We start from the raw sequence: 144,179 nt of genomic DNA, 5'->3' as shown, positions 1-144,179 counted from the left end.
GGGTCCCTATAATACTAGTGATTACCCCATTACTATTGTAGTTATACCCCTTATTTATATTGTTGTGCCCCCATTGCCCCCCATATTGTTATTAATGTGCCCATAGAATCCCTCTATTGTTATTTTTGTGGCTTTATATTATTATTGTTAGGTCGACTGGATTATATTGTGACTCCTTAGACTCCTATATATAGAAAGGAGGTTTTGTCATTTGAATCATCCAAGAATTGTTCATTTATGTAATGTAAAGGAGGTTGCCCCCTCAAAGAGGCTGAATTCTAAGGTGTTGATCTATCTTTTCTATCTTTTCTTGAGCTGGTTTCATAACATTTGGTATCAGAGCTTTGGATTCTAGGGTTTCGCTGCTCCAAACAGGTCATCGTGGCATTTTCGCTATAACTTTTTTTTGTGACGTTTCAAAAGTCGCAAACAAAACCCATTTGAGAAGAAATCGCGCTGAACCTTGGGTCCGAATTTCAGAGCTTTTCGCGCGATATTTGATGAGCCCCAATTTTGGTACAATTTGGGCTCATTTTGGCCTATTATACTTGCTCAAACCATTCATTTTTTATTGCTTATGCATTTCTTAGTTTGTTCATGTTGTTTGTAGGAAGAAGGGTAGGCACTCTATCTACGTGACTAATGCATTATGATTCCAGGTTTTGGCATTAAAAGGGAGCAAAAGACAATGAAAAAAGGAGACAAGGAGACAACGAGGTGGCACTGCTGGTTTTTAGGAGAGGATGTCCACGGTCTTGGGGACATTCCTCGTGATTCCCACCAAGAACTCCGAGCTCCAATCCATCTCCCCTCCGAGCTTAGAAGCAGCCAGCTGTTCTACAGGAACAGCAGTTACAACTGTTCTACAGGAACAGCACTTATGACTGTCCTACATGATCAGCAGTTAAACTCTAGTTGGACAGTCGAGCTCCTAAAATCGAGGACACTTGTTGGATCACTGTTTTGCATAAGTATAGAGGCCGTAGCCTTTGATAGGTTGTTGAAGCTTTCGCATTACTATTGTAATTTTGGAGCACAGCTCGGTGTTAGTTCTTGTTGTAAGCCAGTTTTGGCATAACATCAGATTATGAATAAAGAAGGCAGATTTTGATCTAGCTCTGAGTTTTCTTAAGGAGACTATAGCTCTTAGGTTAGGGCCCAACCTGAGAGCCATAGATCCCCTCTGTTGTAGTGTTGTTTGCATTTCGTTTCAGCACTCTGAGTTTTCATTTTCACATGCAATTTGAATTACAGGTTGTTGAATTAGTCTTTTTCATGAGCATAGATAGGACTAGTTTATGGTTGAATTGCTTTCGGTTGTTTAGTTAGATTAGCAGAGGATAGATATAATGAATTGGAGCTCCAGCAAAAAGGTTGTTAAGGCTCACTGCCATCTCATTTGGGATTGGGGTGCAGTCCATGACTAACCACCAAAAATACGCATTTCTTTATTTCATGATTGCTGCAAACACAGTCACGTTATGTTAGATGCTTCCACATGATTCACACCTGCACCACACTCCTTTACCACAGCTTCATGCACATTCTCCTTCGCGTTTTGGATTGCTGTTCATTGAATTTACAAGCACAGGTAGTTTAGGTTAATGCATTTTCGGTTTGGTAACAGTCACAAGCATTTGTTTCATCTACACTGCTTTCTCTCGTTCCATCACTTCGTCCTCCATCTTGATCACGCATGCAAACACATCTTTGACCCCTGCTCCGCTCTGTCATCTCCCAAAGTATTTCACTCTTCACGTACTTCCATTCTCTAGCCCTTTCGTTGACCTAGCCCTCTATCTTCCAACCTACTCCCTACATTCACTCCCTATCCCCATTCCTCCACTTCTACAGCCATCACCAGCCTTATTCCTACCTTACACATCTCCCCCTACCATTCCATCACTCCTCCATCACTTCAAACACTCACGGTAGGTCATCCTGTAGCAGTTTGTAGACATCCTGTAGAAACCAGAGTATCCTGTAGGATCCCCTGCAGACATCCTGTAGGAGGCCACTCACTCGGTTGCTGAGCATCTGAATGCGAGGAACCTCTGTGGATGGATGCTAAGGATCCCTAGGGACCTCTCCTAGCCTCCCCAACCTGTCCCACGCTTTCCTTCCTTCTCCATCCCATCTGCACAACCAAACCCTAGTTAGCACAAAATCACAATCATTCCATTCACTTAAAGGAAAAATACAAAAACATGTCTTTCATGATGCAAGTAGTTTAGATCCATGCATTTGCACTTATTAGAGGTAACAGCAGCCTTGGTTGAAGTTTCATTCACATTCTTTGCATTATAGAGGTTAGACTAGTTAAATTAGGGTTTCCTAGGTTTACATGCTTTGATTTGCTTTCAGTCCATTTTGTCAAGTAGAGTAGTTTTCCTTTGAGAATAGCTTTCGTCCATCAATTAGCAAGCTTCTTCTGAGAGCCTATAGAAGTTGGCTTGAGCCCTAGCGGACTTGTGCCAGCTGACCAAGTGACAGCTGCGACAAGAGCTAGTACTTGTGCATATAGCACCGTCGCTTCCAAGTTTGTACAAACTACCGGGTTGATAAAATGAGAGACAGGAAGCCCCAGGAGTTGTAGCATTATTGCTACAATACTGGAGCTCACCATCTTTTTGGCGCTGTTGCCGGGGAAGCGTCAGAGTATTAGTAATTGTTGCTTTTCTTCTACTTTCGTACTCTTACTTCTGCTCAGTAGTTTATTTCATTTCCATTCTGCAAAAGTAGCATAGACATTTCCTGCTTTCATAGATTAGCATTTCCTGCTTTCATAGATTAGCATTTCCTGCTTTCCTAGATTAATATTTCCTGCTTTCCTAGAATTAGCTTTCCAATTCCGCAAATTTCGTTCGAGCAATATAGTTAGTGTAGATCACTCTGTTTCAGTTTTGCAGGTACCAAAGAAAAAGCAAAAGCACAAAAAAAAAAAAAAAGTCCTTTCCATTTCATGCCTCGTAGGAACCGAGATAGATCAGGAAAATTCCTACCAAACACCCCCACCACATCACTGAGTCACCCTTCTCTCTTCTTTGGTGACAGTGACCCAGAGGAACCTATAGGTGAACATCCTGAGATATACCAAGACCCTATAGAAGAAGAAGAGTTAGAGACCACTCCATCTGAAGCCATGGCTGATAATAGAAGAGAAGATGAGAGAATAGAAGGAGCTTTCCCCATCTGAGAGACCAATGGAGAGATGAAAATGAAGAACATTAGCCCCTCCGCCTTGCCTCACTTCCATGGACTGACCACTGAGGATCATGATACCTTCTTGTTTGAGTTTGCTATCCTTTGTAGAACCTATGACTATACTGAAGATGAGCAAAAGCTGAAGCTTTTCCCTTCAACCCTTAAGGATGCAGCACTACGCTGGTTCATGGGACTACCTGGGAATAGCATCGCTACTTGGGCTCAAATGCAGCAAGCCTTCAATACCAAGTATAGGGATTACTGTAGGTCTAAGGAAACCAAGGGAGAGATCTTTCGGATGACCATGGGGAATGATGAGTCCTTAGAGGATTATGAGGAGAGGTTCCAACTTAGCTATAAGCGGGCCAGGTGCACACTTGACCCTGAATCCCTCAAGTTGGTTCTACTCCGAGGAGTCCCTGAAGATCTCTTAGACACCCTTCACATGTTAGCTGGGGGGGACATTTACCAACTGCCTTATGAGGACATCAAGACTGTGTTTAGAAATCATTCCAGGGCAGCTAGGAAACGAGGTAGAGGAAATATCCTCTCCACTGGTGTCCCTTTCTCCAAACAAGAGTTTACAAACCAATTAGAAGATCTTAAGAGTGAGGTGAGACAGACCATTGCCATGCAGCTGGACACATTCAGGATCCAGCAGAAGAAAGAGGAAGCTGAGAGAGCCTTGGCTGTCTTCTGCCCTAGGTGCACCAGAAGACACCCTAAGAACGAATGCCCATTGCATTCGGTTGAAGTGTGTTTCGTTTGTGAGGAGGACCACCCAACAAATCAGTGTCCAACCTTACCTGGGTTTAAAGCCATGTACCAAGGGACCGAAGCTCCCACAGAGCCTCTCTATTACCTCAACCAAAGGAGGCCACAAGGATCTAGACCTTATCAGCAGGGGATGCAAGGGGCACCACAAGCTTATTATAACCCCAACCAATCGACTCCCATGCCTTCTTGGGGTCCCCCTGCTCATCCTTCTTGGTCCATGCCTCCTCCATGGTCTTATCCACCTCAGTACCCTACTCAACCTACTTCTCATTCCTATCATTCACATGCCCAGTCACAGCCTCAATGGAGTGCACCTCAGTCGGGGTGGAGGCCCCAATACAACACTCCTCCTGCCATTTTGCCTCCACCACCAGTTCAACCTCAGCCTTTACCTCCTGCTCCTCCAAGGCAACCTCAGATGCCTGCTCAACCGAACCTGAACCCCAACAATAGACAGGCTCAACAGGTATATACTGGGGAGACCTCATGCCCTACCTATGCTGTGGAGATCCAGGAGATCAATCTTAGATCTGGAAAGACTCTTCTAGATCGCCAACCTCCTCCCCCAGAGGATGAGGAAGACCATCAGGAGAGTGAACCAAACCCTATTCCACCCTTTCCTGAGAGACTAACAGCCACCACACAACCCAACCCAGAGGAGGATGAGCTTCTGGGAGAGCTCAAGCAGTTGTGTGTGAAGATACCCCTTCTCCAAGCTATCAAGGATGTGCCCATTTATAACAAGCTGGTTAAGAAGAAGTGTTTCAAACACCCAGGCAGACGGAAGAAAGATGCCTCAACTATCAATGTCATAGGACAACTGTCTGACCTTATGCTAGGACAAGTCATCTGCCCAAAGTACCTAGATCCTGGAAGTCCTGTAGTAGATGTTCACATGAATGGCACCATTATCCCCCACACCTTGATTGATCTGGGGGCGGCCATCAATGTGATGACTAGGGATACCATGCTTAAACTCAATCTTCAGGGTTCCTTGAGGAAGACCTCGACAGTACTGCAATTAGCAGACCGCTCCACCGTGACTCCCGAAGGGATTGTGGAGGATGTCATGGTCTCCATCGATTCTTGGGAATACCCTGCAGACTTCCTGGTTCTGCAACCAAAGGCCAAGCTTACTGGATATCCTCTCATCTTGGGAAGGCCTTGGTTAGCTACTGCAGATGCTTACATAAGTTGTCGGGCAGGAAACATGACCATCAAAAATGGTCCCATGTCCAAGCAGCTAGTCCTATACCCTCCTGCCCAACCTTCTTTAGAGCATGATTTACCGCTCTGGTTCGAGGAAGGAGAAGAAGACGAGGTGTATTCAGCACCTCTGTGTACCCTAGATACCACTAAAAGAAACCCCCCAACCGAGGATGACTTGATTGAGACTCTGATCCAAAACCCACCTACCAGTGCACTACCTTTAGAAAAATTGGTGGAGGATGCCCAAGCTAGCACCTTAGTGGATCTTTGTACAACCAACCCTGTCACTCCCAGAGTTAAGAATGTGGAGTTCGGCCCTGAGAAAGCATTGAAAATCAGCTCCTCCCTATCTCCTTCCCAGGAAAAAGAGCTGTGTAGTCTGTTGGCCAACCACCTAGATGCTTTTGCTTGGAGTTATAAAGAGATGAAAGGAGTCCATCCCTCGGTCTGTACCCATCATATATACATCAAAGAGGATTGTAAACTGGTTAGGCAACCTCAGAGGAGAATGAATCCAGCACTTAAAGACATTGTCAAGGAAGAATTGCAGAAACTGTTGGATGCCGGATTCATCTACCCCATCTCAGATAGTGAATGGGTATCCCCTCTAGTGTTGGTTCCCAAGAAGAATGGGAAGTGGAGAATCTGTGTGGATTACCGTGAGTTGAACAAAGCTACCAAGAAAGACCATTTCCCTCTACCTTTCATAGATCAAGTGTTGGATGGACTTGCAGGAAAGAAGTTCTTCTTTTTCCTGGATGGGTTTAGCGGGTACAATCAAATCGAAATCAGCCCGGAAGACCAAGATAAGACCACTTTCACTTGTCCTTGGGGTACCTTTGCCTACCGAGTCCTTCCCTTTGGACTATGCAATGCTCCTGCTACCTTTCAGAGAGCTGTCTTGAGCATCTTCTCAGAGTTGGTCCATGATGCAGTAGAAATCTATATGAATGACTTTACTCCTTACGGGGCTAACTTCCAGGAAGCAGTGTCCAACTTGGGAAAAGTCCTCACCAAGTGCATCGAGATGAACTTGTCCCTTAGCCCTGAAAAATGTGAATTCCTAATGACTGAAGGGACCGTGCTAGGCCATACCATATCTTGCCAAGGGTTACAGGTGGATCCCAACAAAGTTTCTTTAATCAAGAAGTTTCCACCTCCCCAAAAGGTCAGGGATGTTAGGAGTTTCTTGGGATTAGCGGGATACTACCGGAGATTCATTAAGGACTTCAGCAAGTTAGCCTCACCATTGTTTGGCATATTGGCAAAAGATGTGGAGTTTAGGTGGACTGACGATTGTCAGAAGAGTTTGAATGAGTTAAAGGACAAGTTGGTGTCAGCACCAATCCTAAGAGGTCCAAACTGGGTCCTACCTTTCCACATCCACACTGATGCCTCGAACAAAGCCATAGGTGCAGCCTTAGGACAAGTTGAGCAAAAGCTTCCATATGCCATTTACTTCGTTAGCAAAAACTTGTCCAAAGCAGAGCTGAATTACACTGTAACCGAGAAAGAGTTCTTAGCTGTAGTCCATGCACTAAACAAGTTCCGTCATTATATCACTGGATATCAAACATTTGTACATACTGACCATGCTGCTATTAGATATTTGATGAATAAACCAGATGTGAATGCTCGTATTATTAGATGGTTACTTTTATTGCAGCAGTTTGATTTAACCATTGTTGATAAACCAAGTAGAGAAAATGTTGTTGCTGACTTTTTATCTAGATTGGATTTGTCTGCAGATGAAGATGGGACGATGGATGACCAGATGCCTGATGAGCATCTGTTTGCTATCTCAGTACTCTCTCCATGGTTTGCTGATATAGCAAACTACCTTGTTTCAGCTCAGTTCCCTCCGCACCTCTCTTCAAAAGAGAAGAGCAGAATCATCAGAAAAAGTGCCTCATTTACTTGGATCGGGGGCAACCTGTTCAAGCTTGGCCCCGATCAGATCTTAAGGCGTTGTGTAAGGGAGGAGGAAGTCTTTGATATCCTCCTCACTTGTCATGATGGGCCTTATGGAGGGCATTTTGCAGCAAAGAGAACTGCCTTCAAGATCCTGCAGGCAGGCTACTATTGGCCCACACTTCATCAAGATGTCAGAAGATATGTCAGCCAGTGTGACCAATGCCAAAGAATGGGGAAACCGACCCAAAGGGATGAGATGCCTCTCCAACCTCAAGTGACTCTTGAGCCATTTGAGAAGTGGGGCATGGACTTTGTGGGTCCAATCAATCCCTCTTCGAGGCAGAGATCCTACATCATTGTGTGTACTGACTACTTGACAAAGTGGGCAGAGACTAAAGCAATCAAAGCAGCAACAGAAGAGAAGGTGGTCGAGTTCTTAAGAGAGAACATCTTCTACAAGTTTGGCTACCCAAGAGAGCTGGTGACCGATCAAGGGAGCCAGTTCACATCCTACTTGGTTGAAGACTTACTGGCTCATCACAAGATCAAGCATAGGACTTCCACCCCCTATCATCCTCAAGCAAATGGGCAGGTGGAAGTCACCAATAGAGCATTAGAGGGGATCTTGACCAAAGTGGTGAGCAGCAGCAGAAAAGATTGGGCAGATCGCCTGGTTGAAGCCACATGGGCTTACAACACCACTTGGAAGACCACCACCGGCTTCACACCTTATGAGCTGGTCTATGGGAAGAAAGCTTTGTTGTCCATTGAGTTTGAGTATAACACTTTGAGGATGGCAGCTCAGCTGGACCTAGATCTCAGCCATGCACAGCAAGAAAGGTTATTGCAGCTGAATGGACTGGATGAGCACCGCATGCAGGCCCTCCTTCACTCAGAAGTGGTTCAACTTCAGAGGAAGGTGTGGCATGACCAACATCTCCATGACAAGCAATTTCAGCCGGGAGATTGGGCTTTGTTGTATGATTCCAGATACAAATATTTCAAGGGGAAGTTGAGAACCAGATGGCTGGGACCATATTCAGTGGAAAAGTGTCATGACAATGGATCTGTCCTCATTCGAACCATTGATGAGGAAGCCATTCCCATGCTTGTCAATGGGCATCGATTGAAGATCTACAGGAAGCCTCCCTCAAGACAAGAGTTCATCAAAACAATGGAGAAGGCAGTATTGGTCATAGAGAAGGGTCCTGCCCCTGCTTTGGGCACACCCTGAAGCATCTAAAAAAATAATAAATAATAAATAATAAATAATAAATAATAAAGATCCTTGGGTGAAAACCTCTCTGAGGCGCCCAAGGCAGGTGGTAGGGGTGAAAACCTCATTGAGGCACCCCTGCTATCTTCCAAAAAAAAAAACAAAAAAAAAGAAAAGAAAAAGAGATAAAGATCCTTGAGTGAAAACCTCTCTGAAGCGCTCAGGGCCGATGGCACGGGTGAAAACCTCCTTGAGGCGCCCCTGCTATCTTTCAAAAAAAAAAGAAAAGAAAAACAAAAAGAAAAAAACAAGATCCATAAGTTATTTGCATACAGATTGCAGGTGTTCTATGGAGGAGAGGAAGCCTCTCAACTCAAGGCCAAAAGTCCTTATCATGCAGCCAGGACACCTCACCAGCACCTCCTCCAAGAATGCTTATGTTCTTCAAGGTATGTGCACTTTCATTATAGATTGAGTCTCCTACAGGAAGACACAGACTTTCTACAGGAAGGTGCGATTTGCTACAGGAAGGTGCCAGTTTCTACAGGAAGGTGCAAATTTCTACAGGAAGAGCTGCCTGTCTACAGGAAGCTCTGTATTTCTACAGGAAACTTCCTGTAGAAGCTCAGAATGGCCCAGAATGCGTTTCATGAGTAGATCTGATGACTACGGGTTGGTGTGGACGCATGCAAGCCTCTTTTGGGCCCATGCACGACGCTGTTACCTTGCTCCACCACCCGTGTCGACATGCGGCCAAGTCCCTGCACCCACAAAGAAAATCGATGAGTTCTCGCGGGCAAGCCATTTCCAAAGGTAACAAATGATGAGATCTCATACCATATGCATCAAGAGCGCTGGGATCGTGATCGAGAAGCCAGAACCGCCAGCGTGCAGCATGCACCCAAGGAGAAAGGACTGTGACGAGACCCCTCGCGGGGATCCTGTAACAGTTCAACCTGCTCGAGTGAATACCGTCCACAGCACCGCCATCCGAGATGAAACACGGACGCATGAAAGCAAAACCATCCACTCCAGCGTCAGCAACCTGTAACCATGAGCCTCCGGGTCTGCGTAAGCCACGTGCAGCAGGTATATCCGTCGTCCAAAAACTGAAAATCGTGTGCAGACGCGCGCAGGTAAGTGTCTCAACCTTCTCTCCATCAAATCGCATGAATATTACTTTGATTTGTTTGCATGGCGTAAGAGTGAATGGTTGAGCAGCCGTATGGCCAGTTGACTGGCCACGTCGGCTAGTTATGGTATAGTCGAATGTTCGGGTGGCGGTCACGAAAAAATCAGCAGCACGCACGTGAGAATCCGTGGGAATGAGTTCAGCAGAAAAAGGCGGCGGCAGATCTGTGGGAATGAATGCGGCAGCAAGTGAATACGCCAGTGAGTGGTTGATGACGTCGCTCAACGGTCCGGCGGGGGATGAGCTGTCCCCCGCGCCACGGATCGCGCCGATTCAAAATCTAATCGGCTAGATTTTGACATGCATTCAATCAACCACCACTTCGAACTCGAGTGGCTATTCCGATCGGCTCTGCACCTTGATACGTCGAGCTGTTGGTTACCAGAACACCAGTGAAGCGCACCTCAACCGCAGTCCAATTGCAGTCCTCCCCGAAGTTTGCACACTGCTCCTACAGGAACAATTTCTACAGGAACGCGGTCCTACAGGACGCAGTCTTCTACAGGAACGCGGGTGTTCACGTAAAAAAAGGTGGCCGAGTAACGAGGTAACCCTGGACTTCTCATGCAATTGCTCATTTAAGGTGGTAGGATTGTCAGTTACTGTCTGGGTAAATGAGAAAGTAGACAAATTGCTGTTTGTGTGCCCATACTGCAATTCTACAGGATTGTTGCGTGGTTAGACTGTGTTGTAAAATTTTTGTGGGTTATACGTATTGTTTTTCACTCTGTCACCGAAACTAAACTCTCTTCCACCATCACCACCTCCGGTTAAGAAAATTGTGCATCATGCCGGGTGGATTTATCAGGCGAGAACCCATAGATTCTACCAAATTAAGGAGAAATCCAGCAGTGGTAGAGCTCTTTACTAGAGCACAATGGATGCCTTTTTGTGATAAGCTACAGGGCTACGATGATGAAGTAGCCGAGGAATTCTTGCAGGCATTGAAGCCTAAATCCCAGACACTGGCCACAGTAAGCTTTAGAGGTCTCAGCCTCCAACTCACCCAGAGCATATAAGTCGAATCACAGAACTGCCCATGGGTCTCCCGTGGGATAAAGAAGAATGAAAGCTAAGCCAGCAAGCCAAGAAGGAGTTCTTCCCACCTGAAGAATCATTCACAGAGGACAAAAATGGGGTGAAAAGGACAAGCCTGTTGCCACCATGGAACGAAGTCAATTTGCAAATTATGAAATATATCACCTGTGAGGGTCGTTACAGCATCGTATATGCGTATCACTTCAGGCTGCTCAATGAACTAAGACACCGGATTGACCTTCCTGCAGCACAGAGGCTGAGCATTCCTTACTTTTTACTACAGTCCTTGATGGAGTGCTCTACAAAGCTCAAGGACGGCATTCCGGATCAGGTAGCCCACCATGGGTTAGTCAAGCTTCTTGTGGAGGATGCTCTCCACTCATATAAAGTCCCCCTCGCATGGGAATCATTTAGGAATTTAACAAGAGAAGGGGACATAAAAATGTTGCTTGAAGAAACGGGATCCTCTAGCGGTGAAGAAGAAGAGCCAGTAGCCGAGAGTAAGAAAGGGAAAAGCCAAAAGATCCCGACTCCAACACAGAAGAAAGAACGAAAGGAGAAGGAGGAGGGAAAGGATGACAGAGAAAAAGAGGACACCCCCATCCTGTCAGCAAGGGAAAAGAGGTTGAAAAGCAGGGCAGTCAAAACTGAGGTGGTCCCTGCCAGGCCAAGCACCTCGTTAGCTCCTGCAGTCAAAGCCAAAAGCAAAATCCATGCAGCCAAGCAAGAAAAGGTGGTGAGAGTTGCATCTGCAGGAACGCAAAAACTGGCTTCTACAGGAAGCCCGAAAACACAAACACAGGCTTCTACAGGAAGCCCGAAAACACAAACACAGGCTTCTACAGAAAGCCCGAAAATCGTTGGAGAACAGGCTTCTACAGGAAGCCCAAAAACGGAGACAAAGGCTTCTACAGGAAGCCCGAAAGTGCAACCACAGGCTTCTACAGGAAGCCCGAAGACAGAGACATGGGCTTCTACAAGAAGCCCGAGATTGGAAAGAGGGGCTTCTACAAGAGGCCCGAAGGTCATTGAGAAAGAACCTCCTACAGAGAGTCCGAAGACAAAGAAAGAATCTTCTACAGGAGGCCCGGGAGCGGGCAAAGCAGGGTCTTCCACAGGAAGCCCGAAATCTAAAAAGGAGGGGGCCTCTACAAGGAGCTCCGAGAGAGCAAAACGCAAGAAAGAGAAGGCTGGCATTCTCGAAAAGGAGGCAGCAGCGGCACTGGCTGCCCTCAGCACACCTCCAAAACCGAAAGAGAAAAGGGAGAGGGAGACCCCTCTACCATCTGAAGCCAGGAGAAGCAAGAGGATGACCACGGGCAAGCCACAGCCTCCACCCAGCAGCCAAACCACTTCAGGGGATGTCCCTACTTCACCCAGTGCAAGGACCCCCTCTAAAACATCAGCCACCCCCGAAAAGGGGAGCCCAAAAATAACTTCCTGGACACGAAAGATAGGCCAGTCGCCTTCCGAAGCCCGACTCAAGGAAATAGGAAAGGGGAAGGAAGCATCACCCTCGTCACCACCAGGGGCAGAGAAGGCAGGGCCATCAAAAGTAGAAAAGAAAGAGCCTGTTCCGGTCCCGAGTCCTCGGCCAAGGACAAGGAGCAGGAGCAAGGTTGCTCAAGGATGAGCAAATGGTTCAGCTGGGGGGTGTTGATGAGCCCCAATTTTGGTACAATTTGGGCTCATTTTGGCCTATTATACTTGCTCAAACCATTCATTTTTTATTGCTTATGCATGCATTTCTTAGTTTGTTCATGTTGTTTGTAGGAAGAAGGGTAGGCACTCTATCTACGTGACTAATGCATTATGATTCCAGGTTTTGGCATTAAAAGGGAGCAAAAGACAACGAAAAAAGGAGACAAGGAGACAACGAGGTGGCACTGCTGGTTTTTAGGAGAGGATGTCCACGATCTTGGGGACATTCCTCGTGATTCCCACCAAGAACTCCGAGCTCCAATCCATCTCCCCTCCGAGCTTAGAAGCAGCCAGCTGTTCTACAGGAACAACAGTTACAACTGTTCTACAGGAACAACACTTATGACTGTCCTACAGGATCAGCAGTTAAACTCTAGTTGGACAGCCGAGCTCCTAAAATCAAGGACACTTGTTGGATCATTGTTTTGCATAAGTATAGAGGTCGTAGCCTTTGATAGGTTGTTGAAGCTTTCGCATTACTATTGTAATTTTGGAGCACAGCTCGGTGTTAGTTCTTGTTGTAAGCCAGTTTTGGCCTAACATCAGATTATGAATAAAGAAGGCAGATTTTGATCTAGCTCTGAGTTTTCTTAAGGAGACTATAGCTCTCAGGTTAGGGCCCAACCTGAGAGCCATAGATCCCCTCTGCTATAGTGTTGTTTGCATTTCGTTTCAGCACTCTGAGTTTTCATTTTCACATGCAATTTGAATTACAGGTTGTTGAATTAGTATTTTTCATGAGCATAGATAGGACTAGTTTATGGTTGAATTGCTTTCGGTTGTTTAGTTAGATTAGCAGAGGATAGATATAATCCATTGGAGCTCCAGCAAAAAGGTTGTTAAGGCTCACTGCCATCTCATTTGGGATTGGGGTGCAGTCCATGACTAACCACCAAAAATACGCATTTCTTTATTTCATGATTGCTGCAAAAACAGCCACGTTATGTTAGATGCTTCCACATGATTCACACCTGCACCACACTCCTTTACCACAGCTTCATGCACATTCTCCTTCGCGTTTTGGATTGTTGTTCATTGAATTTACAAGCACAGGTAGTTTAGGTTAATGCATTTTCGGTTTGGTAACAGTCACAAGCATTTGTTTCATCTACACTGCTTTCTCTCATTCCATCACTTCGTCCTCCATCTTGATCACGCATGCAAACACATCTTTGACCCCTGCTCCGCTCTGTCATCTCCCAAAGTCTTTCACTCCTCACGTACTTCCATTCTCTAGCCCTTTCGTTGACCTAGCCCTCTATCTTCCAACCTACTCCCTACATTCACTCCCTATCCCCATTCCTCCACTTCTACAGCCATCACCAGCCTTATTCCTACCTTACACATCTCCCCCTACCATTCCATCACTCCTCCATCACTTCAAACACTCACGGTAGGTCATCCTGTAGCAGTTTGTAGACATCCTGTAGGATCCCTTGCAGACATCCTGTAGGAGGCCACTCACTCGGTTGCTGAGCATCTGAATGCGAGGAACCTCTGTGGATGGATGCTAAGGATCCCTAGGGACCTCTCCTAGCCTCCCCAACCTGTCCCACGTTTTCCTTCCTTCTCCATCCCATCTGCACAACCAAACCCTAGTTAGCACAAAATCACAATCATTCCATTCACTTAAAGGAAAAATACAAAAACATGTCTTTCATGATGCAAGTAGTTTAGATCCATGCATTTGCACTTATTAGAGGTAACAGCAGCCTTGGTTGAAGTTTCATTCACATTCTTTGCATTATAGAGGTTAGACTAGTTAAATTAGGGTTTCCTAGGTTTACATGCTTTGATTTGCTTTCAGTCCATTTTGTCAAGTAGAGTAGTTTTCCTTTGAGAATAGTTTCGTCCATCAGTTAGCAAGCTTCTTCTGAGAGCCTATAGAAGTTGGCTTGAGCCCTAGCGGACTTGTGTCAGCTGACCAAGTGACAGCTGCGACAAGAGCTAGTACTTGTGCATATAGCACCGTCGCTTCCAAGTTTGTACGAACTACCGGGTTGATAAAATGAGAGACAGGAAGCCCCAGGAGTTGTAGCATTATTGCTACAATACTGGAGCTCACCAATATTTTCGGAGATATGATCTGAGGAAGTTGGTCTTTTTGCAGACTCCTGAATTACACTCAAAATAGGTGACCTGGGGAAAATCGTCATAACTTTATTTTTGAGAATCGGATTGAAATTTCGTAAGAAGGTACAGAAAGAGGACGGACTGTAGTTTTCTTTTATATATTTTTCAGAGTCAAAGGTTGAAACAGTGACACGTGGCACTTCGTACAAGTTCGCTCTACTGAACTAGTCTATAATCAGGTCACTGCGGGAGATTGTGCATAACTCTTTCTTGGAGAATCCAATTTGGATCAGACTAGTGGCATTGGAAAGAGGACATAGAAGGCTACTACAGGTCAAAATTTCAGAACTGGATGATTCGAAATTACAGAGATACATCAGATTCAATATCAGGCTTCTACAAAGTGAAAAAAAGGTGTGTAATTTTTTTTTTAAATTTTTGCATAAGCTTGGTTTGAAGGAATTCAAAGGGCATAGTAAAGCATTATTATCGGTAACTGATGCCCCGAGGAAAGAAAATGCAAACACCTAGTAAGGAACCTGAAAGCTCTAGCATGACTCATGAAGAAGAGGAAGAAATGCTACATGATATATCAAAATTACAAGAACAAGTGCAACAAATGTCACACTCACAAAAGCTAACAGATGCTAAGATAAATGGCGTGGAATCTAAGATAAAGGGCATGGAAGCTAAGATGGATGGCATGGAAGCTAAGGTGAATGGCATGGACGGTAAAATTGATGGCATGGATGATAAGATGGAAGAATTGAAGATAAATATGAATAAGTTGCTACAAGAAATGGTCACTAAGGGTGAAAGAGTACTAAAGGAAACTCATGATGAGAACAAAAGAAATGTTAATCATGATTCCATAGACTCTAATGTTGGATCGAAGACTCACCATGTTCCAAAAATCGATATGAGGAAGTTTGATGGCAAGGATCCCGCCACATGGATATTACAGATGGAGCAATTCTTCGATCTCAATAATGTGCAAAACACACAAAAGGTACGTATGGCAACTTTATATTTGGAACCAAATCAGTTTGTATGGTATCAATGGCTTTGTTCTCGTAAACAATTTATCACTTGGGCAATTTTTACGGAAGAATTGATAGCACATTATGAGGATACAAAAAGCAACACTTTTTTTAGCCAATTGATAAGTCTCAAACAAAAGGGTTCAATAATGGAGCACATTGAGGAGTTCCAAAAATTGAACATAAGGGTAAAAGATATTCCAGAGGAGCATAGGATTGATGTGTTCATAGGGTCTTTAAAGGATAATATCCAACATGATGTGCGCCTTTGGGAACCTGATTCATTAGAGAAGGCATTCAGGTTAGCAAGAAAAATGGAAAGCAAAATTATGGCAACTAGGAAGCATACCATTCACAACTATAAAGACGGAAGTGTTGTTGCCCATAGTCTTCCACAACCTACAAGGTTGACACCACAACAATTGGAAGAAAAAAGAGCAAAAGGGCTTTGTTACAATTGTGATAGCAAATACACAAAAGGTCATAAGTGTGCTGAGAAGAAATTATTCTACATAGATTGTGAAGAGGAAGAAGAAAAGGAGCAAGAAAGGTCAAAAGAAGAGGATATATTCCAGGAACAAAGCCTAGATGAAGAACAAATAAATCCGACCATATCTTGTAATGCATTGGCGGGAATTACCACTCCTCAAACCATCAAGATAGAAGGACAAATCAAGAAGAAAAAGGTAATAGTGTTGATTGATTCAGGAAGCACCCACAATTTTATTCATTGTAGGGTAGCAAAAGAATTGAATTGCTTCCTATATCCAGCACCAGAGTGTCAAGTGATGATTGCAAATGGAGGAACAATAAATTGTTCTGGAAAGTGCCATAATATCAAGCTATCCATGGGAGAATATGTATTGACTAGCCCAATGCTTTCCATTCCAATGGGAGGTGCTGATGTTGTACTAGGAGTCCAATGGCTACAATCCTTGGGTACAATAGCTTTTAATTTTCAAGAACTTTTCATGAAATTTTCTGTGGAAGGAAAGGAAGTTGAATTAAGGGGTATTGCAGGGAAACCAGGAAAGATAATCAGCTCTAATGGCATGACAAAGCTTCTAAAAAAGGAGCAAAGAGGTGTAATTGCACAATTATGTTCGCTAGATGTTTCCACATTGGAATCATCTATTTCTCCAGATCTCCAAAAAGTCCTGGACAATCATTCCAAGGTATTTGAGACTCCCAAAGGTCTCCCACCTATGCGTGATCATGATCATGCTATTCATCTGATTCCAGGAAGTGTTCCTCCAAACATCAGGCCGTACAGATATCCCTATGTCCAAAAAAGTGAAATTGAACGTATGGTTGCAGAAATGCTAGAGGCTGGTATAATTCAACCGAGTCAAAGTTCTTTCTCTGCTCCAGTAGTATTGGTGCACAAGAAGGATGGATCATGGCGCATGTGTCTGATTATAGGGAGCTCAACAAGCTCACTATTAAAGATAAGTTCCCCATTCCTGTCATTGATGAATTACTGGATGAATTGCATGGATCAATTTACTTCACCAAGTTGGATCTTCGTTCAGGATATCATCAAATCAGAATGAAGATTGAAGACATTCCGAAAACGGCATTTAGAACTCATGAGGGTCATTATGAATTTTTGGTCATGCCTTTTGGCCTTACCAATGCACCTTCAACATTTCAAGGTTTGATGAATTCAATTTTCAAACCATTCCTTAGAAAATTTGTGTTAGTATTTTTTGATGATATACTAATCTACAGCAAGTCTTGGAAGGATCATGTTGACAGGGTGCTACAACTATTGGAGGAGAAACAATTATATGCAAAAAGATCCAAATGTTTCTTTGGAGTCCAGGAGGTGGAATATTTGGGTCATATTGTATCTCATGAAGGAGTTAAGGTAGACCCTAGCAAAATTAAAGCCATTAAGGAATGGAAAATCCCCACATCCATAAAGCATCTGCGAGGATTTCTTGGGTTGACAGGGTATTATCGCAAGTTTGTTAAGAATTATGGGAGAATAGCAGCACCTCTAACAACATTATTGAAGAAAGATGCATTTTCATGGACTCCGGAAGCAACAAAGGCCTTTGAACATCTTAAAGAGGCAATGTGCCAAGCACCGGTCTTAGCTACACCGGACTTCACAAAAACCTTTATTGTGGAATGTGATGCTTCAGGAAATGGAATTGGTGCTGTTCTAATGCAAGATGAAAGACCCATTGCTTTTGAAAGTCGTCCAATCAAGGGAAAGTTTTTAAGAAAAGCTATTTATGAGAAGGAAATGTTGGCAATACTCCATGCACTTAAGAAATGGCGACCCTACCTAATGGGAAGACACTTCAAGGTAAAAACGGATCATGATAGCCTTAAATACTTTTTAGAACAAAGATTATCCTCTGAAGAGCAACAAAAGTGGGTCACAAAGATGTTGGGTTATGACTTTGAAATCATCTACAAAAAAGGGAAGCAAAATGTGGTGGCAGATGCACTCTCAAGAAAGGATGAGGATGTGGAAGCATTGTTGTGCGCCATTTCTATTATCCAACCAGATTGGATAAACGAAGCAAGGGAGGAATGGAAGAATGACGAAGAAGTGTGGGCACTTATTCGAAAGCTACAACAAGATTCCAGTACGTCTGATACATTTAGCTGGAAAAATGATTCGTTATGGTACAAAGATCGCTTATACCTCTGTAAGAATTCCCAGCTAAAACAAAAGATTCTTATGGAATTGCACACTTCTCCCTTAGGAGGGCACTCAGGATTTTTAAAAACTTACCACAGGGTTAAGAAGGAATTTTTTTGGGATGGCCTTAAATCAGATATTCAAAAGTTTGTGGCAGAATGTTTGGTTTGCCAACAAAATAAAGTTGAAACAATTAAGACACCGGGTCTATTACAACCTTTATCCATTCCAAGCCAACGTTGGGAGGAGGTTTCAATGGATTTTATCACAGGTTTACCCAAGTCTGAGGGAAAGAGTGTCATCATGGTGGTAGTTGACAGACTTACCAAGTATGCACACTTTTGTGCATTATCACATCCATTTAAAGCCAGTACAGTTTCTACTGCATTTATGGAAACAATTCAAAAGCTACATGGAAACCCAAAGATTATTGTAAGTGACAGAGATCCCATTTTCACTGGAAATTTTTGGACAGAATTATTTTCTTGTCTTGGTACTCAGTTAGCTCATAGCTCATCTTATCATCCTCAATCTGATGGGCAAACTGAGATAGTAAACAAATGTTTGGAAGGATATCTTCGTTGCTTTGTATCTGATAAACAGACACAATGGGTCAAATGGTTGCCTCTGGCTGAATGGTGGTATAACACTTCCTTCCATACAGCAACAAAAATGACCCCATTTATGGCACTTTATGGGTATCAACCACCATCCATCACATCATATTTAAGAGAAAATTCTAAGGTTCAGGCAGTGGAACATCACATCGAACATCAACAACAAGTCCTCCAACTCTTAAAGGATAACCTCGTGTTGGCACAGAATAGAATGAAACAACAGGCAGATCAACATCGCAGTGAAAGAAGTTTTGATGTAGGTGATTGGGTATTCCTACGGCTACAACCATATAAGCAAATGTCCCTCAAGCAAGCTAAGAAGGATAATAAATTATCACCAAAGTATTATGGTTCGTACAAGGTGTTGCAAAAGATTGGTACTATGGCATACAAATTGGAGCTTCCTGCAGCTTCTCGATTGCACCCAGTTTTCCATGTTTCATGTTTAAAGAAGGTTATAGGCGACAAGCTCCCAGTTCAAACAATATTGCCAGAACTTGACGAGGAAGGAAAAATTATATTGGAACCGGAAGCAGTCACAGAAACAAGAACTCGACAGCTACGAAATCGATCAATTTCAGAGTACCTTATCAAGTGGAAGAACTTATCCGCTGAAGATTCCACATGGGAGGATGAGAATTTTATGCAGAAATATCCTGATCCAAGTGGATATTGGTGGCCACCTGCCAAGTCCACCTGGACCCCCACCATTGTTCTTCTCAGCATTTTCAGTTTCCTTAATTGTAGCACAACTTACTATTTTTAGCAGTTTTCGGGTCCTGAACTTCCGGAGCCGTTTTGAGGCCCTAAACGACATTTTTTGGGGAATCCGTGGGAAACATGGGTCCATTGAATGGACCGATGTTGCCTGTTCCAACAATGATAGTGCTCAGATAGATCTTTCTAACGAGCTATTGTATGCATCAAACGGAGATCGTATGCCAAAGTTACGACCCCGGGAAGTTGATGTACCAACTTACCCCAAACGGGGCCCCATAGTTTGGCGTTTCATCTTCTAGGGTTAGGTTTTGGAATGTTAAGGGTTTTTCCACCGTTTCTCAACAATAAATAGGCCTTCGAGCCTCATTGTAAGACAGTTCAGAGGCATGTAGCCATCACATCTCTTCTCAGAGATAAGCTACCATCGCCCTAGCTGGTTTATTTCCATTTCTGGTTGTAGGCATATTTCAGTATTTTCCATTAATGAAATGAAGTATTATTTCCGCTGCATCTTTGTGTATATGGTTATCTTTGTAATTTGTTGCGTTCCTGTTTAAATCCGGATCAGTGGTATCAGAGCGGTCTGCTTTTTCTCTGTTTTTCTTTGCATGTCCCCAACAAGGTCGGGATATAAGGAGTTAGGGCTTGAACTGGTTGAACCTTTGCAAGACCAACCTCGCAAATCCCGACGACCTCCCATGGCGGATGAGAAGAAAGACGAGGGGGCAGGAGATCCCATCAAAATCTTGCTCGAAGAAGCCCTCGAGCGACAACAGAACGCGATGATGGACAGCTTTGCCTAGATCCTTCAGCGGCTACCCAGAAGCAACGCATCGGCTTCCAGCAGCTACTCTGGAAACGCCACACCCTTTAAGGTACAAGTTAATTTTGAAATCCCCATATTCAAGGGTCAGATAGACGCAGATGCCGTAGATAAATGGTTAAATCTGCTAGAGGGTTATTTTTCTGTTCATGAATTTTCGAGTCGGGAAAAGATTGTTTTTGCTCTTCTCAAAGCAGCCCCCCACGTCAAGGACTGGTGGGAAACCTACTGCGAGCAGAAGGATGAAAGTATTGGCTCACTATTTTCAGCCGCACCCACCTGGGATTCGTTCCGGGATGCCATCAAGGAGCAGTTTTACCCTGTTGGAAGCTATGAGGATGAATACATAAAGTGGACCACGCTGCGGCAGGGAAGGGACCAAGACGTGCCGGAGTTCACCAATCTTTTCCATACCCTTCGCACAAAGTTGGGTATCAAGGATTCGGAGCAACATTTGATACTCAAATACCGTGGCTGCCTGCACAAGTACATACAGGAAGAAATACAATTCCTAAACATCTCCTCGCTCAGCGCAGCATACCGATATGCCGTCAAGGTCGAGCAGAAGTTTAAACAAAAGAAGCGAGACTTTGGATCTGCGAATCCAAAGCAGGGGAAAGGTGCCCCTAAACCACAGAACAAAGGACAAAGCCAAGGCGGGACAGCCCAAGACAACCAGCCGAAGCTGCAAGCAAAGAACAGCGCCGCGAAGCCGAGAAAGGACACTGGAAAATGGTGTGAGTTCCATAAGAGCTCCACTCACAACACAAGTGAGTGTCGGGCCAAGCAGTCACTGGTGGCTGAGCTAAAGGTTTCAGAATCAGATGCATGTTCCGACTCTGAGTCAGAACCCGATAAGGGGAATGAAAAAGGGAAGCAGATCATTGATGCGGATCCCAGCGCCACTGTTGCTACCGCAAAGATCCAGAAAAATGAACCCGAAGATCCAGAGGAGGAGGAGCGTCTCTTCCACTCCCAGATGTGGGTAAAGGGCTCCCCGATACAGTTCATTGTTGATAGCGGGAGTCAAAAGAACCTCATTTCGGCAGAGGTCGTGAAGCAGTTGGGCTTACCGACCACAGCACATCCACAACCATACACCATTGGGTGGCTTCACCAAGGACGAGATCTTCGCGTGAGCCAGCAGTGTCGCCTTCCATACAACATCAAGCCCTTCACGGATGAGGTATTGTGTGACATTGCTCCCCTTGAAGTTTGTGATGTATTACTAGGACAACCATACTTGTGGAAGCGACATGCTGTGTATGAATCAAGGCCCCGTGCTGTTATTATTACATTGGGAAATAAGTTGTACAGGATACCAGAGGTAGCACCACCTACCGCCATCTCTTTGATTACTGCAAAACAATGCAGTAAGATCATTTCCAAAACCAGGAAATTTGTTTTCCTGATGATACGCCCTCAAGGAAAGAAGAAGACAGTGGCCGCGGCCTCCAGACGGGGTCCCTCTGCACGACAACTACAGATGGACAAGGTTGTGGAGGAGTACGAGGACATCTTCACCTCCCCGGCAGGGGTTCCTCTGCACTGTCAAGTCAAGCACTCCATCGATCTGACCCCAGGTGCGCCGCTACCCAATGGACCAATTTATCGGCGCTCCATTCTGGAGAACGATGAAATCAAGAGGCAGATTCAGGAGCTCCTGCAGAAAGGTCACATCCGTTCGAGTTCATCGCCCTGTGGGAGCCCGATCGTGTTGGTACAACAGAAGGATGGGACGTGGAGACTCTGTATTGACTATCGGGCGCTGAACAAGATCACTGTCTGTAATAGGTACCCGATCCTGCAGATTGATGACCTCCTAGACCAACTAAAGGGGGCAAAATATTTCAGCAAGATCGATCTGAAGTCAGGATATCACCAGGTACCAATCGAACCCTCTGATGTGTGGAAGACTGCCTTCAAATCCAAGGAGGGCCTCTTCGAATGGTTGGTTATGCCTTTCGGATTGACGAATGCTCCTGCAACCTTCATGAGGCTAATGGATGACATCTTGCGGCCATTCACCAACTCCTTTGTAGTAGTATACTTGGATGACATTCTGATCTTCAGCCAGAGTTGGGAAGAGCACCTCCACCACATCCGACAGGTTCTCCAAACACTGCGGCAACACAAGCTATGTGCCAATTTGGAGAAATGCACTTTTGGCATGACCCAGGTTCAGTATCTGGGATACATCATTGATGAACAAGGGGTGCATGTCGATCCAGCCAAGATCCAAGTCATTCGAGATTGGCCCTCTCCAACCACTCTAACAGAGCTCCGCAGCTTTCTAGGTCTTGCCAACTTCTACCGCAGGTTTGTGTTGGGGTTTTCTCATATTTCTTGGCCCTTGAGTCAAGTCACCAAGGGAGGGGCGAAAGCAAAATTCTTTTGGTCTGAATCTCAACAGAAGGCATTCATGGAGTTGAAGGATCGCCTCTGCACGGCACCAGTGCTCGCGTTACCAGATTTACAACAACCATTTGAGGTCGAGACAGATGCCTCTGACTATGCTATTGGGGCAGTCCTTACTCAACATGGACATCCAGTGGCATATCACAGTGAAACACTTTCAGACACAGTCCAGAAGTACCCCACTTATGATAAAGAGATGTATTCCATTGTACAGGCCTGCCGACAATGGAAGCATTACATTTTGGGGAAGGAAACGGTCATCCACACAGACCACCGACCCCTGCAGTTCATACAGACCCAAGGGAAATTGCAGAATGATCGCCATCAGAAGTGGTCTACATACCTGCAACAGTTCCACTTGAATATCAAGTATAAGAAGGGCAGCACCAATAATGTTGCAGATTGCCTCAGTCGAACCACCGATCATGGCATTAACCACCGTGCTCAACTCTTATGGGCACGAGACTTCTGATTGGCCACTTCTCTACAAAAGCGACCCAGAATTCGGCCACACATACCAGACACTCTTGGAGGGTCGACATGTTCCAGATTTTCACCTTCAGGATGCCCTATTATGCCACCTCGGTCACCTTTGTGTTCCTTCAAGCGAGCGTGCCAAGATGATTTGGGAAGCACACTACAGTCGGGCTGCTGGGCATTTCGGGGTCGAGAAAACAGTGGCAGTACTGCAAAATTATTTCTATTGGCCGAATCTTCGACAGGATGTTGGAAAGTACATCAGATCATGTACTGCCTGTGCCATTGCCAAACCGACCATTAAGAAGCACTGCCTCTATACCCCGTTGCCTACCCCAAGTCGACCTTGGGAATCCATCTCCATGGATTACATGTCAGGCCTTCCTTCCACTAAGCATGGAAATGACTGTGTTTTTGTGGTCGTCGACAGGTTCTCGAAGATGGCCATTATGGTGGCCTGCAAGAAGAATATCACAGCAGAAGCCACTGCTAAACTCTTCTTTGAACGAGTGTGGATGCACTTTGGGATCCCACAGTCTATCATCTCAGATCGGGACAGTCGGTTTCTCAGCACATTTTGGTCCAGTCTCTGGTCAATGCTGGACACCAAACTCACGAAGTCCACAGCCTTCCATCCTCAAACTGATGGCCAGACAGAGGTTGTCAATAGGATGATTGTTCACATTCTGCGCATGTATAACTCAAAGCATCCACGCACATGGGACGAGAGCCTCCCCTATGTTCAACACAGCTACAACCGAGCTCTTCACAGCTCCACTGGCCATAGCCCTTTTCAGGTGGGTTTGGGATTCCAGCCACTATGCCCCATTGATGTGGCCATTCCATTTCCAGCTACTCACATAAATTCAGCTCATGTCCAGTCCGAAACAGATAAGGCCACCAGCTTCATTGAGCGCATCCAACATATTCGCCAGCAGGTCCATGACATTCTTGAGAAATCAAATGCCAAGTACAAGCAGCGACATGATCAACATCGAGTGCCACACAAGTTTCAGGTGGGCGACAAAGTCTGGTTGCATTTGCAAAAGGAACGCCTTACTGGAGCCTATCGGAAATTGAGACCACTCCGATATGGTCCTTACACCATTACTAAGGCTATGGGAGACAATGCATTTGAGCTCAGCATTCCCCCATTCCTTGGCCTGCACCCAGTGTTCAATGTGGACCGCCTTCGGCCATACTTTCCACCATTGCTAGACACATCCGACATTGCAGAACAGTTCAAACCCACAGAATTAAATCCAGATTGCATGGAACAAGCTGCAACTGATCGGATCATGGACACACAGATCAAGAACACTTGCCAACAGAATATCCAACTGTATCGAGTTGTCAAAGCAGGTCAACTCCTTCAGCAGGGCAAGTGGCTCACCAGGGAACAAGTTCAGCAAAAGTTTCCTCATCTCATGGAGGAGCTCAACGAAATGGGGACCATTGCTTCCTAAGGGGGGAGGAATGATCCAGGTGGATATTGGTGGCCACCTGCCAAGTCCACCTGGACCCCCACCACTGTTCTTCTCAACATTTTCAGTTTCCTTAATTGTAGCACAACTTACTATTTTTAGAAGTTTTTCGGGTCCTGAACTTCCGGCGCCGTTTTGAGGCCCTAAACGACGTTTTTTGGGGAATCCGGGAGAAACATGGGTCCATGGAATGGACCGATGTTTCCCGTTCCAACAATGATAGTGCTCGGATAGATCTTTGTAACGAGCTATTGTATGCGTCAAACGAAGATCGTATGCCAAAGTTACGACCCCAGGAAGTTGATGTACCAACTTACCCCAAACGGGGCCCCATAGTTTGGCGTTTCATCTTCTAGGGTTAGGTTTTGGAATGTTAAGGGTTTTTCCACTGTTTCTCAACAATAAATAGGCCTTCGAGCCTCATTGTAAGACAGTTCAGAGGCATGTAGCCATCACATCTCTTCTCAGAGATAAGCTACCATCGCCTTAGCTGGTTTATTTCCATTTCTGGTTGTAAGCATATTTCAGTATTTTCCATTAATGAAATGAAGTATTATTTCCGCTGCATCTTTGTGTATATGGTTATCTTTGTAATTTGTTGCGTTCCTGTTTAAATCCGGATCATATCCAGAACTACTCAAGCGTTGAGGACAACACTTTTTTGAAGGAGAGGGGCATGTTGGGTCCCTATAATACTAGTGATTACCCCATTACTATTGTAGTTATACCCCTTATTTATATTGTTGTGCCCCCATTGCCCCCCATATTGTTATTAATGTGCCCATAGAATCCCTCTATTGTTATTTTTGTGGCTTTATATTATTATTGTTAGGTCGGCTGGATTATATTGTGACTCCTTAGACTCCTATATATAGAAAGGAGGTTTTGTCATTTGAATCATTCAAGAATTGTTCATTTATGTAATGTAAAGGAGGTTGCCCCCTCGAAGAGGCTGAATTCTAAGGCGTTGATCTATCTTTTCTATCTTTTCTTTAGCTGGTTTCATAACAGAGTCAAAAAACCGAAAGCATAGAAATTTGGCCAAGTATGCGACTTTGCGAAGGTGAACTTATATTGTGCAAAGTTGGGCATGTGGACTCGACGGGGCAGGGGTGTGGGCAAGCCGACATGAAGTGTGGGCGAGTTAACCAAATTGGCAGGTCGGCCTAGGTAGGCTGACCCATGAACAAATCCATGGGGAAGCATATGAATAGGCAAATGCCATGGAGGGAGAAGACATCAAGCAATCAAGTTTGAAGTTCACACATAAGAGCGAGCTCAAGAGGTGAAGAGTGAGTAAGGGTGGATGCATAAAATGAAAGGCAAGGTGCAGGAGGCAATTTTACTGTAGTACCAAGCCGAGGAGCAGAGGGAGCAGAAGTTTGGGTGGCGAGTTGCTGGTTGGGCACTCTGCGCGAAGGGTGAATCGGACGGGGCAGGCAACCCGTGGAGGGTGCGCTGCACGCCGACGAGCTGGGCTGAACAGAGGCAGGTATGTGGTGCGGTTTTGACAGGTCTGTGGGTGGTCTGCGGTAAGAGCTTCGGGCAACCGAGCTGCAGCCAAGGAGGCACACGAAGGTGCAGGCGAGCGTCGAAACGGTGGATAGAGCTGCAGGTGAGCACCAGTGGTGCGACACATCGTGGGCACATGCTGAACGAGCGTGAGTTTTGCTGAACGACGATAGGCGGTAGAACCAGCGGGTGATGAGCAGGTTCGAAGGGCGGTCCAAGGGTGGGCGCCTTTGCTCGGTGAGTTGGGTGACCCCACCCGGCAAGGGTGGGCGCTCTCGAATGATTGTTCGGGCAACGCTGCATTGTACAAGCCGAGTTGTATATTTTGTCTGATATTGTGAGAGGGAAGTTGGGGTTCCCTTCCGAAGACTGTTATTGTATATTTTATGAAAGATTGTTATTATCATTGTGGGCAAACTCATATTCAGGGAGTTTCCCCTCCCGTTAAATATTGTATCCGTTGTGCATATGTGTAAATGATAATGATGATGAAAGAAGTTTAAATTGAATTTTTCCGTTGTGTTATGAATGTTAATATTTAGAAAGAGAAAAATAAACTGAGTATGGAATGTTAGGCGTAGTCCACACTTCAAAGTATTGTTTAAAAGAAATTTAGTGGTGGTGCCGCACGTGCCTATGAGAAGTTGAAAGACTACCACCAATATAGGGGCATGACGTGTGGGATTAGAACTATTGAATACTTGACGAGAAGTGATACACCTGCACTTTGTGACAGGTGGTATCAAAGGTCCATATTCTGCGGGCTTTGGTGATTCAAATTTACAAGTGGACTTCGTATTAGTTGGTATCAAAGTCAATTCAGTTGAAGTTTTGGGTTTTGAATGTTGATGATTGTTGAAAGTGCAGCAGGTAGCGAAGACTTGTCGAAAGGATGAAGATGGTCGAAAGGGTATGATCTGAAAATGGAATGTACTTGTTTAAGGGTGCAAGGTATCCATTCTCAATAATTTCAACTGTGAGCTAGACACTCCAAATGACCTTTAAAAATGTATAAACTTCTTATTTCTTATACAGAGATAGACTGTAGGGGCATTCACTGGACATGTCACCTCTAAAAAGAGGATGAGTTCCAGAGGCTACCTGGCCCTCTACAGGCTCTGCCTAAAGAAATAACAAAGTAAACACTTAGAAGTCTCTGACATACACATACTTGAAGGTTAAGGTCTTGCGGAATAAGACAAGTAACTTTCTGTAGCTGAATAAGTGATTATGTGTGTATGAAAGTTATATTTATTTGTTGTTTAATAATTTATATCAGTTTTGTTTAGCATATCATCTTCAGCAAATAAAGACATCAAAATGATAAAGCAGTTCACCCCCTCCTGGGCTACATCTGCTGGACCAAACCTCTCCAACTAGGCTTGTCCTCTTGTATTAAAATTGCTACAAAGGCTAATACAAGAATATGGGTGTCTCAAAGGACAGATCTGACTGTAAATACAGAATCAGAAGATAGGAATTAGCCAAACATGCTCTTTCCCAAACACTAAACAGTGAATTTTGTACCTTATACAGTACTTTCCCCAATTGGCCCTGGTGGCACTTTACACTTGCATGGAGAATTTCGAGGTGAATATGACCTCAATTGGTTCTGAAACTTTTGCCATTAGACTCAGAAGGTCGAAAATAGCAGACATAGGCTTTTGAATCACCAAAAACGGATGAACATAGCCCCCAAACAGCTCCAACACTGAAATGGCCCTGGTGGCCCTGAAAGCTTCCATGAAGCTAAACAGTGAGAAGAATGCCTCAGAAGGAAAAACGAGCTGTAGAAATGGATTCAGAAGGTTGGAAAACTTCAGGAATGACCTTCGTTCCACATTCACTGGCTGCACAATTCCCAATGCAGCTCCCAAACTGATTTGGCCCTAGTGGCTCCTGGAACTTCCACGAAGCAAAAACACCTGCAAATGACCTCAGATGGCTGTGAAACCTGTGCCAATGGCTTAAGAAGGTCGAAGAGACCCAAAATCATTTTTTTTTTGTCCAAAACGGACTTTCCTAGCCAAAGTTATGGCCATTTACTCCTGACTACCAGTTTGGCCTAACAAAACCCCAGTTACATTTAGTGACGGCCAGTTAAGCCCGCCAGATATGGCGGGACCGCCAAATTTGGCGCTCCGCCAATTCCGCCGCTAACTAAACTGCTGTTACAATTAATGTTGCATGTGACCAGCTGGCGGATTTGCTTCGGATTCCGTGCCCGGCGGTTAGTGTGCTGGCTCCTGGTTCCCGGGCCGAGGTCACATGGAGGGCGGGGCTGGCCCCCTTCGTTTTCCCGCTCAACATTTTTTTGAATTCAAATACAATTTCGCTGCCACACATTTCAAGTTGGGCTCCCATGGTGTAACGGTTAAGGCGTTGGGCTAGTGCATAGGAGGTTGCACGTTCAAATCTTGCCAATGCCAACCTTTTTGCATTGCCCCCAACAAACGTTTGCTGACGTCATCTGGGGCCACGTGGCGCCCTCCGGGCCTGCCATGTGGTGCCCTCTGATTGGCTGCTGAAAGGGGAATATTCTCTGGAATATTCCTTTTTAAATTTTTTTAAAAAAAATTAAATTTCTAATGTTATTGAGCCAATTATTCTTTTTGCCATATCTTCCTCATACGGCGACCGTTTTTCGAACCGTTTGCGGCGCCGAAATCGGGAGGACGAGCACTTTCCGGTCGTTCAGGTTCCAATCAGTTCTGAGCACTTTTATTTTTGACCATTTTACGACACTTGGTCCTGAGCCCCTGATCAGGGTACTTGAAAAACTTGAAGACATGACTGGTTATTGGAAAGGTGAAACGCAGAAATGTTATAAAGCTCTTGTACAAGAGTGGGAACTCTTGCTACATACGAGAAGTAGGATAATAGACTTACAAGAGGACTTGAATAATATGCATGGGAACACTGATGAACTCAAGGAGCTTGATGAGGAGATTCGTCAGGGTGATCTTAGACTCCAAGAACTCATGGATGAACGAGTTCGACTAAGGGAGAAGAGCACCATGGCATAGACTAAAGTCAAGGAAATTGAGGATGATATTAAGAAGGACTTTCTTGGTAGAAAGACCGTCATGATAGAGCAAGAAGAGCTTGATTACATTGATAGACTTAGGGACTATCACCAGAACATGTAGCCAGATGTTCGAAAGATTAGTTCACTACAAATGGAAGGAGTCAATGTGCGCTTGATTGGTACATTTAAGCAGGATGCGATGGAGGACAAACTTGAAGGAACTCAAGTAGAACTAGGATCGAATTGCTTAGATGAGCCAAGCAAAGAGTTGTAGTACCTTAAGAAGGAATTAAAGTCGAAGCATATGTCGATAAACTCTTCAGAGGCCGAATTGTTGAAGAAGGTTGCTAAAGTAAGACGCAAGATCAAGCAGAAGGAGAATGGAGATGCCTTGAAGCTGATTTTTGTGCAAGTGACCATACATGGAAAAAGGTTTGCAGCTTTGGTGGACACGGGAGCTACTCATAGTTTCCTTAGTAGGAAAGCAGCAAAGTCTTTTGGGAAGAAAGCTGAAATGGGAAGAGAGTGGAGTGCTTTCAAAGCAGTGAACTCTACCATGAAAGTTGTGACCGGTGTATTGGAGAACACTCAGGTGAGAGTGGGCTCTTGGTTTGGAAAGTTGGACTTGAGGATTGTTGACTTGGATGATCATTTTATGGTGCTAGGGCAAGAGTTTTTGAAGGATGCACAAGCCATACCAAAGGTGGACTGAGACATTCTCTTGATTACAGCTAGAGGAAGAACCACGCCGGTTCTGATGAATAGGAGGACTTGCTTGGGATATAGACCAAAAATGGCTTCTATGACTTTGTATCCAAAATATCCGAATGTGAAGCATGAACATGTGGAGAAAAGAGGACTTGGATGTATGACTCAAACAATGAAGGAAGGGAAGTTAGTAGACTTCGTTGCAAGAGCTAGAAGGAAAGATGGAAGTGGAAAATCAATTTCACACATCTTGAGGCACTTGACAGGAGCATCTTCTATAGAGGATCTTCACCATGGAGTTGCAGATGAAGGAAGTTCGAATACTTCTTCGATGGCAGTGGTTGGGGAAGATTACACAGGTAGAGATCTGACTGGCATAGTGGATTTTTGCAGGTATGCCATGGGCATATATGACTTTCAGTTGACGAAAGACAAGCTTGATAAGCTTGGTTGTACACATGAGGAGGTTGAGGCTGTGCACAAGTACTTGAGGACGCAACATCAATCAGATACATGGGTGGATGAGAGTTAGGGAGGGAACTTCCTAGCCCTCCTTTCTTGATAGACAACCTTGGAGATGGGTTGGTGCAATGGCCTTGACATTTAGGAAGGCTGCACCACCTTTTCAAGGGGCCTTGGAGATGAGGCTTCTTTATTTGACAGGTTGATGATGCTTGGATGTATGTGACTACATAGCAACACATTGGCATTAACATCATGGGCAACATGTTGCAGATGAGATGGGCATACCATGGACCTGAGCATGGCTTATTTTACACTTGGATGGATTCTTGATCGAGTTGAGATTGTGACAGGATGCTGAGAAACAACCAACGGTGGCATGGGGGAGGTACATTCTCATGGGTTGAGCATTATGGTTGGATTAGCTACCCAACTAGTTCGATGACATGGGGGCATGCAGTGCACCGAGTTTGTGTCAGATAGATGTCTTGGTTTCAACTAAGATGTTGTGTTGGATGGAGTATTATGCAGAGATTCACATGATTAACGATACATGATGGAGACAGTTGTGATATATATGTTGCAGGGATGTTTGCAATATATGGACTGATCGAAGTCATGGATTGAGGAGACTTCCTGTTTATGAGGGCATAGACTGATGGTTTATGTGACATTGGAGCGGAGGTAGGTAGCATGAGCATCTTTGGGTGTTGGAGCTAGTAGCACTTTGCGACGGACGATTGAACAATCTTCGTGATGGTGATTACTAGGATGTGGAGAGAGTTGTCGAGGACGACAACCATTTAGAGTGGGGGAGTATGTCAAGCCCACGAGTTGGCAGTTGGCATATGACGAGATGGGTGGGTGCGCTCCTGGTTGAATGCAACAAGTCGGGTGAGCGATGAGTTGGCGAGCGGGCGCGTTGGTTGCGACGTTTTGTTGCAACAATGGGACGAGTTGGAGGAGCGACGAGCTCGGGCTGTCGGTTAAAGGTGCCCAAGGCACGAGTACGACGAGCCAATGGGGGAGTCGAAAAACTGAAAGCATAGAAATTTGGTTAAGTATTCGACTTTGTGAAGGTGAACTTATATCGTGCGAAGTTAGGCATGTGGACCCGACGGTGTAGGGGAGCCGACATGAAGTGTGCGCGAGTTAGCCAAATTGGTAGGTCGGCCTAGGCAAGCCAACCCATGAACAATCTGTGGGGAAGCATATGAATAGGCAAACACCATGGAGGGAGAAGACATCAAGCAATCAAGTTTGAAGTTCACACATAAGGGTGAGCTCAAGAGGCGAATGGCGAACAAGGGTGGACGGATAAAATGAAAGGCAAGGTGCAGGCAGCAATCTGACTGTAGCACCAAGTCGAGGAGCAGAGGGCGTAGAAGTTCGGATGGCGAGCTGCAGGTTGGGCACTGCCCGACAGGTGAACTGGATGGGGCGGGTGACCCGCGGAGGGCACGCTGCACGCCAATGAGCTGCGCTGAACAAAGGCAGGTTTGCGGTGTGGTTGTGACAGGTCTGTGGTTAGAGCTGCGCTAGGATGCGCTGTAGCCGAGGAGGCACACGAAGGTGTGGGTGAGCGCTAGAACAGTGAATAGAGTTGCGGGTGAGCGCCGGGGGTAAGACACGCAAAACGAGCACGAATTTTGCTTAATGACGATAGGCGGTAGAACCGGCAGGCGACGAGCGGGGGCGGAGGGCGATCCGAGGGTGGGCGCCTCTGCCAAGCGAGTTGGGCGACCTAGCCCGGCAAGGGTGGGCGCTCCCGAATCACTGTTCGGGTAGCGCTGCACTGTGTAGGCTGAGTTGTATATTATGTCAGATATTGTGAGAGGGAAATTGGAGTTCCCCTCCTAAGACTGTTAGTGTATATTTTATGAAAAATTGTTATTATCATTGTGGGTAGACTCATATTCAGGGAGTTTCCCCTCCTGTTAAATATTATCCGTTGTGCATATGTGTAAATGATAATGATGATGAAAGAAATTTAAATTGAATGTTTCCGCTGTGTTTTGAATATTAATACTTAGAAAGAAAAAAATAAATTAAGTATGGAATGTTAGGTGTAGTGCACACTTGAAAGTATTTGTTGAAAAAAGATCAGTGGTGGTGCCGCCCGTGCCTATGAGCGGTTGGATCCTAGATGTGACCGGATCATGGACCGATGCGGTCAAAACAACTTCAAAATAACAATTCAAATGAGATTCATATGTGTCTGTTGCTTGTAATTACGAGTAGACTCTCTAAAGCATTGCGCAGAATACCTGTCCCGTTCCTCTCATTCTTTCGATTGTGAACTGCTATCTATTTATCGGTGGGCAGCGCAACAAAAACAGAATTCTGCTTTCAGCTTCTTCCAAGTGAGCCCTCGCGAAAATAAATAGAGAGTAAAAACTGTTTCCCATTCATACTGTCTCTGGCATATTTGGGTTAATGCTTGTCTCTCAATAATTACTTATAAATTTTTCAGTTAGGCTTCCATGTGTATTGCCTAAAAAATAATTATGCTCTGTTCATAATTTTGGGTTTCCGCTCTTTAGTTATTTGGCTCTTTTATTAGCAAAGATTATTACCGTGACAGATTATATTAGAAATTTGTCTTGGCAGCAATTGGGATTGACCTTAACACAATAATACAATCCCTTAACGAACATGTCCATCTGCACTGTGAATTATTGGTACAGTTACTGAAAATTACCTGTACCTGCCAATGGGTGGGACGTTACTGAAAATTACATGTTCCTAGCAATGGGTGTTGGTTCAATCATGAGTAGAGGATTTGCTATACCCTTCACCAGGCTCTATTTTAGCGCAGACCCCTCATTTCCGGCAGTAAGATTGATGCAAGGATCTGAGGCTTGCCAAAGGAAAATTTGACAGGATTTTTAATACATGTGAAATAAATTACCTTTTGGTGTGGAGGTCAGGTTCTGAAAATAGTTGACAGACCAGCAATGACGGTTTGTCTGACATTGTGTATACATTGTATTTTCTTTTATTTTCTATTGTATTGGTTGGAAAAGTTATCATTGACCGAAGTTGGATTTTGGTCTAGGTTAAATTCGGACATAAGTTTTGGTTATGCCAGAAAAAATGATCAACTAACAGTGGAAAATGTGTACAAAAAACTTGTCTGTTAGTTTTGGGAATATAAAGGTAACCATTAGAAAATTACCTGGTATTATGGCAAAAAGAGCATTTTGTAATTCAGGCCAATGAATGCTCACAATCTTCTTGATTTTTGTTCGAGATTTGATATAGATGGGCCTTACTTGTAGTCATAGGACCTTGTGAAGATACCTGTTTAGTGTATGATTCATTGACCCAGCGACTATTGTCCATGAAGTGCGTGGCAAGGTTGTTTTATATTCCACTCAATACCTCTCTCGTTTACGCTTTGGAACTTGCAATTTCCTTTTAGTCTATTTTTACAAAACATATTCCCAGCAGCATATTTACCCTCTTTACATATTTTACCTTCTTTACAATCAGGCTACCTTTAGCTAAGAGTAGCAACTGAGGATATTTGTTCTGTCAAACTCACCCAGGACTTGCACCTGGCATCATCTGCATAGAAGATTATGTTAACATGGGGAGTGAACCTGTCAGGTTTTTAACCTGGGGCATTATTGCTACAAGTGCTCCAACTTGCCACTAGGCCACAGCCTGACAGACTTAAAAGCCATCTCCATCTTGCCACTAGACCACAGCTTGGCATACTTAAAAATTAAAATCTATGTTGCAGGGGACCCATCCACGCCAAAAAATCTCTCATACTCGATGTTCTAGCATTCCAGGGACTTTTACAGGGGTTGGGAAGGTTGGGAACATCCACAATTTTTCGGGGATGTTATTGGGGATTTGCGGACTTCCAAGCCGTTCCTAATCTGTGCTGGCAGATTTTGGGATTTTTTGGGTACCGTTCCACCGTCTCCAAGGAAAAAATGGTATGTTCCGCCCTCCTCTGATAATAAATCACAAAATTCAAGTAATGAAAATGGGGACAATTCATTGGCTGACCTGGGTATCTATTCGCTGATTGTACAAACTGTCCATGGAATACTTGATGGTTCATTTCCTGCACGATATCTCATTACTGTTAAGATTGGAGGAAATGATACACTTCTTAAAGGAGTGGTATTTGGACCTTGACATTTCAATGCCACTTCCACAAATAAATGATGCTGCAACAAAAATAAAATACAGATATGAATAGGGATTTTTTTTCACAGCCATCTTCACCTCCACCACGTGCTAGAAAATCCGAAGGCAGAAAGATTTCCTTTGACTTGATAAGTATTTGTGATTACTTAGTGATATTTATTAGCTTCTTTTATCTTCTTGTCATCAAACAACTATCAAAATCAAAACATGAAAATCAACACAAGGACATAGGATATAGGCTCTCAGCCAGGGTTAAAACCCCTCTTTTAGGGGAAAACCCAAAACTTCTCTTCTTTCTTTAGAACCAATTCAAATGAGACAACCGAGACCTTTTGACCAAGACAAAGACCTCCTCTACTCCACCAAGTCAGCCTCCCAAGATGATTAGCCAAACACCAAAAGTCCACTTAAGTCAAACTGCTTCAATCCTGCATCAAGCTCAGATTTCAGCCCTCCAGCTTCAGCATTTTGGCCTTACTGCAGACCTGCAACTTCGGCCCTCCTGCAGCTTCAATTTCTTCGCACGTGTGAGGGAAAGAGAGAGAAAAATGATGATTTCTTCCTTTGCTAGGGTTCCTCCTTCTTCGCTTAGGGTTTCTTGTCTTTCTTTTAGCCATTGACATCTCTTTTCTTGCCTTTGCACTCCTTCTCCTACTACAGATCGAACTTGCTTGGATAGATGAGCAAATGAGGTTGAGTAGCTGCTTATTTATAGTGGTTGTAGTTCCTGTTGGAGATCGACTTGATGGAGGAGCCATAAATGACACTTTTTACTCAAAAATAAATTTCTTTCTTGACATACAAAGCCCAAGAAGGGTCTAGGTCAAAATGACAAGGACTAAGGCTCATGACATAAACCCTAGAAATACTCAATGGGTGCTTTGACCTTGGAACAAAATAAATAAAGCATGAAACCCATGCTTATAAATGATTTTTCTTTTTCTTTCTTTTGACAAATATATTATATCATGATGCAAATGCAATTATGAAGACCGATACTAGTTACATTTTTCAACACTCCCTCTTAACTAGGGAGGTATTCATACTTGTTTAACCGGTACAACGTTGACCTCAATTTGAAATGTTCTTAAGAAGAGTACAACAACATACACAATACTTGGGATACTCTTACTGCCAAGGTATCCTCCCAACAGGGACTAAGGTGTCATCTAAGCATTTTCCATTGTAGGTACCATCAGGCTATGACCCTAGTATCCATCAAACAGGATATAGATACCATCTAGGCCTCCATGCCCTGACACCAACCCTTATAGTGATCTAGGTATTAGCACTAAACCAGAGCTCTACACGATACCCTCTCTCTGGGATTTAGACATCAACTGGGATCTCAATACTAACCAGGCCACGATGTCCTCCCAAGTACCATCATATAGGCAGCTTTATGGTACTTCATCTCTCCCTCTCAACCAAATTGAAGATATACACCAATCAGAGCACGCTCCTAAGATAAACTAACTTCTTGTCGGGAAGAGATTTGTCAATACATCAACTACTTGTTCATCTGTTGGTATGTACTGTATCTTCACGACCCCAACCTATATCAAAATTTCAATGTATATATTCTTGTAAGCTAGCACAAAACTTCGGGGTCTTCAACTCATCTGATGCCGCAGGTCATTACAATATTCAAATGCATCTCAATGGGAACTTTCTTCTTCAACAACACCAAACTCAACCTCAACACTGTCCAAAACATTCATCAATCACGAACACAACTTCATCAATGACGAACACAATTTCATTAATCATGATCAACCAACTGTAGTGCTTTAGCCATTCTCGAATCTTCATTCTTTCTTCGTGGTCTTTACTATAGCTATCCTAATATGCCCTCCCTCTTAATTGGGAGATATACTTTCTTTATCCAAGCTTCTTCTTTGCTAGGGGACAAATCTATCAATAATTCAACCACACAAGCTCTTTCTTTCGCATCATCATATCATTGGAGAACTTCAACCTTCAGAACATCATTCCTTCATATGGCAACAAGGCCATCTATTAATGAGCAATGTAGACTTTAATGTCATCGAAGTTCTTATAGTTCCCTCTTTCCATCATGCTCAATATCATCATTAAGTTATCATCAAATATGAGGTAGGTAAGCATCTTCAACATCTTGAAGACTATGTACCTGGAAACCTTCAACAACAAGTACAACCAAACACACAAAAATATATGTACAAGAGCATAATGTTAACTTTATCAAACTAGGGTTAGCATATTGTTATAAAGAGAACATCCAGGGTTATCAAGACTTTAAATAAGAGATCAATCTTCAGATATCAAAACCTAAACCTAGATAGGTTTACAATCAACAAAAGGTTCCATTTTTCATGCCCTAGACTTTCACGACTATTCTTGCTAGGGTTTTTGTCACAAACCCTAGATACCATCATCAAAACTAAACCTTAGATGTCAACACCTAAGTCAAGTCATGATTTCAATCATAGCAAGAGCATTTGGTTTCTAGAATCTTATATCAATCTTTACTAGGGTTTCCTAGATACAAAAAAACTTTAATATCTTGATCAAACTAGGTTTTCATTCGTATATAATCATACCTAGGGTCTCATTCCTAAGATCTTACATACAAGGGTTTTGTCATAATTCCTAATTCAACAAGCCCTAAAAATCTAGGGTTTCATCATATGTGAAATCAGAAAACCCTAAAAAAGCAAGGGTTTTATAGTGAACCCTAAAGGTTAGGGTTTTACCAAAGTGGCCAAAAGATAAAGAGTATGACAAGTGTTGATCTAATCTAGAGATTAATCTCCCTAACAAATAAGAATCTTTATGTTCAAAACCCTAGACATGAGAGAGTTAGTAATATAGGGCAAATTTCAAAATGTTCGTATCTTCTTACTAGCTACAAATCTTTATACATACCTTGAGTTGTTTCTTTTACAAATCTTGAAGGGTTTCCTTATTGAAGGTCTCCCTCTGTAGCAAATATTCTTTCTTCTTCAAATGTTTCCTTCTAAATCTAGCAAGCATTCCTTTTAGAGTATACTTGCAAATTTTCCTTCTAAGGAAGACACAAGAGAGGATTATCAACAAGCACAAATGAAACTTGGACAAATAAAGGAAAGTCAACAAAGAAAAGGAAACAAGGAACAAGATACTTATCTTTTATGAAAAAGTGGGGAAGCTCTCTCTTGGTTTTACATCAACCTAGTCTTGTGAGGGATTCCTTTAATTTATCAAAACAACTCAAGAGCAAGACATATTAAATCTATATAGTATAAACCCTAGAAATCAAAAGATTGATAAGAGAAATTCTACAAGAACTAAAAACAATAGCCTAAACTATAAGTGAAGGATATATGAGACCTAATAGAATAAGTCTTTGACTTCGGGACCCTCATTTTTAGACTTCTTTCGAGGATTATCATCAAAAGCAATATTAGCTTGGTCCCTTTCTTTCTTCTTGTTCTTAGGATTATCGGGACATTGATTCTTATAGTGCCCCATCTTGTGACAATGATAGCATCCAATTTTGGAAAGATCAATCTTCTTCTTTGGCCCCTTAAACTTCTTATATCCTCCTTTCTTCTTGAAATGAGCAGAATAGGCATTTGAGGTATTTTCTTCATTTTCTTGTTTACCCTCCTCCTTTCTTCTTGAAATGAGCAGAATAGGCATTTGAGGTATTTTCTTCATTTTCTTGTTTACCCTCTGTCATGGATAGACAAGCTTCTTCTTGTATACAAGCAGACCACATCTCTTCGAAGGATTGAGAATTCTTCCAACTGCAAATGCATTCCAAGACTTTGGTAGTCCTAGAAGGGCAATAATCACAAGTTCATTTTCAGAGACTATTTCATCAATAGCTTGTAGTTCATCTCTTATACATGCAATTCTTGCAAAGTAGGAAGACATTGTATCATCCTTTGTCATCTTAACTATTCAAAGTTCATTCTTTAGACTTGCCACTTGCCCAATATTTTTTATTGTAAACAATTTTGAGAGAGCATCATACATTTTGATTGAAAAATTTAGTGTGGATATGTAAGGAATCAAGTTGTCTTTGACTCCATCCACAATCAAGTTCATGGCAAGAATATTAGTTTCTTTGTACTTCTCCTTTCCAGCATCATTTGCAGTTTCCTTGATTTTTCCTTGGACAAATTCCAATACTTTATTCTTTGAAGGATGAGGTCCATCCTTGTTTTCTGTGCTCATAGTTAGATGCTCCTTGAAGCTTGTTCTCAAATTTCATTGAGGAGGTCATAGATGTACTTACTTGTAGCTTTCAAATACCTTTCAAGACTTCCTTCCTTCTATTGAATCTTCTTCTTGTAATCTTCCTTGAAAACTTCTCTAGAATCCTTTTTTAAGATGATGAGAGCTTATTGATTTACCAACTGCCTTTTCCCTTTTTCTTCACCTTAGCTCTGATACCATGTTAGAAAATCAGAAAGGCATAAATATTTCCTTTGACTTGATAATTACTTGTGATTACTTAGTGATCTTTATTAGCTTCTTTTATGTCTTCTTTTAAATTCTTGTCATCAGGCAATTATCAAAAACAAAACATAAAGATCAGCACAACAAGGGCACAGGATATAGGCTCTCATCCAGGGCTAAAACCCCTTTTTTCGGGAAAATTCAAAACTTCTCTTCTTCTTTCTTTAGAACCAATTCAAATGAGACAACCAAGACCTTTTGACCAATACAAAGACCTACTCTACTCCACCAAGTCAGCCTCCCAAGATGATTAGCCAAACACCGAAAGTCAACTTAAGTCAAACTGCTTCAATTTTGCATCAAACTCAGATTTTGGCCCTACTGCAGACCTGCAACTTCGTCCCTTCTGCAACTTCAATTTCTTCGCACGTGTGAGGGAAAGAGGGAGAAAAATGATTATTTTTTCCTTCGCTAGGGTTCCTCCTCCTTCGCTTAGGGTTTCTTGTCTTTCTTTTAGCCTTTGACACCTCTTTTTTTGCCTTTGCACTCCTCCTCCTACTATAGATCGAACTTGCATGGATGGATGAGCAAATGAGGTCGAGTAGCTGCTTATTTATAGTGGTTGTAGCTCTTGTTTGAGGCCGACTTGGTGGAGGAGGCATAAATGACACTTTTTACTCAAAAATAAATTTCTTTCTTGACATACAAAGCCCAAGAAGGGTCTAGATCAAAATGACGATGAACAAGACTCGTGACTTAAACCCAAGAAGCACTCAATTGGTGCTTTGACCTAGAAACACAATAAATAAAACATGAAACCCATGCTTATAAATGATTTTTCTTTTACAAATAATTTTTCCTTTTCTTTCTTTTGATAAATATATTACATCATGACTCAAATACAATTATGAAGACCGATACTAGTTACATTTTTCAACACCACGAACTCCAGTTACCTTGTCAGAAGTATATGAGCCATCTTCTGTTATCAAAATCACAGCAAAGCCAACTGTCATGACAGAGGTGGAAATAGCCTCTGAAAACGAACGCGAAGATCTTCATCTTCACCAACAACATGAATTTTGGGTGGAGAAAACACTGTTAGTGAATATATTTGTCTTTCCCAGCAGCATGGATTTTAGATGGATTAAATGCTGTTAGTGAGATGCTGGAATCTGTTACTCACGATTACCTGCATCATTTATATTGCTGGAAGATGGGGGTGAATATGACTGGAATTTATTATTTTATAACACACACACATATTGCCAGCCCCTGGAAAATTTGGGGGTGAGCTCTAGCTATACCGGAAACTCGCTCCTGCCTATTCCCTGTCCCCAAAGGCAGTGCAACATAGTTAAAACCACCTCAAAATAATCATCAATGCTGTAAGATTGGAACTGTTTTATATGATCATGTTTAGTTTATATTAGAAGTTTTAAAACAATTGTTTCATTGCGTTATTAATAAGTACAGAGGAAAATTTGTCTGTGGGTTGTGGAGGCCTTTCCCCATTGCCTGACAAGTTCCTGTGTCCGACTCCACCTTCTAAGATTTGGAATGTTTCAGCTTTCCAAGTGCAATAAAAGGTCACTAACACAGCCTTTGTTGGCCAAAGTTTAATGAAACAATCAAGGAAAACCTAGCATGGATTGAGCTTGTGGAAATCATTGTATAAATGCTTATGTCTTTCAAAAATAGCCTCTGCACCATTTCTGGTCAGGTTATTCCAGAAGTAGCATAGGGAAATTATAACACAGTCTGTCCTGACTCCTGCACCATTTTTTGCTGGCTCATTTCAATTATGAGCAGCCTTTAGGCATACATTGAAAATGTTAGCTTCAGAGCCTGTTTTTTTTTTTTTTTGGCTAATTATCTGAAACGTTTTCTCTAGGATTTTAGGATTTTTAATTGTCTTTGTCATAACTTATAAGAAATATTATTTTTTCCATTATTATTATTATTAATTTGGCTTTAAAAGCATCTAAATACTCAAATCTGTTTAACTTAAATCTTCAGCCTTTTCTAGTTTACTGTTCCATGTTGGATAAGCATTGTGTTTCAATATTCAGTTGTGACAGTTTAAACGAGTTGTCGTTAATTTTTTTTTCAACATTTTAGTTTGAGTTCAGTAGCTGGTAGGCTGCCTTTGTATATGTTGTCTTAGATAAAAGGATAAATAAAATAAGATTTTGATGGATTTACCCCTCTATTATTTAGTTTCTATTTTACTTTTCCTGTTAATATCCTTGTTTGTTTCCAAATTTCATGCAAATTAACATTTGATGGGCTTTAAGTACCCATTAGTCCATTCTTTTCTATAATTAGTATTGGTTAAAGAAAAAAACTCTCTGGTCATATGATAGCATACAATGCTTACTTTTCCAGATTTGGCCATGGGAGAATCTGAGAATAGTGTCATATTTGAAAAACCATCAGCTGCAGAAGCAGTTCTACTCGGTGCTTTGGCTCCTGGTGTAAATGTGCGTTCACTTGTCATTATTGTTTTACATTACATAATTTAATCTATAGCGCTCTTCATTTTCTGCATTATATACTAATACAGTTCCTATGCAAGACATTGCAGAGACCAACATGGCTGGTTCTCAAATGTGTGATGTTGGCCCTAGGTTCATGTCTTGCAATTATGCTGTATGCTGCCTTATATTCTAGTAGCTCGACTATGGTGTTCCATGTTCTAGTACTGGTTATGCTTTCTGGCATGTTGTTCATCCTCTTGAACTGGTAATTTTCTTTAAATGGTCCCTGAAGAAAAATGAAAATAAATATGATTAAGCTGGAAAATAATGGATGGGGTGCATGGTGTTATTTCTTGGAACATAATTCTTCCCAAAGGAGTATGCTTGTTTATTGTAATATGCGCATGCGGCATTTGCCATTTACTACTGGTTCTGTCTAGCAATGTTGCACTAATCGTTATCGGGATAATATTGGCACGAGGAAAAAATCGTAATAATCGGGAAAAAATCGGTAATAATCAGGAAAAAATCGTTTGGTACAAAAATATTATTTTTTTTTCAATTTTTTTTAATATCTAAACCATCTACAACATAAAATAAATACATTGACACATAAATATGATAAAAAAACTAATATATAAGATGTTTAATATAATTTCTAGTGCTAAAATCACACATAACAGTGAATCATGTCCTGAATAGTAAGTCTTGACTCCTAAGTCCCAACTCAACCTCAAAATATCAACAAAAAATATAATAATGTATCTCATATCATGAGTCATAATGTCATATACAATGAAATGAACCAAATAACTAAAGTTTAATACTACTGATTTTCTTTGCCCCTCTAGATGTAGATGTTGATGGAGTTGGCAGGCCGTAGTAGACTATGGAGTCTGTTGTGCTCTAGAAGCTGAAGAACTAGGATCTACAAGAGGTAGACCACGTCCTCTACTTGTGATAGGGGTAGCTTGGGTCACCTCCTCCTCCTCAAAATATATATATATATATATATATATATATATATATATTTTGTTTGTTTCTCCCCACGATTTTTTCCCGAAAAAAATCGGGCAATTTTTTTTTTTTATCTGATTACTACACGCGATTTTATCGTTTAGTTGAAATAATCGCGATAATTTCCCGATTAGTGCAACACTGCTGTCTAGTTATTGTATGGTGTCTTAATTTTCTACCTTGATTATTACCATATTGATGCCCCTTATGCATAGATAAATATGTAAACATTAGATGGAGATGGAGTTCAACTATTTCAGAAAAATCTATTTGGAAAATGTAGTATAAAGTCATTGAATTATCAATGAAAATAAATATCCTAACTAGTACAAAACTGAAAGAGAATTTCACTATAATTTTTGAGACTTCTTTTGCTGTGATATTTCTGCGACTGTGGCATTATCACTGCAATTTGACTCTAGTGTAATAACTTATAGACTATTGTTTGAGTTCATTTCGTCTGCAAAACATTCTTCATGCATTAATATGCTACTCACTGGTTCTGGTTGTTCCTACAAAATGACTGATTAGGACTTCATTCTCTCCAAGTCATCAGAACTTGGTAGTTGATAAAGCTATTTCTTCATTGACTATCTGTGTCCTTAACTTTAATAGATAAAACTTTGTTATCGTGTCTTATGGTCATGTGTCACTTCCCTAGTCATGAACTGTTTAAATGAAAGCTAAGTATGTTAAAGATCTTGGGTAACTGCTGTCTAGGGATCATGACAAAACCTTTACCCTACTATATGAGTTTCTTGATACACCAACATTCCATTAGATTATTGTAATGCTCTGTTTTTAAGCCCTGGTATGTATTGGATCAGATTATGTAATTTGTAAGTGCATGGTTATAATGATAGTAGTTAAGCCTGTTGAAATGTGTAACTAGGTTTGGTCTTCATGATATTTTATGTAATCCTAATTTTATGTATTTGATGTAAAAAGAAAAAGAAATTTATTATTGTTATATAGCATGGGTTTCATGCTCAAGATCATTTTTTATTAGGTCAAAGCACCCATTGTGTGCTTCTAGGAATTGTCAAAAAGTCATGGAGTCAAAGAAGTCATTATCATATGTAATAGACCCTATCGTGTTGGAAAATCAGAAAGGCAGAAAGATTTTCTTTATTTTGATAATTACTTGTGATATTCTTATGTTCTTCTTTTAACTTAGTTCATCAAGCAATTACCAAAACCATAAGACGAAGATCAAGGACACTAGATGTAGGTGGACAACTAGGGTAAATCCCCTATCTAGGGGAAAACCCAGTCAACAACTCTTCCTTTATTAGTTTCACGAGATGATCCAAGACTCCTTGACCTAGACACTGTTGAAGAAAGAGTAACTAGGATCGATATTTACAAATGTAATTTTGATCTTTGTACTTGTCAAGAAAAAGAAATATTATTTTTGTAAATTATAAAAATGAGTTTCTTGCTCATTTCATAGGTCTAGGAAAGTCAAAGGGTCAAAGTCATCTATAAGGAGCTCTTCTTGAGCCTATGTGTAAATGTATTCTAGTCTGAAAGGTCCTCCAAGACAAGCACAATCCTCCTAAAGACATCAGCTAGCAAAACAATGAAGAGAACAGTCATGTCGGCCTGCAAATGGATTAAAAGAAATGTCAAGTCGGCTCAAATAAAGTGTCACAATGATTCACTGCCATGTCGGCTTATTATGGAAGCATAACACCTATAAATTTGCAGTTAGGGTCACCACAGAGACAGGGAATTCGGACAAGCCTCTGTAATTGCGGAAGTGGACAAAACCTCTGAAATTTCGGTAATCAACACAGTGACATCTTCGCATTCCCTTCTGTAATCTCGGACAAGTAATGAGACACAGAAATTGCGGATGGAGACACAGTCGTTCAGGAGAAGGACACCTACAATATTTCAGATGATGCAGTGCCTTTAGATCTTGGGTAAGTACAATGGTTATGTGTTTCTCGGGTAGTCATCATGATCAATGTCTCTGGGTACAGTCTCGAAGCAACATCACAGTGATGACAGTCTTGGCACATTGACAAGAACGAACTTGGTGCAAGGAGTGAACAATCATAGTCTCGATAAAGGATGGAGAAGGATCTTGGTCATCATTGTCACAAGTAGGATCTTGGTTATCCTATAATGACACTCTATCTCAGCATGTATTCTAGACAATGATGACCACGATCTCAATGAAGACATTGCTTCAAGATCATAATCTTGATAATGATATTCGTACAACACTCCTATATGTATATCCATACCTCGTTGTTAAAGAACATGTAGTCTATGTCACACGGTTCGAGTTCGAATTCGAGTTCGACAATGATTAGGTTCGATTCAGGTTCGAATGAGGTTCGGCATTAGGTTCGACTATACATATTTTTCAATATATATATATATATATATATGACAAAATAATAGAAAATTCAAAATCGATCCATAAACAGTATTTGTCAGGATTTTACGAAGTTATTCTTGAGTATCTGCCAACAATCTATTCTGTTTGCAATAACTTAATGGAGCTGAACTTCAACGATGTTGTTATAACTTATAAGTTATGGTCATAACTTATGGTCCGAAGGTGAAACTGAAATTGAAATTGAAATTGAAATTACATTAAATAACAGCAGTAAGGTCATCCAAGTACACCACCGCCATCTTATATTATTCATGCCTTCCATCTATCTTCCCAATAAATATCTCTAGTGAGTAGCAGAGATTAGAGACAGCGGCACTAAATGGTATATAACCAGAGAAGACGGAATGAAACATCATCTCATATATAATTATTATCTATATATATATATATATATATATATATATATATAATTATTTACTTATATTTTTATGGCAATATTTTCTCAACACTATATATATATATATATTTATAACAATATTTTTTCAACACTAAACTCTAAAGCTGTAAACCATTCTTTCATCTTGTCATCGTCATCGTATAATAAAATTAGCAATATTTTGTATTTGAAAATTTAAATCAAAATTTAAGATATATATGTATAAATTATTTTTTATATAATAATTAACGTTATTTTCTAACATCACCGAGGCTCTAAAACACAACACGCTTAATTAAACTATAAAACTTCAACCAGAGTAAAGTCAGCATAGTAGATTCAGTGGGTCATAGCTTCACCATTACAAACAGTAGCATGACGTACGTAATTCCATTGCTCGCTTCCCACAGAACATAGTTTATTGAATCTTTCGTCTCCCATGGAATCCCTTCAGGTTCGAGTTGGTTGTGCATCGAAAACTTAATTATAGGATCCAAAATAGTTACACCAGCACAGTTAAACAGCTAGGCAGCCACAGCAATGAAATTATTAACACATAATTGGAAACGGAATGAGAAACAGGCTGGGAAGCGATGAAGAAAACCGATGTGCGACCCAAAACTGCCAAAAGAAAACCATCGAACCTCAAAAAAACCGCTGAAATTCGCCTTAAAGTACGTTCAGGTTCGATCTTCAAATTCGATTTTTCAGGTTCGATTTTCAAGTTCGATCAGGTTCGATTAGGTTCGAATTCGTTCAGGTTCGCCGATCAGGTTCGGCGAACCTGAACGAATTTCAAATTTTTTTTTCAGGTTCGGCGAATTTCGAACCTGAACCTTCAGGTTCGCCGAACCCTGTGACATAGCATGTAGTAGTGTTACAACGGAGAAGTAACAACAATCAATATCTCAGTGGTGCAGTAGAAGATGACCTTAATAAAGACACAATGATAATCTCGGTTAAGGTGTAGCAATGGTGAAGTCATAATGATATCAGTGATGCAACAGAGATGACCTCAGTATTGCAGTAGTAATGATGATGATCTTAGCAGTAACGAAGAAGAGGATTGATGTCTTGGTCTTGGAGTGGCCTAGTAGGTCAAGGGTCAAGGTCTTGGTATTCGTCAATTGGAATCTCTATAAGAAGAATTGTGTGCGGGTTTTCCTCTCCAAGAGGGAGAGGTTTTGGCCCTAGCAGAAAGCCAACATCTTGTGTTCTTGTCTCTTGTATTTTGGTAATTGTTTGATGAAGTAAGAAATACACACACTAATGATATCAAGATAAGATTGTGCTAATAAGCAAAAGTTCAATACCTCACAAATAGGTATCATGTGAAAAAGAATCTCATTAACTGATTGCCCTAGATTCTTCAACAGACACAAACTTCCTCCAATCACCAAGTCAACCCTTCCTTACTTTTGCAGATGATGACCTTCCTGCAACAACTTCGACCTAGCACTTCGATCTTGAAGCAACAAAATTTCGACCTCCTTAGCAATAGAACTTCAACCCAGCAGCAGAAGAACTTCGATCCTGACGCAGTACTTCGACCTTCCAGCAATAGACCAACAAATTCACACGTGTGAGAGAGATGATCCAAAAATTCGACCCTCCAGCAATTCTCCTCATTCTTTTGCAACTTCACACTTTTTCTGTTGCTTCTTGTTCTATATCAAACTTGTGAGAGTGTGTCTTCCAAATGAATCAAATTGCACTGTATATATACCCTTTTCTGGAGTTCGAATTACCCTCATGTAGGTCGACTTGATCAGGTAAGGGCCGACTTGGTGTGGAGGTGACAAATGACTTATTTTACTCAATAATAATTCTTTTTACATGATTCAAAAGCCCAATAAGGGTCTCATTAAATGGACAATGACTCTAATGACTTAATATAAAACCTAGAAGTCCTTAATGGGGACTTTGACCTAAAACATGATGACCCAAGCATGAAACCCATGCTTTAATAAGTCATAATAATAATAATAATAATTTCTTTTTCTTTATTTTGATAAATACATTTCATTATGACTCAAATACAATTATGAAGACCGAACCTAGTTACATTCTTCAACACTCCCTCTTAACTAGGGAGGTATTCATATATATACAAGTACATGGAAGATCTCAAAACACATGAACCATGAAGAGTTTAGGCACACACAGTGCCACAGACTAGATTCCTGACCAGGGCAATCTATCCGGGTGGGACTAAGATGGACTAAAGCTTTCAGCCTCTCTAGGTACCATTAGGCTTACTTGCTAACCATCAACCTAGGGAACTAGGTGCATAATGCAAGGTTAGAGCTCTATGACCAATGCCACCCTCCCTACTTCGGGAACTAGACATCAACACACAAGCCAACCAGATGTCCTCCCAGGCATACACAATGCCTCAACACATCAAATCTCTCCCGATCAAACAGATCGGTAACATCGAGCATGCTTCCAAAACTTCAAGAGATTTACTTGAACAATCACAACCCCAATCAGTAACAACCTTTCAAATAAATAAACACAAACCTTCGAGGTCTTCAAACATCTTGATGCTGCTTCACAATTTATCATAGTAGGAATTACCGAATTAGAGGCTTCCAAACAAATCTTGACAAAAGTTTCCTCAATCATATAGCTTCCTTTCCTACTTCTCATGCAACAACATATTCTACAACTGGAACTTGCTTTCCTTCTTTCAGCAACACCTCAATATTCATTCTCCAATTTCTTCTTCAAGGTATCCATCATGACTATAATATGCCCTCCCTCTCAACTTGGGATATATCCTTTTTTTTCTTTTTCTTTCTCTAGGCTCCCTCTTAACTTAGGGAGATCAACTTTGTTTTATGATATCGGAGAATCTTTAAAGTCATCTTGATCATCATCATTCATACAACTTCCTTCATCACGCTTATCAGTGAAATCAATTTTACTTACGAATATCTTGAACCTCTTGAAGATAATGTACCTACACAACTTAAACCACAAGTACAACCAAATACATATATAGAAGCATGAAGTTAACTGTATCAGAATCATACAATAATGGAAGCATTAGACTTTAGACATCAAATATCTGAACTTAGTTTGGTTCATAATCAACAAGAGACACATACTTTTAAACTTCAACTTCTTGCCTGGGTTAGGTTATGACCCCTAGATCACATCAGTAACTCAATCAAGATATCAAGTCTCATTATATCTAGGGCCTCAATATTTCTTCCAGAGATATGACATACTCTTCTATAATATATTGCAAACCCTAGAAGCAATTCAAACAAGTACACTTACAATGCATTTAACATCTTTAGAATTCATGTGTTAGACTTCTACTAAGATTTAATGCAAACCCTAGATTCCATCTTTGAGACACTAAGCCTTAGATGTCAATAACCAAAATCAGTCACAACACAATCTAAGGTTGAACTAGATGACCAACTTCTACTAGAGTTTGTTGTAAACCCGATATTTTATCATAATGGAAACTCTATCGCTATATCCTAGAATATCAAACTTCTACTAGGGCTTAGTTGCAAACCCTAGAACTTATCAACAAATAGGTTAACACATATACATATGTAGGATAATCATGCACAAGCATATCCTAACATATATTGGACAAACCCAGGACACAAATATCAATACATTTAAAGTCAGACATATAATGATCTTGATTAGGCTAGGGTTTTGATTAGACATACAAACATACACCTAGGGTTTCATTCCTAGGAGTTTACTCCAGATATATAAGGGTTTTGTTCATAAACCCTAATTTACTAAAACCTCAAGGTCTAGGAATACACAACCCTAAAGGACTAGGGTTTCCAAAACAATTCTAAACTTCAAACATGACATTACCATCAAAACCCAAACATCAAAAGAACTTTATTTTCTAGATTTCATCAGTAACCCTAAGTAGACTAGGGTTTTTCACATTAGCATATCCTTAGGTTAGGGTTTTACAGAGAACCTTTTAGGTTTCCACAAACATGATGATTTTATTGAGGGTAGATTCAATCTAATGATTAATCTCCCAAAAAGAATCTTTATGATTCAAAAGTCCTAGACATAACACTTGTTAGTACTGTAAAGCAGATTTATTTGAGTGAATGAATATACCTTTATCACGAAGAGAACAAGGCTTATGGTCTAAACATACCTTTAAGTTGTTTTCTAGACAAACCTTATAAGACATCAATAGAACTTCTATCATGCTTTGACGTGTGAGATCTTCTCCATAGCCCTTGAGCATATCAACAAGCTTTTCTTAAACAAGGAAAATGTAAAAAGAAATGTTATTAACATCTAATACAATCACATTTAGATAGGAAAAGGAAAACCAAAAAGATAATACAAAGAGTGAGATACTTATCTTTGGAAAAATGGTGAGGGCTCGCTCTTAATCCAATCTTGAGGGATACCTATAACTTTAATAGACAATTCAAAAATGTTTTTCCAAAGCATGTTAAACCTATAAGTACTAAAAATCAAAGTACAAAGAAAATCAATTCAAAACTTTAGAGCAAAAGGATATATACTATATAGGGGATCGAGTCCCTAAGAGTCCTTAGAAAATAAGTCTTAGACTTTGGATTCTTCCATCTTGTTCTTCTTTGGTGGTCCTTCATCAATAACATCTGCATGTTTCCTTTTTCTCTTCTTATTTCTCGGATTCTCAGGACAATCGCTTCTATAGTGACCCATCTTATGACAATTGTAGCATTCAATCTTGGATAGGTCTACCTTCCTTCTAGGCCCTTTAGACTTCTTGAAGGTTCCTTTGTTCTTGTGATGAGCGGAATAGGCATTTGAAATTTTCTCCTCTTCATTCTCTTTGTTGCTTACTAATGAAATTCTGACTTCTTCTTGACTACATGCATTCCATAATTGTTCTAATGTATTAGTTTCCTTCCAATTGTTGAGACCCGATGAAAAGGCACTCCAAGATGTTGGTAATTCTAGAAGTGCAGTGATTACAAGCTCCTTTTCAGGTACTATCTCATCTATTGCTTGGAGTTCATCTTTGATTCTAGCTATTCTTACAAAGAAGGATGCCACAATGTCTTCCTTTGTCATCTTTATAGTTCTTAGTTCATTCTTAAGACTTTCAATTTGACCAAGATTCTTGATTGTGAATAATTTGGATAAGGCCTCATACATCTCTTGAGCGGAATCTATGTTGGATATATATGGGATGAGGTTATCCTTTATTCCATCCACCATTAGGGTCATGGCCAATCTCTCTGTTTCTCTGAATTGTCTTTTTTGCATCACTTGATTCATTTGTAGGCTTCTTTACTTTTCCTTTGACTAGATCCAAGACTTTATTCTTCTCGAGGATGAGACCTATCCTCTTTTTCCATGCCCTGTAATTGGATGCTCCTTCTAATTTGTTTTCTCCCTTCATTGAGTTAGACATTGTTCTTGAAGATAGTAGGCTTGACTTCTTATATGATCCTTTTCCTTGATGACCCTTATTCAAACTTCTTAAAACTTCTCCTTTCAATAGATCTTCAGGCTACCTTTTTCCTTCTTATTCACCTTAGCTCTGATACCATGTTGGAAAATCAGAAAGGTAGAAAGATTTTCTTTATGTTGATAATTACTTGTGATATTCTTATGTTCTTATTAACTTTCTTATGTTCTTCTTTTAACTTAGTTCATCAAGCAATTACCAAAACCATAACACGAAGATCAAAGACACCAGATGTAGGCAGACATCCTGTGCAAAATACCTATCTAGGGGAAAACCCAGTCAACAACTCTTCCTTTATTAGTTTCACGAGATGATCCAAGACTCCTTGACCTAGACACAAACTTCCTCCAATCACCAAGTCAGCCCTTCCTTACTTCTGTAGATGATGACCTTCCAGCAACAACTTTGACCTAGCACTTCGATCTTGTAGCAACAGAATTTCGACCTCCCCAGCAACAAAACTTCGACCTAGTAGCAGAAGAACTTCGATCCCGATGCAGTATTTCGACCTTCCAACAATAGCCTAGCAAATTCACACATGTGAGAGAGATGATCCTTCTGCAACTTCGCACTTTTTCTGCCGTTTCTTATTTTATATCGAACTTGTGAGAGTGTCTTTCAAATGAATAGTATTGCACCGTATATATTCCCTTTTATGGAGTTCGAATTATCCTCATGTAGGGTGAATTGATCAGGTAAGGGCTGACTTGGTGTGGAGGTGACAAATGACTTATTTTACTCTATAATAATTCTGTTTACATGATTCAAAAGCCCAAGAAGGGTCTCATTAAATGGACAATGACTCTAATGACTTAATATAAAACCTAGAAGTCCTCAGTGGGGACTTTGACCTAAAACAGGATGACCCAAGCATGAAACCCATGCTCTGATAAGTCATAATAATAATAATAATAATAATAATAATTTCTTTTTCTTTCTTTTGATAAATACATTTCAATATGGCTCAAATACAATTTTGAAGACCGAATTGAGACCCAAGGGATAGCTCAATTGGTCGAGCCCTCGTTGCTAAGTACCTTGCCTATTGGGAGGTCACGAGGTCAAATCTCCTCGATGCCCTTGGGGTTAGGCCCGATATATTAGGCTGCCTTTGATGGATCTGTGTGGATTACTACTCGTGTGAAAATTTCTAAACATAAATTCCATTACTGCAACAACTGATTTATTTCACCTACTTATTATTCCCAATAAGTTTTTTATGAAATCCCTTTAGTAAATATTAAAATAAATTCTACTACAGATATCACACCATTATATAGAAACAAATATATGCACAAGGATCAATCACATCAACACAATTATTTTTGGACAATTGTCCTTGGAAAAACACAATGCGGGAAAATCGTTGTAGCAAAGGAGGGTTTTATTAATCTTCAGCAACAATTGTTTTTACAGAAAGATTTACATAAACATTGGGAGAAAACACCTGAGACTTTTCTCCGAGACTTGCTGACGCCCTGGAGAGCTTCCTTTCTCTACTGCGTCGTTCTGCGTGGCTCTGCGTAGCTATGGTCCCTCTCTGCGTCATCCATGCGTCTCTCTGATCTGCGTCTCCCTCTGCGTTGTCTCTCTGAGTCCCAACGTCACTTCTTCTGAGCTCCTTGACTGTTGCTAATGCCCCCCACTTCCTCCACCCTGCAACTCTCCCTCTGAAATCGATCTCCCTTTCTCTGAGAATCAATTTTCCTTGGGATACTGAGTCTCTGCTGGTGTATCTCCAAATGACCCTCAAGTCTTCTCTTATACTTTTTTGTTGACGAATCAACGACCGAGATTGTCTCTAATCAACGACTAAGATTTAAACAGACTTGATCCTCGTCCCTTAGAAGCTTCTCATCCTTATCTTTATTAATACCCATTAATATTTTTATTTTCCTAAGTTTAGACTTAGGAACCCATTAAAAATATTAATTATTTTAATAACTCCTCATTTGGATGGAATTTCTCAAAACGATTTATGGGTCTTGGAGATCTCATGTGCCTTAGCCTCTCCACCAATTTTCATGGCTAGAGCACATCTGATGCTACCACAAATCAACACTCCCTCTTAGCGAGGAATGTGCTCTAGTAATGCTTCACCATTGGAAACATCACACTGATCCTCCGCACCGGTACCTGTGTTGATGTCTGGCCTGCTGCCTTACATCATCTGCACTGCTGCCCATGACACTGCCACTGCCACTGCTACATCTGTACTGCAGCTCCCTCTCAATCTGTTGCATCATGCTGCCCATAGCACCGCCACTGCTAACTGCTGCACTGCATCACCTGATACTTATCCATTTCTGCTACTGAAATGGATTCTTTACCATCCCCATCTTCTCCTTGAAATAAATGAACTTTGTTCTTCCTAGGGCCTTGGTGAGGATGTCCGCCACCTGTTCTCCTGTAGGAGTGTAGCTCAACTGTACTACTCCTCGTTGGACACAGTCTCTGACAAAGTGACACCTAATATCAATGTGCTTCGACCGATCATGAAATATTGGATTCTCAGAGAGCTTGATGCAACTCTGATTATCACACATGATCCTGGTCGCATCCATCCTTCTACTGAATAGGTTCACAAGCAATTTTCTAAGCCATATGGCTTCGCACGAAGTTGTGCAAGCGGCCATATATTCTGATTCAGCTGAGCTCAGAGCTATAGATTTCTGTTTTCTATTGCATTAGGAGGTCATCCCCGATCCAATGTTGAAACCGTACCCATTGGTACTTTTCCAATCGACTGAACTTCCAGCCCAATCTACATTAGTGAATCCACTCAGTCTGATGTCATTACCTCTGGTGTACAATAGTCCATGCTCGACTATTCCTTGTATATACCTGAGAACATGTTTGGCTGCTGTCCAATGCGCCCTCTTAGGTTCCACCATGAATTCACTGAGGGTGTTGAAAACGTAACAAATGTATGGCCTGGTATTGACCAGATACATCAGGGATCCTATGAACTGCCTGTAAAAGGTGGGATCAACATCTTTATCTTCTGATGCATCAATTTTCTTCCAGTTGGTGATCATTGGAGTAGCCATAGGCCTATAGTCCTGCATCTTGAATTTCTTCAGGATTTCTGTAGCATATCTCCTTTGTCCAAGGAAGATCTCACCCTTCTGCTGCCAAACTTTCAACCCCAGGAAATAATGCATCTGCCCCAAATCGTTCATGTCAAATTCTGTGGCCAGATTCTTCTTGCGATCCTCGATGAGCCTGGATGATCTCGTCAGGAATAGATCATCCACATATAATACTAGGACTAGAGGCTCATTCTCTACAACCAGATAGTGGAGATTGGGATCTGCATCACTCTTGACGAACCCCATCTTCTGTAAGTAGCCATCAATTCGACCATACCATGCTCTAGGTGCCTGTTTAAGTCCAATTCAAGGCTTTCTTTAATCTGCATACATGAGATTTCTTCTCATGTGTCTCAAAGCCTTCTGGTTATTCAGTGTATACTTCCTCTTCTATCACCTCGTTCAAGAACGCCGTCTTGACATCCATTTGATTAATCTCCCACCCCATCTATGCTGCAAGAGATATCACGGTTCTAATAGATGTATACTTGGCTACTGGGTCAAAGGTCTCTAAGTAGTCTATTCCCTCTGAGCATACCCCTTAGCCACAAACCCGGCTTTGTATTTCTCCACACTGCCGTCTGCAGCATATTTGATCTTGTAGATCATCTCGAACCTACCACTGATCTGTCTTGAGGCCTAAGCACTACTTCCCAGACATCATTCACCATTATAGAGATGTATTTCTCCACCATCGCATCCACCCATACTTGATGCTGAACGACCTCCAGAAAACTGGAGGGTTCCCCAACCAGAGCTGCTAAGGCCTAGTATCTGTTTGGCTGTCTTCGCTCCCTTTTACTGTTCTTGGGTGCATCAATGAAATCTTCTGCATCCCGTAGAATCTGTCGGAGTTCCCGGCTCGTTCTTCCTCTGGTAGTAGGTGCATCTGTTAGCTCTTCCTCTTCCTGTGATTCCTCCTATTCTGAAGGAGAATTTCTGGTACTAGCTTCCGCTGGTTGAAGTGGTTTGACCAACGACTCATCTTTTGACTACTCCTCGGAAGGCATTTCTCGAGATTTTCTGAAGGCCCTATCCTCTGTGAACTTTACATCTAGCCGAACTACTACCTTCCTGCTCCTCAGAAGATAGACTCTATATGCCTTAACATTCTCGCTATATCCCACAGGATATCCTTTCTCTGCAGTTCAATCTAACTTCTTCCTCTTCTCTTCGGGTATATGGCAATATGCTAAGCTCCCAAATATCCTGAAATTACTAACTTCAGGTGTCTTCCCTGTGAAGACCCGCTCTGGAGTAATCTTGCCCAATGCCCTATGAGGAGTTATATTTTGGACATAGACTGCTATGCTGCATGCTTCTGCCCACAGGCATTTTGGCATATCCTGATCATACATCATTGCCCTAGCTGCTTCCACAATAGTCGTGTTCTTCGTTTTTGCTACTCCATTCTGCTCCAGATTGTAGGGAGCTGTCCACTCTCTTATCATGCCCTCCCTAGGGCAAAAATCGGTGAAGTCCTTGTCGACATACTCTCTACCATTGTCTAAGCACAACACTTTTATGTTCTTTCCTAGCAGATTCTCCACTAGAGCCTTGAACTCTTTGAATTGACCGAAAACCTCATCTTTGGTTTTCAGAAAATAGATCCAAGTCTTCTTGGAATGGTCATCGATGAAGGTGACGAAGTATTCGGCACCACTAAGAGCTTTTGTGGACATCGGTCTGCAGATGTCTGAGTGTATCAATCCTAGTACACTCTTGGCCCTATTGTTACTTCTTGGAAACACTACTTTGGCATACTTGCCCAAAGCACACCCTCTGCATACATCATCTCATTCAATACTAAGATCTGGAACTCCTGTTACAATTTTTCTGAGAATTCTTAGAGCCCCATGGTCATGGTGCAAATGTTCCATCCTTCTGTGCCATTGTTCATTCAAATCCTTGTCTCCATTACTGCTTATTAGTGCCATTGGTGATTCTAGCTGCAACCTGTACAACCTATTACTTCTGATTCCGATCTGGACCTTCTTTTTCCAACTCGGGTGTTTGACATATACTTTCTCCTTAATGAAGAAAATGTCATAGCCCTTGCTTTGAAGTTGAAATATGGAAAGTAAGTTCATCCCCAGTCTTGGCACATGCAACACATTGGTAGCTCAGAACCGCTCTCCCGTTTTTGTTTGAAAAACTATAGTACCTTTCCCTACTGGAGTACATTTTGCCCTATTCCCCATGGTGATCTGAAAATTCATCCTTTCTTCATGATAATTTGAAAAACATTCCCGGATTCCTGTCATATGCCATGAAGCTCCACTATCTATTTACCAAACGCCCGAGGCAGAGCTTGCTACACAAGCAACTTCTTCTTCCAATTTGGAAACCAACATAGAATAATCTTAATTTCTATCTCTTGTGCACTCTTCTGAAAATCTGCGCGAGTCTTCTTGAGTGGATGCCTCTGCTTCATGCTCTTGACACATAATTGATTTTCCCTTCCTGTCGCCGAATCTTTCCTCTGATACCATGTGAAAATTTCTAAACAGAAATTCTGTTACTGCAACAACTGATTTATTTCACCTACTTATTATTTCCAATAAGTTGTTTATGAAATCCCTTCGGTAAATATTAAAATAAATTCTACTGCAGATATCACACCATTATATAGAAATAAACTTATGCACAAGAATCAATCACATCAACACAGTTATTTTTGGACAGTTGTCCCAGGGAAAACTCAATGCGGGAAAACCGGTGCAGCAGAGGAGGGTTTTATTAATCTTCAACAACAATGGCTTTTACAGAAAGATTTACATAGACACTGGGAGAAAACACTTGAGGCTTTTCTCCGAGACTTTCTGACATCCTGGAGAGCTTCCTTTCTCTACTGTGTCAGCCTTGTGTCATTCTGTCTGGCTCTGCGTAGCTCTGGTTCCTCTCTACGTCATCCATGCATCTCTTTGATCTGTATCTCCCTCTGCGCTATCTCTCAGAGTCCCTGCGTCACTTCTTCTGAGCTCCTTGACTGTTGCTAATCCCCCCCTCTTCCTCCACTCGGCAACTCTCCCTCTAAAATCGATCTCCCTTTCTCTAAGAATCGATTTTCATTGGGACACTGAGTATCTGCTGGTGTATCTCCAAATGACCCTCAAGTCTTCTCTTATACTTTCCTGTTGACGAATCAACGATCGATTTTAAGTCTCTAACCAATGGCTAAGATTAAAACAGACTTGATCCTCGTCTCTTAGAAGCTTCTCATCCTTATCATTATTAATACCCATTAATATTTTTATTTTCCTAAGTTTAGACTTAGGAACCCATTAAAAATATTAATTATTTTAATAACTCCTCAACCGGATGGAATTTCTCAAAACGATTTCTGGGTCTTCGAGATCTCATGTGCCTTAGTCTCTCCACCAATTTTCATGGCTAGAGCACATCCGTTGCTACCACAAATCAACAACCCGTGGATGTAACAGTCACTTAGTGACCGCGAACCATGGTTGCCTTTTAAAAATAAAATAAAATTATGAAGACCGAACCTACTTACATTCTTCAACATATTGGGCATCGTGTATCTAGTCAAAGAATTTATTTTTGAGTAAAAAAGCGTCAAAAATACCCCTCCATGACCAAGTCGGATGGCAAAGAAGAAGTCAACATCACTAGGGCTATTCATCCTCCATGAAAGCCTATATATAAGAAACCATTCGACTTCATTTGGACATTCATTCACCATTCGATCAAGGAAGTGATGACAAAAAGAAAGAAGGAAAGGCAATTCTGATTTTTACTCTCTCTCTCACACATGGGAAGGATTCTAGGGTTTTTGCAGCTACGAGGACGAAATTTTTGAACTATCAAAGAAGAGATGAAATCTAAAGTAAATAAGTCAATTTGATCATCTACAAGCCTTTGAAGAAGAAGCAGCCTAAGCGAAGGAAGGAGGAAGCCTGAAAGAGCCCTAATTACCCACACATGCGAAGTTGTAGCGGATTGCAGGAGGGCCAAAAGTTATAGGATTGCAATGAGGGTTGAAGTTTGTTGCTGGGATCGAAGTTGAGCATTTGGAAGAGATTTGACTTGGTTTGACTTGGTGAAAAGAAGCATATCCTCAAGAGGGTTGACTTGTTCTTGGAAGGGTCTTGGTCTTGGGTCTAACGGTCTTGGAATTCATCATTTGAAGATTCTATAAGAAGAAAAGAGATTTTTGTGGGTTTTCCTCTAGGAAAGGTTTTGGCCCTGGCTAGCAGCCTACATTTTGTGTCCATTTGTTCTATTGATCTTCATGTTTTGGTAGCTTTTTGATGATAAGAACGCTATAATAATAAGAGAAGAAGAGGCTAATCATAAAGAAAATTAAAAGAATATCACAAGCGGTTACCAAGTTAAAGAGAAATCACTCCACTTTAAGCCCCTATTGATTTCTCAACATGGTATGAGAGTTAAGGTTGAAAAAGGGCATAATGAAGATCACTACCTCTTTGAAGAAGTCATTGAAGTTCTCATTGAAGCAGTTCTCTATAATGACAAAACATCTCAAGCAAAGCATCAAAGCATTTGGGGATCTCTTATTGTCTATCAAGAACTATATGACCAAGACCCTCTCTACAAAAGATTTGAATAAAGGACTATTCTTAGCTCTTACAGGTACTTTTGAAGATGACAACATATGGGTAAGTGACAATGGAGCTTCTAGACATATGACAAGTGAACATGGACTACTAAACACCCAGTCAAAAGGAATATCTTCTCATTCAGTCGAACTTGGAGATAAAAAGAGCTATGCAGTAAGAGGAAGTGGATCAATGATGTTGGAGCTAGAAGATGGAGGAAACATACATCTCAACAACATCCTTAATGTCCCAGGTTTGAAGAAAAAATTACTTTCTATTTCTTGTCTACAAGATAAAGGAGATAGAGTTGCTTTTGTTGGTGGAAGAGTTATGGTATGGGGTAAGGGCTCTGTTACCCACCATCCATGGGTACTATCCATAGGAGAAATTTTTTCTCCTAGATGGTCCTCAATTGATAGCCAACAGCCCCTTGCAGCCACCAGATAGCTCGATGTGCCATTATCTCCACCACTTGAGGCAGCCATGTGGTCTCTCGCCCATCTGTTATGATTGTATGTTTGAAGGTGGGCCTTCCAATCCTGAAGGCATGGCCTTTCATTGTGTAGTTGGGTATTTTTGTTTACTTAGCATGGACACTTCTGGGTATGGATTAGTGGGGGGATTCGGCCGAAAGAGTGGGCTAGGTCTATGCTCTTGTCTCCTCTGCCCAATTTGATGGTTAACCTTGTATTCTAGTCCCGTGGAATCTCCTTTACTGGCTACTAGCTTTAGGGATGGCACTACATGGGAAAACCCGATTTTGGTTGTGTGGTCCTACTTCCCAACACCATATACATCACCTCCCCTCCGCTTATTTAACCCCATTCATCACTTTTCCCATCTGGGTCCACATTTGTCCATTGGGTCCACAAGGAGTTAGCCTCCCCCTCCCCTTGTCCACACCTTGGATCGGGCCTTGAACGATGCCCCAGAGGTTGATGTAGCTAAAATGAAAAGAAAAAGCATATTTTGGCCACTCTCAATATGAAACATACCATAAAATGGAAAAGATGGCCAGGACATACACATTTAGCACGTGGGCAAAAGCCAAACATGAGCTCTACCCCTATCATTATGGCCATCACCCTGGTTCTTAGGGTCCCTCATATTGACCCCTTTCATCATTAAGGAACCCATGATTGTCCCAACCCCTGGTGGGTGATGAATTGCCTCACCTTAAGGGGGTAATCACTGCTATATGTAAAAATTTCTGTTTTCCCACCCCGGTTTTCAGTTTCACCTTATTTCTCTCATGTAGTTAAATGCCCATTCCCATAACCATACATTTAACAGACTGAAAAAAATAAATATGGCTGAAAACACAAATTCTGGAAATTTTTCAGAATGCTGGAAATTGCAGAAATAAAAATCAGCAATTAAAAACAGCCATTAAAACACATTAAAACACTGATATTTTTGGTCAACTTGACTCTGGAAAAACCCCCTACAACTCTTGGGGAAAACCAGTTTGAGAGCTCTTCTTTATTTCTGAAAATTGTCTTTTTACAGTGAGAATTATTCAGCAAAAAATCAGCAAGCAAATTTACAACTTATCTCCTTTCCCGTGCCTCACAGCAATCTGGAAATTACAGCAAACAGGACAGCAATAAATGCTGTATGACCTCCGTTTTGTGTGTAGAAAAATCAGCAAACTGCTCCTCGATGTTTTTGCAAAAATCTGCCTTTCACTATGTGCTGAATCAGCTGTACAAATCTGCTCAACTGCTGCCTTGGAATGTGTGCCAAGCTGCTGTCTCCTTCTCCTTCCTGCTCAGAAATCTCTCTTGCTCTCTTGCTCTCCTTCTCCCAATCTGCTCATGAAAGAATGAATGACCTTTTCCTCCTTTTCCTCCTTTAATATAACTCCAAGTGACTTTTGGGTGATCCAAGTGACTTTTGGGTGATCTCTAAATCCAATCGCTGAAATAGATTTAGATCAATGGTTGAGATTAAATGCTCATTTAAATCTCACTTTCTATTTTTTAATTCACCCCACTTTAATAAAGACCCACTTAGTCATTTATTTCCAAAGTCACTTTTCCTTTCTAATTTTTCATTGACTTTATAAAAGTCACTTTAAAATTAGACTTAATAACTTTATCACTTAAAGTCACTTTTAAATTAGATTTAACTTTATAAAATTATAAAGTCACTTTAGGAGAAAAATTAAATTCTTTTGGACACTTTTCCCTAGGCCAAAGATCAAAGCCTAAGGGAACCACCTGTCCTCCGGTACCAAATTTCAACACTCCCTCTTACCGAGGAAGGTGTTCCTCACCACACCCATCTTGTCTCTGAAGTAGACATGCTTGCCCCGTGGTAAGGCTTTGGTAAGGATATCTGCAACCTGCTCATCAGTGGAAATATACTCAAGCTTCACAGCTCCCTTCTGAACATAGTCTCTGATGAAATGATATCTGATCTCGATATGCTTTGACCTGTCATGAAATACTGGATTCTCCGTGAGTTTAATGCAACTCTGATTATCACAGTAAATCACTGAAGGTCTCAACGGCTGACCAAATAAGCCAAACAACATCTTGCGAAGCCAGATAGCCTCACAACTAGCTAGACTGGCTGCCATATACTCTGCTTCCGCTGAACTCAGTGCTACTGACTGCTGCTTCCGGCTGAACCATGACACCACTGCTGAACCCAACCCAAAACAACCCCCTGAAGTGCTCTTCCTATCAGAAGCACAGCCTGCCCAATCAGAATCAGTGTATCCTGCCAATCTCACTCCATCTCCCTGCCTGTAGTGCAGACCATAATCCACTGTCCCCTGCAAGTACCGCAAAATGTGTTTTGCAGCCACCCAGTGAACCTTCCTAGGCTCACACATAAACTGACTCATCGTGTTGACTGCAAAACAGATATCTGGTCTAGTGTTGACCAAATACATCAAGGAACCAATCAGCTGCCTGTACAATGTGGGATCCACCAACTCGGAATCCGAAGCATGAAGCTTCTTCCAGTTGGTGATCATCGGTGTCGACATGGGTCTACAATCCTCCATGTGGAATCTGCTAAGGATGTCCACAATATACTTCCCCTGCCCCAGGAAGAAATGCCCCTCCTCCCGCCACACCTCCAAACCCAAAAAGTAATGCATCAAGCCGATGTCCTTCATCTCAAACTCCGCCGCAAGATCTCTCTTGCAGTGCTCTATGAGTCTCTCTGCACCTGTAATGATCAAGTCATCCACATACAGCACTAGAATGAGAGGCTCCTCACCAATCACAATAAAGTAAAGGTTCGGATCTGCCTCACTCTTTGTGAAACCCATCCCCTGCAAGTATGCATCTATCCTGGAGTACCAAGCTCTGGGAGCTTGCTTCAGGCCATAAAGGGCCTTCTTCAATCTGCACACATGGGACTCCTTCCCATGCACCTCAAAGCCCTGTGGCTGCTCAATGTACACCTCCTCCTGTATGAAGCCATTGAGAAATGCGGTCTTCACATCCATCTGGTGGATCTTCCAACCCATCTCTGCTGCTATCGATATAATGGAGCGGATCGAAGTATATCGAGCCACGGGAGCGAAGGTCTCCTCATAATCAACTCCCTCTACCTGGGAGAACCCTCTAGCCACAAACCTCGCTTTGAATTTCTCAATGCTGCCATCTGCAGCATGCTTTACCTTGTAAAGCCATCTGGAAGTAACCACGGATTTGCCCTCAGGCCTCGGCACCACCTCCCAAACATCATTCTTCATGATAGAAGAATACTCCTCCTGCATGGCCTCTCTCCAGACCTGCTGGCTAGCTGCCTCCTCATAGCTAGAAGGCTCAGAGTCAAGGATGCTGGTAACCATCGCCATATAGCTACAGAACCTCTCAGGTGGTCTACTCTCTCTGACCGGCCTCTTCGGCTCAGCAACAGATGTGGCATCTCTCAAGGTGTCCTGAAGCCACTTGGGCTTCCTCTTCCCTGAGCATGCTTCTCCCATAGGAGAATGAAACTCCTCCTCCTCATCACCATCAGTAGCCTGAACTCCTGACTGTCTGTCTGCTGTCCTCCTGCCTGCACTTGAACCTGTAGAAGCTGAGGTACCGTGTGAACTGTCCATCAGTGGACTCCCTAGTGAACTGCTCTGCATGCTGCCCGGAGCACCACCCCTCTGGCTCGGCGAGCCACTGCTCACTGATGGACCTGACATCCTCATAGATGTACCTCCGGATCCTCCTGATCCCTGCCCACTGGATCCTTGCGACTGACTCAACTGTTGCTGAGGGTCTGGCTGATCCAGATACTCTAACTCCCGTGACCTCCTAAAGGCCCTGTCCTCCTCGAACTTCACATCCCGTCTGACAACAACTCTCCTCTGTGCAGGAATGTAAATCCGAAAGGCCTTTGAGGTCTCACTGTAGCCCACAAAGATACCCTTCTCTGCGGTGGGCTCTAGTTTGGTCCTCTCCTCCTTGGGTATATAGGAGTATGTAATGCATCCAAAGATATGAAGATGACCAAGATCAGGTTTCTTCCCAGAGAAAGCCTCCTCAGGAGTCATGTGCCCCAAGGCACGATGCGGACTCCTGTTCTGCAAGTAAACAGCTGTGTTGCAGGCCTCTGCCCACAAGAACAATGGCAACCCCTGATCATGTATCATGGCTTTGGCAGCCCCTATGATGGATCTGTTCTTCCTCTCTGCAACTCCGTTCTGCTGGGGGTTGTAAGGAACAGTAAACTCCCTCCTAATGCCTGCCTCCGCACAATAGTCAACAAACTCTCCAAGGGTGTACTCTCCTCCATTGTCCGACCTCAAGGACTTGATCTTTCGACCTGTCTGAGTCTCCACAAGAGCTCTGAACTCCTGAAACTGCTTGAAGACCTCACTCTTGGTCTTCAAAAAATAAATCCAGGTCCTCCTGGAGTGATCATCAATGAATAACACATAGTACTCATATCCACTCAAGGAAACATGAGACATCCGACCGCTCACATCGGAATGAATCAAATCAAGTATCCCCGTCGCTCTGCTGTCACTGCTGGGAAAAGGGGATTTGGCAAACTTGCCCATCACACAACCTCTCCAAGTATCAAAGTGATCAGTACTGAAATCTGGCACACCTGTAGTGATCTCCCGCAATGTCCTCAAGGCTCCATGATACATGTGTCCCATCCTGCGGTGCCAAATCTCACACAGCTCAGAACTGCTAGCTCTGCTGTCGGTACTACTGCTCAATGCCAAAAGGGGCTGGAATGCAAACTTGTACACCTTTGCATGGCGTACACCTATCACTCTAGCTGAATCAGCTGGAGCGTCCCTGGGATACATCAACACCTGTCCTCCCCTGAACAGTACCTCATATCCTCTGTCCTCCAAAGCTGAGACGGATATGAGGTTCTTCCTCATCCCTGGCACATAAAGAACCTCTGACACCTTCAAGGGAGGTTTGGACTCCCTCTGAAATGTCACTGTCCCCACCCCGACTGCTCTAACAACTCTGTCATCACCGAGTACTACCTCAATATTAGTGCCACTCTCTGAAAGCTCTGAGAAGTACTCCCGGACTCCTGTCATGTGACGTGAAGCCCCACTGTCCACATACCAGATACCTGAAGATGCTTCGCTAATCGAGGGAAAAGCATGCTCCCTCTGAACCTGTGTGGCAGGTGATCCTGTACTAGAGGACTCACACGTAGTGAACGCAAACTCTCGGTCAAAACGACCAACAAAGTCCTCAATCTCTGCTGAAGCTGCCACGTCCTGGTTCTTCCCCTTCTTCTTCTTCTTCTCCGGACACACAACTGCATAGTGTCCCATCTTTTGACAATTCCAACACTTCACCTTGGAATAGTCCTTCTGTGAGTTACCCTGTTTACCTTTACCTTTGCCTTTGCCCCCACCACTGCTTGTGGAAGCCTGCTTCTTCCCTTTGCCTTTCTTGCCTCCTGCCACCAGTGCTACGTCCTCATCCTGCTCAACTGGCTTGGCTGCCCCAAGCTGTCCTTTCCTGATCTCTGTCTGAATACAATCATCCCAAAACCTCTCCCATGTGGGAAGGGTCTCACGTGCACAAACCCCATCAGCAAAGTTCAACCATGAACGGGGGAGGCCATTCACTGCAATACGCACCAACTCAGTGGATGGAATGGCCTCTCCAATCGCTGCCAACTCATCTCTCACATTGGTAATCTTTGTGAGATATCCAGCTGCACTATCATTCCCCATCTTAATGTTCTTCAGCGTCTCCTTCAGGACCATCTTCCGGTTCTCATTGGTACTCTGGTAGAGATTGGACAATGCTGTCCACATCTCATGGGCAATGCTCTTTCCTCTCACATGAGGAATGCAATGGTCTTTGATTCCGTCTAGAATCAACCTCTTACCCTTATTGTTCTTCTTTTTATACTCAGCCAACTGAGTAACATCAGTGGGCACAACAACAGGGTTCTCTGCGGTATGCACCATGATATCCCAGACTTCTGCCTCCTCAAAGATACTCTGCATTCTCTCCTTCCAAACGCTGTAATTTATATGCCCATCCAGCCTATCCTCCACCCTCAATCCCAATGACATCCTGCCGTCCTAAAACTGAAAAATAGCACTGCTGTAGTAAAGATAAAACAGCTGTTTATGAAAAAATCAGCTTGCTGGAATTTTCTGAGTGAAAAATCAGCAACTGTAATTTTTCCTTTTGCTGTCCCAAACTGCCCTTCAGTACTCAAGCTCTGATACCATGTAAAAATTTCTGTTTTCCCACCCCGGTTTTCAGTTTCACCTTATTTCTCCCATGTAGTTAAATGCCCATTCCCATAACCATACATTTAACAGACTGAAAAAAATAAATATGGCTGAAAACACAAATTCTGGAAATTTTTTAGAATGCTGGAAATTGCAGAAATAAAAATCAGCAATTAAAAACAGCCATTAAAACACATTAAAACACTGATATTTTTGGTCAACTTGACCCTGGAAAAACCCCCTACAACTCTTGGGGAAAACCAGTTTGAGAGCTCTTCTTTATTTCTGAAAATTGCTTTTTTACAGTGAGAATTATTCAGCAAAAAATCAGCAAGCAAATTTACAACTTATCTCCTTTCCCGTGCCTCACAGCAATCTGGAAATTACAGCAAACAGGACAACAATAAATGCTGTATGACCTCCGTTTTGTGTGCAGAAAAATCAGCAAACTGCTCCTCGATGTTTGTGCAAAAATCTGCCTTTCACTATGTGCTGAATCAGCTGTACAAATCTGCTCAACTGCTGCCTTGGAATGTGTGCCAAGCTGCTGTCTCCTTCTCCTTCCTGCTCAGAAATCTCTCTTGCTCTCTTGCTCTCCTTCTCCCAATCTGCTCATGAAAGAATGAATGACCTTTTCCTCCTTTTCCTCCTTTAATATAACTCCAAGTGACTTTTGGGTGATCTCTAAATCCAATGGCTGAAATAGATTTAGATCAATGGTTGAGATTAAATGCTCATTTAAATCTCACTTTCTATTTTTTAATTCACCCCACTTTAATAAAGACCCACTTAGTCATTTATTTCCAAAGTCACTTTTCCTTTCTAATTTTTCATTGACTTTATAAAAGTCACTTTAAAATTAGACTTAATAACTTTATCACTTAAAGTCACTTTTAAATTAGATTTAACTTTATAAAATTATAAAGTCACTTTAGGAGAAAAATTAAATTTTTTTGGACACTTTTCCCTAGGCCAAAGATCAAAGCCTAAGGGAACCACCTGTTCTCCGGTACCAAATTTCAACACTATATCCCAGACATCATGCTCTCATCCCTTGGAGCCCCGAGCAATTATGAAGGAAAAACCAGTCGAAGGCAAAAGGCATATGAAGAAGGGTGGAAAAACAAAGGCCGAGGTAACTCATGTACCACAATTGCTCCCTCCTACATTCATATACCCAAATGTGGGTTTCCCCTATTGTAGCTACCCTTGTACTGTGGCATGTGGCTTGGAGCCTTCCCCTGATGCCCCACTCCATCCCATCATTATATCATGTGCCACCTACCATTTGATGGATGTACCATGAACATGTCACCCCCTTTAGAGTTTGAAACCACCCAATAGGGCCCTTGGTTAACGTCCTTATTGAGCTTGGAGACACCTGTACATTCTAAAATCCACTATGGAAGGGCATGCCACTATGAAGTGTCCATTTTATTCCATGATTTGTAATCTCTTTTACTCGATTACTCTAATGCAGATAAGGGCCTTCTTCTAGATCTTGGTTGAGCCTCCTTTATACAACGTATGTAGCTTCCCTTTGACTGCGGCTTACTGTGTATAGGAGCCTCCTTTAACTGCAAATATAGGGGTGCATTAGACCCTCTTTTGCTGTGGCTAGGGCATGGCTAGATCCCCTTCAACTGCGGCTAGGTGTTCCTCCCTTCAACTGCGTCTAGGGCACCTTGACTTGCTGCGTAGAACCCTTTCTTCACTGCGTTAAAATCTCCTCCATGATAGCGTTAGGATCTAGGGCATCCTCTAGGGCAGCGTATCCTCTTTAGATCTCTCCTCCCACCAAAACCCAAAGACAAGTGGAGAGGAAGAGATCACCAAGAGGATGTGTGTCCAAATGACTTTCAAGGCACCTCTATTTATACTAAAACGTTGAGCACAAGTGGGGTTTATTTGGTTGCTGGCCGACCTTGACGAATTGACCCATAACACAAATAAATTCATATCTCCATGAATACTTATTGAACTCGGATGATCTTTACATCAATCCTACACCTCTCGATGAGAGGGATCCAAGAAGAATATTAGCTGCCATTAATAAGATGACCCACATCGAGTTTGGCCCTAGTTGCCAATTTTAACAGTGGGACTAAGATGGACTAAAGCTTTCAGCTAGTCTAGGTACCATCAGGCTTACTTGCTAACCATCAACCCAGGGATCTAGGTGTGTATCCAAGGTCAGAGCTCCATGACCAACGCCACCCTCCCTCTTCAAGATCTAGACATCAATACATATGCCGACCAAATGTCCTCCCAGGCATTATACACACTCAATGCCTCAACACATCAAATCTCTCTAACCTCAAGCATGATTTTCCAAAAACCTTGAGAGATTTACTTGAACAGTCACAACCCCAATTAGTAACAACCTTTCAAATACTCATGAATAAACAAAAACCTTTGAGGTCTTCTGACTTCTAGATGCTGTCTCACAATTCATGACAGTAGGACTTTAAGTTTTTCCAAACAAATCTTGACAAAGGTTTCCTTAATTATTCAACTTCCTTTCCTATGCAGCAACCAAATCGTTCTTTCCTTCTTTCAACAGCACCTCAATATGCATTATCCAATTTCTTCTTCAAGGTATCTATCATGCCCTCTATCTCAACTCGGGAGATATACTCTTCACTTTATCTAAGCTCCCTCTTAACTTAGGGAGATCAACTTCTTTTCTATGACATCAGAGAACCTTTCATGGCTTCCATCCTTCTTGATCATCATCATTCATATAACTTCCTTCATCATGCTTATCAAATCAACTTTACTTACAAACATCTTCATCATCTTGAAGATTATGTACTTGCATAACTTAGACAACAAGTACAACCAAATATATACATATAGAAGCATGGAGTTAACTATATCAAAATCATATAATAATGGAAGCATTAGACTTTAGACAACTAATACCTAAACTTAGTTAGGCTCACAAACAAGAGACGCATACTTTTATACTTTGTATAGGTTAGGTTATCACATCAGTAACTCAATCAAGATAACAACCTTTATTATATCTAGGGCTTCAATATTTCTTCTAGAGATATGACATACCCTACTACAATATATTGCAAACCCTAGAAGCAATTCAAACGAATATAGTTCTACAATGTATCCAACAACCTTTGAATTCATATGTTAGACTTCTACTAGGATTTAATGCAAACCCTGGATTCCATGCATGAGACACTAAGCCTTAGATGACAATAATCAAAATCAATCACAACACAATCTAAGGTTTCAACTAAATGACCAACTTTTACTAGGGTTTGTTGTAAACCCTAGATTTTATCATCATAATGGAAACAATATCATCTCATCATATCCTAGAATATCAAACTTCTACTAGGGCTTAGTTACAAACCCTAGAACTTATCAACAAATAGGTTAGCACAAATACATATCTAGGATAATCATGCACAAGCATATCATAACATATATAGGACAAACCCAAGACACAAATATCAATACATTTAAAGTCAGACATATAACAATCTAGATCAGACTAGGGTTTTGATCATATAGACAAACATTTACCTAGGGATTCATTCCTAGGAGCTAACTCTCGATACATAAGGGTTTTACTTACAAACCCTAATTTACCAAAACTTCAAGGTCTAGGAACACATTACCATCCAACCCTAAAGGACTAGGGTTTCCATAACAATACTAAGACACCAAACATGATATTATCATCAAAACCCTAAACATCAAAAGAATAGTATTTTCTAGATTTCATCAGTAACCCTAAGTAGACTAGGGTTTTTCACATTAACATTGACATACCCTTAGGTTAGGGTTTTACAAAGAACCTTTTAGGGTTTCACAAACATAATGATTAATAAAAGTAGATTCAATCTAATGATTAATCTCCCAGACAAGAATCTCTATGATTCAAAGATCCTAGACATAACATTTGTTAGTAATGTAAAGCAGATTTTTTTTAATAAATGAATGTACCTGTGTCATGAAGAGAAACAAAACTTATAGTCTAACCCATACCTTTAAGTTTAGACAAACCTTATAGGACATCAATTCCAATAGAACTTCTATGCTTTGTCTTGTGAGGTCTTCTCCATAGCCCTTGATCATAACAACAAGCTTTTCCTAAACAAGGAAAATATATAAAAGAAATATGATTAGTATCTAGTGTAAACATATCTAGATAAGAAAATGAAAACCAAATATAAAATATAATACATGGAGTAAAATACTTATCTTTGGAAAATGGTGAGCGCTCCCTCTTAATCCAATGTAGAGGAATACCTAAAAATTTAGCAAAAGAATTCAACAATTTTTTTCCAAAGAATGTTAAACCTGTAAGTTCTAGAAATCAAAGTACAAAACAAATAAAAAGTTCAAAGTAGAAGGGCTTAGTAGTATAAGTCCTTTATTTCTGATTCTTCGGTCTTGTGCTTCTTTGGAGATCCTTCTTCAACAACATTTGCATGATTTCTATTTCTCTTTCTATTTCTCGGATTTTTAGGACAATCACTTTTGTAGTGACCCATCTTGTGATAGTTGTAGCATTCGATTTTGGATACGTCAATCTTCCTTCTTGGCCCTTTAGTCTTCTTGAATGATCCTTTGTTCTTGTGATGAGCAGAGTAGGCATTTGAAACTTTTTCTTCTTCATTCTCTTTGTTGCTTAATAGAGAAATCCTGACTTCTTCCTGACTGCAAGCATTCCATAGTTGTTCAAATGTAGGAGTCTCCTTCTAGCTGTTGAGACCTAATGAGAAGGCACTCCATGATGTTGGTAAACCTAGAAGTGCAGTGATTACAAGTTCTTTTTCTGGTACTATCTCATCAATCGCTTGAAGTTCATCTCTTAATCTGGCTATTCTCACAAAGAAAGATGCCACAATGTCTTCCTTTGTCATCTTTATAGACCTTAGTTCATTTTTAAGGCTTGCTATTTGACCAAGATTCTTGATAGTGAATAATTTTGATAAAGCCTCATACATCTCTTGAGCAGAGTCTATGTTAGATATATAGGGGATGAGGTTATCTTTTATTCCATCCACCATTAGAGTCATAGCCAATATTTTTGTTTCCCTGAATTTTGCCTTTTTTGCATCACTTGACTCATTAGTAGGCTTCTTTACCTTTCCCTTGACTAAATCCAAAACTTTATTCTTTTCGAGGATGAGGTCTATCCTCTTCTTCCAAGCCCTGTAGTTAGATGCTCCTTCTAGTTTGTTTTCACCCTTCATTGAGTTAGACATTGTCCTTGAAGATGATAGATTTGGCTTCTTATATGTTCCTTTTGGTGACCCTTATTCAAAGCTTCTTAGAACTCCTTACTCTTCTTTCAATAGATCTTTGAGTTGCCTTTTTCCCTTCTTCACCTTAACTTTGATACCATGTTAGAAAATCAGAAAGGCAGAAAGATTTTCTTTATATAGATAATTACTTGTGATTTTCTTATCTTTATGTTCTTCTTTTATCTTTTAGTTCATTAAGCAATTACCAAAACAATAGCACAAAGATCACAGACACCAGATATAGGTGGATAGCCAGGGCAAAACCCCTATCTAGGGGAAAACCCAGTCAACAACTCTTCCTTAATAACTTCTTGATATAATCCAAGACTCTTGACCTAGACACAGACTTCCCCCACACCAAGTCAACTCTTTCTTCCTTCTTGTAGATGATAATCCTTTAGCAACAACTTCGACTTAGCAGCAACAACTTGCAACAACAATTTCGACCCAACAATTGGTAGCAACAACAACAACAACAACAACTTCGACTTGACAACAGAGACTTCAATCTCCTAGAGCAATCCACACGACAAAGAGATAGATAGCCCAAAATTTTGATCTTGATCTTTTCCTCCTTTCCCAACTTCGCACTTCTTTTAGCCTCCTTTACTAACTTCACACTTTTCCAACTCTTCTTCTGGGATATCGAACTTAAGTGAGAGAGTGTGCACCAAATGAATTCAAATTGCTTCAATATATAGGCTTCTGGTGAGGTCGAATTACCCAGTTTGAGGCCAACTTGGTCTCCTTGAGGCCAATTTGGTGTGGAGGCGACAAATAGCTTATTTGTCTCAATATTAATTCTTTTTACATGATTCAAAAGCCCAAGAAGGGTCTCTTTTAATGGACAATGACTCTAGTGACTCAGAATAAATCCTAGGAGTCCTCAATGGGAACTTTGACCTAAACCATGATGACCCAAGCATGAATCCCATGCTTTAATAAGTCATATTAATAATAATAAAAAAATCTTTTTCATTCTTTTGATAAATACATTTCATTGTGACTCAAATACAATTTATGAAGACCGAACCTAGTTACATTCTTCAACAAATAGAGTAGAATGATATTGCCATAATAAAATGAAGAATAACATCGTAGCTTTGCCCCCAAAGACTTTATTTTATTATTGATGAAAATATTACAAAATCCAGCAGAGCTTCTTAGCCAAGAGATTGATTACAATGTGTTACAATGAGGAGCCTTGAGCTCAATTTATAGAAAAATGAGAGATCTAGATCCCTCTCCAAGTGAAAAATGGCTATGTCCAGAAAGTTGCACAAATTTGACTTGATCTCGGAATAAAACAACTAGTTGAAAGCTTGATACTCGTCTAATTAATTTCGTTCCTTGATTTGGATGAAAACATTCAATTTCAAAGCAGTCAATTTTTTTTTTTTTTTTCAGATTTCATCAACATCTTGTAGCTTCTGGTTATCATATTTTGGTATAAAGCCACGTAAAACATCTAGGTAAGCTTATGATTTTTGCTAGAAATTTTCACTCTAGGGAGTTTTTTTCCTTAGATAATTATTTGTGTTTTTCAACTGCAAATAATTGGTTAAGTTTTTCTCACAAACATACCCCAAAGCTAGAGTGGGGCTTGATGGTGAAGTCTTAAGTGAGTCCTAGTGTATAGAGTCGATGTGTAATGTCATACTAGATCATGTCTAAAGTCTCTTAGAATTTGGTTGTGTCTAGAGGTCAATTTTTTAATTGTCAAATGTTCCCCAGGACAAAGTGCTGGGGAACGAAGTGCCGGGAAACAAAGTGCCAGAAGAAGGAAGGAGTTCTTATTGATAAATAAGAGCAGATGTTTCATTAGGAGTCCCATTCATGGGATTCAAGAAAGAATGATATCCAGGCAAGAAAATATGAAGCAAGAAAGGCTACACCAATCAAGAAGAACCATCGAATGAAGCCAAGATGATCAAAGCGAAATCAAGATGAGCTATGTATGCATCAAATTTTAAGTTATGTCATCTTATATATTATTGGGTCACAGGAATAGTTCTAAAGCATGATCAAGTATAAAAGGATCTCTTTCACCAATGACATGCTCGAAGGCATGTACTACAATGCAATGAAGGTCAATATGAAGAAGTGCTCCCTTAAGGAGTATAAGGTGGTTGACTAATCAACCCAAAAAAAAGCAAATGAAGAAAGAGATCAAGCATGTGAAGAAAACCATGGTCCCAAAGAATCACTATCTGACAAGATCCATTAAAGATATCTCTCGAAAGAAGGCATGACAACTCTGACAAAGGAAGAAAAAGATCAAAGGACCCTTGACACCTATGAAGGCCTTGGTGATATTAAGGTACAAATAACTGATTCAACTCTACAAAGATGTCATGATGAAGAAGCCATCCAACAAAAACACTATTCAACGTTGAAGCAATATTAGGATGAAGTCATGAAGGGCTACTAAATCGAAGTATGGGAACAAGCAAGTACAACTAAGCATCTATGTGATAAATATTTTGAGGCATAGTCAGATGACAAAGGAGTAGCCAAATGACGAAAGATCCTGACATATATCAAGAAGGCCACTTTCCACGAAGGGAGCAATGACATGACAAAGTCAAGAAGGAAAGTGATTGATGGCCGGTGCCCTACCAAGAAGAAGTTCAAACAAAGACTTCATGACATCAAAAGAAAGAAGGAGATCAAGCAGCTGAAGGACCCACGAAGAAGAAGTTGCTGATGAATGGACAAGTCCCTAGCTAAGAGGGAGTTCTAAGAAGTTCCAAACTACAAAGGAGCTTGGGCAAGTTCCTTGACAGAGGAAACTTGGGCATGTTTTCCTCAATTAAGAGGAAGAGATAGACACAACATTCTTGTCTTCACTTGGCAAGAAAGAATGGAAGGATTGGGTAATCATTTGGCATATGATACTCTTTGAGAATGTGTAGGGCATCCAAGGCAAGAGTAGGCAAGAGGACTGATATTCTTTGAGGGTTGGGAACCCAAGACAAGAATAGTTCTAGAAGGTCATACTCAGTGAACACCTGGGTGGGTATGTACCTTGAGAGACAATGACTAAGGTGTCTATAAGTCATTGGTCTCGCCAACATTGTGCTCTAATCTTATTAGAGATAGAGCTGTTAGTCAAGGCCTTGCTATGAACAATGTTGGTTACTATGATGCTATAACAACTGGATTGCCAATCCGGTTTCTCTTATGTGAATTCTTCAAGATTGAAAAATAGCCAAACACCTTGTAATGATCTATGAATACCTCCCTAGTTAAAAGATAGTGTTGAAGAAAGTGTAACTAGGTTTGGTCTTCATAAATTTACTTTTGATATTTGGATTTATACAAGAAAAGAAATATTATTTTTGTTATATTTATCAATGAGTTTCTTGCTCATTGAAATAGGTCTAGCACATGTCGAAGTGCTATAGGTAAGTCAAAGAGTCAAAAGAAAATGTTGAAGACCCTTACGTGCATGCTACACTATGTATACATTTGTATAAGATTCAAAGACATCCCTCCAAGCAAAGTCACAAGTCCTCCATGCAATGACATCACCAAAAGAAGAAGAAAAATGAAATCGGCCTAAAGTCACCAAGTCGGCCTAAAGGAGGGACAAACCTCTATATATAGAGGTTGTCCACTCCTCCAATGACAAGCAATCATACCTTTGAAATCAACGAGCAAAGGAAGACCGAAAAAGGGTGAAGAAAGTCGAAGTAAAAGGAGCCTCTAGTGCAGCGAAGAAGGAGAAGACAAAACCGAAGTTTAGAGGGTTATTCTAAGGGTAAATCACAGTCACATGTGCGAGAAAAGGAGGTCTCTCTGTGGTCATAACAGCAGCAACATAACAGTCTCATATCTCTCATTGTTTGGGCTAGAAACTTAGGCCTATAAGGCCTCCCACTAGAGCGAAGAAGAGGCTCTCCCAAGCGAAGGTAAAAGGAGTCAAATATACAAGGAAACCTCCCACACATGCGAGAAACTAGGGCTGTAGTGCTGTCATATCAAGTCTACAACTACACATCAAGAAGAACATCAGTTGGAAAAGAGAAGGAAGGTATCTTCATAGTGAAGGATCTCACTAAGTATCTCTTCTAGAGCTCACATAAACAAGGTCTATCACCATTTGCCGAAGGAAGGAGGACGAAGTGTCGGAAGGAGGAGGACGAAGTGCCGGGAAACAAAGTGCCGAAAGAAGGAAGGACTTGACTTGTGCTTGGAGGATATTCTTGTCAATGGTCTAGGGTTTGGCATTGATCAATAAGAAGCTTCAATAAGAGAAATTTACGAAAGGGTTTTCCTCTCTAAGAGAGAGAGGTTTTTCCCTGGCAGAGAGCCAATATCTTGTGTTCTTGTTTCTTGTGTTTTGGTAGCAGTTTGATGATGTAAACACACACTCAATAATAATAATAAGAGAAGAAGTTCAAGCTAACAAGTTAAATTGAAAAAGTGCTTCACAAATTGTTATCAAGTATAGAAGAATCCTACTATATCTAATTGCCCTAGATTCTTCAACACTATTATGCTATAGAATGCATGTTAACCAAACCCCAACCTAGTTTACCATAAAATAAAGAAAAAGGAATTTTTTATAATGATTGACACACAATGACTAGTGCCTTCAGTCAAACGGGAAATTGAGTCAATAAGACGAAGGTCAAAAGGAAAAGGACCTTTGATAGAGAGAGAGGAGAGGGAGTTCACTTCACCTCCAAACCCTAACGACTTTATTCTTTAGGAGATTTAAGGTCAAAGGATGCAATCTAGTTCCTTTGATGGATACTTGATGACAAATTTTGCATATTAAGAAACAAGAGTTCATAAATGATATTGCAATTTTTAATATGGCACAAAATAAACCCTAATTTCAACAATTTATGCAAAATGGAAGAAAAATAGCACTAAACTTAGACCATTCATGCAAGCATCACTTCATTTATCCACAAAAACTCTCTCCATTCAAAACATATCCTTCCCAAGACAATTCACATACCCTATTTAGCCATTGTAACCAAGTGAAAAAGAAAGGAATAGTGTGCCCTCTTTGCAAGAGAGTCAACATGAGTGTGTGTGATAGTGATCCAAAACAATTCAACCTCCCTCTATTTATATGAGGGAAACCAAGTTGAATTTGTCTTAATTTACTCTAAAAACCCTAGGAAACGGCTTTAAGCATTCAAGAAGGATAATAGGTCACAAGCTGATCGAAAGATAGCTTTACATAATGATGAGACATAATAAACGACTCCCTTTTCTACCCTCGTCTGGGAAAAGAAGCTCTCCAATACGACATCATTCACAAAAAGTGAGCATCTCCATCAAGTAAGGTGCCAAGAAAGGTCAAGAAGTGCTTTGAACTCCAAGACATCTCAACAATATGAAAAGGTGCATCTCCAAGCCATAATTCATCCAAGTTGTCATCATCAAGAAGCCATACATCATCATCCTAGGGTTTGCATGGGTGATGTTGCAACTGTAGAATATGGCATCATTACAAGAGAAGGTTTACCAACCTTCCCAAAGTGTCTCAAGTCATCATCATCCTCATTTGGGCTTTTGAACAAGGCAATGCCCATCAAGAAGGTTCAAGGCCAACCAAGGGTTTTCCTTGGTCCTCTGGGTATATCATCAATCCTGCTAGCGCCATGACCTTCTTAGCTCAATGTTTCAACAGCTAGAGGTGTAGGAGGTTTTATGCATCCATGTGAGGGCTCCTCAAGGCTTAACACTCAACTCTGTGTGGGCAACATTGTGGTTGCAAGGTCATAAGTGCTTCTCATGCTGGTCTAGACGTCTTCTTCAATGTGTTGTAGAAATCTCAAGTCATCCTTCAAGAGATATCCATGTTGAAAATAGTACCAAGGAGAGGTGTTACTAGGATTTTATCCCTTTTAGCCTAGTGAGCACATTAATTACTTTTGTCTCAATGACATTTATGAGTTAAATTAATGTCATGGGTGGAAAAGGTACTTAGAAGTGTTGTACCATGTACTTTTTCTAATATTAAAGTCACTTGTACTTTATAAAGTGACTTTATGTGTAAAGTACTTAGTGTACTTTTCTAATATTAAAGTGAGGTGAAAAATCATTTTATGATAAAAAATAGAAAAGGTACACAACTTGAAAAAGGTACTAGGAGACTTTTAAGTGATGGGGCCAATGTATTATGAAAATTCCTAGACCGGAATCCCTACTGTAGTAAACTGATGCTACTTCTCCTACCTGTTAATCCATTCAAGTTATTTAGGGTGTTCTATTGTAAATATCGAAGTAAATACACTGCAGCCTTCACTCTTTAATTATTATATGCGGAAACAAGAAACTAAACAAGAAAGAAATACACAACACATCTGCACAGTTGTTTTTAGACAAATGTCCCCGGAAAAACCCAGTGTGGGAAAACCAGTGCAACAACTGAGGGTTTTATTATTATAAATTAGTAATTATGAGTACAATTTGTTGGATGCTCAACTAGCTATCCTATATAGAGAGAAACTGGACAAAACAAGTAGTGAGATGCTCTCACCTTGTCACTGGAAGAATCCGACTTTGATCTCGCTGGAATAGAGGCTTTGCGCCAACTTCTACGTAGAACTACGTCAACCCCATGCAGTCTCTGCATCACCTTTTCTAGGGACTGTGCTCCTCCCCCTTTGGACCCTCTGCAGGCCAGAAACTTCGATTTTCAGCCTCCCGGACTCACACCCCGATTACCAGCTTCTGAAACTCAATTTCCTCAGTAGGAATTCGATCTCTCTCTAGGCTCTGCGCTGTCACTGCATCAACACTACGTGGGCTAGCGTCAACCTCTCATTGGACGTCGTTCTGTCCTCTCTGCCTTGTACTCTCCAGCCTAGGAAAACTTCTCACCGGCTACTATCCCTTCCCCTCACTCCAAAAGATCACTTCGAAATTCTCTCCGGTAGCTGCTCTACTTTAGAATATCGATCTTCTGATCTTTTACTCGATGTGTTCTCCAAGTGCCCCTCAAGCCTCTTCTTATATCTTTTTGTTGGACAACCAACGACTCAGATTAACTTCTAATCAATGGCTTTGATCATTTTGGCTTGATCCTCATCTTCTTCTAGAAGTTTCACCCACAGTGAGATTAATACCCTTTAATTATTTTAATTTCCTAAGTTTAGAATTAGTGTCTGTTAATTTTAGGCAACAATGGTATGTTCTATGTTTTAGAGCAATTTTACTTCAATTTCTTTATTATTCCAATATCAATATTCAAATTAGCAATCACATGAACATGATAGTAAAATGCAGATAGAGCATAGACATAAACAGTAGAAGACAAGCCAAGACAAGAGGACACAAGATGTGGCACTAGCCAGGGACAAATCCCAATGTGGGGAAATCCTTGATCAATTCTTCTTATAGTCTTCAATAGTTTAGCAGAGAGAGAGATAGTACAATTTACAAATTTGGTAATTTATAACAACAACAAAAGAGCCCTAACCAAAAAAGTCAAAGCTGGTCAACATGGAAGATTTGACTCTCAACAAATTGGTCAACTTCGGCCTCCAAACAGCAAGATGAATCAACCCTCAAAACAACCCAAAAACAACCCAGTCAAATTTGGTCAAGCAGCCAACCCTGTGGTCAGCCCTAGCTGCAGTCAATGTTGGTCAAAGTCAACATTTGGCCTCTATTTCTGTGCCCAAAAATGCAGCCTGCCCAAACAGAAATACCTCACCTAAAAACACAGTAAAATAGGTCAACGCCGCTGGTCAACGCATGGTCAAACTATCCAGAAATTCAGTCTCTTGAAATTTCGGCCTCCTGAAATGGGACAAGTCCCAATGTGGGGAAATCCTTGATCAATTCTTCTTATAGTCTTCAATAGTTTAGCAGAGAGAGAGATAGTACAATTTACAAATATGGTAATTTATAACAACAACAAAAGAGCCCTAACCAAAAAAGTCAACGCTGGTCAACAGGGAAGATTTGACTCTCAACAAATTGGTCAACTTCAGTCAACTTCGGCCTCCAAATAGCAAGATGAATCAACCCTCAAAACAACCCAAAAACAGCCCAGTCAAATTTGGTCAAGCAGCCAACCTTGTGGTCAGCCCTAGCTGCAGTCAACGTTGGTCAAAGTCAACATTTGGCCTCTATTTCTATGCCCAAAAATGCAGCCTGCCCAAACAGAAATACCTCACCTAAAAACACAGTAAAATAGGTCAACGCCGCTGGTCAACGCATGGTCAAACTATCCAGAAATTCAGTCTCTTGAAATTTCGGCCTCCTGAAATTTCGCTCTCCTGAAATTTCGGATGTGTGGAGGGAGAGAGAGACCCATAAATCCATACCCAATCAATGAGGAGAGAGGGAGAGAAGTGTGAAGATGAGTGTGTCCAAATGAGGCTAAGTCACCTTCTATTTATATGCAACGTTGAGGATGACTAGACGTGACTGTTGGGCTTCTGAGCCTACATAAGTTTGCTGGTTGACCTTGCCAATTTGACCATAATCACAATAAATTCATAACTTCATTTGTACATGTCAGAATCAAATGATCTTTAGATCAATCCTACTCCTCTCGGAGAGAAGAATCCAAGAAAAATATCAGCTATCCTAAATAAGATGACCCATGTGGAGTTTGGCCCTAGTTCTAATTTTAACACTCCCTCTCAACTAGGGAGAACTCCATCTGCTAATCCATCTGCCAATCTGTACTATCCCTGCCGTCAATGCACTGCTCTGCTGAACTATGAAGAAGAAGTGATCGAGAATGTATCATACCATTCTCTATTGACCTGAAGTCAGTCCCAATCAAAGGAGAGTGTGTCATACCACTCTTATTAACCTGAAGTCAGTTCCAATCAAAAGAGAGTGTCTCATACCACTCTTACTGACCCGAAGTCAGTTCCAATTGATCTCAGATCAATATCGGTCATCCTAGCCTAGGGAGTACGGTAGTACATGATGCGTCCATCAGTAGTACTATGGTCCCTATCCTCATTTCCGTACTCATTGACTTGATGGGAGGTACTTCCCATGAGTCCCAGACTGCATGTGTAGGATGTCTCAGTAGGAGAAGGATGAACCACCCATCCTGCCTACATGTCGCTAAGGGGTATCGTAGGGGAAGGCTGAACCACTCACCCTGTACACAACAAACCACTAGGGGAAGGCTAAACCACTCACCCTATGGTTGCTCATCGCTCCAAGAAGTATCCCAAGCCCCCTTGGAGCTCCCAGAGCTCAATGTCCATCTCATACAGGACCCTCATAAGAGGGTCTCTCGACGACTCCAAGTCGTTCTCGGAAGGCCAAGAACTTGACCTTCCCCAGGGGCTTCGTCATAATATCGACGATCTGCTCATCAGTCCTAATGTGATGGAGCCTTATTGCTCCTTGTTGTACCATGTCTCGGATAAAGTGGTACCTGATATCTATATGCTTGGAGCGATCATGAAACACGAGATTCTCTGATAATCGAATGCCACTCTGGTTTTCGCAGAGGATCACGGTGGTATCCAACACATGTCCAAACAGCTCACTGAAGAGCTTCCTCAACTAGACAACTTCACAGGAGGCCATACTAGCAGCTTTGTATTCGGCCTCGGCGGTGCTCAAGGCAATCGATTTCTGCTTCTTTCTCATCCAGGATATCAAAGCAGAACCCAAGGAAAAACATCATCCAGAAGTGCTCTTATGATCCGCCACACTGCTAGCCCAATCAACATCAGAATAACCATGCAGCCTCACATTTTCGGCAGTGTATCTTAGTCCATGAGTGATTGTGCCCCGAAGATATCTCAGGAGATTCTTGGCAGCGATCCAATGTATATGATGAGGCTCAACCATGTATTGGTTCAATGTGTTAACTGCAAAACATATGTCTGGACGGGAGTTCACTGGGAACATCAATGCTCCTATGAGTTGACGATACTCAGAACCACTTCCCAATTCTGGTCCAGTAGCACTACCACTTAACTTAAAGTTAAGTTCCATCGGGGTAGTCACAAGCTTGCAGTCCACCATCCCAAATTTTTCCAATATATTCACAACATATTTTCCTTGAGATAGGAAAATTTCACCTAGCTTTTGCCAGACCTCCAACCCTAGGAAATAGTGCATCGATCCTAGGTCCTTCATCTCAAATTCAGAAGCCAACTCCCTCTTACATTTGTGAATGAGAGGGTCTGCACCTATCAGAAAGAGGTCGTCCACATAAAGTACCAGAATGAGAGGTTTATCATTTTCAACCTTAAAGTAAAGGTTCGGATCGGCTTCACTTCTAGTGAATTCCAGCTTCAACAGATAACTATTGATCCTCTCATACCAAGCTCGAGGTGCTTGCTTCAATCCATAGAGAGCTTTCTTCAACCTGCATACATGAGATTCCCGATCATGAACTTGAAACCCCTCGGGTTGTTCCACATAGACTTCCTCTTTGATTAAACCATGCAAGAAAGCGGTCTTGACATCAATTTGGTGTAGGTTCCATCCTTGTGAGGCAGCAAGGGCTATGATCGAGCGGATGGTGGTGTATCAACCAACATGTGCAAATATCTCATCGTAATCTACACCTTCCTTTTGAGAGAAGCCTCGAGCAACAAAGCGAGCCTTGAACTTTTCTGCACGTCCATCAGCTCCATGCTTGATTTTGTAGAGCCACTTAGAGGTGACAATCGATTTGTCCTAGGGTTTAGGGACCAATCCCAGACATCATTCTTCATAATTGACTCGTATTCTTCATTCATAGCATCCTTCCATACTTGATGCTTCACGGCTTCTTCGAATGATGAAGGCTCATTGTGAATGATAGTGCTCACGACGGTCAAATATCCTTGATACCTGTTCGGTTTCTTGCTTTCATGGAAAGCCCCCCTTGGTGCAATGTGTCTCTTAGCATCTTCGAGAGTTTCCCTAAGCCATGAGGGTCTCCTTTTGGAGGAGGGCTCACGAGGAGGAGGATCAATAAGATCCATAGGTTCATCAACATGAGGTGTCCTTTCGTCTTTTTTTGCACCCTGATTTCCGATGTCAGCTTCTTTGTCCTTCCTTAGGATAGGAAGGTTGTTGATCTTCCTGAGGTCCATATCTTCGTCGAAGAAGACATCATGACTTATCTCAACTTCCTTTTGACCAGCCACATAAATTCTATATCCCTTAGAATTTTCACTATAGCCCACAAAGATTCCTTTCTTTCGAGATGCACCCAATTTGCTTCTTTTCTCTTTCGGCACATGAAAATATACGGGACTTCCAAAAATTCTAAAATGAGAGACATCGGGTTTCTTACCAGTGAACATTTCTTCAGGAGTCTTGGAGTCCAATGCTTGATGAGGGCATCCGTTTTGAACATACATGGCGGTATTTACAGCGTCAGCCCATAGAATCTTCGGAAGCCCTCGATCCTGAAGCATGGCACGAACAACTTTTACAATAGAGCGATTCTTCCTTTCAGCCACACCATTCTGCTCGGGAGTGTATGGCGTTGTAGTCTCCCTCTTAATGCCAACTTCTCTGCAATAATGATGGAATTCATTGGATTCGTACTTGGTCCAATTATTAGTCCTCAATATCTTGATTTTCTTCTTGGATTGGTTTTCGATCAAGGCTTTGAAGTGCCGGAACTAGGTGAACACTTCATCCTTCTTCTTCAAGAAGTAGATCTAGGTCTTGCAAGAATAGTCATCCGTAAAGGTGAGATAATATAAGTATCCTCCCAAAGAGTTTACGGGCATCATACCAGATATGTCGAAGTGGATCAATTGCAATATATCTGTGGTCTTGCTATTACTTGAGGGGAATGGTCCCCTTGTAAGCTTTCCTTTGGCACATCCTGAACATACACCTTCATGCTCTACTTTGAACTCGGGCATACCTGTCACCATCTGTCTCACATCGTTAAAGGCCTCATAATGAAGATGGGCAAACCTCCGGTGCCATAGTTCAGATTGTAGAGATGTGTCGCAAGACATGGCTCACAATGGACTTCCTCCATTTTGATATAAAGTGTCAACCCTAAACCCAAGAGTAAAAGCATCTTTAAAATTTCTTTTCCAAACACGTACCTTTCCATTGATAAAAGCCACCTTGAATCCTTTGTTTTCCATTGCCGAAATGGACACCAGGTTCTTCTTGAGATCGGGTACATTTAGTACTTCTTGCAAATGAATTGTGTTACCTTGATTCAATTGAAGGGTAACATTCCCTACTCCCTTCATGGGATAGGTGGCATTGTCTCCAAGGATGATCTCCAAGTTTGTCTCCTTTTCTATCAGATTAGAGAGGGCTTCCTTGTATCCGGTGAAGTGCCTTGAGGCATCACTATTAATTAGCCAATTTCCCAAAGTGTCCGGAGAAGAGGCAGTGGAGAGGGCCGATATAAGATAGTACTCTTTTTGTTATATTGTTAACAACATTGGATTCTTCATACTTGGAGTTCCTTGATTTCTTGGAGGGTCGACCATTTCCTTGATGTCCTGCATTCCTTTTTCCTTTGCCATTAGACTTGCCATTCCTTTGATCGTTGTTGTTGAAGTTGCCCCTGGAATGATTGTGATCATCATCATGCGATGTGTCCCTTTTATTTGGAGACTCCCTTGCATAATGGCCAAACTTGTTCCAAACAAAGCATCTTCCCTTCCTTCCATTTTTGAATCCCGGTCTTCCTTGACTTTGCTTCTTTGAACCTGCATTGTTCTTCCTCTTGGCACGAGTGGAGAATGAGTGGGGTTGCTTCTATTAGAAGGAATTTCTTGCTCCACCATTTTTGTTTCTTCTTGAATGCATCTCGACATCAATTCTTCAAACCTTGGAATTCGATCATTGTTGAGTATAGTGGTTCTAAATACATACCACTTAGGTGGGAGTCCTCCAAGGGTGGTGAGAGTAAGTTCCCTGTTTGGAATGACTTCTCCGATCGAGAGTAGATCATTCTTGATCTCAGTAATCCTCAAGAGATAGGATTGAATGTCCTCGTCCTTGCCTTTCTTAATATCCTTCAACTTATTCTTGAGAAATAGAATTTGATTAGCATTACTAACCTTGAACATGCTGATCAACCTGTCGTAGATCTCTTTGGAGGTCTTCAATTCAGAGATTTAGGCCACCAAATGCTTGTTAATGGAATCCCTGATAATCTTCTTTGCTTTGACTTCAACCCTATTATACTTGGTCTTCATAGTAACTGATGCATTTGAAGGAGGCTCTGGGATTTTACCCTATACATAATCCATCACTTCTTTTTCTTCCAAGGTCAAATCAAGAGACATCTTCCATCCATGATAGTCAGATTTATCATGGAGCTTGTCTTCAGCCGGGAAGTAGGATGAGGAACCCATTGAGATTTTTGTCCTTGTCCAATTGTCTTTGGTGATTGCTCTTTCACTCTTGCTTGGGCTTTGTCTTCACCTCAGCTCTGATACCATGTTAATTTTAGGCAACAATGGTATGTTCTATGTTTTAGAGCAATTTTACTTCAATTTATTTATTAGCCCAATATCAATATTCAGATTAGAAATCACATCAACATGATAGTAAAATGCAGATAGAACATAAACATAAACAGTAGAAGACAAGCCAAGACAAGAGGACACAAGATGTGGCACCAGCGAGGGACAAACCCCAATGTGGGGAAACCCTTGATAAATTCTTCTTATAGTGTTCAATAGTTCAGCAGAGAGTACAATTTACAAATTTGATAATTTATAATAGTAGCAAAAGAGCCCTAACCAAAAAAGTCAATGCTGGTCAACAGGGTAGATTTGACCCTCAACAAATTGGTCAACTTTAGTCACTTCGGCCTCCAAACAACAAGATGAATCAACCTTCAAAACAGCCCAAAAACAATCCAGTCAAATCTGGTCAAACAACCTACCCTGTGATTAGCACTAGCCAAAGTCAACGCTGGTCAAAGTCAACATTTGGCCTCGATTTCTTTGCCCAGAAATGCAGCCTGCCCAAACAGAAATACCTCACCCAAAAACACAGTCAAACAGGTCAATGACGCTGGTCAACGCATGGTCAAACTGTCCAGAAATTTGGTCTCCTGAAATTTCGCGCTCTTGAAATTTCAGATGTGTGGAGAGAGAGAGACCCAGAAATCTGTGCCCAATCAATGAGGAGAGAAAGAGAGAGAAGTGTGAAGATGTGTGTGTCCAAATGAGGCTAGGTCACCTTCTATTTATATGCAACATTGAAGATGAATAGACGTGATTGTTGGGCTTCTGAGCCTACATAAGTTTGCTGGCCAACCTTGACAATTTGACCATAATCAAAATAAATTCATAACTTCATTTGTACATGTCAGAATCAGATGATCTTTAGATCAATCCTATGTTGAAGTTTCTAAGTCTACAAGTTAGAAACCCTCCATGCACTTTACCGATTTATTCCTATCTACTTGTTCCGTTACTTAACAAGTTATTTACAATGTAAATACTGAAAATAAACACTATTGCATGCTCAACATATTATAGATCATCAACTGAAGGAAACACACAAAATGACACCATTATTTTTGGACCAATGTCCTCGGAAAAACCCAATGCGGTAAAACCAGTGCAGCTTATCTGAGGGTTTTCTTATTAAGCAATTTCAGAGTACAATATGGGTGCCAAATCCGGCCTACCCAACAGAGAATGCCCTTGGCAGTAGTACCTCTCAGTCTAAGACAAATGTCCTGGCTGAAACCTCAGATAAACCCTTCGGCAGCTCCTCAGCTCCAATTTGCCCCAGAAACCCCGGCGTCTGCCTTTCTGGACTGCGTAAGCCTCTCTCTGCCTAGCGCTGGCCTTGCGTCAGCCTTTTGATCCTCTGCGTCAGCAACGCTGGCCTTTCTGAAGCACTGCGCAGCTCCTGGCTGCCTCTGCGTGGCCCTGTGTGAGTCTGGCTGGTTCTGCGTCACTCTCTCTGGCTCCTACGCTGATCTCCTGACACTATCTCTACCTCTCTGTCTCTCTGCACTCACTGCCCCTCAGTTGCAACTTCGATCATTGATTCTATTTCTCTTAGCAAACCCCGCTCTAGAGAATAGAATGACTGATCATTTGGTGTATTCTCTAAGTGACCCTCAAGCCTCTTATACTTTTCTCGTTGACATATCAACAACCGAGATTAAGTCCCTAATCAATGGCTAAGATTAGATCTGGCTTGCTCCATGTCTTTTGGACCATTCTAACACAGTTTTATATTAATCCACATTAATATTTTAATTTCCCTAAGTTTAGACTTAGGGACTTCATTAAAAATATTAATTATTTTAATATCTCCTAAACTGTTTAGAATCTGCCCAAACCCTTTTTGGGTATTGGAGATCTCATGCGCCCCAATCTCTCCACCAAATTTTGTGGCTAGAGCACATCTGATGCTACCACAAATCAACGCTCCCTCTTAGCGTGGACTGTGCTCTAACAATACTCCTCATTGAGTATTACTCTGATCATTCGGCATCGGTCCCTGTGCTGATGCTAGGCCTGCTGCCCACCATCCTCTGCACTGTTGTATCCTGTACTGTTGCCCATGGTTTTGCCACTACCACTGCTGCATCTGTACGACAGCTCCCTCTGCATTCGTGTTGCTGCCCATGGCTCTGCCACTGCCACTGCTACATCTGCACTGCATCTCCTCTCATCATGCTGCATCATGCTGCCCACTGCTGCACTGCAACTCAGTTACTGAGAAGTAAGTAATTGATCTCCCAACTTTGATCTCTCAGTTGGGCTAGAGTCCCTCCTGATGCTGAAGCTCCCTCTGTCGCTGACAAGTGCTCCCTCTCTGACCTTTGCGTTGCTGCAACAACTCCCTGCATCTTGCACTGTTGCACACCTCTTTGTGCCATCCTGCATTGGTGTGACACTCCCGTGCCTCTCGCACTGCTACAGTCTGCTAGCCTTGCATTGTTTAGGGACTCCTGCACTGTAGCTCTCTCTGCCGCTTCATCCGCATCCGTCTCTACCCACATCCGCCAGTCTTGCTACTCCTCTTTGGCGCTTCCGTAGCAAGTTCTAATCCAAGAGGCTAGGTACCTCGAGGATCTTGCCCCTCATCACCTGTAGTCCGCCTGACTACAGCTCAATGTCTCCCCACTTCCGCTCAAGTGGTGCGTGTGCACTCATGGCATAGTCATCGTCTGTCTCCACTTCCTTCTCTGCCCTTACTAGCGCTGCCTTAGTCTCGGAAGACTCTCCCTTACTCTTCTTCCTTGGACACTGGGTCACATAATGACCCAACTCCCCACAATGGAAGCACTTGATCTTTGAGAGATCCTTCTTCTTCCATTTTTCTTGCTTTCCCTCAGATGCTAGGGCAACATCTTCCTCCTCCTCCTTTTTGTCTCTGATCCCCCTACTGCTGCTTCCCGCCTTGGTTTGTTGTCTGATCTCTTCTTGGCGAAGGGCCGCCCACATCTCCTCCCAAGGTGGAAGGGTCCCTCTGCCCAGTATACTCTGGACAAATACCTCCCAGTCTTCCGAGACTGCATTCAGGGATGTCCTCACCATCAATTCCTGATCCGACGTGGCTGCTATGGAAGTCAACTGACCGCAGATCTCATTCAGTCCTCCGATGAAGGTGTCAATTGGTTCTCCCTTCTTCATCTGATATGACCTCATCTGATTTTCTAGTAACATTCTTCTCTGCACAGAAGCATGTTGGTACAATTTCTTTAGGGCCTTCCACATCTCATTTGCTGTTTCCTTCATGTGTGGTACTACATGGTCCTTGACCCCGTCAAGGATGATGCTCTTGGCCCTCACCATTGCCTCCTCGTACTTGTCGTTATCAGCTGGGTCAACTGGGATCGCTATCGTCCTCAAGGCGAAGTGCTTGACATGATTTCTGTCAAGTACAGATAAGATTCTTGCCTTCCAGACTGCGAAGTTTGAGGCTCTGTCCAGTCTGTTCTCGTCTCTTACTCCGTGTAGTGCCATGCTGCTCTTCTACTTCCCTCCTGGAAGTTCTCGATGTGACTCCCTCTGAGCCTTGATTTCCCTCCTGGAAACCCTTCTGCCGATGTCGAGATGCCCCCTACTTTGATCATCTGTGCAACTGCACCACTGATCCGGATTTCTCGGCTAGAAACCCTCGGTAGCAACTCCCTCCTCCTTGGCCTTGCCCTGTCAGGTACTGTTCTGACTACAGTACCCCACCAACTCCACTCTGCAACTTTCCCACAGCCTCCTAAACCCCAGCAACCTGAAGGTGAGAGCTCCTAGGCTCTGCGCAATCCCAGCACCAGCAACTCGGCCTCCTCAGCCAACTACGTCACAACCCTCTGGCCCTTTGCGTGGCTCTACGTGAGCCTCCCTTTGCCTCCCTTGGCCTCTGCGCTGCGTCACCCTTCCCTTGTTGCTACTTTGCTAGGAACAACTTCTGTCACTCGGGACAACTGTTTTCTGCTGCTATTGCTCTGCTTGGCTAATGTCCTCAGTTCTCCTGTGATCTGCAACCACGCTCTGATACCATGTTGAAGTTTCTAAGTCTACCAGTTAGAAACCCTCCATGCACTTTACTGATTTATTCCTACCTACTTGTTCCGTTACTTAACAAGTTATTTACAATGTAAATACTGAAAATAAACAATAGTGCATGCTCAACATATTACAGATCATCAATTGAAGGAAACAGAAATAAGCACACAAAATGACACCGTTATTTTTGGACCAATGTCCTAGAAAAAACCCAATGCGGGAAAACCGGTGCAGCTTATCTGAGGGTTTTCTTATTAAGCAATTTCAGAGTACAATCTGGTTTCCAAATACGACCTACCCAACAGAGTATGCCCTTGGTAGTAGTACTTCTCAGCGTGAGACAAATGTCCCCGTTGAAACCCCGGATAAGCCCTCTGGCAGCTCCTCAGCTCCAATTTACCCCAGAAACCCCAACGTCTGCCTTTTTGGACTGCGTCAGGCTCTCTCTGCCCAACACTGGCCCTGCATCACCCTAAATAGGCCTGTGTCAGCCTCAGGAGGCCCTGCGTCATCCTTCTGGCCCTCTGCGTCAACAATGCTGGCCTCTTTGAAGCATTGTGCAATTCCTGGCGGCCTCTGCGTGAGCCCTGGCTGGTTCTGCGTCACTCTCTCTGGCTCCTGCGCTGATCTCCCGGCACTATCTCTGCCTCTCTGTACTCACTGCCCCTTAGCTGCAACTCCGATCACTGATTCTATCTCTCTTAGCAAACCCTGCTTTAGATAATAGAATGATTGATCATCTGGTGTATTCTCCAAGTGACCCTCAAGCCTCCTCTTATACTTTTCTCGTTGACATATCAACGATCTAGATTAAGTCCCTAATCAATGGCTAAGATTAGATCTAGCTTGATCCATGGCTTTTGGACCATTCTAACACATTTTTATATTAATCCACATTAATATTTTAATTTCCCTAAGTTTAGACTTAGGGACTCCATTAAAAATATTAATTATTTTAATATCTCCTAAACTGTTTAGAATTTGCCCAAACCTTTTTTGGGTATTGGAGATCTCATGTGCGCCAACCTCTCCACCAAATTTTGTGGCTAGAGCACATCCGATACTACCACAAATCAACATCCTACACTTTTCAGAGAGAGGAATCCAAGAAAATTATCAACTGTCATAAATAAGATGACCCATGTGGAGTTTGGCCCTAGTTGCCAATTTTAACAAGGTCCCATTAAAAATAATTAAGTATTTTAATAAAACTGTCTCCAGGTGGAATTTCCCAAAACGATTCTTGGGTATTGGAAAATGCATGTCTAAGCCTCCTTGCAAATTTTGAGACTTAGAGCACATCCGATGCTACCAGAGATTAACACTCCCTCTTAACGAGGAATGTACTCTAGCAATGCACCTTGCTGAAGCATTACTTTGTCCTGTAACATCTCCTTCTACGTTGCTGATGTCTGACATCCTGTCCATCAACTACTGTGCAAATGCTGCATTTGTACTGATGTTGACCCAGCCACCGTCAACACTGCATTCGTACTGTAACTCCCTCTCGATTCTGCATCCGTGTTGTTGCTGGCATTGCCATTGCCAATACTGCATATGCACTGCAACCTTCTTAAACTAGTGCTGCTACTGCTACTGCAACTGCATCAGCAACGGAAAAGCATCCCAATTACTGAGCTGGTGTTTTGTATGATGTATCTTGTTGTTGGAGTTCTCACTGCAACTAGCCTCTATGCTGACCCTCTGAAGCCTCTGCGTTGCTGCTGACCTTTGCTTTGTGCCAACTGCATTACTGCCAACTCTGCTCTGCGCTGCTTAGTCTTTGGCGCTCCTAGCCATTGCAACTGTCACTCCAACACTCCTCTACACCAACTGACACTGGTCCATCTTGCTACTTCTGATTTGGGCTCCTGTAGCAAGGAATTGATTCGAGAGGTGGACTCCTCAAGGATCATGCCCAACTGCAGTCCTTTCGAACTACAACTCTAGATCACCCCACCTCCCTCCTGGAGATGCCTGGGCCGTCATGGTGAACTCCTCCTCCTCGATCTTCGCGGCTACAACCTTCAGATCATGCTTCTCATCTGTTGTCCTTCTTCCTGAGATGACATTGTGTTGCGTAGTGACTGAATTCACCACACCTGAAGCATTTGGTCTTTGAAACATTCTTCTTCTTTCTCCGCTGCTCCTGATTCCCCTTGGATGCGAGGGTTGGATTCTCTTCCTCCTCCTTGGGCTTCAACCCACTGTCGCTACTCCTGTCAAGTTTACACTTGACCAAGTCTATCCTAAGCTCTTCCTGCTTAAGAGCTACCCACATTCCATCCCAATCTGACAAAGTTGCCCTGCCTAGGATGCTCTGGAAAAAAACTTGCCACTGCTTAGAAACTGAATTCAGGGCTAGTTGACCCGATAGCTGCCAGTTCGTTTTGGGTCTCTTGAAGCTTAGTAAGGAATGGATCAATGTGTTCTCCCTTCTACATGTGCATTGATCTCATCTTCTGCTCCAAGTACATCTTTCGCTGCTCAGAAGATCCTTGATATGGCATCAACAAGGAATCCCACATCTCCTTGGCAGTGTCTCTGCTAGCAATGCTACAGACTACATGATCGTTCACTCCGTCGATGATCATTCTCTTGGCCTTCGCCATTTCTCCCTTGTACTTCTTGAGTGAATTTGGATCTGTGGGTTCAACTACAACGCTGTTGACGTAGATCTTGAGAAAATGTTCATCCAGAAGGCATGACATCCTTGACTTCCAGATCACATAGTTGGATGCACCATCTAACCTATCCTGATCTCTCAATCCACTAGCTGCCATCTTTGCCAATTGAAAAAATCGAATGACCTCCCCTCTCTTGTTGCTGCTCAACAAATGAGGATCGAATTCCCTGGCTAGGAATTCTCTGAGGAAGAAATTCCCTCAAGTGTCTCTCTTCTTCCTTCTGACGTCTTTCTGCCCAGCAACTGCTTGTAGAAACCGTGTCACCCCAGAAACCCCTCTTCGCTGATCTTTCTGCTGCACAGCTCCCTCTGCAGCTGACAAGTTTCAATCTGGAAATCCTACCTCTCTATTGATTCACTCAGAGAGAGATTTACCACGCAAATCTTGCCCTCCTGGCCTGAACTGCGCAATCCCTCTGGGGATTTGATTTGCTTCTTATGCAACACTTCGACTTCCCTTCTTCTTTCAACATTGGGCTCTTTCGACACTGCTCTCTTGTTTCACCTGCAACTCTGATACCATGTGAAAATTCCTAGACTGAAATCCCTACTACATTAAACTGATGTTACTTCTCCTACTCGTTAATCTATTCAAGTTATTTATGGTGTTCTACTATAAATATCGAGTAAATACATTGCAACCTTCACTCTTTAATTATTATATGCGAAAACAAGAAACTGGACAAGAAAGAAATACACAACACATCTACATAGTTGATTTTGGACAAATATCCCCGGAAAAACCTAGTGTGGGAAAAACGGTGCAACAACTAAGGGTTTTATTATTATGCAGTAGTAATTCTGAGTACAATTCGTTGGATGCCCAACTAGCTATCATATATAGAGAGAAACTGGACAAAACAAGTAGTGAGATGCTCTCATCCTGTCACTGGAATAATCCGACTCTGATCTCGCTGGAATAGAGGCTCTGCATCCCTTCTATGTCAACTCCTGTGCAAAATTGCATGAACCCCACGCAGTGTCTGCATCACCTTTGCTAGGCACTGCGCTGCTCTTCCTTCAGACCCTTTGTTGCCTAGAAACTTTGATTTCCAGCCTCCCGGTCTCACACCCCAGTTCTCGGCATCTGAAACTCAATTTCCTCAACAAGAATTCAATCTCTCTCTAGGCTCTGCGCTGCCACTGTGTCAGCACTGCATGGGCTAGCGTCAGCCTCTCTCTGGACGTCGTTCTGTCCTCACCGACTACTATCCCTGCTCCTCACTGCAAAAGATCATTTCAAAATTCTCTCTAGCAGTTGCTTTGCTTCAGAAAATCGATCTTTTTATCTTTATTCGATGTGTTTTCCAAGTGCCCGTCAAGCCTCTTCTTATATCTTTCTGTTGGACAACCAACGACCCAGATTAACTTCTAATCAATGGCTTAGATCATTTTGGCTTGATCCTCGTCTTCTTCTAGAAGTTTCACCCACAGTGAGATTAATACCCTTTAATTATTTTAATTTTCTAAGTTTAGACTTAGGGTTTCATTAAAAATAATTAATTATTTTAATAAAACTGTCTCCTGGTGGAATTTCCCAAAACGATTTCTGGGTATTGGAGAGTGCACGTGTCTAAGCCTCCTTGCAAATTTTGAGACTTAGAGCACATCCGATGCTACTAGAAATCAACATGTATGAGGGGGGTCATTTGGGAGAATTGATCTCAACCACACACCTTGAGATTTGAGGATGAAATCTCAACCATTGGATCCTAGGTTTAGGGGTTCAATTTTTTCCAAGGAGACAAAAGAGGAAAAAAGGATCTCATTTTTCACTTCACACTTGAGAGAGAGCATGAAGAGGAGAGGAGAAGAGAAACTTCATGAAGGAAGAGAGAAATTGTAGCTAGAGAAAAGGAGTTCAAATCCCAAGGAGGAGGACGTACATCATGCACAAAAATTGAGGAGACAACAACAAGATTTTCGAGGCGCTGAGGCACAATTTTCAAAGGAACAACAACAAATACTCAACACGAATTTCGAGGTAGGAGGCACACAATTTGAGGGAGGAAACAATTGTTGTCAGGTCCGAAATTTGAGGCACGAATTTTGGGACAATAGCTACAAGTAGCGTAGAAATCGAGGAGGGTTTTTATAGTTGTCAAGCATGATTTTCGAGAAGTTAGAGTGATCCTTCAACACAGAATTCGAGGCACCTTCCAACACATATTTCGAGGTATATTCTGGGCACTAATTCCAAGGAGTTGGGTAGAGATATTTTGCTAAATTTCCGGGCATGTAATTTTGTGGAAATCTGAAAAATTTAGTGGGCACAAATTTATGAAAAAGAGCATTTAATGCTACAACAGAAAAGAGAGATAAGTACTGTGTTTATTTTATGTACTTATTCTAAATTTCTCAAGCAATAAAATCCTCCTTTGAAGATTGGTTTTCCCCAAGAGTCTGTGGGGTTTTTCCGGAGTCAGATTGACCAAATATTAATGTCTCAAAAGTGTTGATTGCTTCCATAATTTTTGCATTAACTATCAGCTGATAGGAAAATGAAATATTAGCAAAAGCACTCTTTAATGTTTGCAATAAATGCATACTGAAATTTATATCAGGAGCAAGAAACTCATTGACATATATTATAAAAATAATATTTCTTTTCTTGAATAAATACAAATATCAAAAGGACATTTATGAAGACCGAACCTAGTTACATTTCCTTCAAGACTCTCTCTTAACTAGGGAGGTATTCATACAACGTTACAAGGTGTTTGGTTATGTTTCAATCTTGAAGGATTCACATAAGAGAGACTGGATTGGCAGTCCATCTGTTATAGTATCATAGTAACCAACATTGTTTCCACAACAAGGCCTTCACTGACAACTCTATCTCTCAATAGATCAGAGCACAATGTTGGCGAGACCAATGACTTATAAACACCTTAGTCATTCTCTCAAGGTACATACCCACCCGGGTGTTCACTGAGTATGACCTTCTAGGACTATTCTTTTCTTGGGTTCCCAACCCTCAAAGAATATCGGTCCTCTTGCGTACTCTTGTCTTGGATGCCCTACACATCCTCAAAGAGTATCAGATGCCAGATAATTACCCAATCCTCCCATTTTTTCTTCCGAAGTGAACACAAGAATGTTGTGTCTATCACTTCCTCTTAATTGATGAAGATATGTCCAAGTATCCTCTGACAAGGTACTTGTCCAAGTTCCTTTGTAATGGGGAACTTGTTATAACTCCCTCTTAGCTAAAGACTTGTATCAACAACTTCTTCTTCGTGGGTCCTTCAGTTGCTTGATCTTCTTCTTTCCTTCGATGTCATGAAGTCTTGGTTCAAACTTCCTTTTGGTAGGGCACCATCCATCGATCACTTTCCTTCTTGGTTTGTCATGTCATTGCTTCCTTTATGGAAAGTGGTCTTCTTGTCATATATCAGGCTCTCTGGCTACTCCTTTGTCACCTTGTCCATGCTTCAGATTAATCTTCTCATGGATGCTTCGTTGAACTTGCTTGTTTCCATTCTTCAATCGAGTAGCCCTTCATGGCTTCATCCTGTTATTGCTTCAACATTGTTTTTGCTGGATGGCTTCTTTATCACGACATCTTTATAGAGTAGAATCAGTTATCTGCACCTTTCATATCTCCAAGGCCTTCATAGGTGTCAAGGGTCCTTTGATCTTTTTCCTTCCTTTGTCAGAGTTGTCTTGCCTTCTTTCGGGAGATGTCTTCAATGGATCTTGTCGGATTGTGATTCTTTGTGGTCATGGTGTTCTTCACATGCTTGATCTCTTTCTTCATTTTGATTCTTCTTGGATAGATTGGTCAACCACCTTCTACTCCTTTGAGGGAGCACTTGTTCATTGCTTGCTTCCTGGACTAGTCAACATTTCTTATTGCTTCTTAGTCAGCAATCATATACTCCTTATATGAGTATGTCCTTTTGCTGATCTTCATTGCATTGCTGTACATGCGTTCAAGCATGTCATTGGTGAAAGAGACTTTCATACTTGATCATGTCATAGAACTATTCCCATGACTTCAACAATACACATAAGATAACATGACATAAATTTGGTGCATACATACCTCATCTTGATTCTCCTTTGATCATCTTGACTTTATTTGATTGTTCATGGTGTTGCCCTTCTTGCTTCATCCTAGCTTGTTTGCACATCATCCTTTTCTTGAATCCCATGAATGGGACTTCCCAATGAGACATCTGCTTCTTATTCATGAATCTTCTTTTGAAGATTCCATCTGATGATCTTGAAGACCCTTATTCTACACATGTTTCTTTCTTTTGATGATGGAGGCCTTCTAAGATTCTTGCTCATGATCGATTTTCCTTTCATAGTGGATGAGTTCCTATACTAGGTATGTTCCTTCTATATCAATATCTTGAGCTATATCTACCATGCTCCTATATTCTAGAAGATATATTTTTAACTATGCTTTGTATTCTATTCCTACATGCTCCTATACTACTCAAAACTTTTAACGAAGACTTAAGCAACGAGGTTGATTTAGTCATAGTAGCGATAGGGAGGATCTTCCCTCTTTTGCTTCTTGTCTTCTTCTTTCGTTTCTTGAGTCATATGAGCTTCTTCCCTTTTTCTCTTGTTGTTGTTGTACTTCTTAAGTTTAGGACAATTCCTTTTGTAGTGTCCATATTCTTGGCATCCAAAACGTTGGATTTTGGACATGTCTTTGTTGTTTGTTCTTCGTGGACCAAATTTCCAAATCTTCCCTTTCTCCTGGCCATAGTAGCAAATGCTTGCTCCTTTGATCCTACATCTTCCTTAGCTTTGAGTCTAGATTCCTCTCTCTTGCATAGAGACCACATTTCGCTTAGTGTGGTAGCTTCCTTCTTGGCATATATGCTTGATGTGAAGTTACCCCAGTCCTTAGGTAGAGCATGGAGTACTACGGTTGTCATTTCTTTGTCGGACATGACTTCCCCTAGCTCTTGAAGTTGATCCCTCATCTCAAATATTTTCATGAAGTAGGGAGCTTTTCCTTCCTTTGTTATCTTCATCTTGTACAATTCATTCCTTAGAGATATCACTTTTCTGGCTGTGGGTACTGAGAATAGCTCTACTAACTTATCATAAATTTCTTTTGATGTCTCAAACTTGGAGACATAAGGAATGAGAGAGTCCTCGATAGATTCTATTAGAATCCTTTGAGCTCTTGTCTCATCCTTATTATACTTGTCTAAGGCTTGAGTTTGTTCCTTAGCAGGAATAGTAACATTCCCTTTGATGTGTTCTAGGAGTTCATTCTCCTTGAGAAGTAAATCAATCCTCTTCTTCCAAGCAAGAAAGTTATTAGTGCCTACCAATTTGTTGTTTTCCTTGCAAAAAGACATTGATGTATATTCAGAATCAGACATATACTTACTTGATAGATTTTGAGATGTAGTAGACTTGCTTTCTCCTTGAAGACTTGATGGCTTGCCTTCCTTAGATCTTGATGTTCTTCAAGTTGCTTTCTCCCAAGTGGGTTTGCTTCAAGTAGACTTGATTGATGGCTTGGCTTGATGTAGGTCCCTCTTTGTTTTGCTCTTCTTTGTAGGTGCCTTTATATAAGGCTCTTCTTCTAGCTTTGTAGTCTCCACTGATGAATGATAGATGATAGACCTTCTTGTCCTTGATGTGATAGAGACTTCTTGGCTTGATGCTTCAACTTTTGTACATGTCCTTCATTGATGAGTGTTTTTGAGATGCTCTTTCCTTGATGTGTCACCTTAGCTCCGATACCATGTTGAAGAATCTAGGGCAATGGGATGTAGAGTGATTCTTCGAGACTATATAACAATTTGTGAAGTCTTTTTACAATTTGTCTTTGTTAGCTTAATCTTCTTCTTCTCTTATTAATGCATGTGTGTACACTTCATCAAACTGCTATCAAAAACATAAAACAAGAACACAAGATATTGGCTCTTTGCCAGAGCCAAAACCTCTCTTCTCTTGAGAGGAAAACCCTACGGTAAGTTTTCTCTTATTGAAGCTTCTTTCTTGATCAATGCCAAACCCTAGACCTTTGACTAGAAGATCCTCCAAGCACAAGTCAAGTCCTTCCTTTTCTCTGCACTATGTTTCCTCGACACTTTGTCCACCTTCTTCCGACACTTCGTTCTTCCTTCCACTGTTAGTAGTCCTTCTAGAAGAGACACTTCTCTTTTGTACTTAGTGAGATCCTTCACCTAAGGATACTCCTTCCTTCTCTTCATCAAGTGTGACAACATTGCAGCGCTAATTCTTGCACTTGTGAGAGGTCTTGTTGATGTTATATGGCTCCTCTTTCCTTCGCTTGAGGTCCTTCCTTCTTTGCTTGGATAGGAGGCCTAGTAGGCCTAGTTTGTAGCCCAAACGATGAGGTATGTTGGGAGGTGACTTGTGTGAAAATTCCCAACCCTCAAGGAACCTCCACTGCAGCAAATCTGAATCTACTTCACCTACTTGATTTTAATATACATTATCAAGTTATTCTTTGAATACTGAAGCAAATTACTTCTACAACCTACACTACTTAAAATTTGATTACATGAAACAAAAAACTAAACAAAGTACAAGATACATAGGACAATTATTTTTGGACAAAATAATCCTCAGAAAAACCCAATGCGGGAGAATCGGTGCAGCAGCTCTGAGGGTTTTCTATTATTAAGCAGTAATTCTGAATACAAATGTTGGTTGCCCTCCCGACAAACCAGTGATAGAGAAAATAAAATGGCGAAAAAACTGAGTGATTTTTACCTCATTTCACCCGAAAGATTCTGGGTGATCCAACAGAAAAACTGGCTAACCCCGATGACTTCTGTGCTGGCCCTGCGTCGACTTTGTGTCAGCCCTACAGGCTCCGTGTCAGCTTTGTGTTGTCTCTTCTGCCCATCGCGTCAGCTTTCCTGGCTGTTCCGGCAATTCCCCGACAGTTTAGGCTTTCCGCATGGAGGGCAGCTTCTACTTCTGCACTGGCCCTTCTGGCTCTACGTCAGGCCTACGTGGGCCCAGATTGTCCCAACATCAATCTTGTTAGCTGCTGCGCTGCCTCCAGTAGCTTCTCTCCGCCTCTCTGTCTGTACTCCCGAACTATCCCTGCCCCTCTGCTGCAACTAATCACTCAGTTCGAATTCTCAGCTTCCTAGCCCCATAAATCGAACTCCAGATCAATTCGTTCCCTCCATGGGTTTTTCGAAATGAACCCCAAGCCTTCTTCTTATACTTTTCTCGTTGAGACTTCAACGAACGAGATTAAGTCTAATCAATGACTAAGATTAAAACTTGACTTGATTCGCCTTCTAGATCATTCTCACCCATATTTTGATTAATACCCATTAGTATTATAATTTTCCTAAGTTTAGACTTAGGAACTCCATTGAAAATATTAATTATTTTAATAAAATATAATCTGGGTGGAATTTCACCAAACGGTTTTTGGGTTCTTTAGAACTCATGTGCCTTAGCCTCTCCACCAATTTTCATGGCTAGTTCACATCTGATGCTACCAGAAACTAACAATCCTTCTTAGCGAGGAAAGTGCTCTAACAATAATGTCCAACTGCATGCTACTCTATTTCTGAAGCATCTCCTTTCTGCACTGTTGCTGCCACCAACACTGTGCTGCTATTGCTACTGTACTGCTGCCCATGACACTGCCACTGCCACTGCTGCATCTGTACTACAACTCCCTCTCAATTGCTGCATTTGCTATGCTACTAGCACTGCCACTGCTAACACTGCATTCGTACTGCAACTCAGTTGCTGAGAGAAGCAACTGAAAAACATCCAAAATTACTGAACTAAACTGTGTTCAACATAATACCATGAACGTTGGAATCTGACTTCTATTAGTCTCTGACCTTCTGAATCTTCTGCACTGCTGCTAACTTCTACACTGTGCTATCTGCACTGCTCCCAACCTTGCTCTGCACTGATCAGTCCCTGGTCTCAGGCTACTACATCTGTCTCTCCAAACAATCCACTGCATCATCTGACACTAAGTCCATCTCACTACTGCTAATTCTTGGGCTCCCGTAGCAAGGAATTGATCCAAGAGGTGGACTCCTCAAGGATCCTGCGCACATTTAGTCCTCCCGACTATAACTCAATATCACCCCATTTCCCTCTTGGTGATGCGTGGGCACTCATGGCAAACTCTTCTTCGTCAATCTTTGTTGGAGCAGCCTTAGGATCATGTTTCTCATCCTTGTCCTTTTGCTTCAAAAGACATTGGGATGCAAAGTGGCCCATATTGCCACATCTGAAACATTTCACCTTCGAAATGTCCTTCCGCTTCTACTTCTACTTTCCCTTTGATGCTAGAGTTGCGTTCTCTTCCTCCTCCTTGGTCTTCGTGCCACTCCCGCTGTTAACCTTTACCAAGTCCCTCCGTAATTCCTCATGTTGAAGAGCTGCCCACATCTCCTCCCATGAAGGTAGTCTTTCCCTGCCCAATATACTCTAGACGAAGACTTGCCATTCATCTGAGACTCTATTCAAGGCGGTCCTCACCATCGCAGTAGACTAAGGAGTAGACCTCATTGTAGCAAGTTGGTCTCTGGTGTCCTGAAGACATTGAAAATAGGAGTTAACTTCTCCCTTCTGCATCAATGTCCACTACAACTTTTGTTCTAGGTACGTCTTCCATGTTCGGAGGAACCTTCATACAGTGAAGACAAAGCTTCCCACATCTCTCGGGTTGTATCTTTGCCTTGCAAGTGTGAGACCACATGATCTCGAACTCTATCGAGTATGAATCTCTTTGCCTTCCCCTGCCCGACCTTGTAATTCTTCTTTTGATCATTGTCAGCAGGAACAACCACAACACTCTTGATGTAGGCTTCGAGATCATACTCCTCCAGAACAACTAAGATTCTGGTCTTCCATATGACATAGTTGGAAGCTCCTTCCAACTTGTCCTGATCTCTGAGCCCATGCGATGCCATCTCACCCAACTGTCGAACTGACTCCTCTAGTCACTGCTCAACACTGCTCAACAGCACAAGAAATGAGAAATTCAAACTTTATGGCAAAAAGTTCTATGACGAGAAAATTCCCCTTCTATGTGTCTTCGCTCTTTTCTGACGGATTTCTGCCCCAACAGAGACTAGGTCCTTTAAGCATTGGGCTGAGGCTCTGCGTCACTCCCTCTGCCTCTACAAACTCACGAACTGGAAATCGTACCTCTTTGTCGATTCTCTCAGAGAGAGATTTCCTCGGAATCTCTGCTTTCTGGCAAGGACTGCGCAATCCCTTCAAGGGGATTCGAATTGCTGCCAAGTGCAGCTTTTGGCCTCTTTGCTCAGCACTGGATTTGCTCTTCTTGTTTCAAAATCAATGCTCTGATACCATGTGAAAATTCCTAATCCTCAAGGAACCCTTACTGCTGCAAATTTGAACCTACTTCACCTACTTGATTTTAATATACATTATGAAGTTATTCTTTGAATACTGAAGCAAATTACTTATGCAACCTACACTACTTGAAATTTGATTACATGAAACAAAAAACTAAGCAAAGAACAAGATACATAGGACACAATTATTTTTGGACAAAATAGTCCCCGGAAAAAACCAATGCAGGAAAACTGGTGCAACAGCTCTGAGGGTTTTCTATTATTAAGCAATAACTATGAATACAAATGCTAGTTGCCCTCCCGGCAAACTAGTGACAGAGAAAATACATTGGTGGAAAAACTGAGTAAGTTTTACCTCACTTCACTTGGTAGATTGCGGCTGATCTTGCAGCAAAACTGGCTAACCCCGGCTTCTTCTGCGCTGGCCTTGCGTAGGCCCTGCGTCAGCCCTACAGGCTCTGCGTTGTCTCTTCTGCCCACTGCGTCAGCGTTCCCGACTGTTCCAGCAGTTCGCTGACAGCTCTCACTTTCTGCATGGAGGGCAGCGTCTGCTTTTGTGCTGGCCCGTCTGGCTCTACGTGGGCCCAAATTGGCCCAACGTCAGTCCTCTTAGCTGTTGTGTTGCCTCCAGTAGCTTCTCTACGCCTCTATGTCTGTACTCCCGAACTATCCCTACCCCTCTGCTGCAACTAATCACTCGGTTCGAATTCTCAGCTTCCTTGCCACAGAAATCGAACTCCAGATCAATTTGTTCTCTCCGTGTGTGTTTTTAGATGAACCCCAAGCCTCCTTATACTTTTCTCGTTGAGACTTCAATGACCAAGATTAAGTCTCTAATCAACGACTAATATTAAAACTTGACTTGATTTGCCTTCTAGATCATTCTCACACATATTTTGATTAATATCCATTAATATTTTAATTTTCCTAAGTTTAGACTCAGGAATCCCATTAAAAATATTAATTACTTTAATAAAATACAATCAGGGTGGAATTTCACCAAGCGGTTTCTGGGTTCTTTAGAACTCATGTGCCTTAGCCTCTCTACCAATTTTCATGGCTAGAGCATATCCTATGCTACCAAAAACTAACACTCCCTCTTAGCGAGAAAAGTGCTATAGTAACAATGTCCAACTGCATGCTGCTCTGTTTCTGAAACATCTCCTTTTCGCACTGTTGCTGCCACCAACATTGTGCTGTGACTGCTACTGTATTGCTATCCATGACACTGCCACTGCCACTGCTGCATCTATACTACAACTCCCTCTCAATTGCTGCATCTGCTATGTTGCTAGCACTGCCACTTCTAACACTGCATTCGTATTGCAACTCAGTTGCTAAGAGAAGCAACTGAAAAACATCCAAAATTACTGAACTTAAGTGTGTTCAGCATAATACCATGAATGTTGGAATCTGACTGCTACTAGTCTTCGACCTTCTGAATCTTTTGCGTTGCTGCTGACTTCTGCACTACTACTGACTTTTGCATTGTGCCATCTGCACTACTACCAACCTTGCTCTGCGCTGATTAGTTCCCGGTCTCAAGCTACTGCATCTGTCTCTCCAAACAATCCACTGCATCATCTGACACTAATTCCCTCTCTCTACTGCTGATTCTCGGGCTCTCGTAGCAAGGAATTGATCCAAGAGGTGGACTCCTCAAGGATCCTGCCCACATGTAGTCCTTCCGACTACAACTCAATATTGCCCCATTTCCCTCCTAGAGATGCGTGGGCACTCATGGCAAACTCCTCTTCGTCAATCTTTGTTGGAGCAGCCTTAGAATCATGTTTCTCATCCTTATCCTTTTGCTTCAAAGGACATTGGGATGCAAAGTGACCCATCTCACCACATCTGGAACACTTCACCTTCGAAATGTCCTTCTTCTGCTTCTGCATCTGCTGTCCCTTTGATGCTAGAGCTGCGTTCTCCTTCTCCTCCTTGGTTTCGTGTCACTCCCACTGCTGCCATTGAGGTTGACCTTTACCAGGTCCCTCCGTAATTCCCCATGTTGAAGAGTTGCCCACATCTCCTCCTATGAAGGTAGTCTTTTCCTGCCCAACATACTTTGGACGAAGACTTGCTATTCATCTAAGACTCCATTCAGGGCGGTCCTCACCATCGCGGTAGACTGAGGAGTAGACCCCACTGCAGCAAGCTAGTCTCTGGGGTCCTGAAGACGTTGAAGATAGGAGTTAACCCCTTCTCCCTTCTGCATCAATGTCCACTGCAACTTTTGTTCTAGGTACATTTTCCGCTGTTCGGAAGATCCTTTATACAGTGAAGACAAAGCTTCTCACATCTCTCAGGCTGTATCTTTTCCCTGCAAGTGTGAGACCACATGATCTCGTACTCCATCAAGTATGAACCTCTTTGCCTTCCCCTACTCGGCCTTGTACTTCTTCTTTTGATCATTGTCAACAGGAACAACCACAACACTCTTGACGTAGGCTTCGAGATCGGACTCCTCCAGAACAACTAAGATTCCTGTCTCCCATATGACATAGTTGGCAGCTCCTTCCAACCTGTCCTGATCTCTGATCCCATGTGATGCCATCTCACCCAACTGTTGAACTGACTCCTCTAGTCACTGCTCAGCTACCCAGTAAGTGAGAAATTTGAACTTTTTGGCAAAAATTTCTCTTAGGAGAAAATTCCCCTTCTTTGTGTCTTCGCTCTTTTTCGACGGATTTCTGCCCTGGCAGAAACTGCGTCCTTCAAGCACTGGGCTGAGGCTCTGCGTCACTCCCTCTGCCTTTGCAAACTTACGAACCGGAAATCGTACCTCTTTGTCGACTCTCTTAGAGAGAGATTTCCTTGGAATCTCTACTTCCCGACAAGGACTGCGCAATCCCTTCAAGGGGATTCGAATTGCTGCCAAGTGTAGCTTTTGGCCTCTCTGCTCAGCGTTGGATTTGCTCTTCCTGTTTCAAAATCAATGCTCTGATACCATGTGAAAATTCCTAATCCTCAAGGAACCCCTACTGCAACAAATCTAAATCTACTTCACCTACTTGATTTTAATATACATTATCAAGTTATTCTCTGAATATTGAAGCAAATTACTTCTGTAGTCTACACTACTTAAAATTTGATTACATGAAACAAAAAATTGAGCAAAGAACAAGATACATAGGACACAATTATTTTTGGACAAAATAGTTCTCGGAAAAACCCAATGCGGGAAAACCAATGCAACAACTCTGAGGGTTTTCTATTATTAAGCAGTAATTCTGAATACAAATGCTGGTTGCCCTCCTGGCAAACCAGTGATAGAGAAAATACAATGGCGAAAAAACTAAGTGAGTTTTACCTCACTTCACCTGGCAGATTCCCTTCGCCTCACTCCCTCTGCCTCTGCAAACTCACGAACTGGAAATTGTACCTCTTTGTCGACTCTCACAGAGAGAGATTTCCTTGGAATCTCTACTTCTTGACAAGGACTACGCAATCCCTTCAAGGAGATTCGAATTGCTGCCAAGTGCAGCTTTTGGCCTCTCTGCTCAGTGTTGGATCTACTCTTCTTGTTTCAAAATCAATGCTCTGATACCATGTGAAAATTCCTAATCCTCAAGGAACCCCTACTGCAACAAATCTAAATCTACTTCACCTACTTGATTTTAATATACATTATCAAGTTATTTTCTGAATATTGAAGCAAATTACTTTTGTAGCCTACACTACTTAAAATTTGATTACATAAAACAAAAAACTGAGCAAAGAACAGATACATAGGACACAATTATTTTTGGACAAAATAGTTCCCAGAAAAACCCAATGCGAGAAAGCCGATGCAACAACTCTGAGGGTTTTCTATTATTAAACAGTAATTCTGAATACAAATGTTGATTGCCCTCCTGGCAAACCATTGACAGAGAAAATACGACGACAAAAAAACTAAGTGAGTTTTACCTCACTTCACCTGGCAGATTCCGGCTGATGCGGTTGCAAAACTGGCTAACCTCGGCTACTTCTGCACTGGCCCTACATAGGTCTTGCGTCAGCCCTACAGGCTTTGCGTCAACTCTGCACTATCTCTTTTGCCCACTGCGTCAACTTTCCCGCTTGTTCCGGCAGTTCCCCTATAGTTCCGGCTTTCTGTGTTAAAGGCAACTTCTGCTTCTGTGATGGACTTTCTGGCTTTACGTTAGGCTTGCGTGGGCCCAGATTGGCCCATCGTCAGTCCTCTTAGCTGTTGAGTTGCCTCCAGTAGCTTCTCTCGCCTCTCTGTTAGTACTCCCGAACTATCCCTGCCCCTCTGCTGCAACTGATCACTTAGTTCGAATTCGCAGCTTCTTAGCCCCAGAAGTCAAACTCCAGATCAATTCGTTCTCTTTGTGTGTGTTTCTAAATGAACCCTAAACCTTCTTCTTATAATTTTCTCGTTGAGATTTCAACGACCGAGATTAATTCTCTAATCAACGGCTAAGATTAAAACTTGACGTGATCTGCCTTCTAGATCATTCTCACCCATATTTTGATTAATACTCATTAATATTTTAATTTTCCTAAGTTTAGACTTAGGAACCCCATTAAAAATATTAATTATTTTAATAAAATACAATCCGGGTGGAATTTCATCAAATGGTTTCTGGGTTCTTTAGAACTCATATGCCTTATCCTCTCCACCAATTTTCATGGCTAGAGCACATCCGATGCTACCAAAAACTAACAACTTGCTGCTGTCCTAACCGCAGATAGCCCTTCCTCTTCTTCGCACGTGTGGTGGTATTGGCCCTAAAACAATGCCAAAACCTTCACTCTTCCTTCTTGCTTCTTCGCTGCACTAGAGGCTCCTTCTTTGTCCCTTTCTCGGCTTTCCTTTTCGGTCCTTTATCTTTGCTGATTTCAGAGTGAGTTCCTTGTTGTTTGAGGGAGTGGACAACCTCTATATATAGAGGACTATCACTCCTTTAGGCGGACTTGTTGCCTTGAGGCCGACTTGACTTCTTTTGCTTCGATGGGTGCTTTTAATGTTGTCATTTCTTCTTTTGATGGTGTCTTTGCTAGGAAGTGACTTGACTTGCTTGGAGGTGTCTTCTTTGACTCTTATACATATATATACATAATGTAACATACCCTTAAGGTCTTCAACATTTTCTTTTGACCATTTGACTCACCTATAGCACTTTAACGTGAGGTAGACTTATTTCAATGAGCAAGAAACTCATTGACATATATTGTAAAAATAATATTTCTTTTCTTGAATAAATACAAATATCAAAAGTACATTTATGAAGACCGAACCTAGTTACATTTCCTTCAACACTGTTTTCACTGTGATTTGGAAGTCAATTGTGCTTTTGTACTCTCTCTCTCTCTCTGCTGAACATTTGATATAATAATAAGAAGATTTGATCAAATGGTTTTCCCCACATTGTGGTTTTTCCCTGGCATCTGCCAAATCTGGTGTCCTGTTGTCTTGGCTCGTCTTCTGCATTTTGTTTCATGTTTTATCTCCTTTTACTATGAATGTGATTAATGGTTAATGTGATTGCTATTGGAAAACTAAATTGAAATTGTCATTGGGCTGCTAAAGGAACATTGAAGTAATTGTGCTAAGCTTAGAACATACCATTGTTAACTAAAATTAATAGGTGCAAATCATTTTGTTTTCTACAAGGTATCGGAGCCAAGTTGAGGCTCATATTTCAATTTTCACTTAGCTGATAAAGAGAGCAACTAGCATCTAGAGTGTTCAAACAGTGAACCAATACCTTTGAAACATTGCCAGAAACCCAAAGACTTCAACAGTTCAGAGAGAGGAACGTTCTAGCTTCCAAATTTGCTCCATTTTGTTGGTTGTGGGGTCATGGCTACAGGGTTGAGAGTAGAGAACTGATTGGCAGGGGCTGAAAACTTTGGCCCATGGAAGGAGAAAATTATGTTTTTACTGGAGGAAGTTGAAGTGTGGGATGTTGTTGAAGCAGCTGTACAAGCACCCACTGATCCAACTTAGCTGGTGGAGTTCAACAAGAAGAATGTGAAGGCAAAGAGGATCGTTCTAGATGCCGTCAAGGACCATTTATTCCCCATGTGTCAGGGATAAGGTATGCATATCAGATGTGGGGGTCCTTGGTCTCTTTGCACTAGAGTTCTAATGAGAACAGGAAGATGTCGTTGAGACAAAACCTATGCAACACCAAGATGATCAAGATCGGCAATGTCACCTCTTTCCTCACCAGAGTCTCATAGGTGAAGGATGAATTAGCTACCATTGGAGAGGTTATTCCAAAGGAGCAATTGGTTAGGATTGCCTTAGATGGGTTCACTGAGAAGTGGGATTGCTTTATCCACGGCTTGGAGGCCAGAGAGCACTTTCTTGGTTGGACGAGGATGTGGGATGATTTCATCCAGGAGGAGATTCAGAGGAGTGCAAGGGGCGACAGCGAGAGTGGTGGGGGAGGTGAAGAGGAGAATGTTTCTCTCGCGACAAAGGGCAAGAAGGGTAAGAAGGTCAAGAAAGGGTCTTCTAGGGGAGCAAAGTAGGAGAAGAGGAAGCAAAAGGCTAACGAGAAGGACATGAGCAAAGTGAAATGCTTTGCTTGTGGGAAGATGGGTCACTATGTTGTTCCGTGTCCCAATATGAAGGTTACGAAGAAACAGGGAATTGCAGCTTCAGCAGATGTGGATGATTTTGCGGCTATATTTGATTCAGAGTGTGCTTTGGTGGTGTGTTTAGCCACTCATGTCACATCTTCCCGTGCATGGTTCATAGACAGCGGAGCATCCTGCTATATGACCAAAGTTAGAGAACACTTCACGAGCCTTTTAGAGGATGATATTGACTCGGAGGTTGTGCTTGGAGACAACTCCAAAGTCAAAGCGACAGGAATGGGGACAATTTCATTTCAGAGGGAGTCACACCTCCTCTGAAGGTGAAAAATGCTCTTTATGTTCTCGGGTTGAAGAAGAGTTTGATATCAGTCTCTAGCTTGGAGGACAGGGGGTATGAGGTATTGTTCCGGAAGGGATAAGTGTTGATATATCCCAGGGGATCTAGTATCGAGTCTGCTCGTGTGATTGGAGCTCGTAGTGGGAGACTATACAAACTTATGTTGTAGTCTCTTAGAGCTATGGTAGTACAAACCAGTAGTAGTGAGTTATGTGAGCTATGGCACAAGAGGATGGCCCACTTGCACCATGGAGCTTTTAGGATGTTGAGGGAGATGGTTACAGGTTTTCCTGACTTCAGCACAGAGCATCATGATGTGTGTAGGGGGTGTGCTTTGGGAAAGTACACCAAGACACCTTTCTCGAGCAGTGACAACAAAGTTATAGGTATCCTTGACTTGATTCATTTTGACGTATGTGGTCCTATGTCCCTTGTTTCATTGACTGGATATGAGTAATATGTGACATTCATTGATGATCACTTTAGTAGGACCTTGATTTACTTCCTAAAGACCAAGGATGAGGTCTTCCAGAGATTCCAAGAGTTTAAGGCTCGTGTGGAGAACTAGACAGGGAGGAAAATCAGGGTGTTGAGATCAATGTTGCAGGAAACGTCCCCTCCGGATCTAACGCCCGAAGCGCGGTCCATACGGATGCGTCCAGGAAACGCCTCCCGAAATGCGGTTCCGAAATTCCAAAATGCGTTTCGGACTAATAATGACGCTTCTTGGAAATTCTGGAAGCGTCCCTTCGAAACGCGTTTCAGAATCTCCGAAGCGCGTTTCGTACAACACTTCGGCCATACGAAGCGCGGTGCTTTGGAGGCTGAATCGTACGATTCCCGTACGATTCCATACGCGCTTCGGAAAAGTGTGCCACGCGGCTAAAAAAATCAATTTTTTTTTTAATTTTTGGTGAGTTTGCAGATTGGGGGTGGGTCCACCTTGGGTTAGGGTGAGGAATGAAGGGAATAAAGCCCCCATTCATCCCTTATTTACTCACTTCGATTTTATGAGAGTTGGAGAAGAGAAGAGAGGAGAAGAGAGGAGAGCTTGGAGGAGTGAAGGAGGAGGAGCTAGGAGGAGGAGGAGCTTGGAGGACTTCATCTACAAGATCTAAAGAGGTAAGTGCAAACCCCAAACTCCCTTATTTTTTGACATTTTTTTTGTATTTTTCTCCTCCCTCTCCTACTCTTTCCCATTGTTTCTACTTGCTCCTTTACTTGCAGGTTGTCCACCACTTATATCCATATTCCAAGATGGTGTTTTTTTGGCTTCTATGTATCATATTCACTCCACTTTTGGTTTTAATGATGGCAAGGGGGACTGGGAATAGAAGGGAAGAAGCACAAGAGGACAGTGATCCCAATATGAGTGACCCAATGTATGATGAGGAGGAAGGGTTTGAAGAGGAAGGGGATGATGTTGAACCTGAAGGGGAAATTGAAACACTAGAGGGGAAGCTGCATTAACACCCTTGTGGAACTATGTGACCAAACTTGAAGGGGGAAAGGGTGGTGGAAGCTACAAATTTTTGTGCCCTCATGGTTGTCATGGAAGAAAACCATTTAGTGGTTCATATACTCGTGTGAGGAGGCATCTTTGTGGGGTGCTGGACAATGATGATAAAAAGCGTCTTGTGGGGATACAAATTTGCCCAAACATTTCATCTTAACGAAGAAGAAAATACATCGAAATAGAGGAGGCTGCACAACAAAAAAACAATAAACAAAAAACTCATTCTGAATCAAGTGCAACCTCTAGATCTGGTAGCTCCTCTCCTCATGGTACTTCTGGAAGCTTTGGAGGTAAAAGAACAATAGGGGATTTTCTTAATGTTGCTGGGAGGGATGATGTGGATGGAAAGATAGTTCGTTTTCTTTGTGCTTGCAGTGTACCATTCAATGTGCTTCGCTCTCCCTATTGGCATGAAATGGTAAAGGCCATCAATGAAGCCCCAAAAGGATACAAGGCCCCCAACTATGAGAAAGCTAGAACAGTGTTATTAGAAAGAGAAAAAGCAAAGGTTCAAAGAGCTTTGACACGTTTTACAAATGAGTGGGTAGATTCTGAGGTATCCATTGTATCAGATGGGTGGACAAATATTAGAAACGAACATTTGATAAATGTTCTTGGTGTTTCTGCTAGTGGTGCAGTATTTATTACATGTCATGACTCCTCCATCAGTGCATCTGCACAAAACATTGCAGATCTCCTATTGCAATCAATCAAAGATGTTGGTCCGAATAATGTGGTTCAAGTGATCACAAATAATGCAACAAATTGTAAGGCAGTAGGAAAAATTATTGAGCGTGCTCATCCACACATATTTTGGTCTGGGTGCCTGGTTCACACATTGAACCTTTTGATGCATGATATTGTGAAGCATAAAGAATGTGGGTGGATTACTGAGCTTTACAGGAGAGGGAAGCAACTCATTAAATTCATCACAGGGCATATAAGGGTAAACTACTTCTATGGCACTTACTCCTAGTTGCAATTGCTTAAACTTGCAAAGACAAGATTTGAGTTATTACCTCACCTTTAGGCGGCTAGTGAAGGTGAGACAAGCTTTAACTAATTTGGTGTGTGCTGAAACATGGGATGAAATTAACACTGACAGAGATGGTGCTAATGCAGTCAAGGACACTGTTCTTGACATTTACTTTTGGTCACAGGTTAAATATGTTTTGCAATTCACCAAACCAATTTATTACATGATCAAGTTTGGTGATTCAGATCGACCAATAATTGGGGAGGTGTATGAGCAAATGGATAGCATGTTGGGGCAGATTAAAGACATTGTTGAGCCTAGAGATATCACCTTGTACAATTATATTCGTGCGGAGGTGGAAAATCGATGGGAAATGCTAAATGTTCCATTGCATGCATTAGCGTATGTTTTGACACCTAAATACTATCATCCATCATGGCTTTCAACACCAACATCTGGGGGGGGAAGCAGGAGAAAACCACACCAAGATCAAGAGGTTCACAAAAAATATATGGCTGCATTGAGTAAATTAATCCTTGATGAGGAGGAGGCTGTCATGGTACGGAGACAGTTGAGCAACTATATGCTTAACATTGGTCCATTTGGGAGCATGCATGCAATTAGAGATCGAGAGACTTTTTCTTCTCTTGAGTGGTGGAACATGCATGGAGGGGCTACTCCACTTCTACAGACTTTGGCATTGCAGGCGCTATCACAGGTGGTAAACACTTCTTCTGTAGAGAGGTGTTGGAGCTCTTATTCTTTCATCCACAGTGTTAAAAGGAATAGGTTGAGTTTAGACCGGGCAGAGAGCTTGGTTTATGTTAATTACAACTTGCGATTGTTGTCCCATTACTGTGAAGATGTAAAGACTAGTAAAGACCTGTTGATTTGGGACAAGGCTCCAGAGGAGCCCAATTTGGAAGATGGAGTGTTGCGATTAGAGCAATTAGAGGATGCTCTTATCCAGGTATGTCCATTGTGGTATGAATTTTCCTTATAAAGCATTTCTCTAATTCATGTTTTTAGTTTTTTTGTTAACTAGTGTTTTTTTTTTGCATGAATTTTTTGAGCGATTCCAGGATGATGATGATCGTGTTGAGATGCCACCCCCACCCCCATCTGGTCCCTTGTTTCCTAGGTCCCTAGGTTCCATGGTTCAACACCAACAGCAGGGGGTTCGTCTTCATCAGTTTCAGTGCCACTACCACAACTTCCACAGGCAACATCTTCTTCATTGCCACCACTTGGAGGCTCGCCGCCACGTTCTCTTCGTGGTGGAAGGAGGAGAGATTAGTAGATATATTCACAATTTACTATTTTTGTCATAGATTAATCATTAGACTTGTAGGCTTGTGAATTTGAACCTTTTTTGTCTTGGCGGTGACCAAGTGACATATTTTGTAAACGTTATTATTTGAATTTTGGACATGACAAATGTTGACAGTTGCTCACTTGCTAGATCAATCATAATATGCTCTATGTTTTATGTTTTATAATATGCTTAAATGTTTTATGTTTTATAATATGCTTAAAATTTTGATGTATGTTTGTAATTGCTAGAATATAGATGGTTGATGTACATACTAGTAACTACAATGGAATCATGGATACCATATCTATCTTGATTTATGCAGAAATATGCATGTTTTCATGTCTTCTACAACTAATTTGGTATTTGGGATGTTTGTTTTGAGTATAAATGCAAAAAAATATAATATATATATATATATATATATATAGCAGACGCTTCCGTAGACGCTTCGCTTCTTAGATTTTTGGAAAATGATGCTTCCGTGCCCCCGCTTCCAAAAAACGTCCCCGTTTCGTCCCCGCTTCGTGCAACATTGGTTGAGATCAAATAATGGGGGCAAATATACTTCCGTGGGGGTGAGGGATTTTCGTGGGAGTGTTGGCATCAAGAGGGAACTCATTGTGCCTTATAACTCTCAACAGAATGAGGTGGCGGAGAGGAAGAATAGGACCATTGTGGGTGCAGCTAGAGCGATGTTGCATGATCAAAGTTTACCTTTCTTGTGGGCCAAGGCGTGTAACACTGATGTTTATTTGCAAAACAACAGTCCACACAGAGTCTTGGGGAGCAAGATTACCGAGGACGTGTATATTGGCAAGAAGCCAGAAGTTGGGCACATCAGGATATTTGGGTGCCTTACATATTCACACGTCCTTGAGGAGAAGAGGAAGAAGTTGGAGCTCACTGCAGAGACGGGTATTCTAGTGGGTTATAGTGAGACCAACAAAGCCTACCATATCTATCTTCCTGCGCAGAGGAAGATTGTTCTGAGGCGGGATGTGACATTTGAGGAGGAGAGGGCTTTGAGGAGGCTTGGGAGGTTGATCAGGTAGAGTAGCAGGCTCCTCAACAGGGGGCCACACCACGGGTTTCAGGTGCATTAGGTAGTACATCAGAATCAGGGGGTTAACCTTCTTCAGGGGTGACAGGTTCACAAAGTATAACTTTGCCTAGTATAGGATCACTTGGTGCAGGTTCATCAGGCACAATATCTTAGAGTTCAGGATCTCCCTAAGTTATTTTAGAGCCTTCCTTGCCAAGAGGAGAGGCACGAGTTGAGGATTTTCCCATACCATCACATGAGACTACTACAAGGAAGAGGAAGCCAAGATGGCTTTGAGAGACGCTAAAGGAGGCTCAGGAGGCAGTGGGGAGACCCAAGTGGTTAGTGAGGGAGAGCAAACCACCAGAGAGGTTGGGTGGCTTTGTGGCAAATGTTGTGGAGACAGAGCCAACTAGTTTTGAGGAGGCCTCTAGTCAAGGGATCTAGAGGGATGCCATGGTGGAGGAGTATTCCTCTATCATGAAGAACGATGTTTGGGAGGTAGTGCCACATCATGATGGGAAGTTATTTGTGACTTCAAGGTGGATCTACAAGATTAAACATGCTGCAAATGACAACGTGGAGAAGTTCAAAGCTCAGTTTGTGGCACGAGGGTTCTCACAGGTAGAGGGAATTGACTATGAGGAGACCTTTGTACCGGTTGCTCGTTATACATCCATTAGAGCAGTGATATCTATAGCAGCTGAGATGGGATGGAGGATTATCTAGATGGATGTAAAGTCTGCCTTTCTCAATGGTGTAATACAAGAGGAGGTGTACATTGAGCAGTGTGAGGACTTTGAGTTGCATGGGAGGGAGTCTCATGTATGTAGGCTGAAGAAAGCCTTGTATGGACTGAAGCAGGCACCGAGGGCATGGTACGAGAGGATAGATGCCTACTTGCAGCAGATGGGTTTCCAGAAGAGTGATGCAGATACGAACTTATACTTTATCTTGGTAGGTGACGATCCACTCATTCTGGTTCTATATGTGGATGACTTGTTTATTACAGGGGAGGACAAACTCATCTAGCACTGCAAGAGAGATCTTGCTTCAGAGTTTGATATGACTGATATGGGGTTGATGCATTACTTTCTGGGGTTGGAGGTTTGGCAGGAGGATGGGCATATCTTCATGGGCCAGGGCAGGTATGTAGGTGATATCTTGAGGAGATTCCGTATGGATGGTTGCAGGCCTATGGCTACTCCTATGATCACCAACTGGAAGAAGTTGCATGCTTTTGATTCCGAGTTGGTGAACCCCACTTTGTATTGTCAACTGATTAGTTCATTGATGTATCTGGTCAACACTAGACTGGATATTTGTTTTGCAGTCAACACATTGAGTCAGTTTATGATGGAACCCAAGAGTGTACACTGGGTGGCTGCAAAACATGTGTTGAGGTACTTACAGGGCACAATGGATTATGGTTTGGACTATGTCAGATGTGATGGAGTTAGATTGATTGGTTGCATAGACTCAGATTGGGTTGGCAGTGTCAGTGACCAGAAGAGTACTTCCAGATGTTGTTTCTCGCTGGGCTCGGTAGTTGTGTCATGGTTTAGTAGGAAACAAAGATTAGTGGCATTGAGCAGCATAGAGGCAGACTATATGGCAGCTAGTCAGGCAAGGTGTGAGGCATTGTGGCTTCGCAAGATGCTTCATGGTTTATTTGGTCAGATGTTGAGACCAACTATGAATTACTGTGATAATCAGAGTTGTGTTAAGCTCTTAGAGAATCCAGTATTTTACGACCGGCCAAAGCATATAGAGATCATATACCACTTCATCAGAGACTGGGTACAACAAAGGGCAGTGAAGCTTGAGTATATATCCACTGATGAACAGGTAGCAGACATTCTCACCAAGTCTTTGCCAAGAGGAAAGCATGTTTTCTTCAGAGATAGGATGGGAGCCGTGAGCAGTACCTTCCTCTTTAAGAGGGAGTGTTGAAAATAGTACGAATAAGAGGTGTTACTAGGCTTTTATCCCTTTTAGCCTAGTAAGCACACTAATTACTTTTGTCTCAATGACATTTATGAGTTAAATTAATGTCATGGGTGGAAAATGTACTTAGAAGTGTTGTACTATGTACTTTTTTCTAATATTAAAGTACTTGTACTTTTTAAAGTGACTTTATGTGTAAAGTACTAAGTGTACTTTTCTAATATTAAAGTGAGATGAAAATCACTTTATGAGAAAAAATAGAAAACGTACACAACTTGAAAAAGGTACTTGGAGAATTTTAAGTGATGGGGCCAATGTATGAGGGGGATTCATTTGGGATAATTAATCTCAACTACACATCTTGAGATTTGAAGATGAAATCTCAACCATTGGATCCTAGGTTTAGGGATTCAATCTTTTCCAAGGAGACAAAAGATGAAAAATGGATCTCATTTTTCACTTCACACTTGAGAGAGAACATGAAGAGAATAGAGAAGAAGAGAAACTTCATGGAGTAGGAGAGAAAATGTAGCTAGAGAAAAGGAGCTCAAATCCCAAGGAGGAAGACGTACAACAAGCACAAAAATCGAGGAGGAGACTGTTAGTCAAAGTTGTCATTGATGTCAATATGGCATTATTTGAGATGGAAAATATTCTTGTGATGTCAATGAACCTCATGCAAACCCTAGAGGTTGCCCTTACATTATGAAGATGTCAAACCATTAATGAAGAAGTCTGGTCTAAGATGCCCATGATGCCCTAAACATAATAGATTGATGTAAATCCTAAGTGCCAATCATGTGCCTATGATGACAAGCCCTCCTTGATTGATGCTCATAATGATCTAGCCTTTAAGTACCAATTATGTGCCTAATATACAAGCCCTTGCCCTAACAATATGATGTCCTTACCCTTGATGGATACTACACTTGATGATGACATACATGAATGACTACACTTGATGATGACATAAATAATGACACACTTGATGATGACATGAATGGTGACACCTTTGATGATAACCCTCATTCTAGCTCCATTAATATTATTCCCAAGGTCTATACAAAAATTCAAGAACAGTCACAAAGAAAAATATTTTTTGACACCTTGGAGGCATCCTTTCACATTGGCTCCTTCACCATCTTGAAGAGGATTTTTTCCCCTTTCTAATGAGCCCTCACTTGCCCTCAAACTCCCAGTAGTTGAAGAGAAAATGAATTTTTAAGATTGAGAAATATATATTTTTATTGTAAGCCGACCTAAGTTAACATACATATGTCGGCTCTCATTCTCCAACAGTCACGTCCTCTCTTTAAAGGATGAAATCAATATAAATAAGGTTTCAGACTTCATTTCTTAGCATCTAATTTCGGTGATCTATCACAGAAAGACAGGAGATTTAGAGGCCGAGAAGGATCACTTGATATCTGAAGCAGATAAGGTTTTAAGGGCTCGGATTTCTTGTAGATGGAATAGGCTTCAGGAAAACTAACCTCGAACTTGGGCAAAAACGCTACAGACCTGGTCATTGAACCTCGGTTTATGCACAGTTTTGGACAGGTGACAAGTCAAGGTCAGAACAAAATTAGAATAAGGCTTGGAACAGTTTTAAATTTCTCGCAGATAGACCCTCAGACCTGTCACATAAATTCTGTGGCTCGGTGCATATCACAACAACTCGGAACTGGTGCAGACTTTCAGTGACTCGGACCCTTAAGACCTGGTGCTTCTGTGGTAAAGAATTAATGCAGTCTTTGTGTTTCTTAGACCTACAACAATACACTTCGAAACTGGTGATCCACTGTAATACAAGACCTACTGTGCCTTGGATCTGTACAAACATCCTAACTCGGACATATACCCTCGGACCTAGACACAACCTACACCTCAAGCTCAGATAAATGAAGGATAATCTTGTAGTCATTTCTGTGGAGAGCTCAGACTATCAGTGAAGGAGGTATAAAGGGTCTGTCCTATAGCTACATATATGTATATATCTGTGCTAGAACAGTGAAGGATGAGATAACTACAACATCGAGGTCAACAACTCAGATACATTCCAACACCTTGAGGTTTCAGTGATTCAATATTGGAATAACTCTGGTGGCATCATCAAGGCATATGCACTTAGTGGTGGAGGCCTAAAAAATTGAAGAACCGTGGACATTCACTCATACTTGTAGGCTTTTGGAGATAGCTCAGACCTAAGGCATAAGATCTCCTCAGACTGTAATTTGAAGATTGATCTTGGAGTAATGCTTTGAAAGCAGTTTTGAAGCCTAGGCTATAGGAGCAGTTTTGGGACAAACTAAAGGAAACCTTGAAGAATACTTGAAGTGGACAAATCCTGTTGTTGGAGAAGGACCTTGAAGACTACCCTGGAACCTTGGAACCTTGATTGAAGGAGCAAGTATTTGGAGCACCTTTTGAAGTACTCTTGGAGAAGTCTATTGAAGACACTTAGAAGATCTCTTGAAGCCATTTTGAAGACACTAATGGAGACATGATGCTGTGCTGAGTCCCTCATCAAGCAACTTTGGAGATCTTTGTTTTGGGTAATATGAAGAGCAGTGGTGACCACTTCTAAGAAGACAAGGTTGTCATTGATGAAGTTATTTGGAAGAGGCATTGCTGAAAATAGACAAGTCTCGTTGAAGAAGATATTGGGAGCCGTGAACAATTATCAAACTTCTCCCGACGAATTGAAATTGAGGGTTGGAGCCTTAGAGGTTGGAGCCTCATAGAGACAAGGTTGGTGCCTTGGAAGATAGGGTTGGAGCCCTAGAGGATAGGGGTCCTCAAGAGACCAGGTTGGAGTTTGTACTAGAGATAGGGTTGGAGCCCTAGAGGGTAGGGGTCCTCAAGAGACTAGGTTGGAGCCTGTACCAGAGGTAGGGTTGGAGCCCTAGAGGTTGGTGCCTCAAATTGAGAAGGTTGGAGGCTTGGGAAGTCCAAGTCGGTGTTTGGTATAATACAGGTTGGAGCCTAGGAGATTGAAGATTGGTGTCTTCATCTAGGGTTGGAGCCCTACACAAATATTGTACTTGATTTATTGAGATTAATAAAAGTATTTATTCTTATTGTTCATTTTGTGTTCTAATTATAAGTGATCTAACTGGTAAAAATAACAATTGAAAAGAAATACCGATTTACCCCCCTCTTAGTATTTCTAACAGAGACGACATGATTTTCGAGGAGCTGAGGCACAATTTTCAAGGGAACAACAACATGAAAATTGTGGGAACAACAACACAAAAATTGAGGGAACAACAACAAATACTTAGCACGAATTTTGAGGCAGGAGGCACGAAATTCGAGGGAGGAAACAACTGATGTCAAGCTCGAAATTCGAGACACAAATTTCAGGACAACAATTACATGCAACACGAAAGTCAAGGAGGGTTTCTACAACTGTCAGACATGATTTTCGAGGAGGTAGTCATCCTTTAACACAAAATTTGAGACACCTTACAACACAGATTTCGAGGTAGATTCTGGGCACTAATTCCAAGGAGATGGGTAGAGATATTTTGCTAAATTCTGGGCATGTCATTTTGTGGAAATTTAAAGAATTTAGTGGGCACAAATTTCCAGAAAAGAACATTTAATGCTACAGCAGAAAAGGGAGATAAGTATTGTGTTTGTTTTATGTACGTATTCTAAATTTCTCAAGCAATAAAATTCTCCTTTGAAGACCAGTTTCCCCCAAGGGGCTATGGGGTTTTTCCGGGGTCAGATTGACCAAAAATTAGTGTTTCAAAAGTGTTGAATGCTTCCATAATTTTTGCATTAATTATCATTTGATAGGAAAATGAAAAATTAGTAGAAGCACTCTTTAAAGTTTGCAATAAATGCTTACTGAAATTTATATCAGCGTGTCAAAACATGCGGGTTGGGCCTAAACAAACACATGCAAACTTGTAAATTGGGTTAAGGGTGCAAATCATTTTATTTTCTACAATCCATGCATCTGAGACAAAACAACCAAGACATACCCTCAAGATCAAGTGAGATCAACATCATTAGTTAAACAACCCATAAACATAGCATAGTGGACTATATTTGATGCAAGGGGCACCAAAATACTTCACATAAGATTTTCCTTCAAATGTATTTATAGATGATGATTTGTAAACAAGTTACCACACTTATATTTGGGATGGGAGTCCAATTAGCCCAATCAGGTGCTTTCATACCCAAAGGGAAGGATGGTGCTTAGGAAGGCACATCAATCCATAGGTGCATGTGATAAAGATAGGCATGGAATGTGCAAGACTCCATGGAAGATGCCATAGTCATGGTACTGGTTGAATGAGGTCAAAAATCTTGAGTGTGATTATGTGAAGAGGGAGCAATCATAGGGTTAGTAAAATGACACGGGGCAAACAAGTCATCCATGATGACTTGCTTAAAGGGAAAAGGAGGGACCAAATGGATGTTAGAGAGAGACCCTTGCTCAAGAAAAGCAAGAGATCCCCAAGAAGCGAGCTCCTAGCATAAATTTTTGTAAGAAATGAATGAAGTGGAGTCGCCACTTGAACATGAATCTAGCTTTAAGATGCAAAAGGAAAAAACCGAAAGGTTAGTCAAGGAGAAACAGATGGATATCAGGGAGAGCTTCTTGTATGAGAAATAATGGATGAATTAGTGGAGTCGCCACCCAAACAAGAAATCAACTGAAATGTCTAGGTGCTAAACGTGTAGATGAAAGGATTAATGAAATGATGAGAGATAAGGTGATGAAAAGATGAAGAAATATAATGGCGCTAGAAAATGTGGTGTTGATGGGATAAGAAATGATAAAAGACTGAAAATATGAAGATGTATGTCGTAAAGCTAAGGTCCAATAAATTGGTCCCCGACAACGACGCCAAAAAATGTTGTTGCACAAAATGTCTAGGCATTGCGACAATGGCTCAGATCTAGGGTTGTCACCCTGATCCCTAGTCTCTCCGTTTAAGCTGTCTCCCTACAACAGGGTAAGGGGGGTAGACCCTATGGAAATGGAATGAAGGAGAACTAGTTGGGAACCAGCCAGTTCGGGAGATACTGTGAAGCGACCAAGAACTTGATTAAGATTTAGCAAGACTTACAAGATTTTATTAGATTCAAGCGATTGACACCAGTGCCTTATGGAGTCAACAATCTTGCTAGGAAATTTAGGACCAAGTAATTGATTTGCAACTGCTGCTTGGATGATTGACTATCTTATATGAAATGTAGATCCTCAAACTAATGTGAGATGCAAGGATCTTGGTTAATTTTAGTTAAATTTCTATCTAAGTTTAAACCCTTCAATCCTTTCTATATTGAGCTCGATTTTGTAGTAATTGGTAGAGAGAAGATAAGGTGAAGCACACTAAGGTGTGATTAACAATACCTCTCCTGAAAATCTAACATACTCGGTGCCTCCGGCACTGCAGAGAGCCATGGCTCTAACAACTGCAAGGTCACTATTTTAAGTACTATTGAAAGCGGACTTCTCAAACAAAGATGGATGGATACCTCTCTCTTGATCGACCAAGCTTATGCTTGAAAGTAAATTTTAATTATGCAGAACTAACTTAATATGAAAATGCACGAGATGATTAGGAGAAGATATGAAGTTAGATTTGAGGATTAGAAGTGCTTATGTCGCGATCTATCAAAGCTCTTAATCACCAAAATGAAATGTTCACTTCGCTAGACAAAGATTGAAAGATAAACTTCTTAAAATATCACAATTAAACCACAAGCTTACTTCAAATCTTTCTAATACAATTATAGCTCAAAGAGAACAAAAAGCTTCTTCACAATTTAATATCAGATGCTCAAAAAATACTCAGCTTAGGAAACAAAAGATATGCAATTTATCACAATTCCATGACAGAGTACTTAATAATTACTTGAAAAATTCACCAAGAAATATGCAATAAATATCCAATAGTTCAAGTAATTAAACCACACTTAGAATTAATTCAACGATGAACAATCTCGATAGATGTCAAGCATAAGAAAATGCTCAAAACCTTAGCATGCAAAATACTCTAGCAATTAAATTTCGAAAATTTAAATACCATGAAGAACCATGAAATTCAAATGCTATGCAATTCAAATAATTCTAGAATAAAAATGATTTTTCTTATGTGACCCAAATTTAGAAAAATTTATTGCTTTCCTATAGTCAATCTTTAGAGATGATTTAAAAATTATTTAAACGTGTTTGACTATAGAGAAATTAAAAATTTTAATACCACAAAATTTTCCCCTTTAAATTTTAAAATCCCAAAACCCCTAACACAAAAAGAAACCCAAGAAGGAACTTTAGATTAAAAATTTAATTATTCCTTGGGCAAATTTTAATGTGCTGAATTTTTTGAAACGAATTTAATGTGGCAAATGATTAAATAATGTGTCAAATAAAATCAAAAGGTTTAATGAATTAAATTTTTAATGGGCCAAAGACCACATAAAAATTTAAAATTTTAATGTGCGAGCACAAAACTCTCTTTTGATTTAATTTTCTGGAAATATCAAAGTCACATTAATGAAAAAGGAAAAAAAATTAAATTTTTGTTTTTCTTATCTCAATAAAAAATCCAAATGGCATAAAAAAAAATGAAAAGTCAAAACAAAAATTAAAATGAAAAGCTAACTAAACCCTAACCAAAGTTTAAAACATAAAAAATATAAAGAAAAGTAAAGAAGGAAATCATTTTTCTTTGTTTTGCAGGCTCGAGCGCAACAATGAGGGAGAGAAGCTTTGCAGCCGATAGGGAGATAGCATGCAGAGGAGAGGGGAATGACGGCGAAAGAGAAAGGATGCTGCGATTGCAGGCAACAAGGATAGGATCGAGCTAGGGCCGCGCGCTTTGATGGAGACGGGGATTGCAGGTCAATGAGGGAGCAGCGATGGGGAGTAGCCGTGAGGAGGGATGCGCTTGCATGAAGGGATTCGACGGTGAGGGGAAGAGAGAGGAGCAGCTCATGCATGGAGAAGGAGAACTTGGGCAACCGACGAAGAAATGAGACAAGGAGCAACAGGGGAATGGAAAGCCGTGAGAGAGAACGGGAGATGGCAACAAGCAACAAAGAAAGATGGATGAGCTCGGACGTGGAAGAAGAGAGTCAATAGGTGAGGGAGTGTAAGGATCTCGAGTGTAGGTTTACAGAACGAGGACGTGGAGGAAGAGAATGCAGGTTTGAAGAGCATAGAGGAAAGAAGGAAAAAACACAGAAAAAATAGAAGTAAAATTCAGAGGGAGAAAAAAAACTGCAGCAAATAATGGAGGCCTCAAAAGGGGTTAGTCCTTTAGATTTAAAAAAAAAATTGAATAAGAAAGCTTTAGCCAAGAAAATATTGATTTAATAGAAATTTTGTATGAAAAACCCAGATCTAATTTTTAAAACCCTCGGACTGTAAAAACCTTCGAATAATGTCGTTGCAAAATGGTATTAAGGCTAGATCTTGCCATCCAGGGTCTAGATTTGGCTTCAAATTGAAATTTTCCTTCAGATCCGCACCTGCAAAAACGAAAACAAAAACACCTAGAACCTAGATATACGAAAATAAATAAGCCCCAGAAACCCAAGTTAGAAAAAATTTCCAGATCTATATAAAAAATTTACAAATCTATTCACAAAGATTATAGATCTATGAGATATAAGGAGTATGAGTCCAACTCCGCTCCTAGATTTGATAATCTAAGGATCTCAATAACCAGATCTATCAATTTTTTCACCAATATTAAAAAAAAATTGAAATTTTTAGAGAGGTACTAGCCCAAAAACACCCTGTAGAAAAAGATTTTATTGTTAGATAAATCCTGGAGCTTATATGAGGTAGGCTCTTCAGAAAATATATGCTGAGAGTTGGTTGGTCCAACCGAGGACTATCTCCAAATGCTCAACAAAAAACCTGAGAGATCTCCTGGAAACACTAGATCAACCATCAAACCAAGTAGAGAAATACAACAACAATGAAATTTTGAAGGAATAGAGATATTTGCTACTTCGATCAAAATAAAAAATGTTATCCTAGATCCAACAAACTGAATAAGATACTTGTATTCAGATTATTCTAAGAGAGCTATTGATTGATAGTTTTCACATAACATTAAGCAAGAATTAAAACAATGTTACCATAAATTCATGAAGAGGAACACCACCGCACGTTGAAACCCCAAAGATTTTTGCATTAAGTAAAAAAAAAGTATACAAGAGAGCTTGATAACTTAGTACACGATTCAAAGATCGGATGAAACGATAAACTGTCACTGATCTTTAATTTATAGGTAAAATCTCCAACGACTAGTTGGCTTGATCCCTGTCAAATTAATCTCAACCGTTCATAAAGATTTAATTAATCTTTAATCATCACTGTCGAAATTATTTAATTTTTGAGGAAAAATCGAATTTATCATTTAATTGATTTTTAATTAACTCAAAATTAATTATTTTGAGTTAATTTCCTCAAAAATTTGACTTTGACTTAACCACCAAGGCCCAAGGGTCCAAAATTTATTTGATTTCTTCAATATTCTCTGCGGGGACCTCCAAAAATTAACTTATTTAAAACCCACGAATTTCACCATTGGAGAATTTAATTTTACCTGGGACACAAAATTAATTAAATTTCTGGCTTAGGATTTAATTTAATTTTGCGAGAAAATTTAATTAATTGACTGATGAGGGGATTAATAATTTTTCCAACCCTCTAATATTTAGCCATGGTGTCTAATTATGAGGGACCATGCACTAAATATTTTTTACATGAAGATTTTACAATTCAATACATGAAGGGGGAACACCCGTTCGTTATAGACCCTCAACATTTACCCATTTCTGTGACACAAAATATGATCTAGTAGACCAAGTAATTTGTAATAAAATAATCTAGCCAATTAGCTAAGATTATTCCCAAATTACTTTTACAAAGACTCGATAAAAAACACTAGGTATTACTTAATATCTTGACGACAAAATCCACCCTAACTTTGGGGTGAGGTTGGAGGTAAAACTCTATTGATCATTTGTGTCTAGAGACACAGATGAGTCAGTGAGACAAAAAACCTCCTAAGGTAGAAATTGTCATCAAAATACTATGCTTACCTTGGTTGTTACATACATAATGGTCTTACTAATATCATTTACATTATAACCATGTAGAATGGATTTACAACTTTAACAAAACTATCGACTGATGATGAAAAATCTGAAAGGCGTGAACACTTGAACATGATAGATCCCTTTTGCGAAAAAATGGGTGTACTGCTATGGGGTCGTTGACACAGAGTGGTCAACAAACCCAATTCGAGCATGCAAGTAGCCTAGCTCAATTTAGAAGCTCAAGTTCTAATTGCGAGTTAATTGAGAGTTCAACTGATTCTCTCTCCTATTAACGCTTGGAGTCTTAACTCATTCCCCCTTCAATCAAGATTGAAGACCAGCTCGTTCTAATTGAATTTGTAACTGTCACTTCGTTCTGTAGTCAAACTAAAGAAGATTCCACGTAATTGAAGCTTCAACACTATGCATGAAACTGAAGTCTAATTCTTTAATTCACACCATGCTAGAGAAAAGACAAACTCGCATTCTTCACTGTCTAAGGCATAAGCTAGAAGACCTTCACTCACTACATTTTTAATTCTAATTGGGCTGGGAGTGCAGTGGATAGAAAGAGCACCTCGAGTTGCTGCTTCAAATTGGGATGAACTATGTATCCTAGATTAGTAGGAAGCATATTTTTGTCACACTCAATACAAGAGAAGAAACATATACTGTAGCCAATGTCACAACTCAAGAAGCAGTGTAGCTTTGGAAGCTTCTTGTAGGACTATTTGATTAGGTGCTAGAGACAACCTTGATATATTTTGATAATCAAAGTCGTGACAAGCTTTCAGAGAATCTAATATTTCATGGCAGGTTGAAACACATTGAGATCAAATATCACTTCATCTGAGACATGGTGCAAAAGGAAACAATGAAGCTCCAGTACATATCCATGGAAGAGCAGATTGCAGACATTCTCACCAAGCCTTTGTGTAAGGGGAAGTTGAAGTTTGTATACTTTAGAGACAAGCTTGGTGTTGTATAGAATGTCTCCTTTGTTGAGAGGGAGTGTTGATGCTTCCACAGTTCGCAGCAATAGGCACATTCTCCCACAGGGTCATGCTAATTTGACTAGGGGGGACGATACATTCACCCATGGGGCCATGCTAATTTGGCTAGGGGTGAATGGCTTGGAGCAGTCTTTCTTCCATGAGCCTTGGTGTTTGGCTTAGGGAGATTGGCCCACGGTACTCACTTTGCTTGCTCTAGGATATAGTGATGTATTTTTTATAAAACGGGTTTGATTTGTTTATTTAGATAGGGTTTTCACGCTTAGTGTAATAAAAAATTCTAGTCTAATGTTGAGTTGTAATGTAGGCTCCATAAGAAAAGGGGTTCCTTGTGATGAGGGGCTTCTTATTGGGTCTCCCGTCAACATTAGAGCTCTATATAAATAGACATGCATGTGAGGAGACATTCTGTTGGACACCTAATCCTCTATGGGTTTGTGTGGAATGTGAACAGCCACCGGAGTCCAAGAGACGTCGGAAGATGGAATCCAACGGTCACTCTAATGTATTATAAATGTACATCTAAGTTAATAAGAAATGTAATTCACTGTTCTATCGTTTATCACTGTTCACATCCCATGTGGGTTTAACATGGTATTAGAGCAGGTGATATCCTGCCCTGCTCATATTTGAGCCACTTGTTTTGTGGCCTCTCTGTGCATGTCAGTTCTGCCATCAGTTCTGCATTTCATGAATGTTTTCTTAGCTAAATTCTAGCTATGATCTCTGCCCTGTAACTGTCATTTTCTCTGCTCCTGCAAACCAATGGAAGTTATTTGGAAGAGTGTTTCTAAGCAAGTGGGCATAGTCTCGAACTGCGTTTTGTGATTGCTGGTTATGGATTTCTCTAGATGCGTTGAGCATGTCTGTCTCTATTGGCATTCTCGATGTGCAGTGGAATTGGTAATACCACTGCTCCCATACCACTGTTGGCTTCGGTCCATTACCTCCTTGAAGAGATGCTCCTGGTGTTTGAAGTCCTGAGAAATGCGTTGCAACATGCAACAGAGTCCGGACTGATAGAGATAACAGAGCTCAAGATTGCTGTTTGCCTATCAAAGTAAGCAAAATTTCTTCGTAGTCTCCAGAGGTATCTTCAACTATTACATGCTCTAATGTTTTGCTAGTTCTTTTGTGGTATTCTTCTTTGATATTACTCAGGTCAGTCTCAACACGAGTCACCACCACTCGCATAAGGGCTTCTTCGTCCGTCCCAAGTATTGCCAACTCAAAATCTTTTCAAAGTATCTTTCAGTAAAGCAAATGCATTTGATAACAGTTCGTAGTGACTCTAGGAAGTCTTTTGGCTTCCCATTTTCAAGTTCTTGTTGATATGATGACCATAGTCATCTTTTTAATAATTGAAAGTGGCATTCAACTGTGCCTTACTCCTTGTAGTTATTATGTGAATGAATTCCTCGTTACCGAAAGCCTTGTCCTTTATAGCTTCATGTAATTGCTTAGCTTCAGATTTTTCCAAGCACGTATCAACTTCTCGACTTTCATATCGGTAAGAACTTACAAGTTGAACTAGCAACTTGCGGAAGTCTCCATGAGTATGAGAAGCAATGTCTTCCAGAGATTTCTTGTAATGTATATGATATGCTTGTCTGACCGACCATGACTCAGTTGAAGATCGAGCACAAGATATTTCCAGAAGTAACCTGTTCTTTGGGCTCCACTTCTTTATCGATTCATGGGCTAAAAGCGCATCTTGTTCTGGGGGATCTAGTGACTAAAGGAGTAGTGTTCTCTCAAAATCTTGTGTGAGTTTTGATTGCAATGGCTTCAGGAAATATTCATCATACAACTGAGTGTACGTTTGCCTGATTGCTCTGCGCTGTGCTGCGGTTCTGTGTCCCAAAATTTCTATAATCAACTTCTCATTGTGCCCCTATAGTTGAATGCAAATTGTTGGTTCTATGGTGTGAAATTGCTGCAGTGTTGAACGTTGGTCCTGAACTATGGTTCATCGCTGACTTGTAAAGCCGACTTGGGAACACAATTGAAGCAGTCTTGGCATTGTATGGTAACACAGTTTTGAAGACTGTATAAGGTGATTTGTTGGCTCTTTAACATCGGTGGTGTCGTTGGTTCATCACTGTGCGTTGGTAGGAAGGTATCCCATTTTTTGTGGTCACATAAAACTCCAATGCCACACTCTAGGCCCGCGGAGTAGCCACACTGCCTTTGTTGTTGTCATTACTTGTGGTGTGCTTTAACACTCATGGTTTTATTAGTGTGTTGAAATTTTCTATGCATTGAATGGTGCAATCAAAACTGGTATATATGTGTTGAAGCTCCGTGAGAAGACGACCGACACAAGTTCGATTAACAGTGATGAGATTCATGATCATGAGGCATTGGACTTCTCGCTGGAGTTTGGCTCTAGTAAATTGAAGGCAAAAGTTTTGCATTCCTAAAAAAAATTAAAATGGAAAACACAAGATTGGAAGCAACAGTGACCAAGTAGAACTCCCTTGCATGTAAACCGTAGTTTTTGGATACAACATTTGATCAAATCTCTATAGAACTATACGAAGCCGATTCACCACTTCTCTGTGAGCACATATGTTACAATTGGTGGTTGGTTCTTTGAACTATGTATAAACAAATGAATCTTTGTCTCTGCGCTCATGTCTTTGCGTCATTTCCACAAGTGATGGTAAAGCTTGCTCACAACTTATTGTTTTGAGAATGCTTGAATTTGTTTTTGTTCATATATAGCACTGGACGTGGTCAAGAGTCCAACAGAAGCTTGCTATTCATCCTATAGTTACATCTATTTAGCAGTGGGAACTATTTTTATGTGTGCAAGCCAACACCATTTTTCTGCTTCAATTATTGTGAAATGGATCGACTTGATGATGCATTGGAGCTGTTAAAAACCTTAATTCATTCCACTGTTGATGGGATGGTAAACATCAACAGGGACACTCTTGCTGACATTAGAACCTGTCTACAATATGCACAAGAAAACATTGAATTTTTGCAGCTTGAATCACACTTACAACAAGATGAGATACAACAGCATAATCATCATTCTAAACTTGTTTCTGTTCAGAACAATTCTCTTTTTGAGTCAGAAATTGACTCCCATCAACATGAAAAAACTAATCAAGACAGTAAAGTTGAGCCTGATTCAAGAGCAGATGTGCATGCAGATTTAGAAGTCCAACCTGCACTTCCCAAGCCAATCATCAGACCTTGGGAAGAGCTTGTCCATAACAAGCACAAAATCGGACTGGATATGATAAGGAGGTTTCCTTTCACATTCCAGATTACTCAAAGCCCATCCAGTTTCAGAGTGCTGGATTTCTTCATGACAGTTCACCTTCAACTGTTCCAGATTATGCTCCTCCACATTCACAGCCAAAAGTTGTTAAATGCCAACACTGTGACCGAGTTGGCCATATGAAAGATCACCATTTTTGATCTTCATCCATGTGAGCACTGTCATAAAACCACTCATTCTTCAAACAGATGCTTAAAAAACAAGTCTCCTGCAAGAACAAAGATTTATCTTGGATGGATCACTTCTTGGCAATGGGCTTCAACAGCCAAGAAGATATTTCAGTGATATGTCAGAACTTGTTCTAGAGTATTGAACAATCTTGCAGTTGAGTTTTCTCCATCATCTCACCTTGTATCTGACAAGGGGGAAGTGATGGCCATCTACAAGTTTCAAAGCCACATCAAGTGAGCCTAAGCCACAACCTGCCATAACAGATTCAGAGTTGTAGCTAGAGACAAAGATGCCCCTGAGTATGCCTTCGGTTGGTGGTCATCCTTAAACCATCATAGGTTGAGACCTCCCTTTTCAGGTTGAGGTTCTCCCTTTTTATGCGGGGTGAGACCTCCCTTTCAAGGTTGAAGGTTTCCCTCTTCAAAACATGAGGAGCACTTCCTCTAGCAGAAGACCTCAGTGTCGTGCCAAATTTGGAAGAGTTCCAAGAACTGCACTAAGAGTTCTAAGAACTGCACTAAGCGTTCACATTTTGTATTACAACTCTCTTCTTGGACTCATACATACCGCTTTGGATTAAGGTGGGGAATGTTGAACACCTAGACCTCTATTGGTTGGTGTGGAATGTGAACAGCCACCGGAGTCCAAGAGAAGTTGGAAGATGGAATCTAATGGTGACTTTAATGTATTATAAATGTACATCTAAGTTAATAAGAAATGTAATTTACTGTTCTATCATTTATGACTGTTCACATCCGATGTGGGTTTAACACATTCATCAACATAGCAAGCTCATTCAATTTTTTCTAGTGGATGAGAAATTTGGCTAAGGAGAAATCTGTTTTATCATTTTCATCTCAACTCTTGGAGGCTAAGTTGACCAAGTTTGACCAGTCTGTACATGCACATGTGAGGGTTTTGACAAGAGTTGATTGCAAACTTTGACTGCAGTTGACCATAGACTTTGATTGTAGTTGGCCGAGTTTGATCACTAGAAGTTGGACCTAGTTTGACTGCAGGCAGTTGATCGAGTTTGACTGCAGTTGGCTGAGCTTGACTGTAGGCAGTTGACTAAGTTGATCACATATTTCTGAGTTGACTTTTGACTGGTTTGACCAGCAGCAGTTTGACCAGGTTTGACTTGAAAGTTGTCTTGTAATAGTGGCACATATTTGTAGACATTCTGATTTTATAAACCTTACTGAAAAGACAATTTCTCCTCAAGAAAAGTTTGCTTGGTTTTCCCTTGAATTAGGTTTCTCAGGTGAAAAATAGTATCTACTGTGCACGGTTGTATTTCTATGATTTTTATTGTTTCCGCTGCATTTACAGTTGAGATTTTCTGCATGTAATTATTCAATGATATCAGTGGCATGATATAAACTGTTTGAAAATATTATTAGGGAGTAATTATCAGATCAGAAAATTGGATTCTGCTGCACAGTCTATAGAATTTCAACAGTTACTGTTCTGGATAGTCTGACAGATCTTACAGTGCCTCATGGATTCTCTCTTCCTAACACCAATGAATGTCGGCAACTGTCATCTCTTAACAATGGGTGCCATGATCCTTGCTCTTTGAGAGTGTCTCTGGGCATCCACTCCTTTGACTCGGATGTTCTCCATGGTCCCTGGCCTCCTCACCACTTCCATGATATGGACATCTAAACTTGGTTTCCTCCTGCTATAAATTATGCCAGATCTAGTTTCCTCTCTGTCGGCCTCATCTTTGCCTTTGCAAGTCTCTTGAGTGGGAGAGGAAATCCTCTCCTTGCATTTCTCCTCAGCATGTGGGTTAAGGTGTGAATTGGAGAACAAGTTTGTCATCAAGGTTGCTAGTTCATGATTTAGAATTTTAGATTTGCAAAGAGAGTATCTTTCACAGCTTCCTCCTTAGCGGTAAGGGATTATATTTGTATTTGATTTGCTGCAATTTTGTGGAAAACATCATAACTCCTGAATTCTCGACCTTTGGAGAACAAGTTTGTCATCAAGGTTGCTAGTTATGATTTAGAAATCTAGATTTGCAAAGAGAGTATCTACCACAGCTTCCTCCTCAGCAGTAAGGGATTGCATTTGTATTTGATTTGCTGCAATTTTGTGGAAAACATCATAACCCTTTCTCGACCTCACGTCTTGCTACTTTCCCAAAGTTAGGTCTATTAAATAGTGTTTTCCAAATTGTTTGCATTTTTGCAAGTCGCATGATATTAGCCATGCATTAGCATGAAATTCCTTTAGAAGTCTCACTTGTAGATTCAGTTGGATGATGCATTAGCCAAACATGCATATCTTGGATGTTTAAATTTTAGAATGGCTTCACAGCCCTCAAAAGTTAAAACATCTACCAATGGCAGGAAAAATAGGTTAAGATGATTAATCACTTTATAATATGCAGTATAAATTCCAATATTGGCCATATTACTGCCCAAGATATACCTGGATTGGATTTTACCAGGCCCATAATGTTCACAATAATCTTACCAGCTATGTCACGTTATTTTTGACTGAAGCAATTTAGCTTCAGTCACATTCCTGCCATTTTTAGCTCAAAGTTAATAGGGAGTTGTTAATCCATTTTTATGAAACAACGTAATATTATCGTATATATTCAATAGTAAATACATTTGCTGGCAATACTGTTGGGAGAAACGTTATTATGCCATTTTCACTGACCATGAATGTTTTGATATTAATTTGAAGTTTAGAGAAGGCATCAAGTTTCTTGTGTTTTATCTTATGGTCGTTACTCTATTGTGAACACGTTTTCTTAAAGTTCTGTCTGTTGACAGGTTCCTTTCTCAGACAGGAATTGTTTCAGTAGAACAACAGATGAAAGACATGGATCTACAAACCAGGCAAGAAACACCAAAGAAAGATACGTGAGGTGGCTTTATTCAATGTTTATTTTGATGTTTTTCAACGCTTCGTTAAGCACCATATGTTTCTTGCTTGATGACGTTATGATGGTCATTTAAGCTTCAAAATGTAATCATTAAGACCTTTCCAGAAGGTGTGAGATGAGTCATTCTTTTTCAATCAATGCAGTGCAGTAGCAATTGATCGGTTCACTCTAAAATGCTTCTATTCATTTTTTTGAAATATGTATGATTTGGCTACTGATTATTGTAAGCAGATCATAACACAGTCTAAAAGCAATTCAAGGTCATAGGCTGATTGGATATGCTAATATCTGTTGGCAATATCTGTTAAGTGTTTATCAAATTCTAATTTAAGCCTTTATCTCAAGTGGTGTATTACTGAATGTTGTTTATTTTCTGCACTATGGGTTGTACCTCAGGCTTTGAAATTGGATAACAAAATTCGAATGACTTAAAAGTTAAAACATTGGAATATGTTGAATGAAACTAAAATTCACATATCAGTACTCTTAGAATTCTGGCCAAAAAAGTGTAATCGGTTCACCGAAGAGTTAACATTGCCCATGTTCTCATCCTGTTGAAACTCATGCCAAGCGAGAAATGCAGACCATGATAATAGCTTCCAAAAACAAATGAAAAAAGACGAGCCAAAATGTATGCCCTTCACGAAGAAAGTGTATTCGAGCATCACGTTTGAAAAATTGCTTCATATTTTTTTCCCTAATTTATGAATCATGAGCCTTGCCTAACTTGTAAAATTTATTACGCGTTAAGAAGTGACTCGTTTTTCATTAACTTTTGGGACAATTTTATTAACATTTTCTTCCTCATATTGTAATGATTTAAACCATTTTTTTTAGATTTTTAAGATGCAAATGTTAAGAAGCTAAATATATTGTTTGAAAAAATAAAAATATATATATATATATATATATATATATATATATATATATTTGTTGACAATTGGGTTGGTCTCGTACACGTGACACATGGTCGATTCTGATTGCCACTACTATACCTCTGGAGCCTACGATTTGTCTTCTTTGTAGACTAGGTTACTTCGGGGGATTTGAACCTTGGATCTCTTAGTTTACACAATACTTCATAGCATGACGTCCACCAATTACGCTGCACCTTGGGGACAAATTAAACATAATATTTTATATAGAAAGTTTTTTTTTCATAAATTTCAATATAAAATAAGACAAATATTGTTTTTGATGTAAAAACACATGAAAAAAAAATGATGCAAAAGCAAATGAACACTAAAATATACATTATGCATTTTTGTAATTATGTACATGTGCGTAATCTTCTATCCCCATTGAGGTTAATAAATTATATTTGAGTAGCCCCCAGGGTGCGGCTCGTTGGCTAGAGAACATATTGCTAAGGCGTTCATGCTTCTGTGCAGGTCACAAGTTCAAACCTCGTTTGACTCGTGTGCTATGCTTGGGGGCAGTGCAGTTACCCCTGGACGTTATAGTGGTCGCTGTTGGGGATTGACCCTGTATCACGCGAGTACAAGAGCCAGCGTGTTATCGATTCTGCTAGTCACAAAAAAAACTATATATTATATTTGAGAGTTTAACCTTGTAAAAATGAAGCAATTTGTGGCAGATGAAGGAAAAGTGGCTACAACCATCGTGATTGGTACATTGCATTATGGCTAAATTAGAATATTATGTTTTAATTGTTTTATTGAGAAGAAATTAAGAGATGATTCTATAAAGATAACATCACCTCATCAATGCACCTAACATCAAGTGGGGAGGGGTGGAGTAGGACAATGTAATGGGGACATCTTACTAAGAAGAGGGTGGTGCACACAGTGTCACCCCAAAAAAGAGTGAGATGCACAAGGAGAGGGGAAATAAATCAATAATTCTATGAGTTTTGACAACATCACTTCTTAGACCCTAATTTGGCTCATATTATAGCTCAAAATAGGCTTTCAAGGCTATGATATGGAAATCCCATAAATATGCATATGATCCCTAGAATGAGTTATTCAATCTAGGGATGAAGCGATGGGAAACACATTTGGATGCACCATGTGGCATAACACATGTATTTCTTGCCATTTACCATACCCTTTTCACATTCTTTGAGTTAAGGTAGCCCTTAGCTCTTCCTTCTCATTGGTTATACATCTTTTTGCATTCTTTTAGGTTCTTCCCATATAACCATGCATGACAAACCTTGGAGACGTCATTGATAGGTGCTAACTAGCTAAAATGTTGACATTAATTATGGAGCCTAACTTATCATAGGGCATACATCTCTATGGTGTTTTTCTTGTTTTTCCCATATAACCATGCCTAGGAAGCCCCACAGAGTTCAACGAGTGGTAACTAGGGTAAACCCTCAATGTTGATTGTGGAGTCTCCAAGGGGATATGTAATTACTTGTGTTATAATTGGTGATTTGTGGTTGTTTCAATTGTTAGGTGCGTATTGGGGTAGATGAGATGTTAATTCTTGGCTTTGGTATTGGGGATGGTAAAAAGTTTCCTTCAAAATGTCAACATCATTAATAGTATTGTTGTAATTAAGTTTAAAGTGAAGGATAGTGATGCAATAAGATTGAGAATAGGAAAAAACTCATTTACTACAAATAAAGCATTGACACTATGTTAGAAAATCAAAATTCTCTCTCTATTGTGGCAAGTGGTAAGAAGAAATTAAGTTTTGCAAAAATAAAAGTAAACTAAACCATGCGAAGTAAGCAAGACACAAAACCTCAAAATAAATAATTTGTAAAATTTGAATTTTTAACAAAATAAAAGAGGAAAAACTTATCTATTAGAATGCACAATCAACATAAAAATTAGATCTCATTTTCATTATATCTAAGGAATTTTTTTAAAGACATGACTCCTTTTAAATGTTTATCACCTATCCAATATGTATTGAAATATTGAAAGATATCATTTTCTTTCATTGCAAACAACAATCTATCCATATACCTATCATCCACTAATTTTTGATCTAATCTGATTTATGTATTGCCTGTGAGAAAGAATGCAATAGGTATATGAGTTTCTTGTTGCCTCTTAGAATACAACTCATATCTAATTTACCTATGGATCAAACTTGGTTTTAAACAATGGGTTGTAAATTGCTCTAACAAAAGCTCAACCCTACGGAATGCTGCATGTAGGTCCCCTTTCTTAGATTAGTGTGATTTGATTTAGTGGTATTTTAATCAACTCAATGTTTTCTTCTTGTTGCAACTATACAAACAAATCTCATTTTCCTTTGCCTTCTTTGTTATTGTTTCTATTAGCTTCTCATGCCTTGTAAGACAACTTAAAAATTCCATGCAACATATTTGAACTCAAGATCTTAGCACGCCAATGAAGGGGTAATTTGGTATGAAGCTCATCCTCCTTCAAGGTCATGCTTTATCACAAGGAGTTCCAAAATGATATCTTAATGGGAGCAACCAACATTTGAGAAGAAGGTTGACTACCATTAAAATTTAAGGCATGCAACTAGGGAAAAAGAAGGTGCCAAGAAGATCATCATAGTTGAAAAACCCAAGTAAGGCATTATAGAATGTTCCATTAGTTACAATAAGATTATTGAGTTCTTCAAGGAGGCTCCTCAATTTGAACCCAATGTCATTGGGTAAAAGCATGGAGTTAGGTTACACTTTTTGGCAAGGGACAATGCGTTTAGGTGAAAAAAGAGAGCTCACTCGAGCCACTTTAAGCACTCGTTCAAGCCATTTTTAAGCGCTTGATTGAGCTCCTTGAGCGTTAGAAAAATAGCTTAATTGAGGGTTAAAAACAAACCCTCGTTTGAGCTTTTGTTTTGTTAGGATATTCCGACACATAGGATATAGTTAAGTTCAACTTGGTCTAGCATAGAGTTAGGTTAGAGTTAGGTAAAGTGTGTTTCTTTACCGTTGTACATTTTGTAACTTACTATCCGACGGTCACGATATGTAGTGATCCGACGGTTCACTCTCACCTCGGTATTACCGACACTTGATCCGTGGCTTGACACCCGATTGGTCCATGAGTTCTATTTAAAGCGCATGGAGGGTCATTGTTCGGGTAATCCGTGCATGAGAGAAGCTTATGTAAATTTTCATTCTTTGATTAATAAATTGCCTGTAGTACCCACGTTGGGACAGGCCGTGGACTGTTTCCCTCCTTGCACTCTGAGGGTTTTAACCACGTCAAAAATACTGGTGTATTGATTTGAGGGCCGCGTCCGTTGGTGATCCAAATCTGAAGCCGGTAGAACTGCATGCGGCTGTCGTTTCCTAGATCTGTTGTTTCTGACTGCTTTCGGGCCGAGAGGACTGCTCTGTTGCGTTCGGAGCATCTGTTCCAGTGAGGAACCCCTTTCGTTTCATGCGAAAAGGTTTCCGGTAGCCCTAGCTGCGTCATTTTTTAGATCGGGAGGTATACAGTGTTTTTTTTGCAGTTTACTGTTAATTTCTCTCTGCTTATTTCGGTCTCAGTTTATTTAGCCTTTTTTTTTAACCGGATCTATACTTTTCATTTCTGCGTATGCTCTTTGCCCTGCGACTCTATGCGATCTGGGCAAATCAGAAACAGAAAGGAAGGATTTTTCTCATGCGTATGCTCTTTTCCCTGCACCTTAGTGTGATCTCGGAAAATCAGAAACATTGAGAAAAATATTTAGTTTTTCGGCTAAAGCTAACCTTGAGATTTTTTTTTTTTTTAAATTTCTAGTTTTTTGGCTAAAGCTAACTTCGAGCCGCAAGGTTCATTTTTCTTTGCATATTCGTGTTGGGTTTTGTATTTTGTGTTTTGTAAGGAAAAAGAGCTTTCTCAAGGCAAGCACGCAAATCGAGGCCCCCCCCCTCTCTCTCTCTCTCTCTCTCTCTCAAATTTTTTGTATAGATCAATTGGTTCAAAGCTATTTTTAGAGAGTAGAGGTCTTGGGTTCAAGTCTCCATTTTGTGGGGGCGGATTTTTTCATTCCCGCACATTCGCGCACTTTACCGGCAACGTCAACAAGTTTTTTTCAAAAAGCCATAACTTCTTCATCCGGAAGCCTTTTTCAGAGCCGTTTTTTTTTAAACCGCCTATTTCTTCGAGATCTATCCGTTGGTACACTTACTTTCAGCATCTTCAGATTCAGTTTTAAAAAAAAAAAAAAATGGAAAGTCCATGCCAAGTCATTCTTGACAGCACTAACTACTTCCAATGGGTAGAATACATGGAAGATTTACTTAGAAGTAAAGGTCTCTTCAGAATAGCCACAAACCAAGAGAAGAAACCCAAAGATGAAGACAAGGCGGCAAAATGGGAAAATAGACAAGATCAAGCACGTGGTTTGATAGAGATGTCTATTTCTCCTGATCTTAGATTCCACATTGCAGGACTTGAGACTCCTCATGAAGCATTAGAAAAACTTGCTAAAGTTTTTGGGATTAAAAATGAAATTAGATCCCATCAACTTGAAAATGAGCTGCTTACTTTGGATCCTAATAATTTTTCTTGCATTGAAGATTTCTTGTCAAAATTCAAGACCCTTAGATATCTCTTGGAAGGTGTTAAAGTTAAGAAAGATGATGGTAACCTTATTTATTCCATCCTTACTAAGTTAGGACTAGCCTACTCTGTATTTGTTTCCACTTTCCATTCTACAAGAAAAGCTTTCATTTGTCAAGGACAAGAATACAAGGCCCCTTCCTTTGACTCCTTTTGTGATTCCTTAATAAGAGAACAAGAAAAACTCTTACACCTTGGTCTTCTTAATCTTGGAAACTCTTCCACAAAAGCGTTAGCCGCCCAGCAGCACCCAAATTCAAAGAATCCTAAGAAGTCATATCCTCAAAAGAATGGTCCTAAACCATCTCAGCCTCAAAATGAAAGATCATTTCAGCAAAATGATAAGCCCAATAAAAACAAATGGAAGAAGACTGATAGACATTGTAACTTTTGTAATCGAGATGGCCACTTAGAATCTAAATGCTTTAAGAAGATGGAAGCCTTGGAAGCCGCAATGAAGAAACATAACATCCATCTGGAGCCTACTTCAACTTCAACTTCCGGAACGGCACTTTCTGCATGTCATCGTCAATCATCTCAGTCTGGTTATGCATTAAATGTATCTTCTTCTTCTTCTCATTCTCATGAGTGGCTCATTGATTCTGGAGCCTCTTGTCACATGGCCAAAAACCAAGCCATGTTTTCTTCTTTAAATGATTGTAACACCAAAAATATATATGTTGGTGATGATAGATCTCTTAATGTTGTAGGGACTGGAACTGTTCATCTAGACAATGGTAAGTTCAATGATGTATTATGTGTTCCAAACTTATCCTGCAACCTTCTATCTGTCTATCAGATAACTCATTCAGGTGAAGGTAAAATTGTTGAATTTTCACCTCATGATGTTGTAATCAAGGATCTAAAAGATCCTAAACAGATTCTAGCTACTGGTCTTGCTGATGATTCCAAAAGGTTGTATAAGTTTCACAACTTTGGGTCATCCCATCTTCCCTCAGTGTTTGTTGCTCATAATGATGAAGTGAACAAACTTTGGCATGAGCGGTTTGGTCACTTAAACTATCGCTCCCTTCAGCATCTATGTAAAGAAAATATGGTGACAGGTCTTCCTATGGTATCTTGCAAAGATGGTGTTTGTTCCGGATGTGTACTCGGAAAACATCATCGGGACAGTTTTGACAAACGTGCCTCTTGGCACGCCTCAGCCCCTTTACAGCTTGTGCACAGTGATTTATGTGGTCCTCTTCCTGTTGCTTCATTCTCTGGCTGCAAGTACTTCTTAACTTTCATTGATGATTTCTCTAGACGCACTTGGGTATACTTCTTAAAACTCAAGAGCGAAGTATTTAGCACTTTTTTGGCCTTCAAAGCATTTGTTGAAAAACAATCTGGACATCAAATTCTTAAGCTAAGAACTGATAATGGTGGAGAATATGTTAAAAACGCATTCATCAACTTTTGCACCGAAAATGGAATTCAAATGCAACATACTGTTCCATACACTCCACAACAAAATGGTGTAGCTGAAAGGAAAAATCGCACCTTAAAGGAAATGGCTAATTGTATGCTGCAATCTAAAGGACTCAGTCTTAGTTTTTGGGCCGAAGCAATTAATTGTGCAAATTATATAATCAATCGCACTCCTACTAAGGTTCTAGAGAATATCACTCCAGAAGAAGCTTGGAGTTCCATTAAACCAGATGTAAGTCACTTTCGTGTGTTTGGAAGTGAAGCATGGGCCCATATTCCAGATGAAAAGCATAAAGCTTTAGAACCTAAGAGTGAGAAATGTACTTTTGTTGGATATTCTGAAGATGTAAAAGGTTATAGACTTATTCCATTTAAGTCCAAAAATGTTATCATTAGAAGAGATGTAAAATTTGATGAAAATAAATCGGCCTGCGAGCCTAGTCCGGCGGATGTGCCACCTCTTCCTATCTCTTCTATCTTTGAAAACATTTCTTCTTCTGATGATGAAAGCGAGGATGATAATCCTCCCCCACCTTCTCAGGATCCTCAACTTCCAAGATGGGTCCGTGCTACTCGGGATGCAGCAGGTGATCTTGCCGGTGATCCTACAGATCAGCGACGTACACGTTCTCAGTTTGAAAGAGCCTCTTCTTTACTGGCTCAAGCTCCAGTAAATCATGATCCTGACACTTTTGCAGAAGCTTCAGGCCATCCACATTGGGAAGCAGCTATGAATGAAGAATATCATTCATTGATGACAAATGATACATGGGATCTTGTTCCTCTACCAAAGGGACGCAAACTTGTTAGATGCAAATGGGTTTACAGAACCAAGTATGGACCAGATGAGAAAGTTGATAAACATAAGGTGTTGGGTCCCTATAATACTAGTGATTACCCCATTAATATTGTAGTTATACCCCTTATTTATATTGTTGTGCCCCTATTACCCCCCATATTGTTATTTCTGTGCCCCATAGAAGCCCCCTATTGTTATTTGTGTGGCTTTATATTATTATTGTTAGGTCGGCTGGATTATATTGTGACTCCTTAGACTCCTATATATAGAAAGGAGGTTTTGTCATTTGTATCATCCAAGAATTGTTCATTTATGTAATGTAAAGGAGGTTGCCCCCTCGAAGAGGCTGAATTCTAAGGCGTGGATCTCTCTTTTCTATCTTTTTGTGAGCTGGTTTCATAACATTTGGTATCAGAGCTTTGGATTCTAGGGTTTCGCTGCTCCAAACAGGTCATCGTGGAATTTTCGCTATAACTTTTGTTCTGTGACGTTTCAGAAGTCGCAAAAAAAACCCATTTGAGAAGAATTGGCGCTGAACCTGGGGTCCGAATTTCAGAGCTTTTTGCGCGATATTTTCGGAGATATGATCTGAGGAAGTTGGCCTTTTTGCAGACTCCTGAATTACATTCAAAACAGGTGACCTGGGGAAAATCGTCATAACTCTCTCTCTGAGGATCGGATTGAAATTTCGTAAAAAGGTACAGAAAGAGGACGGACTTTAGTTTCTTGTATGTGTGTTTCAGATTCAAAGGTTGAAACAGTGACTCGTGGCACGTCGTACAAGTTCACTCTACTGAACCAGTCTAAAAGCAAGTCACTGTGGGAGATTTCACATAACTCTTCCTTGGAGAATCCAATTTGGCTCAGACTTGTGGCATTGGAAAGAGGACGCAGAAAGCTACTACAGATAGCAATTTCAGAACTGGATGATCCGAAATTACAGAGATACATCAGATTCAATATCAGGCTTCTATAAAGTGAAAAAAAGGTGTGTAGTTTTTTTTTTAAATTTTTATGTAAGCTTGGTTTAACGGAATTCAAAGGGCATAGTAAAGCATTATTATCGGTAACTGATGCCCCGAGGAAAGAAAATGCAAACACCTAGTAAGGAACCTGAAAGCTCTAGCATGACTCATGAAGAAGAGGAAGAAATGCTACATGATATATCAAAATTACAAGAACAAGTGCAACAAATGTCACGCTCACAAAAGCTAACAGAAGCTAAGATAAGTGGCGTGGAATCTAAGATAAATGGCGTGGAATCTAAGATAAATGGTGTGGAATCTAAGATAAAGGGCATGGAAACTAAGGTGGAGGATTCGATGGTAAATTTGAAGATAGATTTGAAGACAGACATGGAAGAATTGAAGAACTTGCTACAAGAAAGGGTCACTAATGGTGAAAAGGTAGTAAAGGAAACTCATGATGAGAACAAAAGAAATGTTAATCATGATTCCATAGACTCTAATGTTGGATCGAAGACTCACCATGTTCCAAAAATCGATATGAGGAAGTTTGATGGCAAGGATCCCGCCACATGGATATTACAGATGGAGCAATTCTTCGATCTCAATAATGTGCAAAACACACAAAAGGTACGTATGGCAACTTTATATTTGGAACCAAATCAGTTTGTATGGTATCAATGGCTTTGTTCTCGTAAACAATTTATCACTTGGGCAATTTTTACGGAAGAATTGATAGCACATTATGAGGATACAAAAAGCAACACTTTTTTTAGCCAATTGATAAGTCTCAAACAAAAGGGTTCAATAATGGAGCACATTGAGGAGTTCCAAAAATTGAACATAAGGGTAAAAGATATTCCAGAGGAGCATAGGATTGATGTGTTCATAGGGTCTTTAAAGGATAATATCCAACATGATGTGCGCCTTTGGGAACCTGATTCATTAGAGAAGGCATTCAGGTTAGCAAGAAAAATGGAAAGCAAAATTATGGCAACTAGGAAGCATACCACTCACAACTATAAAGATGGAAGTGTTGTTGCCCATAGTCTTCCACAACCTACAAGGTTGACACCACAACAATTGGAAGAAAAAAGAGCAAAAGGGCTTTGTTACAATTGTGATAGCAAATACACAAAAGGTCATAAGTGTGCTGAGAAGAAATTATTCTACATAGATTGTGAAGAGGAAGAAGAAAAGGAGCAAGAAAGGTCAAAAGAAGAGGATATATTCCAGGAACAAAGCCTAGATGAAGAACAAATAAATCCGACCATATCTTGTAATGCATTGGCGGGAATTACCACTCCTCAAACCATCAAGATAGAAGGACAAATCAAGAAGAAAAAGGTAATAGTGTTGATTGATTCAGGAAGCACCCACAATTTTATTCATTGTAGGGTAGCAAAAGAATTGAATTGCTTCCTATATCCAGCACCAGAGTGTCAAGTGATGATTGCAAATGGAGGAACAATAAATTGCTCTGGAAAGTGCCATAATATCAAGCTATCCATGGGAGAATATGTATTGACTAGCCCAATGCTTTCCATTCCAATGGGAGGTGCTGATGTTGTACTAGGAGTCCAATGGCTACAATCCTTGGGTACAATAGCTTTTAATTTTCAAGAACTTTTCATCAAATTTTCTTCGGAAGGAAAGGAAGTTGAATTAAGGGGTATTGCAGGGAAACCAGGAAAGATAATCAGCTCTAATGGTATGACAAAGCTTCTAAAAAAGGAGCAAAGAGGTGTAATTGCACAATTATGTTCGCTAGATGTTTCCACATTGGAATCATCTATTTCTCCAGATCTCCAAAAAGTCCTGGACAATCATTCCAAGGTATTTGAGACTCCCAAAGGTCTCCCACCTATGCGTGATCATGATCATGCTATTCATCTGATTCCAGGAAGTGTTCCTCCAAACATCAGGCCGTACAGATATCCCTATGTCCAAAAAAGTGAAATTGAACGTATGGTTGCAGAAATGCTAGAGGCTGGTATAATTCAACCGAGTCAAAGTTCTTTCTCAGCTCCAGTAGTATTGGTGCACAAGAAGGATGGATCATGGCGCATGTGTCCAGATTATAGGGAGCTCAACAAGCTCACTATTAAAGATAAGTTCCCCATTCCTGTTATTGATGAATTACTGGATGAATTGCATGGATCAATTTACTTCACCAAGTTGGATCTTCGTTCGGGATATCATCAAATCAGAATGAAGATTGAAGACATTCCAAAAACGGCATTTAGAACTCATGAGGGTCATTATGAATTTTTGGTCATGCCTTTTGGCCTTACCAATGCACCTTCAACATTTCAAGGTTTGATGAATTCAATTTTCAAACCATTCCTTAGAAAATTTGTGTTAGTATTTTTTGATGATATACTAATCTACAACAAGTCTTGGAAGGATCATGTTGAACATGTTGACAGGGTGCTACAACTATTGGAGGAGAAACAATTATATGCAAAAAGATCCAAATGTTTCTTTGGAGTCCAGGAGGTGGAATATTTGGGTCATATTGTATCTCATGAAGGAGTTAAGGTAGACCCTAGCAAAATTAAAGCCATTAAGGAATGGAAAATCCCCACATCCATAAAGCATCTGCGAGGATTTCTTGGGTTGACAGGGTATTATCGCAAGTTTGTTAAGAATTATGGGAGAATAGCAGCACCTCTAACAACATTATTGAAGAAAGATTCATTTTCATGGACTCCGGAAGCAACAAAGGCCTTTGAACATCTTAAAGAGGCAATGTGCCAAGCACCGGTCTTAGCTACACCGGACTTCACAAAAACCTTTATTGTGGAATGTGATGCTTCAGGAAATGGAATTGGTGCTGTTCTAATGCAAGATGAAAGACCCATTGCTTTTGAAAGTCGTCCAATCAAGGGAAAGTTTTTAAGCAAAGCTATTTATGAGAAGGAAATGTTGGCAATACTCCATGCACTTAAGAAATGGCGACCCTACCTAATGGGAAGACACTTCAAGGTAAAAACGGATCATGATAGCCTTAAATACTTTTTAGAACAAAGATTATCCTCTGAAGAGCAACAAAAGTGGGTCACAAAGATGTTGGGTTATGACTTTGAAATCATCTACAAAAAAGGGAAGCAAAATGTGGTGGCAGATGCACTCTCAAGAAAGGATGAGGATGTGGAAGCATTGTTGTGTGCCATTTCTATTATCCAACCAGATTGGATAAACGAAGCAAGGGAGGAATGGAAGAATGACGAAGAAGTGTGGGCACTTATTCGAAAGCTACAACAAGATTCCAGTACTTCTGATACATTTAGCTGGAAAAATGATTCGTTATGGTACAAAGATCGCTTATACCTCTGTAAGAATTCCCAGCTAAAACAAAAGATTCTTATGGAATTGCACACTTCTCCCTTAGGAGGGCACTCAGGATTTTTAAAAACTTACCACAGGGTTAAGAAGGAATTTTTTTGGGATGGCCTTAAATCAGATATTCAAAAGTTTGTGGCGGAATGTTTGGTTTGCCAGCAAAATAAAGTTGAAACAATTAAGACACCGGGTCTATTACAACCTTTATCCATTCCAAGCCAACGTTGGGAGGAGGTTTCAATGGATTTTATCACAGGTTTACCCAAGTCTGAGGGAAAGAGTGTCATCATGGTGGTAGTTGACAGACTTACCAAGTATGCACACTTTTGTGCATTATCACATCCATTTAAAGCCAGTACAGTTTCTACTGCATTTATGGAAACAGTTCAAAAGCTACATGGAAACCCAAAGATTATTGTAAGTGACAGAGATCCCATTTTCACTGGAAATTTTTGGACAGAATTATTTTCTTGTCTTGGTACTCAGTTAGCTCATAGCTCATCTTATCATCCTCAATCTGATGGGCAAACTGAGATAGTAAACAAATGTTTGGAAGGATATCTTCGTTGCTTTGTATCTGATAAACAGACACAATGGGTCAAATGGTTGCCTCTGGCTGAATGGTGGTATAACACTTCCTTCCATACAGCAACAAAAATGACCCCATTTATGGCACTTTATGGGTATCAACCACCATCCATCACATCATATTTAAGAGAAAATTCTAAGGTTCAGGCAGTGGAACATCACATCGAACATCAACAACAAGTCCTCCAACTCTTAAAGGATAACCTCGTGTTGGCACAAAATAGAATGAAACAACAGGCAGATCAACATCGCAGTGAAAGAAGTTTTGATGTAGGTGATTGGGTATTCCTACGGCTACAACCATATAAGCAAATGTCCCTAAAGCAAGCTAAGAAGGATAATAAATTATCACCCAAGTATTATGGTCCGTACAAGGTGTTGCAAAAGATTGGTACTATGGCATACAAATTGGAGCTTCCTGCAGCTTCTCGATTGCACCCAGTTTTCCATGTTTCATGTTTAAAGAAGGTTATAGGTGACAAGTTCCCAATTCAAACAATATTGCCAGAACTTGATGAGGAAGGAAAAATTATATTGGAACCGGAAGTAGTCATAGAAACAAGAACTCGACAGCTACGAAATCGATCAATTTCAGAGTATCTTATCAAGTGGAAGAACTTATCCGCTGAAGATTCCACATGGGAGGATGAGAATTTTATGCAGAAGTATCCAGAACTACTCAAGCGTTGAGGACAACACTTTTTTGAAGGAGAGGGGCATGTTGGGTCCCTATAATACTAGTGATTACCCCATTAATATTGTAGTTATACCCCTTATTTATATTGTTGTGCCCCTATTACCCCCATATTGTTATTTCTGTGCCCCATAGAAGCCCCCTATTGTTATTTGTGTGGCTTTATATTATTATTGTTAGGTCGGCTGGATTATATTGTGACTCCTTAGACTCCTATATATAGAAAGGAGGTTTTGTCATTTGTATCATCCAAGAATTGTTCATTCATGTAATGTAAAGGAGGTTGCCCCCTCGAAGAGGCTGAATTCTAAGGCGTGGATCTCTCTTTTCTATCTTTTTGTGAGCTGGTTTCATAACATAAGGCTCGTCTAGTTGCTAAGGGCTTTTCACAGGTTGAAGGCATTGACTACACTGAAACCTTCTCTCCAGTTGCCAAAATGAACTCTATTCGCCTTGTTCTTTCCCTTGCTGCCTCTTTAAAATGGGAAGTCCATCAAATGGATGTTAAATCTGCCTTCTTGCATGGGGACTTGCAGGAAGAAATCTATATGGAACAACCCATTGGCTTCATACAAACAGACTCCAGCCTCGTTTGTCGACTTAAGAAATCCCTTTATGGCCTCAAGCAAGCTCCTCGGGCTTGGTATGCTAAAATGGATAGCTTTCTTTTAGAATCTGGCTTTTCTAGGTGTCATTCTGACAATACTGTCTACACCAAGAAAGTGGGCAACTCTCTTATCATCCTTGTTCTTTATGTTGATGATCTTATTCTTACTGGTAGTGATCCCAACCTTATAAACCATGTGAAGTCCAGCCTTAAAAAGAAATTTGAAATGACAGACTTAGGACACTTACACTATTTTCTCGGTCTTCAAGTCTTGCAATCCCAAGAAGGTATTTTCCTTTCCCAGTCCAAGTATGCTTGTGATATTCTTCGTCATTTTCACATGGAAGACTGTAAGCCAGCCCCTTCTCCCTTTCAGTCTGGAGTCAA

The 144,179-nt window shown here is 41.0% G+C and overlaps 1 protein-coding gene and 1 pseudogene across 4 annotated transcripts; one reads left to right on the top strand and one right to left on the bottom strand.

Annotated features, from left to right (window-relative positions):
* Nucleotides 1–32,384: 32,384 nt before the first annotated feature.
* On the top strand, nt 32,385–130,194 carry LOC149172299 (uncharacterized). 4 transcript variants are annotated; one of them, XM_089427684.1, is made up of 4 exons: nt 32,406–32,635; nt 41,256–41,350; nt 41,455–41,612; nt 129,738–130,194. In XM_089427684.1, the coding sequence occupies exons 2-4, from the start codon at nt 41,264–41,266 to the stop codon at nt 129,829–129,831; spliced, it is 339 nt and encodes a 112-aa protein (XP_089283810.1). In that variant the 5' UTR covers nt 32,406–32,635; nt 41,256–41,263; the 3' UTR covers nt 129,832–130,194. The 4 variants fall into 4 exon arrangements, with proteins under 4 accessions (XP_089283812.1, XP_089283811.1, XP_089283810.1 ...); XM_089427682.1 differs by having other exon boundaries at nt 32,408–32,662; XM_089427686.1 differs by lacking the exon at nt 41,455–41,612 and having other exon boundaries at nt 32,385–32,635.
* On the bottom strand, nt 124,515–125,558 carry LOC149172300 (annexin Gh1-like; annotated as a pseudogene).
* Nucleotides 130,195–144,179: the final 13,985 nt, after the last annotated feature.

Source organism: Pinus tabuliformis, chromosome 4_2 (assembly GCF_031772625.1).
Source record: "Pinus tabuliformis cultivar Carrire ecotype Pingquan chromosome 4_2, CPIR1, whole genome shotgun sequence".
Classification (NCBI taxonomy): domain Eukaryota; kingdom Viridiplantae; phylum Streptophyta; class Pinopsida; order Pinales; family Pinaceae; genus Pinus; species Pinus tabuliformis.
This window is presented reverse-complemented; position numbering and strand designations above follow the sequence as displayed.

What these genes read in the sequence shown, in the direction of transcription:
- LOC149172299 (XM_089427684.1), top strand. Translation starts at nt 41,264, where the DNA reads ATGGGAGAATCTGAGAATAGTGTCATATTTGAAAAACCATCAGCTGCA. An exon ending in CTTTGGCTCCTGGTGTAAAT is followed by an intron (nt 41,351 to 41,454) that starts GTGCGTTCACTT and finishes AAGACATTGCAG; the next exon opens with AGACCAACATGGCTGGTTCT. An exon ending in TTGTTCATCCTCTTGAACTG is followed by an intron (nt 41,613 to 129,737) that starts GTAATTTTCTTT and finishes GTCTGTTGACAG; the next exon opens with GTTCCTTTCTCAGACAGGAA.